Source organism: Panthera tigris, chromosome D2 (genome assembly GCF_018350195.1).
Source record: "Panthera tigris isolate Pti1 chromosome D2, P.tigris_Pti1_mat1.1, whole genome shotgun sequence".
Taxonomy (NCBI): domain Eukaryota; kingdom Metazoa; phylum Chordata; class Mammalia; order Carnivora; family Felidae; genus Panthera; species Panthera tigris.
The window spans coordinates 38,671,076-38,798,372 of NC_056670.1; the positions used below are offsets into that span (position 1 = coordinate 38,671,076).

The following is a 127,297-nucleotide window of genomic DNA, read 5'->3' on the forward strand; positions in this document are numbered from 1 at the left end:
AGAAACACCTGGGAAAAAAATACAGGTTGCTCTGCCCCAGGTGTGCCCGTGGCGTCTTTGGTTTAACATTGCTACGTAAGATTTAACAATAAACTTGTTAAAAGGTGCAGATGTGTTAAACAGGCATGTCACCAAATAGTTTCATATTTTACTTTAGTTCCTTCCACTTGCTTCTATGCTTCAAAAACCTTTGCACGTTTTCCAACTAGTAATCATATATACCAGTATCCGCTTCTGGCTGTTAGGATATCGTGTTGTATTTCACTCACCAATACGTCAATAAACGAATCTGAGGTTGTGCCCGGCTCTTTCTGGTCCCCCGAGCTGCCTCCACCTAGGCGGACCAAATCACAGCTCAGAACTGGAAGGAACCTCGTGGGTCGCCTGGTCCCATCACCCACCCCCAAGTAAGGATCCTCTCCTTGGCGTCTCTCCAGTAAATTCCATGGGGAATTTACTACTTCAAAGTACCCTTGTATGATATCACTGACTGAGAGAAAGCTTTCTTGTCTAAATAAGCCCAGATCCGGCTCCTGCTGGGCTTGCTTCAGGCCTAGGGAACCCCACTGTGTTCTCTGCCCATGACAGCCCTCATCACCTCGGAAATGGCATTGCGCCCACACTCCTCTCTTCTCTAGTGAACAACCTTGATTCCCAGCATCCCCGGCTCCCCTTCCAGGCAGTATCTTCTGCTGAATTTGTCGGGCCTGTCCTCATACCCCTGAGGCCTACACTGTGTTCCCCCGACGTGCCCAGACTAGCCCAGTACTAGGGCCTGTGATACTGACACGCTGTTTTAGGAATACAGCCCGCGAGTCGATCAATTTCCAGAGCCGCTGCTCATCTTTGTTATATAAATCCACACCTCTCCCAGCCTGACCTGAACCTGCTGACCTTTTGTACTAACATTCAGCAACAGGAGAGGGTAGGACAGCCAAGTTCTAGGATTAGGCAGAGCCGGGCCAAATATAGCTCAACCACTTATTTAACCCGAGGGAAGGCCCGTGTAACTATGGGCAGCTTACATAACCTCTGCCAGCTTTGGAGACCTCATTTATAGACAGCGGTTAACGCTAGTACCTGGTCTTAAGGGCCACGGGAGGATTCAGAAATAACGTAAATTCTTGCCGTGTGCAGTTTATGAAGCAAGCAGTAAATGATAGCCGTTCGTATGGTCATCAGGCACCTAAGACCGTAGCACTGATTTTGACTGGAAGAAAAGACAAACACTCGTCGCCAGCGATGCGCCATCTCGATTAGAGGGCAGGCAATTCGCAGGGGATTTATTCTAATAGAAGAGTGAGAAGTATTCATGTGAGGAAGGAGAGATGAGGGTCAAGCCAACAGATTCAAGAAAATCACACAGGTCAACAGGAGAAGCAAGGCCAAATAAGGGAAAAGGAGACTGCAGAAATGTAGGCTGTTTGCCTCCTTGCAACCACAGGGCAGAGAGCCCAGAGTTCAGACGAGGTCTGCCCAAGCTGCAATTTGGTCTTGGCAAAGGCTCGAGTCCCACTCCTAGGGAGCCTGACAGTGGGGCCCTCTCCCTGGGACGATGATGCCAATCAGCACATGGTAAACAAAGGTGGGGACAGGGCAGGCACCAGGCCCAACCTGGGCTGTGCTTGTGAACCTCTCATGTCCTGCCAGCCAGCTCCTTTGCCCATTGACTCTAGGCAGGGACTGTGAGAATAAGCCCAGGGCATGTTTCTCACCTCGTGCCTGTAGGGTTGGAAGGCAATGCTAGATTCTCTGGGACAAGAAGGCCAGCTAGTGTGTGGGGGTGGGTGGCGGGGGGGGAGGGGGGGGAGGAGGAAGGGGGACAGTGCAAACTTCAGAGTCAGCCGGAACTAGGTTCAAATCCAGCTCAGCCATCTGTATGTGTGGCCTTAGGCAAATCACAGGTTCCCTCTCGGCCTCAGAGCCGTCATCTATCACGGGGGATGGCAGCCTGTCCTTTGCAGAGTTATCACAAGGACAAGATGAGAGTGTGAATCTAAGTCACCAAGCACAGGGTCAGGCTAGCTGGAAAAAAGGCACCTAGAGAGGATGATACCTGGCATAATCCATCTGAGAGCCGCTGCTCAGAGCCAACCAACTCTTGAAGGAAGACACACAGCCTAGCACAACTGAGAATAATTTCAGTCTCCACACCAGTGTGACTTTGTTGTTTTTTATTTTATTTATTTATTTATTTATTTATTTATTTATTTATCATGTTTTTTTGAGAGAGAGACAGAGTGTGAGCAGGGGAGGGGGCAGAGAGAGAGGGAGACACAGAATCCGAAGCAAGCTCCAGGCTCTGAGATGTCAGCACAGAGCCCGACGTGGGGCTCGAACCCTTGAACTGAGAGATCATGACCTGAGGCGAAGTCGGACGCTTAACCAACTGAGCCACCCAGGTGCCCCTCCACACTAGTGTGACTTTGGACAGATCGCTTACCCTCTCTGGGTCCCCATTCCATCATTTGTAAGATGGGGATCATTTTCCCTGGGCAGGGTCCTCCTGAGGATCGGGGCGACGTCTCAGTGCCGAGTTGCTTCGTGCAGGGCATGGCACGCAGTCATAAAGTGAGCTACCGTCCCTCCCCAGAGGCCACTGCGGTGCCATGGCCAAACCCCCGCTCAGGCCCTCTCCCTGACGGCTTCCTCCCTGCTCCCGCTCTCTTGCAGCATGCATGTATGCACCTTCAGAGGAACTGATACAAAAATAGCCAGCCCACGGCCCGTCTTCACCAAGACAGGGCAGCTCTGTGTCTTGGGGCCAGTTCTGTCCAACTGTGCCCGAGAGGTCTTTGCCAAGAGCAGCTGAAGACACAGGCCTGCTGAGATTGCAGATCAATGACCGGCTGTGTGTGGAGCTATGGGATCAGAGCTGGCCTTTAAAGGGCCCTGGCTGGGGGCAGGATGCATGTGTATTAGTTATCTGTTGCTGCATAGCAAATGGCCCCAATACTGGGGGGCTTAAACCAGCACAAATTTATTATCTCACAGTTTCTGGAGTCAGGTGTCCAGGTGTGGTTTAGTTGGGTGCCTCTGACTCAGTGTCCCGGGGGTTGCAATCGGGCCATCGCCTGGGGGCAGCAGTCACCTCAAGGCTCCACTTGACCTGCGGGATCCACTTCGAGGCTCACTCACATGGCTGTTGGCAGGCTGCCCAAGGTCCGCGTCCAAATCCCTCACGTAGTTGCCAGACAGCCTTGGTTCCTTGCTGGGGGCCTCCATTAGCTGCCTGAGGGTCATACCACGGCAGCCAGTGAGGAGAGGGAGAGAGAGAGAGAGAGAGAGAGAGAGAGAGGGAGGGAGGGAGGGAGAGAGAGAAAGCCCAAGGCAGAAATCACAGTCTCTTTGTAACCTAGTCTTGGAAGTGGAATCCCATCACTGATGTCATCTTCTGTTCACTAGGAGGGAGTCATTAGGTCCAGCTCACATCCTAAGTGAGGGGAACACTGGGGACCATCTTAGTGACTGCCTCCACGGGGGTGGGCATGGAGAAAGGCAGAAAAAGGGGGAAAAATATCGTAACTTTTTTATATAGTGAAAAGAGCCCAAGCCCAGTGACCCCGGCTCAAATGCTGGCCGTTTTGCATAGCCTTGGGCTGCCCGCCATCTTGCTACTTAGAGTCCCAGCCTCCCCTTCTAACAAGTGAGGCCACAGCTCAGCTGGCCTGGGCGAGGTGGTATGCATTCATTCATTCATTCGTTCATTCATTCGTTCCCTGGGGCCCCAGTATGGTCAAAGCCCTTCACCACATCATTCTCCTTAATATGGACGACCCTGTGGCATAGGCATTATTAACCCCTCTTTACAGATAAGGAAACGGAGGTTCAAAGAAGCCAACAACAAACTCCCTGAGCTCACACAGCTACGTGTGATTTGGTCCAAATGTTTCCTCCTTGGTCAGGCCACCCCGGCCCCTCTCATAAAGTAGCCCTGACCGCACCCCCTCCTGCCCCCGCAGCCCCTGCAGAGCACAGCACCCGGCTTCACTCGTGTACAGGACATACCACTACCTAAGAGCATCTTTGTTCTCCTTTTCTTTTTTTTTTTCCTGCTGTTTTCCCTCTTCCCCATGAAAACAGAAGTCTGCTTTTTTGCCTAATAACCGCCGGATTTCGAATCCCTCGAGAAGTTGTCAGGCACCCAGCAAGGGTGCAGAGAACAGCTGGGAAGGGAATGAATGAAAGGGGAAGCCAGGTTTCCAGGAGAGTTCTGCTGTCTCCAAACCCACACGTTCAGGGCCGGGGGGCTGGGTGACAGTGACACGTTCCCCCAGGGCCTGCCTCCACCATCCTTCCACACTTTTCCCTCTGGGGGCAGCTTCTCAGGAAGACTTCCTCAGCCCCCGGGGCTGCCCACAATACAGTGGCTAGCACATACGTTCAGCAGGTATGCTTCCTCCATTCTACTCTGTTCCATTCCGTTCCATGACCGGGGGGCTTTTGCAAGAGCCGAGCAGCTGGGGAGGTGGAGCGTGGGGTGGGGGGTGAGCCGGCCCTGCCTGCTGGCTGCCTCTCCCAGAGGCCCACGGCACCCACACCAGCGACTTTTAAAGCCCAGATGGACTCTGAAAGGGGAGTTTCCCCAGACCTTCCTCCTAGGCCTCTTTCTGGTCGCTGTGCCCACCACCCTCCACCTGGGCCTTGAGGCCTCCCCTGCCCATCTTTCCCTTCTTCCCATCATGCTCTGGTTCACAGCGTGCTCGAGAACAGACCCACCCATGGTTCCTGGAAGCCAGCAGAGAGAGGCTGATGCATTCATACTGCTCCGTGAAGTCTGGGAACGTCACAGGGGAATGCCTGAGTGCAGCCCTCCCAGTGGCCTGTTAGCAGGTCTGGCTCACTTTCTGAGCTGTTAGCCAAGAATCTCTCCTCTAGGCTCCCTGTCAGCTAGCTGCCCATAACAGATACTCTCCTGGGCCCCAGCCCCCTCAAATGGAACCAAGAGAAATGAAGCCCAAGGCCTCTTTCTACCCAAGGTACATTGTCCCAGTGACTGATACTGGCAATGATCATTCGTGAACATCCACCCCTTGCCCACAGCAGGGCCACCTCCCTCCCAGCCCCTCTTGGAAAGGTCTCCAGGAGCACTGTGACTTCATCCCTCACAACAGCCACAACATTCACCCCTGCCACCCACACGGGCTGCCCGGGAGAGGCTTACTCGGGAGCACTTACCATCACGTGGCACTGTAACAGTCTGCCCTGACTTCTTCTGGATCCCCACGGCAAAGCTCAGGCCTGACACAGAACAGGTGCTCTGAAAACATGTCTGCTGAGTGAATCTTGCAGAAAGGGTCCTGGCAAAAATGAAGAGAGGGTTCATCCACCTTCCCAGTACTTCCAGGCTGTGTGACTGTGGGTAAGTCCCTGAGCCTCTTTACAGAGCTAGAGTTTGCTCACAGCTAGCAAACTACTGGCCCAGAGGTCCCATCTAGGTTGTGGAAATGTTGTTTATGGCTCATTCAGAGCTCAACTTTGTTTTAAAAGTAGTTCCCAACATTTAAAACTTGGGAGATTTGGGGCACCTGGGTGGCTCAGTCGGATGAGCGTCCGGCTTCGGCTCAGGTCATGATCTCACCGCTCGTGGGTTCGAGCCCCACGTTGAGCTCTGTGCTGACAGCTCAGAGCCTGGAGCCTGCTTCAGATTCTGTGTCTCCCTCTCTCTCTGCCCCTCCCCTGCTTGTGCTCTGTCTCTCTCTCTCTCTCTCAAAAGTAAATAAACATTTAAAAAAATATATTAAAACTTGGGAGATTTTATGGGGCACCTGGGTGGCTCAATCAGTTAAGTGTCCAACTTCGGCTCAGGTCATGATCTCACGGTTCATGAGTTTCAGCCCCACGTTGGCTCTGTGCTGACACCTTAAAGCCTGGAACTGCTTTGGATTCCGTGTCTCTGTCTCTCTCTCTGCCCCATCCCCTGCTCACTCTCTCTCTCTCTCTCTCTCAAAAATAAACATTAAAAAGTTTTTTTTAATTGGGAGATTTCCACAAAACCTAACATTTTCAGCTTTTATTGAAAAATGAGAAGATCCGTCTATACTGGGTTCATGGTCTCACATACACAATTGGCTGGCCTGGGCAGCAGCTGCCCCTTTAAGTGGGGTGTTTGGACACAGCGCCACCTCCCCTCTCTCCCTAGAGCCTGCCCAGTATGTTTTTACTCTTTACTTGTGTATGTCACTGCCTGCCCCCCACCCCCATAGGCATCTGAATTCGCCACCCCTGAATGTCAGCATGACAGGACTGTTCTTTGGCTCTATGATGCCTAAAGGGATCCTTCAGGATCCCTAGGTGACAAAAACCATTAACATCCTGGATGAGAAGCCACTTTGGCTGAGTGGAGAGAAACTGCTGTTTCTGAGGATGACACAGAGTCTATAAATAGCCTCAGAGCCAGGTGAGTGCTGACACTTGCCCAATGTCACCTGGGCTGGGAGTCCTCGAGGGCTGGGCATGTTTCAGTTCATGGCTCAGCTCAGGCACTGTCCCTCCTCCTGATGTCACTGAGGGCGGTACAAGGAGGGACGACTTCACAGCTGAGCCCGTGGAGAAGGTGGAACTTTTCCCTGGCGTGGGTAGGAGGTAGTGATGACATCTGATTTTCCAAAGAGAGTAGAGGAACATGAGTGGACAGGGCTGGTTCTCAGTCTGGGGTCCTATAGATGGGGACACGGGACCATCAATGGTTCCCCAGTGCTATCCAACACTGTTAGAGCTCAGCCTGGCCTTCAGGACCCTCTGTGATTGCCCGCCAACCCCTACCCCAGCCTTTCAGTTTATGGTCCATATTGTAGCCTTTCCTTGAAGGTACCCAGCCTGGCTCTGGCTTATTCCCCTTCTAGAATCTCCTTTCCACATCTTTGTGTGTCTGCCCCTCAGAGGTGGTTGTCTCCGGACTGATCCCCCAGGGAGAAACCATTTGCCCTGTCCCTTGAGCTCCACAGACTTCTGGCAAACTCCTCAGCCCCCCTCTTGCTGTGTTGTCTGTCCCAAGCTTGTCTCTCTTGCCCTCCCCACCCCATTACCAGCTCCTGAATGGCAGCGAGAAGGATCTGACCCATGCAACAAACCCTGGCCCTGGGATCAGACAGATTCATCATCGTTCCAACACTGCACTCCCGGGAAATTCACTCTCCCATCTCTTGCAACCCATCTCTGAAATGGAACCGCCTCCCAGGCTGCAGTGGGGTGCAGACAAACTAGGGGCTGGGGAAGGGCTCTGAGGACAAAGTGTCTGAGTGAACGAAGGCAGCTCTCCCCTGCGTGAGGGCTGCTCGTGCTTGGCTGGGGGATAAACGGAGACCCTCCAAGAGCAGGCTTGAGGGACAACAGGGTACCACTAACCCACCTGGCATGGCTAAGGGCTGTGTGAGCTGAGCACCTGTCACTGCCATGCGGGCTGATTCCTCCCTCCTCGTTGCGATCTACAGTATGCACCGATACAGGGGGGCCCTGAGAAATTGCTGAGGGCCCGGACGGGGCAGGCGGCAACCCGGCTCCCTGCTCAGGCCTGTTCTGCTTCAGGGCACGAGCACCATGAGAAAGGAGGAGCCATTCCCCAGGACAGAGGGAGGCTCCATCCTGAGCTGGAACCCGGGGAGCATCTGGGCTCCCAGACCCAGCTGGGGTATCATTGAATGACCCGGCTCCTCCTGGGCCAGGAGTAGAGAAGGGGACTATGAACTTCCAGAAAAGGGCCAAGCCACAATTTTAATGAGCCTAGGACACTCTGCTCTAACCTCGTGAATTTACTTGGGCCAGTATTTTGCTGCCTGACTCCTTCTCAGGAGCCGATTCGGGTCTCAGTTCAAGTCCACCTGACTCCAACGTTCAGCCCCTACCCTCTTCTGGGGCTCCTTGGACCTCTGAGCCCCTGCAGCCGAGACCCACTGCTGTCTGAGCCCTAAACCCGAAGCAAAGACTAGAGTCCAACTATCACTGATGCTCATGGCACAGTGCTTAACAGTTGACACATTTCTCTCCCTCTTGTTCATTTTACTCTTGAAACAGACCTGGAAACAAGCAGGGTAAGGATTACCATCATATCCTTATTCTCCAGAGGGGAAACTGAGGCTCGGAGAGGTCCGAGAAGACTGGCACAGGCTGGCAGTGGAGGATCCAGGGTGCTCCTAGCCCCGGGAAGTGCCTTCCCCCATCTGGGTCCTTGTTTTCCATTTGGAGAGTGAAGATGTTAGCCGAGATGCTCCCCCAGGGCCCCTATTATTTACTTACCGTGGTCCTCCCATACCTACCAGGCTTTTTTTTTTTTTAAATTTTTTTTTTTAACCTTTATTTATTTTTGAGACAGAGAGAGACAGAGCATGAACGGGGGAGGGGCAGAGAGAGAGGGAGACACAGAATCTGAAACAGGCTCCAGGCTCTGAGCCATCAGCACAGAGCCCGACGCGGGGCTTGAACTCACGAACCGCGAGATCATGACCTGAGCCGAAGTCGGACGCTTAACGGACTGAGCCACCCAGGCGCCCCCCTACCAGGCTTTTAAGAAGCCCCCCTCAACATGTGGGGTAAATCCTTCCAGGCGGTAGTTCTCACTTCCCCTCCTCTTCTGTCTTGCCTTTTCACTCACTCATCCTTGCATTACCTATGGAATGGCCCCCATACTATGTTACCTGCAGGCGTGCTCTTAGCATGACTGGGGGAGCGGGAAGCCAGCAGCCAGCTGCTCTAGTTATTGGAGACCAGATCTGTCAGTCTATGGGGTCGAAGGGATGGTAGTCAGACCCAGTCCTGGTGGAGGGCTGGGACCTGGCCAGAGCCTTCGAGTTCCAGTCGTGTGGGAAGAGGATCCGGTGTATAGAAGCATCTGGAGACAGGGCCAGGCTAGGACCAGGAGGCCTGTGGTCACCACCGGAGGTGTCTCTGCCTGCGTCCTCCTGCCATCTTTCACTCTAATACACCTCTCATCTCCACCTTCTTTATCTCTCACCCACCGTCTCTCTTGGTCTCTGCAGGGTCTGTGGGTGGAGGGGCGCCTATACAAAGGGCGAATGTAGCCTTTTGTTATATTCAAATAAAAACACACGATGCTCATCTTTTGGAGCTAACCACGTTTCAGCATATTTTCCCTCTCTCTTTTTTCATACTGTTGGAACTTACAGAATGGAACCGACCCCCTTTTGCTGGGTCGTGTCTGTCCCTCAGGTCTCTGGCACCGTGGGGGACGCGTTAAGAGCAGCTCACTGGCTGCGCTGACCGCTGGGGCCGGCAGGGGTCGCCCGCGGACAGGCCCGGAGGGACGGGTGGGGGCGGGGCCGCAAGGCGGGCCCGGCAGATAAAGGCGGCGGCGGGCGGCCCCGGCTGACTCGGCCCCCTGGGCGCGCGTGACTGTCGCAGTTACAGTCTCCGCGGGTACCGCCGCTCTCCCACCCCGACCTGCGGCCGCGATGCTGGCTCTACGCTGCGGCCCCCGCCTGCTCGGCCTGCTCCGGGTCCCGCGCTCCGCGCCGCTGCGCCTCCCCGCGGCCCGCGCCTGCAGCGGCGCCGGCGACTCGTCCCCTTCCTCCCGGAACCCGCTCGTGTACCTGGACGTGGGCGCCGACGGGGAGCCGCTCGGCCGCGTGGTGCTGGAGGTGAGAGCACCAGGCCGGGCCGCGCCGGACTGGGCGTCCGGGATGGTCCCGGAGAGCGCTGGACTTCGGCCCGGCTCCGTGCCTGACTCGCTGGGTGACCTTGCCCCCTACACCCGGGCTCTGGGCCTCAGTTTCCCCATCCCTAGAAAGGCGCATCAGATCGGTCTCTTCCGGTCTCCCCTCGGAGGCGGAAGGGGGGGGGCACGTGTGGAGGTGAAAGCTCAAGGTCAGGTGGTAGACTGGGAGAGTCGGGCCCTGCTGGCTCGTCCTGGGGTAGGGGAGAGGTCCTGAGACTTCGCGGGGTCAGCTCCCAGATCCGGAGCTCAGAGGTGGGTGTCGGGGGTGCTCCGGGGACCGGGCTGCGGGCGGGCTGGGTGCTCACGTGGCTGCCCTTGCTTAACGCCTAGCTGCCCCGCCCCCTCGGTGGGGCGCGCCCCCTGCGGAGCGCCCGGGAGGGATCCGAGGTGGTTTCCGGGCGGCCCGCCTCCTCTCGTGCGGGGCGGGCCTTAGGCCACCAGGCTGACCCAGGATGGCCTTCCTGCAAGTCGGGGTCAGTGTGCCCAGGGCCCTTCACCCCAGTTCTAACCCCGCCATCTTCCCGAGGTCGGCACTCCTGTCCTGCCCCTGACTCACAAAGAAACAAATAGCGGGGTAGGTAGCAGCGGAAGCTCAGGTGTAGCTCAAGCCCGACCCCATTTTGAACCCAGAGGCCCTCGTTAAGCCTCAGTTTCCTGTTCTGGAAAATGGAGAGCACCCTCCTTAGTCCCATTTATTTTAATGGGGTGGCGCCAGGGTGGCTCTTGAGGCTGGGAGGCAAGAGGTGGGCTTGGATGGGGCTCTAGCCTACCGTTACCCACCGTCCCGCCCCCCTGCCTCTCTAAGGGGCTGGGCTGGCCCCTCTCTGGGCCTGAGGCTTTGATGTTTGGGGCCCAACTGCAGTAGCTCTGCCAGTTCTGCCCCTGGAAGTAGGCCAGGATGGCATCATCAGCTCTTATAGATTAGGAAACGGAGGCTGCTTCCTCCCAGTTGGGGTTCAGGAAGCAGCTGGCAGAAATGATAGCTGCCTCGGCTGCCTCTTGTGGAGGGCTGGGAGCAAAAGGAATGGAGTGGCCCATGGTGCGCTCTCTGACTCCTTAGCCACTGTGGGGGATGGTTGGAGAGGAGGTTCCTTCCGTCACCTGCCTCTGGACTGACCACCTTCTCTTGTCCCTCTTCTCTCCCCACAGCTGAAGGCAGATGTCGTCCCGAAGACAGCAGGTAAGATGGGGCTGGGGGTCTTCTGAGTCTGGTCTAGGAGGAGGAGGGAGGGGCCCAGGTGGGTGGGATGGTGAGAGAAGTTGGGACACAGAGACCTCTGACCAGATGGGAGTTCCACAGGAGGCTCGGCTGCTGTGTATCCTGGGCCAGCTTTCTGTCCCTCTCTGAGCCTCAGTGTTAGCCCTGCCCACCTGTCCACTATAGCCTCAGAATCAGTAGAAGGCACAGGTCAACTTCCTCTGGGACAACTTCCTCCCTCCTGGTGGCCAGGGGGACAGGGTAGTGGCTCTGTGGCCCGGGGACTCCCTGCCAGGAGCGTGTGCTCTTGTCACAGGGCTCAGACACTGAGCTTCGAGAAGGAGATGATTTGCCCTGGGTTATACAGCCAGAACAGACTCAGGTGGCCTGGGGTCTTTCCACACCCTGCTCACCTCCTGGGGCAGGAGAGGGGATTTGAAGAGGCACAGGCTAGAATGAGCTGTGACCCTGCAGTTGAGGCCCGGCTCTTGACCTGCTGTTCCTTCAACCCTCAGAGAACTTCAGAGCCCTGTGTACCGGGGAGAAGGGCTTCGGCTACAAAGGCTCCACCTTTCACAGAGTGATTCCGTCCTTCATGTGCCAGGTATGGTGGCCCTGCCTCAGTTCCTCTTTTGTGAGTGGGGGGTGGTGATGGGTCGCCTCGTAGGGTGGTCTTGAGGGTTAACGAGGGAGCACCTGCCTGGTGTGTGGAGATACCCAATGGAGAGCGACGAATGACTCTGTCGGCCTATCTTCTCACCCTGACACAGCAGAGCCTGTCTGGGCTGCCACAGCCCTTCCCTGCCCTGGCAGTGGAGCCACAGGGCAAGAGGCAGGATGGCCTGGCTGGCAGAGCCTGTTGGGGGTGGAGGTGGGGAACCAGCATTGAGGTCCGGATATGCATGGGGGACGGGGGCAGGTAGATCTTCAGGCCTTGGAGGACCAGCGTATTCAGACAGTCTCTGACTGTGTCCCCTTGAGCACTTGGCATAGGAGAGGAGGAGGGAGAAGACAGCAGAGACAAGAACACACAGGTCTGGACTCGGAGCTTCTCTTTCTGGAGAAGGGCATCTTTCTCGGTCAGATGAGTGTTCATTAGTCACCTGTGCCGCCTGTTTTTCAAATACCAGTATTGGCTGTATCAGAGGTTTGGGGACAGATGTGGACAGCAGAAACCTCCCCAGGGGTCCTCTGTTCGGTCAGACCCTGCCAAGACAGGGGTTGATGTGTTGAGGCCAGCAGACCATAGAGGCAGGGGCATGAATGTCATGACCTCTTTGAAGCCCTTCCAGCCCAGAATTCTCTCCCCCGTTCCCTCCACTCCGACCTGGGGCTGTCATCATCTTGTGGTGAGTGGCGGTGGGTTGGGACTGGGCCTGCTGACGTGTTCAATGTGGCGACTGCAGGGATGGGCAGGGAGGCTGTGGCTGGGGGACAGGTCTGGCCAAGCCTGTGGCTTTCTGCTGCAGAGGCTTTCCCAGCTCTGCCTGCGGCGGGCTGTGGATGAAGCGGGAGCTGACGTGGAGGTCCTAAGCCAGGCTGGGCTCTTCCTCTGAATAGCAGCGGGCAGGGGCAGGGGCAGGGACTTCCAAGGCCGGAAGACTCTCTGAGGCATGAGTTGGGGGCACCAGGAAGCTCAAGCCGGGGTTTTGAATCATCCCTCTCTGGGGACACCCTGCTGGCGTTTGTGGATGCTTAGGTCAGGCCGCTCAGGTTATCCCTCTCACCTGAGGATCAGATCTCGAGAAGATAGAGATATTGGCAGGGAGCCGGGGCTGAGGCTGGCAGCTCTTCTGGGAAGCCTCAGGCAAGCTGTGAGGAAGGATGCCAGTCCTAGGGGGACCCCGTCCTGGGTCTCCAGGACTTAGGGGAACCGCTGGGCCTGGTGAGGGGGCGATGCTGGACAGGGAGCGGGGCCTAGCATGTGCCAGCCGCTGCCACTCCCTACAGATCGGACTTGGGAACGGGGACCCCTGGCCACCTCCCTGTCTACCCTCCAAGAGTTGTGGGTAGAAAATTCTGTGTTATTACGAATCCTTTCAGAGTGGCCATTAGATCCTTTGAGAATCATTTAAAAACTTGCCCAGGTAAAAAAAAAAAAGTGAATCATTTGGAAGGCAAGGTAGTTATGGCAGAACATACCTAAGCTTTATTTTTGCTTGCTTTCCTTGTCGTTTTATTACTCCTTCTATCCTTGGATTTTTTTTTTTTTTCTGACCCCTGCGCCTGAGGGGCTTCTGGCTGGGTGGGCCCGAGGTGCGCCGGGGGCTCTCCCCCCAGCCCCGCAGCGGCATCCCCCTGCCGGCTCTGGGTGGCCACCGCTCAGAAGGTGCCCTGTGCTTGCAGGCGGGCGACTTCACCAACCACAATGGCACCGGGGGAAAGTCCATCTACGGAAGCCGCTTTCCTGATGAGAACTTCACCCTGAAGCACGTGGGACCAGGTGAGTGGCGGCGGCCGTTCCCCAGTCGGAAAGCCCTGCGCTTTGACCAGCCGCCACCATGCCTCCCACGCCTGGGAGGTTTGCGGTCCGACCATTGCTCGCTCCATATCCGGCGACACGCCTCCCTGCCTTCAGCACTCGGGGTTGGGGTGCTGGGTTTTCCTGGAGCTTTTTCATTCTGAGCTCTCAGTTTGAAAAACAAGCCTTTCTTTGAGAACCTGGGGGAGAAAGGCTTTAAGCAAAACCCAGCCCGTGTCACGTTGGAGACCCGAGAGGCAGCCTGCAAAAGTCCTGTTCTGGCTCCGCCGTGGGGAGCTTCCACCAGGCCCTCTCCTCCCTGTGGCAGCATAGGTGGACAGGCCCTGGGGAGCTGGTCGTCCTCTGGGCCCGCTTCTGCTCTTCCAGCTCCAGGATCTTCAGACTTAAACATCTTTGCCAGGGTGTGAACTGTCCGCTCTTTAGAATGACTTCCCCGGTGAGCCGCCTCCTGGGGCAGCACGGCTCACTCCTGCTTATTTGTGCAGGTGTCCTGTCCATGGCAAATGCAGGCCCCAACACCAACGGCTCCCAGTTCTTCATCTGCACCATAAAGACAGACTGGTGAGTTCCCTGCTCCTGGCTCCTGGGGGGTGGCCTTGCAGCGAGAGGAAGCGTTGTGTGCTTCTGAGGGGAAGGTAGTGTGAGGCCGGACTGTGCCCTGGGACAGTAGGCCTCTCCTGGGCTGTGTGTCTGTATGGGAGAAGGATAAAGTTCATGGAAGGACTAAGGGAGAATTTGGGGTGTTCTTGGAAGTGTGTCTTTATCAGGTTTCCATTGTTGCTGTCAGCTGGGATTTTCTCCATGCGTCGTGCACACACGCACAAAAGGACTTTTACCAAACACGCTTGGGAAAATGCAGCAGAAGTTCTCAGGCCTCAAGATGGCCTGTGGTAGAAGCCTATTTGCTTAGTTTAGCCTGTTGTCTCCCGGTTTCACGTCAGGCTTGGAACGGACCTTGGAGCCCTCTTGCCCACATGCCCATGGATTTTAGGGATGTCTTCCCTGCTGGATTACCCACCACCTAATAAGTTCCTCTGCCCAAAGCCCGCCTATGTCCCAGCCCTGAGGCATATAGGGTCAAGGGAACAATAGCTGGCCTGGAGCTAAGACTTAATAAAGCCCATTTCCTAGGACTTTAGGGAGACCTGAGTGGTGGGTGGATACCAGCCGTCTCTAACCCCCAATCCGGAAGGGACACAGATGTCCTTCGGGGCTGAGCAGGTCTCTGCTGGCCTTGCCTACTCTTTGCTCCTTCCATGAAACCCCTTCATTACTGCCCTTGGGGGGTAGCCAGCGGTGGCCTTGCTGGCACTGACCGAGCTCTCTTTTGAATCCTTGGAACTCTCAAATCAAGAGCCTCTCGGGACTTATTTTCACCACGCTCGTTATCCCAGCTCTTAGCTTGCCACTCGTGACCGTACACGGACCTCTCATTTCGTGGGAGTGGTTCGATAACCCCGTTACCTCCCTGTGCTGGACAAGAATAGCTCACCTTTCATAGGTGAAGTTACCAGGATTCAGGTTAAGTGGCCCAGGGCAACCCGGCGTGCGTGGCAGAGCATATGCCCTGGAAGGGAGGCCTCCTCCGGTGTGTTTTGGGGAGCTCGACAAGGCTTGATACCGGAGCTTCGAGGGGTGGGTCCAGATTCTCAGTGCAGGCTCCCTACACAGTTGCTGCCTTTGGTACAGAGTTCCCTGCCCAAGTGACCGCGATGTTGGGTGACACCGCACTACCTCTCGTTCTTACCTGACTCACCTCACAGGTTGGATGGCAAGCATGTCGTATTTGGCCATGTCAAAGAGGGCATGGATGTCGTGAAGAGAATAGAATCTTTCGGTTCCAGGAGTGGGAAGACGTCCAAGAAGATCGTCATCACAGACTGCGGCCAGTTGAGCTGAGGTGCCATGACCAGGGCGCGAGGCTGGCGGCAGCTGCACGCGCCTGGGCTCCCCTGGGGGCCCGCCTCGGGCTCCAGCAGACTTGTCTGTCCAGGTTGCACGTCGCGGTGAGGAATGTCCGATCTCCACGGGGCCCACCGCACCGCTGCCCCAGGGTCCACCCTCCCTCGCCACCCCGTTTCTGGCCATCCATCACAGACGTGATGCCATCCGGCCTTACCCGTGATTCCGCAGCCCACGTTCACCTGTGCCTTGGACATCGGGGGTGGCGAGGGGTTAGCTTCGGCTACAGGGTTCTGCCTTTTCCTTGACCGAGGGGGGAAAGGCAGCCGCTGCAAAAGGGCCGCTGTATCTGTTGAACATCCTCTTCTGATTGGAATAATTTAATTAACAAGATTGACTGGAGATGAAGCTGTGACAGCCCTCTAAGCCATGGTATGACCTCACTTGGTGGCAGAAGCCACAGAACCCCGGAGCTTGGCCTTTGGAACGTAATCGGGGCTTTTGCGAAGGGTCCTCGGCCAAGGCCTTTTATCCCAGCCACTGTGAATCCTGTTGGTTCGCCGCCGCGGTTTCCGAGGAGAGTCCGTGAGGGGAGAAGCAGACAAACCCGGGACAAACCCACTGCGAGCTGTGCCTAGTCGATGAAGTCGGGGAGAGTGGAAATGGCGTGTGCGTGCCTGGTGCTCGGGAAGACCGTCGACGTGTATTTTCTGGAGGGCTTCGATTTTTCTGTGTTTAACAAATCTGATGATGTATATGATACACCTTTGGGGCTTTTATTTGTGTTCACTTTAAATGTGAAAATAAATCCTATTTTCTATAAAAGATCGTCTGGTGTCTGGTGGCTTTAGGAAGCAGCGTTTATCATCGCCCCAGCAGCCACGGAGGGTCCCAGCATCATCCTTATAGATGGCATGGGCTCTTAGCACCCACGGGGTATCTGCGAGCACTGGTGTCACCCCGAACCCCAGCCCCACCTCTTGGCGACCCCGAGTCTGTTTTCCTCTGCTGTATAACGTGGTAACAGTGATGCTGGGCTCACAGAATGGGGAGAGTCGGATGCGATCTGTGTAAAGTGTGTAATGTGGCACCAGGCACATTGCTGTAACAAACACTGTCACCAGCACGATGACATCGTCCATGTGTCAAAGTCTTAGGGAGGAATCTGTGAAAATGTAAAGCTAGGTGTGGACTTCATCATCCTAGATTTGCCATTTAGATGTGGAATTCTAGGTGTTTCTGAAGTCACGGGGATGGCAGATTGGGGGTGAGAGAGAAGGATTAAGAACTCAAAGAGCCAGAGATGGAACAGTCTGGATAACAGAATGGTCACATTCCGTTCGCAGCGTGAATGGAGTTATTTCGTCTTGGGGTTCCTACAGTCTGGTGATTGTGCTCCCTGTCATTCTGAGGTCACAGTGGCTGGAGTTGGGTCGTTTGGAGTCATGGAGGGTTTTCCTGATGTCAGTTTCCATAGTTCGGCTGTGTGTTTTGGGAGCTTAGCTAGCCTAGCAGTGTTTAAACAATTTTCAAGAGCTGTAGGGGCCCTCAGCTGTACGGGGAGACCAGGGATGTGGGCCCCTGAACCCCATTTTCAGGCAGATGACTTTTTTTCTTATTGGAGCTCTGCAAGGGGTTTCATTTGAAGGATGGGCTCTTGAGCCAAACAGTATTCGTGATAACGGTGATGATGATAATAATTGGTCCACAAGCCAGTCCAACATTTTATAAGTGGGTGAACTGAGGCCGTGAGTGGGGTCACGATTCTCTAGGTGACCCTGTGAATCCGCTGACAGAGCAGGGGCTAGAAACTCAGACTCGCCAATCCAGAGGGTTCTCTGTTGGGGGGCCTCTCAGAATGCACAAGGCCCATTGGTCCTCAGGTGCCCGCATTCAGAGTTCTTGTGACTTCTGAGGTCAAAGCCACAACTTTTTTTGTCCCTGTGGAGCCTCCTCTTGACCTCTGGGGACTCCAGGGAGGCAAGGGTGTGTCGACAAGTTTGAAAGGCAGGCCCCTTGAGTTGTGACCTGCTGGCCCCATGGTGATTTCTGAGGGGTCTCAGGTCACAGAGCCTGTGGGGCTCGTGTTTACTTCACAGAGACTTTCCTTTTCTGTGAGGGGGGAGTGAGTGAATGAGGTGTGTGTGTGCGCGCGCGTGCACACGCGTGCACGCACGTACACGTCCATCCAGAGGAGTCTGGTGTGGGGCAGGGGAGTGGAACGTGAGAATTTCCTAAAACCAGTTTCCTGAAGGTGGGGCCGCTCGCTCAGCTCTCTTGCGAGCACCTTGCCCAAGGGCCCGTGCCTGGTCTTACTGTATAAAGCGGGAGCCTGAGCAACATACAAACAAGATGGTGACTCGCTGACACGTGTCCCCCAACGCGTGAACGAAGTGGTGAGTCACACGCATGCTCTCAGACGTCATCGTGTGATACCACGGAAGCACAATGTGTTTAATCATCCGCAGTGGCATTTTTCTGAGGCAACACATGACAGCTTTTCAAAAGGACTTCACTGAGGTAGAATTCACGGAGAACCAAATTCACACATTTTCAGCGTTAAAGCTCGATCACTTTGGGCAAACGCGCGCACCGAACTAAGTCATAGAACGTTCCCATCTCTCCAGAGAGTCGCCCCCCCACCCCCACCCTGTGCGCCTTCCCAGGCAACCCCTGAATCCTGTCACTGTAGATTAATCCTGCCTATTGCAGGACTTGGTACCTATGGAGTCACGCAAGGCTTACTTTCTGTGCCTGGCTACTTGCGTGGAGCACGCGGGAGAACATGGGAGAATGTAACACGCTTCTGGACTCCGGTATGTTGCCCCATGAAAAGGAATGTCTGTAAATGTTTCCCGGGTCAGGTGAGGCCTAAAGCAATGCTACTGGGAGTGCTGGGGCGCTGGCCAAACACGCAGAGCCCTGGGCCACACCTGAGACCTACTGGATACAAATCTCTGCGGGTGGGACCTAGGAATCGGAATGTTAAAGTAATTCTAAAGTCTGAGAATCTGAGCAGAGGCCAGGGTGGGCGAGATTCAAAAGCAAACCACTAGACCATGAGAGTCATCGGTTACTTCTGGAAACATTTTTTGCTGGAAGCTCTGGGAGTCTGGAGTGAGCCCTCTATTTTAACTCTCAGATGATGAGGTGGGGGTAGCCTGTTCGGCCCAAGCTTTGTGGGCTGCTGTTCCTCCATAATGCTGGCAGAAGGGGCTTCCCGACTTGGCAAGGTGCCTCCTACCCAGCTTGGCAAGGTGCCTCCTAGGGGAGGACCCCTGTGTGGTGGCCCTCAGCTCTTCCTTTGTCATTAGGAGGAGGGTCTGGCGTGGGTGGGTCCAGACTGGAGAACATTTCTCAGTGAGTGGCTTCTGGGAGCCAGAACTCAGCTGGGTGTCCAGGGCCACTAGAACAGGACATGTAGAGAAAGTCTTGTCGCCACTGTGCCTCCCAGATCAGTCTCAGCCTTAAGAGGTTGTCCAGAATTATGATGGTATTATTATTGTTGTTAGTACAACATTGTAATGGCTAATTTTGTTTCAACTTGTCTGGGCCATGGGATGCCCAGACAGTTGGTCAAGCATTATTCTGGGTGTGTCTGTGAGGGTGTTTCTGGAGGGGATTAACACTCCCATTGGTAGACGGAGTAAAGCAGATTGCCCTCCCTGGTGTGGGTGGGCCTCGTCCGATCAGTTGAAGACCAAGACAGAACGAAAGGCTAAGTAAGAGGAACTCGTCCTGCCTAACTGTGCTGGAACGTGAGCCTTCTGCCTCCCAACTGAAATATCTACTCTTCTTGGGGCTCGAGTCTGCTGGCCTGTGGACCAGAGCTTACACATCAGTGCTCTGGGCTTTCAGATCTTCAGACTTGGACTAGAATTACACCCACAGTTCTTCTGGGTCCCCAGCTTGCCAACTGCAGATCTTGGAACTCCTCAGCCCCCATAATTGTGTGAGCCAATTCCTTATAATAAATCTCATTTTACATATACATACACGTACACACACACACACACACACACACACACACACACACACACGCTGTTGGTTCAGTTTCTCCAAAGAATCCTGACTCTTCTACTTATAAAACCAAAATACACTTGTGAAAATTCAAATGTTACATAAATATAGAATATAAAGAAGTTATTTTAAGTTTTATTTATTTAATCTCTACACTCAACGTGGGGCTTGAACTCACGACCCCGAGATCAAGAGTTGCATGCTCTACCAGCTGAGCCAGCCAGGCACCCCTATAATATAGAGAATTTACATCACCCGTAACCTTATCATATTAATAGTATGGGCTTCTGCATTTGCTTAGGATATAGAACACTGCAAAAACATTCCTGTCCCAACAATAATAAAAAGATGAGTACACTATAAAGACATGACTTTTCTTGAGTTCATCAGAAAGGCAACTAGGTAATCTAAGGAGAGAGGACAGCCAAACCATCCTGCCTGTGGCAGAGCACTGCAAAAAGATTTGGCCACAAAACCGGTGAGTAAGATGAAATCAGGTAAAAATTTTACTGAGTTGCTAAGACAAAGAAGGACTAGTTTGTCTGGAATGGCTAGGGGCCCTCCACCCAGAGCAAGTTCGAGTTCCCTTCCAGGATCTTTTCCCTAGACCTTCACTGCTCAGGAGAAGGGCCCCTGAGACCCGCCTTGCTGAGGCGGACCTGTAGTGATCTTCAGCTCCTGGCATGGATCCTTGCTCACTTCCTCAGATATTCTCCTATGAAGCAAAATTCTGAATCCACCAGTGGAAGGGCCATACTCCCTTCATCTCCAGGGAGAAGTAAAAGCTCACCATGGCCGGGGGAAAGGTAGAAGAAAAAAATCCCATAACCCTCTGGGAGTGGCAAGAAACCATCCAGGGCCCAAGAACCCATACTGGTTAGCAAGCAGAGATCAGCTACCACTGGGAAGGAACAAACACACACCCAAGACATGCCTAAGACTGAAGCCAGACCGGGATAACAGCATTCCTGGCCCCACTCCAAGCATAGTCTACTGCTAGGGGAGAAGGAAAGGCATGGAGAGAGATAACCTTCTGTGTTGCACAAAGCTGGAAGTGGAGTTCGAGCACGGAGGAAAACCCTTCTGCACCTTCTGCACCCCTGCTTCGCCGCAAGCAGAGTTGGCCCCCAGTACAGGAACCTACACCTGTGGGGCCCCAAAGGTAAGAACAGCAACAACAAAACCTAGGCCCAGCTCAACTCCGGACGACATCCACTAATGTCCCACAATAGACTTGAACCAAGAAGCCGCATGGCCACTTCCCAGAGTGCACACTATACTGCTGTATCCTCTATCGCACGAATAATGTGCATCATTCAAGGCAAAGACACTGTTAATAAACAAAGCAGTCGATAGAACCAGGCTCAGATATAACCGTCCCAGATGGGAACATTAAAACAACTGCGATTAATATGTTAAAAGTATCTAGTGGGAAAGATGGACAACATGAACAGATGGGAACCAATTTTAGCAGAGAGAAATTGTAAGAAAGAGTTTAGTGGTGATACTACAAGAAAAAAATATATACCAAAAATGATACCCAAAACGGAGAAGTCCTTTGGTGAGCTCCATGGTAAGCTCAGCACAGTGGAAGAATATATCTGATTTGCTGAAGGATTATACATATGACGCTCAAAGTACAGTCAACAAAAGAAGAAACAGATAAATTGGACTTCACCAAAATCAAGATTAAAAATTTTTGTGCTGCAGAGAACACCATCACGAAAGTGAAAAACAAACCACATGAGGGGAGAAAGTAATGACTGATGCTAGCGTGTAAAATAATCCAGCTGCATCTCTAAAGAAACTCAACACCCCCCAAAAAACGAATAATCCAGTGAAGAAATGGGCAAAAGGCATGAAGAGACACTTCTCCAAAGAAGACGTCCAAATGGCTAACAGACACATGAAAAAGTGTTCAATATCACTGATCATCAGGGAAATACAAATTAAAACCACAATGAGATACCACCTCACACCAGGCAGAATGGCTAACGTTAACAACTCAGGCAACAACAGATGTTGGCGAGGATGTGGAGAAAGAGGATCTCTTCTGCACTGTTGGTGGGAATGCAAGTTGGTGCAGCCACTCTGGAAAACAGTATGGAGGTTCCTCAAAAAACTAAAAATAGAGCTACCCTACGACCCAGCAATTACACTACTAGGCATTTATCCAAGGAATACAGGTGTGCTGTTTCGAAGGGACGCATGCACCCCCGTGTTTATAGCAGCACTATCGACAATAGCCAAAGTATGGAAGGAGCCCTAATGTCCAACGATAGATGAATGGATAAAGAAGGTGTGGTATACATACACAATGGAGTATTACTCAGCAATCAAAAAGAATGAAATCTTGCCATTTGCAACAACATGGATGGAACTGGAGGGTATTATGCTAAGTGAAATTAGCCAGTCAGAGAGAGACTAATATCATATGACTTCACTCATATGAGGAATTTAAGAGACAAAACAGATGAACATAAGGGAAGGGAAGCAAAAATAATATAGAAACAAGGAGGGGGACAAAATGGAAGAGTCTCTTAAATACAGAGAACAAACTGAGGGTTGCTGGAGGGGTTGTGGGTGGGGGGATGGGCTAAATGAGTAAGGGGCATTAGGGAGGACACTTGTTGGGATGAGCACTGGGTGTTATACATAGGGGATGAATCACTGGAATCTACTCCTGAAATCATCATAGCACTATATGCTAACTAACTTGGATGTAAATTAAAAAATCAATTAATTAATTAAAAAATAGTCCAGCTGCTTTAGAACACAGTCTGGCAGTTCCTCAGATGGCCCCACACACGAGTTAACGTATGACCCAGCAATTCCATTCCTTGGTATGTACCCAAGAGAAATGAATGTCTACACAACTTTTATGCAAATGCTTAGAGTAGCATTACTGATAACAGTCCAAAGGTGGAAAGAACCCAATTGTTCATCAGTGAGCAAATGGATAAAAAGTGGTATATCCACACAGTGGAATATTATTTGGCTCTAAAAAAGGGATGAAGTGCTGATAACATGCTACGACCTGAGTGAACCTCGGAAATATTCTACTCCGTGAGAGAAGCCAATCACAAAACACCACAAACCGTGTGATTTCATTCGTACGAAATGTCCAGAACAGGAAAATCTATAGATACAGAAAGAGATTAGTGTTTGCATAAGCTGAAGGGGTAGGTGGGGGCATGGGGGGTAAGTGGGCGATAGGTAAAGTGTATGAGGTTTCTTAATGGGATGATGGAAATCTTCTAAAATGAACTGTTCTGGTGGCTGCATATATCTGTGCATATACTAAAAACCATTGACTTGTACCCTTTAAATGGATGGATTGTAGGACGTGTGAACCATAGCTCAATAAATATGCTTAAAAAGTATGGTGCTTGCTTTGACAGCACATATAATATGCTTAAAAATATGTATTAGCAAAGTCTCACAATTCTTTGGGTGTAAAATCTGTTTTCTCCGGAGTCCTCTTGTTCCTCTGGAAAATGCTGAGATTTGACCTAGTTATGGGAGAGGTGGTGGTGAGTCTTGGGCACTGCCTTTCAAAGCATCTGCCCCAGTGGAGCTCTTACAGTGTCTGAGCAAAGAAGCCTGTTCCTCTCTGACACAGAAGGGCAAGGTACTTCCACTGGCAAGGGAAGGATGGAATGACATGAGGGTTCAAGTTGTTAATTTTATTTGGATCCAACCAGATGTCCCTGTTACACATTTCAGGATCCCATTCTTTCCCTTTCACATGAAAAGCTTAGTGAGACTATGAATTTAAATGATGTAATTCGGCAATCTACACAATTAAATTTTTGTTTGATTTTAAGGGATTATAATCCAGTGTCTGTAAGAAATGAGAGAATCTTTTTAGGGTGGTCATGGAAGCTTTCTGGTTCTTGACCAGAACTTAAGCTGAGAATTTGGCATTTTCTTTTGGTAAACCATCAAGCATGCTCGAAAGAATTCATCCCACATCCCAACAGTCAAGTGGGGCAGCCACCTGGCCTCCCAAGGCACAGGCTTCTCTTGTTACTTAATCACAGGAGATAACGTGATTAATTGTGATGTCACTGCATGCCATGCATTACCAGCATCCCATTTTCCGTTGGCATGCAGGTAAGTTCAGCACTGCCTTCAACCCCAAGGGCACAGCCGAACAAATCTCTAAATCCCATTTTTGTGGGGTTATCTCTTAGGACCGCTGCCGTGTTAATTCTATACTGGTCAGGGTCCAAACAGGATACAGAAACAACACACTAATTCTAACAGGGAAAGCTGAATATAAAATTTACATACTGACACAAAAATAGACACATAGATCAATGCATTAGAGAGTCCAGAAATAGACCCACACTTTTATGGTCAGTTAATCTATGACAAAGGAAGCAAGAATATACAACCGGGAAAAGACAGTCTTTTTAATAAATGGTTCTGGGAAAACTGGATAGCTACGTGCAAAAGAATGAAGCTGGACCACTTTCTTACACCATACACAAAAGTAAAATGAATTAAAGACCTAAATGTGAGACCTGAAACTATCAAACTTCTAGAAGAATACATAGGTGGTACTTTCTTTGACATTAGCCATAGAAACATTTTTCTAGATGTCTCCTGAGGCAAGGGAAACAAAGCAAAATTAAACTATTGGGGCTACACCTAAATAAAATACTTTTGCACAGCAAAGGAAACCGTCAACAAAACAAAAGGCAGCCTACTGAACGGGAGAAGATATTTGCAAATGACATATCCAATAAGGGGTTAGTTTCCAAAATATATAAAGAACTTATACAACTCAACACCTAAAAACATAATCCAATTTAAAAATGGGGACAGGATCTAAATAGACATTTTTCCAAAGAAGACATACAGATAATCAACAGACACATGAAAAGATGCTCAACATCACTAATCATCAGAGAAATGCAAATCAAAACCACAATGAGATATCATCTCACACCTGTCAGAATGGCCAAAATCAAAAACATGAGACACAACAAGTGTTGACAAGGGTGTGGAGAAAGGGGACTTTCTTGCACTGTTGGTGGAAATGCAAACTGGTACAACCACTGTGGAAGGCAGTATGGAGCTTCCTCAAAAAAATTAAAAATGGAATTATCATATGATCCAATAATTCCACTACTGGGTATTTCTCCAAAGAAAATGAAAACAGTCTTTTGAAAATATGCACCCCATGTGTATTGCAGCATTATTTACAATAGCCAAGATATGGAAACAGCCCCAGTGTCCATTGCTAGATGAAGGGATAAAGAAGATGTGGTGTGTGTGTGTGTGTGTGTGTGTGTGTGTGTGTGTGTGTGTATACTATATATATTATATATATAATAACATACTACTCAGTCATAAAAAAGAATGAGCTTCTTCCATTTGCAACAACATGGATGTACCTAGGGGGTATAATGCTAAGTGAAACTAGTCAAAGAAAGACAAATACCAGAAGTTTTCACTCACATGTGGAATTTAAGAAACGAAACAAAAAAGACAAAAAAACCCAGACTTTTAAAAACAGAAGGTGGACAATGAGTGAAACAGATAAAGGGGATTAAGAGTGTACTTATTGGATAAGCACTGAGAAATGTATAGAATTATTGAATCACTATATTTTACACCTGAAGCTGATATAACACTATATGTTAATTATAATTGAATAAAAAAAATTATTAACCATAACATGAGTACACCTGCTAAGGGGGAAAGAGAACTCTGAAGAATAAAGTGTCTCTCCAAGTGCCTTCTGCTGATAAAGTTTTATATAATCCCAGATGGCAAGGGAGAACTGTTAGAGTATCACAAACAGGGCAAGGAAGAGGGGTTTTAGAGCTTAGAGATGATGGATCAAATGTGGTGCATTGAGCATTGCTTTCTTATCCAGTCTGACAATCTCTGCCATCCAAGTAAATGTTTAAATCACTTATATTTAATGTAACTATCAATACCATTAGATTTAAATTGACCTTTGTGCTACTTATTTTCTCTTTGTCCCATCCGCTTTTTGTCCCATTCTCATCTTCTTTTGGATTGAGCTCTTCTCCATTTCATCTCCATTATTGATTTATTAGACTTCATTCTTCCTGTTATATTTTTAGTGGTTTCTCTAGAGTTTATAGTACATAGTTTAATTTACCACAGATTACCTGCAAATATATTGTACCACTTTACATATAGCGTAAGAATTGCTGGATCAGATAGTAACTTAATGTTTACTGTTTTGAGGAACTGCCAAACTGTTTTTCAAAGTGGCTACAAAATTGTACATCCTTACCAGCCGTGTATGAGGGTTTCAGTTTCTCCACAGCCTCACCACACTTCATTATCTGCCTTTTCGATTCTCACCATCTTAGTAAGTGTAAAATAGTATCTCATTTCAGTTTTGATTTGACATGATGTCGAACATCCTCTCATGTGTTTGTCAGCCATTTGTATGCCTTCTTTGAAGAAATGCCTACTCAGACCCTTTGTTTTTAAATTGGATGGTCTTTTTATTGTTTGTTGAGTTGTAAGAGCTCTTTATATATTCTAGACACAAGTCCCTTATCAGATATGTGATTTGCAGAGATATTTTTACTGGGTTAAAATTCTAGGTTGGCAGTTTCTCCTTTAAGTAATTTAAAGATATCCCACTATCTTCTGGCCTGAATTTTTTTTTTTTTCTTACGAGAAGTGTGCTACCATTTTAATCTTGGTTCTTCTGTTGGTAATGTGCCCTTTTCCCTCTATCTTCTTTTAGAATTTTCTCCCTATCCTGATTTTAAGGAATTGGATTATGATACAATATATGATTTCCTTTATGTATTTCTTGTGTTGGGTTTATTGACCTTCTCGGGTTTATAGACTTCCTCAATTTTGGGAAATGTTCATTAACTATTTCTTTGAACATCTTTCTCTTTTTCCTCTCCTTTGGGGATTCTTAACTTGTACATTCACCTGACAGGAGTTGCCCCACAGTTCATTGATGCCCTATTCTTTTGTTTTCTTCAGTCTTTTTATATTGGTGCATTTCATTTTGTATAGTTTCCACAACTATGTCTTCAAGTTCACCAGTCCTTTCTCCTTTTCATTTGCTGTTAATCCCATTCAGTGTATGTTTCATATCAGAGATATTTTTCCATCACTAGAAGTTTGATTGAGGTATTAAAAAATGTTGTTTCCATGTTTCTTTTTAACCTAGTCATGCTTTCTTCTACTTTGTTGAAAATACAGAATATAGCTACAGTAACTTTTTTAATGTCCATGTCTACTTAGGCCATCAACTGGGTGATTTTTCCCCTCCTCCTTGTGGATCACATATTTCTGCATCTTTATAAGCCTAACTTTTAATGGATGCCAGATATTTTACCTTATAAGTGTTGGATATTGTTGTGTCATGTACATATTCCTCAGCTTTGTTGTAGAATGCAAATAAGTTCTTTGGAGATAGTTTTATTCCTTTGAGGCTTGCTTTTGAGCTTGTTTGAGCTTTGAGGCTTGCTTTAGAGACCCGCACATCCCTTAGTGAAGGGCTAATTTTGTCCCACTACCGAGGTCCTATCGTTCTAAGAATTCTGCCCTATTTATTATGAAGTTTCCCAATCTAGCTGGTGGGAACTCAAATTATTTCTGTCCCCCTGTGCACTTTGGGGATTTAGCTCTGCCTGTTCCTTTTGTTGGCTTTAGGTAATTTCCTCACATATATGTGCTGATCCCTGCATGCTCAGCTAACTAGTGCAGGAGCCCTCTGCACATGTCTGGAGCTCTCTCTTAACATCTTCCTCCTCTCCATGCCATTTTCCATTCTCAGTGAAGCTGTCTTCTTTCCTGTGCTCCACTCCGAAAATTCTGCATAGCCTTTGCTCCCTAAGTTCCCCAGTCTGTCTCCTCCAGTAAGGGGGCTCGCTGGGCCGTGTGGCTTCCCCTGCCCCTCCCGGTGACCTGGAAGGTCTGTTCCCAGGTCTCACTTCATTTGCCCATGTTTCCTCTTCTCAGGAACCCTTGTTCTGTGCTGCCTTTGTCCGACAGCTGGAAACCATTGTGTTACATATTTCGTCTGTTGATTTATTTGTTTAAAGGGAGAGAGTGACTCCAGTCTGTTTCACCCCAGAAGCTGAAACCTTCTGTACTGTTTGAGCTGTTTGCAAGGAGAATATATTGTCTTTGTACTTGGGTGATATACAGGTCAGCTCAGGGAGGGGGAAACAGCTACAGATGCCCACATTCCTGAGAGAAAGCAGCCAGCCCAGCTGCCCTCAGTGAGCTGTGGGAGAGGAACATGGGTCAGACCTCAGCACTTCCTCAGTCAGCCTCGCCCATTACAGGTGTCTCCACAGCTGTCCAAGTTCCCACTGGGCCCTGGGCCTCCTCCCCTCACCAGCCCCAAAACTGTATGGATGATCCCAGTGCAGCCTCCGGGGTCACAGCTCAGAGAAATCATCAGAGTGAAGGATTCTAGATGGAGCCTGATGCCCTAACAGTGTAGGTGGGGGAACGGGCCTGGAGGGGCACGGCAATGAGATCAGTGACAGTGGCCTGAGACCTGTCAGGTCAGACTCTGGCTCTCCTGACCCCAGAACTTCCTACTGCACAAAACAGAAAGGTGATTAATAAAAAATAATGACCAATCAACGTGTTACATCACATTAATAAAGGAAAGGATGCGAACCATAGGATCATTTCCATAGATGCGGAAAAAGCATTTGACAAAGTACAATATCCATTCATGATAAAAACCTTCAACAAAGTAGATTTGTAGGGAACATACCTCAACATAATAAAAACCACGTATGGAAAAACCCACAGTAAACATCATCCTTAATGGGGGAAAACTGTTTCCTCTATGATCGGGAACAAGACAAGGTCGTCCACTCTCACCACTTTTATTCAATATGGTATGGAAGTCCTAGCCACAGCTATCAGACAATAGAAATAAAAGACATCCAAATCGTCAAGGAAGAGGTCAAACTTTCACTATTTGCAGATGACATGATACTCTATATAAAAAACCCAAAAGACTCCACTCAAAAACTGCTAGAACTGATAAATGAATTCAGTAAAAACACAGGGTGCAAAATCAATGTACAGAAACCTGCTGAATTTCTATGCACCAACAATGAAGCAACAAAAGAAATTGAGGAATCAACCCCATTTATAATTCCACCCAAAACAATAAGATACCTAGGAATAAACCTAACCAAAGAAGTGAAAGACTTGTACTCTGAAAACAATAAAACACTGAAGAAATTGAAGATAACACAAAGAAATGGAAAGACATCCCATGCTCATGGATAGGAAGAACAAGCGTTGTTAAAATGTCTATACTACCCAAAGCAATCTAGACATTTAATGCAGTCTCTATCAAATTAGTAAGAGCATTGTTCACAGAGCGAGAAGAAACAATCACAAAATTTGTATGGAACCACAAAAGACCTCAAATAGCCAAAGCATCTTGAAAAAAACAAAGGTCAAGGCACCACAATTCTGGACTTCAAGTTATATTACAAAGCTGTAGTAATCAAAACAGTATGGTACTGGTACAAAAATAGACACATAGGTCAATGGAACAGAATAGAAAACCCAGAAATCAACCCACAATTACATGGTCAATTAACCTTCAACAAAGCAGGAAAGAATATCTAATGGGAAAAAAGTCTCTTCGACAAATAGTGTTGGGAAAACTGGACCACTGTCTCATACCATACACAAAAAAATAAACACAAAATGGATTAAATATCTAAATGTGAGACCTGAAACCATAAAAATCCTACAAGAGAGCACAGGCAGTAACTTCTTTGACATTGGCTGTAGCAACTTCTTTCTAGATATGTCTCCTTAGGCAAGGGAAACAAAACCAAAGTTAATCTATTGAGACTACATCAAAATAAAAGATTTCTGCCCAGCAAAGGAAACAATCAACAAAATTAAAAGGCAGCCAATGGAATGGAGGAAGATATTTGCAAATGACATATCTGATAAAGGGTTAGTATCCAAAATATATGAAGAATTTAACAACTCAACACTGAAAAGCCGAATGATCCAATTTAAAAATGGGGAGAGGATCTAAACTGACATTTATCCAAAGAAGACATACAGATGGTCAACAGACACATGAAAAGATGCTCAACATCACTCATCATCAGGGAAATACAAATCAAAACTACAACGAGATCTCACCTTACACCTGTCAGAATGGCTACAATGAAAAACACAAGAAACAACAGGTGTTGGCGAGGATGCAGAGAAAGGAGAACACTTTTGCAGTGTTGGTGGGAATGCAAACTGGTACAGTCACTGTGGAAAACAGTATGGAGGATCCTCAAAAGTTAAAAATAGAACTACCCTGGGTGGCACCTGGGTGGCTCAGTTGGCTGAGCGTCTGACTTCGGCTCGGGTCATAATCTCACAGTTTTGAGTTCAAGCCCGGTATTGGGCTCTGTGCTTCCAGCTCAGAGCCTGGAGCCTGCTTTGGATTCTGTGTCTCCGTCTCTCTCTGCCCCTCCCCCACTCACATTCTGTCTCTCTCTCAAAAATAAACATTAAACAAATTATTTTGAATGGAACTACCCTACAATCCAGCAATCACACTACTAAGTATTTACACAAAGATTACAAAAATAATAACTCTAAGGGATATATGCAGCCCAATGCTTATGGCAGCGTTATTCACAATACCCAAATTATTGAAAGAGTCCAAGTGTCCATTGATTGAGGAATGGAAAAGAAGATGTGGTATATATATATATATATATATATGTATATATATATATATATATATATATATATATGCAATGGAATAAAAAAGAATGAAACCTTGCCATTGGCAAGGACATGGATGGAGCTAGAGAGTATTACGCTAAGCAAAATAAGTCGGTCTCAGAAAAACAAATAATACCATATGATTTCATTCATTGTGGAATTTAAGAAACTAAACAAATGAGCAAAGTGGAAAAAAAAAAGAGGCAAACCAAGAAACAGATTATACAGAACAAACTGATGGTTATCAGAGGCAAGGTGGGGGGGATGAGTGAAATAGACGATGGGGATTAAGGAGCGCACTTGTCGTGATGAGCACTGGGTGACGTGTGGAAGTGCTGAATCACTACACTGTACACTTGAAACTAATATTACATTGTGTGTTAATTCACTGGAATTTAAATAAAAACTTTTTAAAAAGGAAAAAAAGATGAACTTTTAAAAACAATAATGCTTCAAGTCCTTCTATAAGGAATTGACAAATACATTACTCACCGAACTAGTACAATGGCTGTTCGACAGATGAGGCAGATCGCTATGCTACAGGGAGAGACGATGGTACAGACAAAGCGGGCTGCAGAACAGCATGCCAAATATAACCCAGTTAACGTGTGTGTGTATGTGTACGTTACACACACAGAGATTCATGCAAGCAAAAAGGCTGCGGAATGTTACGGTCACACCCCCGACAGTAGTGATCCCTGGGGGAAGTTGGACCACTGGGTAGTTTCACATCCTACTTTCTGTTGTACTCACTTCATATTGTGCATGCATTATTTTTATAATCAAAGGGGACAAACTCGGGTATTATTACTTGACAATATTGCTCATAGGTGCATAGGTGATGAGGCCTGCAGCCCTGTGCGGCTGAGGTCAGGACTTAACCTGGAATTGGGGAGGGAAAAAAAATTCCCCAGCAGGAAGTTGCCGTCCTCAGACGTAGCCACCAGAGGGCAGCAGGGGACCGGCCGATTGCTGCAAAAGGACTGCAGGGTGGGGGTGTTTGTGAACCGGCAAGGATGTCAGGGGAGAGAGAGCCTGGCCACAGGGTTTGAAGCAGCCTCCACTGTGGGGTGGGGCTGGGGTCAGATTCCAAGGGAGAAGGGGCAAGTTACATGGTAGGCACAGGTCTCTTGCCTCAGCACAAGGGGGAAACTGAGGCAGAAGCCCCGCCAGAACTGAACTAACAAGATGTGGGTGCCTGGCCTACGGCCCGAGGAACCGACAAATCCAAGTCCCTTCCCAGAAGCAAGGCATAGGCTCCTCACCTGCCACCTGGTCAGGCAGGTGAAGGTTTCAGAACGCAGAGCTCAAGGGGCTGACAGGTAGGAGGCAAAAGGGAATCATGGCTAGGTGAGTAGGGGAGGGGGGGTGCTTCAGAGGCAGCGCAGACCTGGGGGACTTTCACCACATCTGTGGGCACTAAAGTAGCTAACAGTTCTTGAGCATGCTCTAGAAGTCAAGCACTTGGCTTCCTGATGTCTTTTCGTCATTAACGGTGGCCCTCAGATCGGTGGCCATCATTCCCATCTTAGGAGGGGAGGAGACCAGGGCTCAGAGGGGGAGGTCACTTGCTTAGGATGACAACTGACAAGCAGCGAGGCTGCAGTCCAGTGGCCCGTCCGTCTGACCCAGCACCTCTGCCACGATGAGGGTGGGCAGGCAGAGATGGAAGTCGAGGCAGGTGCCACGGTCCCAGACTTGGACCCCAGATTGCCCTGTAGGCTGCAGGAGCTGTGTGTGGAGGGGCCGTGGAGGCTGACCCGACCGCGAGGAGTGGCCAGAGGTGGGAATGGTGGCACAAGGAGAAGGCGGTAGAGGGGAACGCTGCTCGACCCCCAGCTTGGGTTACGTGGGGACGGGACAAAGTGCCCTTCCTGGCCCAAGATGCAGGAGGCAGGAAGATGACACGGCCAAGATGACACGGCCCTGGGGTCAGATGTCTCCGGGAGGGGTCTAGGAAGGGGCTCTACTCGTGCCGGATGATCTCGGACGAGTCACTCGACCTCCCTGGGCCTCAGCCTGACCGTCTGTCAAATGGTCCTCATGCTAGGCCCACCTCACAGGGCCGCTGCAAGGATCAGAAATGATGGTGCACGTACATCACATAGTACAGTGGCGGGCACACCAGAGGGCTTGATGGACTGTCGGCTGGATCTTATTTATTCCACAGTTGGCCCTGCCAGGTGCCAGGCCGCCCTGGCGCTGGAGATGCATAGAGAAAACCCTGGCTGCCTGTCCAGAGGACCGTGGAGGGCACTGGGTGCGTGGGGGCCACCCCCACCCCCACCCACACATACACTTTGCCTTGGCCCGGCTCCCCGCAGAGCTCATCCCCAGCCCAGGGGTGGAGAAGGCGGTCCGTCAGACCCCGGGCTCCCGCCTCGTCACACGAGCCACCCTCTGGATTATTTGAAAATAAAACGCAGGTGCCGTCTCACTTGGCCCGTAAATTGTCCAGCAGCTAATAGATGAGGACGTGGTTTTCACACCCGCGAGGCCGTCGTCACGCCTCACAAAACATGGCCTCTCTCAACCGTTTGCAATACGAGGACACACTTCCGCTCACCGCGTCGGGCCGAGGGTTGGGACTTGGGCTTCTCTCACCTTCTGCACGGTGAGGGGCTCTCGGGGAAGGGGACGGGCAGATTCCCATGGAGCCCATCTTCTGGGCCCTTCTGGGCCGGGGCTTCTTCCTCCCTAAAAGTGATCCTTGGGGGAGAGGGTCAGGGAGGGGGGCCGCCCTGGGGGGCCCCCCGCTTGTAGTCACTGCAGCAGCACCGTCTGTCTGGACAGTGTGACCCGGGGCTCCCCACTCCCACAGGACCCCCCAGGGGCCACAGCCACGCGTGTTGGTGGGTGGGTGTGAGTGCCTGTGTGTGAATGCATGTGTGTGGTGGGGCGAGGTGAGCACAGGGCCTCTAGCGGCTCTGGATAAAGTGGGTGTATTTAGAGGGGACTCTGTGCCTGAGGACAGACTGTTCCTGGCTCTGGACAGAGTTCTAGGGACAACCAGATGCCTGACTCTAGAGGCGGCTGCCTGCCCCCAGCAGATTGCACACCCCCCCCTCCTCCTCGTCCCAGCTGCTCCTGACCCTTCTCTCTCTCCCAAAGGCTGTGGGGGAGCCCGGCCCAGGCAGCACTGGCCAGGGAGCAGCTTGGGCTGGTATTTGGATGCCTGACCCTGGGTTTCCCAGGCCAAGGAGAGAGGACAGGCTGGGGCCTGACTCCCTGCTCATCGTGGGACCCAGCCCCAGCTCCAGCCGCTGGGAAATCCACTGGGAGTGTCTCGTCAGAATCAGAAATAGCACAGTGTGGAGGTCAGAGTGCTCGGCAGAGGACCCCACTTGTCAGTCTTGGGCGCCACAGCGCTCCCTGGGCCTCCATTTCTCCACCTGCCATGTTGGCAATATTGTTCCCTGTCCTGGCTCCTGCTACGACTGTTAGGAGCACACATGGGACCACAGAGCCAGGGAAGACACGGGCCTGTGGCCGGCCGGTTGCCTGGCCCAGCCTCCAAGCGTGGGGGCCCAGCGGGAAGAGAAGGGCCATCATGGAGCGTGTCCACTGCGGCCTGCAAGCGTGTCTTGATGGCCCCGACACATAGATAGGGACGCGGCAGCCCCACATCACACATTCTGGGAAGACAGTGGTTCTAGGAGCCTTGTCTAGGTCACACGGGGGGCCCAAGGGCTCCCGGTGGTGCTGGAGCTGAGATGGGAAGGGGTAGGGTGGTTGAGCGCGCCTGGTCTCCCTCCCCTGTGTCTGGAGCAGGCATCGAGGAGGCTCCGTGCACCAAGGCCTGGGGGCAGGGTGCTGCCTTGGGCTCAGCCCCAGTTCTGCCTCCACAACCTTGCCCTGGGAGCGAGGACTCGGGGTTTGAACCCTGGCACCACCACGTGCCCGCTGGGTGGCCTCGGGCGAGCCTTCCTTCCTGGGGGCCTCAACTTCGCCCAGACAGAAATGTGGGGGGTGTGGGCGTGGGGGGCGGGGGGGGGGCAGGGGCAGGCCCAGAGCTGGGCCGTCCTCTCCTGTCCCCTGAGGTGGACTCTGCTCTCCCCGGGCCCTTGCGGCCAGCTGCCTCTGGACATGAACATTAAGTCTAACCGGAAATCCTTCCTGTCCAGGGGAATTACTGGTTTCCACAGCTCCGGGAGATGTCGAAATGCAGGCTGTGTTTGCCTCGGGTTTGTTTTCTTTCCACGGAAAACAAAGCAAAACAAACACAGGGGCGCATGCACACTGACACACAGGGCAGATCCCCGAATGTTAACCTTGAAGCCTCAGCCCCAGCATGCAATGGGTGCCGAGGGTGGGAGGCTTGGTCCCCCCCTCTGATTTCCTGTGTGATCTCTGACAAGGTGTTTCTGCCTGAGCCACAGACAATGGGAGCAAGAGATCCACGTCTCCAGGGACCCCCTTCCCCCGCCCCCCACCGGTGGCAAGCCACGCACTGGGCCTGGTGCTCACTGAGCCATCCTATCTGCATACTATCCCTGGGGGAGCTGGGGCTCAGAGAGGCAGAGGAACTTAGCTTCGCACAGCCGGGGGAGGCGGGGCTGCTGGGCACAGGGGCACTCTGACAGACCAGGACTCCAGTCCTCACACCTGTACAGATCTGCAACGGGGAGGCCAGCACCCCTCTGTGGCTGCTGGCTGGGGGGAGGGGGGTGCCTACTGCCGACAGGTGAGAACTCTCTCCTCCTCCTACCGTGTTGGGGTTGGGTCCCCTCTCCACTCACCTGCTTGGCTGTAGGGACACCCACCAGCCAGTTCAGGCTGACCCTGGCCCCGCCTGCCACTTCGCTCCCCCCGAGGGCGGCACCTGGGGGTGAGCATGCCCATAAGCAGCAAGAGGAGACTTGGTGGCTTCTGGGACTCACGGTGCACTCCAGATAACACAGGGGGAGCATTCCCTGCTTCTGGAGCCGGGGATCTCTGCTCCTGCCTGCTCCCCGCTCCTCCCCCACTGTGGTCCCCGATCCCAAGGACCCACACTTTTTCTCTGCTCTGTCCCAGAGGCTGCAGTCTGGAGGCAAAGGCTAGCCCACAGACACACGACTTGACCTATGTACTATTTAAAATTTCAGTAAACTCGTTGCCAAAATTTAAAATTGGAAAATTTCACATAACAACCTGGGTTTCCAGCCCAAGTAGTTTATTCTCAGATGGCAGCAATTGGCTGGAGCTGTGGATGGAGTGCGGCGGGAGCGTCTGCCCACCAGCCTCCGCGCTGACATCACCACTGACCCCACAGGACCATGAGGGACCGTTGCTGGCATTTCTTGGCCTTGTACATTGGACTCATCTGGGGGCTTTAAAATCCTGAGGACACAGGCCAATTTCTCAAGCGTCTCTGGGGTGGGACTGTAGCTCCCATAGTGATTCTGGTGAATAGGGAAGGGCCCCCATGTGCAGGTGGCTTCTTAAGAGCCATGACTTCCCGTCCGTGGCTCTCAGCAAGAACCCCACCTTGTGACAGCCCGGCCTCATCCTGACCTTGCTCAGAAGAGAGACCCTCTCTGTTCCCTCTCCTGGGGACTTGCCAAGAGGCCCGGGACACTTCAGATTTCTCATGGTGTGATGCCCAGTGTGTGAGTCCCGAATTCTGGTCTTGGCAAGAAGCCCCAGTGTGGTCACGGCTTTGGGGCCTAGGGCTGCTGCCTCCAAGGGAGATTCACTCCTATATATGGTCACCCGGGAGTCCCATTGCTGAGCTAACGTGTGACCTAATGTGCTGACAATCTCACCCAGTCTGGGGCCCAACTTGGGGAGGGCCCTCCCTCTGGAGAGAGCGTCTACTGTGGGGCAGAGGGGCTGGGAGAAGGCAGATCCACAGCATGGAGGCAGGGCAGGGACAAGATGACCCAGATTCGGGACAGCAGAAAGGCAGCTAGAAGACCCCCCCACCCACCCACTTGACTTCACACATCTGTGAAAACGTCCAGCTCCCCACCGATGCTCTGTGTCAACAACAAAACCCATGAGCCTCTCTCGCTTTTAAAAGTTCTTTTAATACAGCATGAAAAGGCTATATTGCTATAGGCAAGCTGTATACAGATTTTCCAGGAATAAGGCACACAACGGAATGCCATCCCGAGGGCAGCCCTTCAGAGAGGCCGGGAGCCTTCTCCGCACACCCTCCGAGCTGGGCCCACGGGTTCTGTTTGTCTCTTTAGCTGGACACACACATATTAACAGATACAGACACGGACAGGGTCACCACACGGGAGTGGAGGAGGTCCAACGGCGAGGCTGGCAACAGACAGCGATGAGCCCTTCTGCCACCAGCCCCTGGGGGACGGCTCAACCACCTCCCTGAAGGCCGGAACGCCTCCCAAACTTCAGGGTTAGTTCTTGCACTGGGCTACAATGTAGTGATGTTGGATTAAATATTCATTTAGAGTAGATTCAAGTCTATTAGATGTTGGAGGGCAGGTGTAAGGGCTCCGGCTGACAAATCCAAGTTCAAAGAGCATGGGGCCCAGAGGCGTGGCTCAGACGGCAAAACTCCAAAGAGGGGCGTCCAAAGAAGTCTGCCTCCTGCTTCGTCTTCCCTGCTGGGCCCTGCTGACCGGAGCCCTCCACCAGGCCAAGGAGGCCATCTTCGGCTCTGGCCAATCATGGAGGGGCCGGTTAGTGATAATATGCTGGCTCTGTGATACTGATACGCCCCTCTTCCCCTGGCCCACTCCCTGCCCCCCTACAAAGTTAATAACCATAATAACAAGATAATAATAAGAAGGTGCAAGAGAATGGATTACAATGCTGTGTTTGTTATCCTCAGCTGAAGAGGCTCCAAGGGGTCACTATTCCCTTTTCGGCTATGTTATCTAATAATAGCTTCCCTTAAAAAAAAGCAATACTTTCCAAAATACACATATGTATAAATACAGGACACGAACATATTAATAAGTCTAAGCACTTGGATAATATGCTTGGCCACTTAATACTGATATTTTCATCCAAGGAAAACAACACAGAATAACAACAATATGGCTTAAAGAATTGCAAAGATTTTTTTTTCCTCATCAGAATTATGTACCAACTTCATATAATATTCTATGTAGACAATATTTCCTTCTTAATGTAGTTCAGTTGCATACTTTTTACAGATCAAAGCATAGTAAAAAAAAAAAAAAATCAAACCAAAAACAAAACGAAACAAAAAACCAACAACAGGAAAAAAGAGAAAAGTTATCACCATAAATATTTTCTTGCAGCTCAACCAGAAAGGTTTGCAAAATACTTCCAGAAATCTTCGTTTGATATTCTACTGCCCTCCTGAAATCTCCAAAGGTTTGAAAATGCCTCTCTTTTTGTTTTTTTTTTTAATCTCAAAGATCAAGCAATTATATTTTTTCTTTTTTCTTTTTTCTTTTTTTTTAAAAAAGCCCCCTCAAATATATACAGACAAAAATCACTGTCGAGATTTTTCGGGAGAAGGTAACAAATTCAGTGTTGTGAGAAAAATTGGTAACCAGAAAAAATTTTAACATCTATGAATTTTCTTTTCAAAATACACACATAGTATTTTTCTTTAAAAAAAAAAAAAAGGAATCGTGTCAAGTATAACTCAAAATAAATACAAATTCACAAGTAGAGCTATCGAATACTTCATACGGGTTAAACACTGTTCTCTCTCAACTAGATCACTAGATCTACTAACTGCCAGCGATTGTCCCTTTTGAACGTACAAACCACACGCTTTCTTGTCTCCTGGGCTCCCAGGCCCTCTGAGCACTTCGTCCTCGCAGTACCCGGCCTCGACAACAGTGGCTTCTGCCGCCCATAGAGAGCTCCCCAGTTCAGCCAGAGCCGTGCAGGAGCAGGGGGTACACAGAGAGGCTGCTTTGGGGCAGGAGGGCCCAGCCCCCACGCCAGCCAGCTCTGCATAGAAGGCAAGGGCAATGACTGCCAGCTGGATAAGCCCACTGGAAAGGTCACTTTGGGGTGATATCCCATTTCCTACTGGCCCGTGGACTCCAGCGGTCTGGAGCCTGGGTTCTTTTTAGGGTGTGGGCCTTCCCCACCGCTGTGGGACAGTCGGCAGGCTCCGGGCATCCTAGGGCCAGGGTCCCCCTCTGGGGCCAGGTCCCCGGAAGGGCTGGATCCCGGTCCTCACAGCAGAGACGAGCTCACTGCCCACCACCGCGGACACTACCTTCAGCAGTGCTCTAGAATGACTGACAGCAACAGCTTCTCCCTGGGGACAGAGAGCCTTGGGCCAGGATGACTCCAGCTCACCTTGACACCATGGAGAAGACAGGAGACAGCTGGGAGGGATCCCTCAGTGGCATTCCCAGTGGAAGGGGAGGGTGTTCACAGTCGGTTCCTGGGCATTCTGCCCCTGTGGGCGGCAGGGAGGCGGCTACAGGGCTCGGGCTGGAACTAACACACTCTTGTTAAGTGCTCAGAGGGCATGGCCCCCTGATATCTACCCTGCAGCCCCCCTGGCTGCAAATACACTCACTCCGTCTCTTCAACGTGCTCCCTGGACCCCTGGTTAACACTTCACTGTAACTCCTCAGTCGTACACAGCATTTTCATTTGAAAACAAAAGGCGATTGGGCACCCGTTGGGTGACCTTGAGCCACGGTAAACACTGAATTTCAGGCCCATTTCATGGTCTGATTTTTTTTTTTTTTTTTTTCCCACAGAGGCATGATGTTGGGGCAAAATCAAGTGACCCAGTCCTGACAGATGGCTCTCTCCCTCTCCCTGGGAGAAAGGAAGGATGATGGGACAACAAAATTAGGACTTCTCACGGGGGAGAGAGAAGAGAAGGGAGCGTGATCCCTCCCACCAGCCAGGACAGCGTTCTGACCAACGTGACTTGCCCAGAGGCCTCCCTGCTCCCTTGGGAGGTAGGAAATCATTGTCCCCATTTTATAAATGAGAAGTTCTGTAGCTTACATCGGGGTTGCCAAGTGTGACAGGGGATCCTTCTCCCTCATTTTTGCAGGGATGGGGGACCTCAGGCGGGGCGGGGGTGACAGGGGGTGACGAGAAGACTGGCGCCCCTCAATTCTCACCTAAGTGACTGACGGGTGGCGGTGTGCAGTCTGGGACTTGGACGGCCTCTCCAAATAAGGCTCCATGTGAATCCCAGCACTGAAACAGGCCTCTGCTCTCTGGAGTCACTCTCTCACTTAACTAGTGGGGAAACTGAGGGCCGGAGATGAGAAGTTCTTCCCAAGGCTACGTAGTGTGTCAGCAGCAGGGCCAGCATTTGAACCCAGGTCTCCAGGACACCAGGCCTGAGTCTGTCCTGCCAGAGTGCCTTCCCCACTGGGCCCTTCAGCCTCGATCAGGAGGTGGCCCCTAGTGTTGGGGGGAGGTGAAAGAAAAGGGTAGGGAATGGGCCTGACAAAATCCAAGCACAAAATCCAATCCCAAGTGGAAAACACGTGCGGTGGGGGGCAGGGGAGGCATTGTCTGATATGCCCCAGGTCACACCGTGGAACGCTGTCCAACATTCAGTGCCTCCCTGTCCCTGACCTCTGGGTCTAGGGTTTGCAATGCTAATGATGTCAGAGGCAGTCGGGTTTGGGGCTCATGGTGGGCAGGGGGCAGAGATGCCCACTCCCCAGCAGCTGCTAGAACCGGTGTCAGCTCGCCAGGATTGCTGACACAAACAGGACAGAAAAGTAGGGCTCTCTGAGTGGCTTTGCACTCAGGGCAGACTGGAAGGTTCTGGGTAGAGAAGGAGGCCTGGGTAGTCCTGGGGAGACAGTCCCCTGCAGGCTTTGGGATTCACAGTAAATTTAGTGCACTTGTGGCCAATGCAAGGCTGCTCAGCCCAAAGGGAGTCTCAGAGGAAGGGACCCTGCAGGGGACACCCAGGGCTTTATGGGGTCCTGTGTACTGACCTCCGCTCACCCTTGCCCCTTCTGCACAGACCCCAGGCCCACCTGTAGAGAGTCCCAGAGACCCGGCTTTCTGTGGGGGCAGCTATGTCAGTAACACTGTTTGTCAACACACGCGAGACAAGAACCTAAGACGCCCCCTGCCTAGGCCGGTAAGGCTGCGAGGCCCCGCCCCCACGCACGCCGCACGGAGAGACACAGGGAGGGGGCGTGGTCTCTGGCTGGCAGGAAGGTGGCTGTGGGCGCAGCGGCTGGCGGCGGCTCATTGCACTCGGCGGCAGTAGTAGCCCAGCACCTTGCACTTCTCACAGAGGTGCTGGGGGTGCTCCTTGCTCTGGTCGGACACGTCCAGGCCATCGGGCTTCTCCAGGGGTCTCTGCAGAGAGGAAGGAGGGAGTGGAGAGAAAGACAGAAACACAAACAGAAGCAGGGAGAGTGAGACAGACGCAGCGAGGGACAGCACCAGACAGACAGACAGACGGGGAGGGGGTGCCCAGAGAGCGAGCCTGTAGTCACAGAGGTTGTTTGCCTAGGCGCTTGGGCCCTTCCTGCCTCTGGCCTGTTGCAGGTGCGTGTCCTGGGCTGGGGCTGGGCAGTGGGAGGGGCTCCTATACCCGAGCGACTAGTCTAGACGCCACCGTGCCCTCCCCCAGGACTCTCGGAGCAAGCCCAGGACAGAGGCAGGACAGTGGGGCACAGACATCACCCAGGTGAGGAAACCGAGGCCCAGAGCAAGGAAGACCCAAGCCCAGTCTCCTGATTTCCAACACACCCAGTGCTCCTCGCCAGGCCGCTTGTCACTCCCATGCTTCGGGGTTAGGGTGGATGAGACCTCAGCTCCGTGAGGTTAGCAGCCAATGCCCCTCATCCCAAGGCCTGGTACTGTCCGTTGAGTGGCCAAATGATCAGAACTTCACTATATGATTTTAGGGAGCCTCAGTTGCCGCACCTGTAAAGTGGGCCATCACTGCACCTCGTCTGTGGGGCCGTGGGAGGAATCAGATGTCTGGATGTTTGTACGCTAAGCAGCGTGAGGCACGTACGAGAATACGTCTGTGACATAGGGAGCTTCCCGCTCCCTCTCACTCTCCTGTCCTGGTACTCAAAAGCCAGGAAAGATCTGTTCCCCTGGAAATTTTACGGAGGCTATTAGGCACACCTCTTGAAGCAGATAGTTTCGTGGCTGGCAGGCGAAGCCTCAGCCCAGAGCCCCCTCCTGCAGAACAGTCCCCTGCACGGATCTGGGGGGACTCAAGGGAAGCCAGCTGGGACCCACACGCTGGGGACAGGGAGCAAGAACTGCAGGCTGGTGTGAGGCCAGGGAGCCTCGGTGCCAGTGACCGTGACCAGGGATGGCCCTGGAGGGAAGCTGAGGGTGAGCACTGCCTCCTGGGCAGACCACGAACCTCTCAAAAGTAGTGCACTGGCTTTACCCAATACCTGGCCCGAAGCTGACACTCGCAGGGGTCTGGGAAATGGAAGAGTCACGGGGGTCTAGGAGATGAACCATGGGGACTGCGGATGGGCAGGGTTCTGATCCAAGGGTCATAAAACCCACCTCTGCACTTTCAAGCCTAGAGCCACACAGAGAAAGCCTGCAAAAAAGGACGGGAGCCTTGGCCTTGTCTCAAGGGGTTGTGAGATGACTGGCTTTCCTGGCCAGGGGAGAGGAGAAAGAGTTTGGCTTTGTGTCAGATACGGGCTTGAACCACCTACAAGCTGTGTGACCTTGGGCAAGCCACCAACCCTCTGATCCTCAGTCTCCCCGTCTCCAGAAGGGGACATTGATAACACTTTTCTCATGGGGCTGTTGTTACATCTCAGTGAGTAGAAAGAGCATAGCAGATAAAAACTATTAATGTTGCTTGTTATGATTGTTAATGGGAAGGGGATACCCACCAGGTAAAGAAAGGGTCATTGAAGCCACGATTCCAAGCTTGAGGGCCTGTGAAGGCCCCATCACCTGCTCTCCTAGGCATCTCATAAATACCAACAGCACCCCATGGGCGAGCCAGGGCCGAGGACCTCCCTGCTGGCCAAGCTCCCTGGCTGAAAGAAGGGCTCCCTGACCTTGAGCTGAACTCTGGGTCCCTATACGTCCACCTGTCATCACAGCCACACAGGGGCCACACACTCTCCGCTTGGCTCCCACAGGCCTGAGAGAGGTAGTCCTGAGATCTCCCCTCGTCCAGATCAACTCAGCCTGGTTTCTAGCTCTCCTCCCCAAATCTTCATGCTGGCCAGGGCCCCTCCTTGAACCAGCCTTCCAGGTGGGGCCAGAGATGCCACAATAGGCAGGCCTGAGGCCACTCTTGCCCCCCCCCCCCCATGGTTTACACCTTGCAAATCACTGCCACACAAATCATACCATCCAACCTGACAGCCTGGCTGGGAGGGGCACATTACTCTCCCCATATGTTACAGATGAGGAAACTGAGGCCCCAAGACATTAAGGGTCTTGCCCTGGGGCCTGCAGCTTCACCTATCTGCCCAGGGCTGTTGGACAACAACTTTCTCCTCCAGAGCCTCAACGTACCCTTCTGTAACCTGGGCGGGAGGTCAATAACATATACTGTATGCGTGATAGAGAGAGAAGTCAGTGTCTTAAAGCACTGTATAACCATCAAGTCAAGCTCTGCGAGACTTAGCAATTGCTGTGTGACCTCCAGAAGTTCCTTAACCTCTCTGCCTCAACGCCCTCTTCTACAAAATGGGGCTAATAAGGGCACCTACTTGTAAGGTGGTTGTGAAGAGTAAATGAGTTAATACATGCCAAGTTAGCTGGCACGTGAAAACCAAAGTGCTGGCCAGTATTAATGTCACATATCATTGTTGCTATTATTAGTGTGATGTAGGACTGGGGGCAGGCTGGGAGCGAGGGATCCAGCTGAGTCCCCGTGGAAACGCCCTTGTGATACCCTCCCCATCCCTCCTCCTTGGCCGTGACCCTATCAGTGTCCCTTTCCCTTCCCTCCATGGGTCGGGGCTCCGCTGAGTGGAGAGCGCAGGGTGGGGGCGGGGGGGGAGCCGCCAGGATGACTCCCCTCTGTGGAAGGAAAACCTTCAGCTGCTGGGATGGACCACCCCAGGGCCGCCCCCACCCTCCAGCAGGGAGGCAGAGCCCTTCAGTGTTTTCTTCTCCTAGGGAGCAGGGGAGCCACAGCCGGAGCCTGACGGGAAACAGATGTGGCAGGAGAGGGAGGAGAGGGAACCGGAGGGTTCTCAGGGGATGGATGCCCCACAGGTCAGAGCTCAGGGGGCAGAAGAAATAAAGCAGCTCCTCTCTGCCATGGGGGCCTGGGAGGGGGCAGCGAGGGCCCCAAGTCTTCCTCTGAGCTCTTCAAAGGCCCCTGATTGCTGGGGAGGCGGGTGGGGACATGCCCCTCCCCACCCAGCCTGCAACCCCTCAGAGACAGAGGAGCCAGGTGAAAAGTTCGTAGAGGCCAGGGGAGGAGATTGGGGATGCTAGATGCTGGGACACTGGGTCCTAGGCCCCCTTAACATTGCCTGGCTGAGGGGCTTGCTCAAGCCCTGTGGTCTCTCTGGGCCTCAGTTTCCCTACTGCACACAGCAGGGTTCAACCAATAGGGCTGACGGACGGAGAGGGGAAGAGCAAAGCCACATGTTTCCGGAGGATCCTTCTGGGTTGGGTACCAGTGCGGAGACTGAGCCTGAGTATAGGGGTGCCCGTGGGGGGCCGCGCTGAGACTGAGTGTGGCAGGATGCTCCAAAGCACAGCTGGCCTGGGGATGGCGGCTCCTTCCTCGTGGAAGGAGCGAGGAGCCCTGCCCTGCCGGATGCTAGGGCAATACAGGGGCAGGGGCTGAGGAGGCTGGAGACACTGCAGGGAGGCTGGCACCCTGGCCTCAGGCCTGTGGGCGAGGCCGTGCCTCTCTGCTCAGGTTGCAGAGGGTATGGGCATCATAAGGACCAAGTGAGCCTCCCAGACCCCCAGCACCGACCCAAGTCCTGCCCTGACCCGCGCAGCTGAGCCCCCTTGGGGGCTCCCCAGCCCAGCCCGCCACCGTGACGTGGCCTCCATGCTCCCCTTTCCCTCTGGCCCCAAACTTGATCCCTCTTCATGAAACCCAGCTTCTCTATGGACCTTGAGTCAATCACTTACACCCCTTGCCTCCGTTTCCCCCTCTGTAGAAAGGAAAGAGCAGTGCTGACCTCGTGGGGTAGCTGAGAGGATGACGGGTATTAAGTACTGTTATAATTTTCCCATCCTTGCCCTCTCCCATCACGGGGACCCACCTGCATCCTCCTCTCTCCCTCCCACCCCCAGGAGCACGCTGAACCCTTCGCTCCGGCACACCCAGTGCCTGTGCAGCTGAGCTGAGACACGTACTGACTCCCGCCTGGCCTCAGGCCTGGGCCCCCCAGCACTTCAACAGACTGTCTCCAAGCACAGAGGCAAGTTCAACCCCATTTCCCACCTGGGGACCTTGGGAAGAAGACGGGGCTTCTCAGGGCCCTGTTTCTCCTCCCTGTGAAATATGGATGAACAGAACACCCCATCTGAGGGCAGAGTATACATGAGGGGTGTGTAGGGACTCAGCAGATGATGCCCAGAGGATGATTCGGGCCAGAGTTTCCCTAAATGCCAGTTGCTAACCCTGTCCGATTGAATCCCGTCGCTGCAGTTGGAGAAGGGAAGGCCTAGAAGCCCTGAACTTGGTCGTCCTTCAGCACCTGCACAGATCTGGCCCCGGAGGAGCCCTCAGCCAAGTGGGTCCATGAGAGAAGGAATGAACCCCTCTGAACAGCACTGGCCATGCCCCAAGTGCCCCTGGGAGTGCGGAGTTCAACCCACAAGGTAGTGTGATCATTTCACACATGGTGGGAAAGGTGTTTTGGACTGGCGTCTCCGACCTCAGGAATTGCCGGGAAATCAGGAACCAGGACGCCATGTCTCCTTTGAACTGCCCACTCCTGGCCCCATTCCCTGGATGTGCTCCCCAAACACTAGGCCCACCCACCGGGTCACCAGGCCTGTCTTGGCACTCCTGGGCCTGGGTGCCCCCCTCTTTGCCGTTAGGATGTGGGCTAGGCTCTGCCCCTAAGGAGACCCCCGTCTGCTGGACCTTGATGGCCAGCTTTGAGTCTCCTTGCCCACCTGTCATAGTGTGGTTGATGGGAACCACAGAAACCCTTGGGGGAGGGGGTGGGGAGGTCTGCAAACAGAGGCAATGGAGGCCAGCATGAGGGTCATAAAATCACAAGATGTTTCAATCAGGAGAATCCTCTCAGATGGCTCCCACGTGCGCTAACAGGATAAAGCCCAAACTCCACACCGTGGCCTCCGAGCCAGTCCCAGGCGGCCCGCCCCACCCCACCTCTGCCTCACCCCTCAGCTCCGCCAGTGCTCTGTGCCTGACCCTGGCCTCCCCACTTCGCACATGCTGTTCCCTCCAGCTCGGCCACCCCCACGCAGCCCCCTGCAAGCCTCCACCACAGCTCAGCCAACATCAGTGCCTCACGGGAGCCTTCCCCAAGAGCCTCAAAGCCCACCTCCCTTCCTGGCCCGCCTCCTCCACCCCTCTGCTCCTGCCATCCTTCTTGGTGACTCGGCCCACATGGGGAGGACTGGCCCTAGCCCTGGCTCCTTAGTGCGCCCACGCCATCGTCAACGTGACCTTCTCTCCCACTGCCCCCTTGGCCACACCCTGGACTTGGTCTTCAGACCAAGAGCTGCTCTCTGTGCAGCTCCACCCGGCCTGGGCCCCGCCGCATCCTCCCTTCCCATTAGGGCCCTTCTGGCCTCCCTTCCCGGCCATCCGGCTGACATCCCAGGACCACGCACGATCACACTTCTCCAAATATGCCAGCTCTTCAGCCTTCCTCCCTCTGAATCACTGTCCTGGCAAACCTCTGCCCCCGTCCACTGACTCTGGCCCACGCCTGCCCCGTGACCCTGCTGGAGCAAGTCACAGAACCAGGCTGGTGGCGCCAGTTACAACCTCACACCTCCCCGGGCCTGGGACGCAGCTAGATTTCTCTAGGAGGCCCATGTCCTCCGTCCTTCCCCGAGGCCACCACACCCCTCCTCACTCTCATTTCTCCTGAAAACCTCCTGTCCCATTTCAGAGAGAAGACGGAAGCCTTGGAAGTGAAGCTCCTCTTCTTTGTGCCATCAAACCCACCAACCTTCCTGACCACTCCCACGTCCCCCCCCCTCCCCGTGCCATGGTAAGGCATCACCCCCTTGCTCCCGTATCATCAGCCCTTTGCTTCCTTCTGGATCCTTCTCACTTGCCTGTAACATGCTCCAGGACTTCCCGTCTCCATAACACCCACCTCAATGCCACCTGCCCTCCTGTGGCTACTGCCCCATATCGCTGCTTCTCTCTACAATCAACCCCCTTGAGGGAGTAGACAATGAAGCCTGGCCCAACGAACCCCTCCAACCCCCGTCATGGCTCCACAGCCACGGCCCCAGACGACACGTCCACTAAGAATCGACGTCTCCACTCTGTCCTTAACGCCTGACCTGCAGGGCACCGGCTTAGTGGTTCTCAGACCTTAGGTGCAGTTCAACGAGATATGCATGTAATTTGAGGACCACCTCCGTGTTGCCAAATCTCCAGGGCACTTGGCCATGGCCATTATACCAGACATCTCTGCACCAACCACACCTGCCCACTTGAACGGTACACCGCCCCCGCCCCCCGACCTCCAGGACTCCATGCTCCCCGGTTCTGCTCCGTGATGGATCCTTCCCCTCCAGCTGAGCCCCCAGTGCTGGGATTCTCCAACACATGGACTGGGGAATTCTGTCTCTACTTTGTCTACATTCTTCAGGAAATCTCATCCACTCCCTACATACCTCTAAGTCCATGACACCCGAGTATGTAGAAGCCACTGTGACTTCTCATATGAGCTTCAAAATAAATCCGACTGCCTTCTTGACGTCCGGACTTAGATTTTTCAGGAACATCTCAAATGTAACATGTGTATCAGAGGACTTTTGCTTTTATCTGGGATGCCTAGGTCTCACCCTGCCCTGCCCCCCACCCAGGATGCCCACCTCAGTAAGCGTACTCCCTCCACTCAAGGGTGATAGTTCTCCTGGATTCCTGCCTCTCCCTCACCTCCCACGTCCAATCCGGTGACATTTTGTGTTGGACTCAGGTCCAAGGCCACCTCCTAGGTTCAGACCTTTCCCAGCACGCACGGGACGGCATGGCTTTCCCACTGGACTCCTCACTTTTGATTAGCCAGCCCCACCAAGACTAATCTCTGCACACACCCAGAATAATCATCTCAAAGTAAAGCTGACAGTGCTGTTCCTCATGGGTTTCGAGAGAGCACCCACCCCACCCCACCCTATTCCTCTTGCCCTGCTCTCCTGATTCTTCACTTAGGTTTGGGCCTTGACCACCCAAGTCCTTAAGGCCACGGGGGATTTGCACCTGCTATACTGTCTTCTTTGGACGGCCGTCCCCCGCCTGTAACAGGTCTGGCTTCCTCCCATCCTTCAGGCCCCAGAGTAAACGGGCCTCCTCTTTGCAGCCTGCAGTGAGTACATCCTCCCTGGGATGACACCTCTGTCCCCCAGGCCCCAGCATGCCCACGTGTACCTTGGCCACCAGCCCCACGCTCAGTGCCTGGTACACTGAGGCCGTCCTGTATACATGAGTCAACTGAGTGAGCAAATGAACGAGATACGTGTTTTCTGGAGTGAGTGCCCTGCTGCCCCCCACATCCCCGCTCATCTCACAACAGGACCCCGAGCTCATTAGTACCGAAGAATTCACCGGGGGTCTGTGGTCGCAGGGTCTTGGTGAAATTGCCCCTTTACCCTCCTTCCCTGGGGAAATGGTGCTCCCTCACCCCCATTTCGGATGAGAACAACAAAGGGCCAACGTGGAGAGATCTGGTCTCCTCCTTGTCATATGAAGGAGTAAACCAAGGCCCAAGAGGGACAAAGTCACCCTCCCCCACACCCGAGGCCCTTCAGAGAGCCCCTCCCGCCGTGGCTCCTGCACTCCCGGCGCCCGCAGCTCACCTGCTTGTGCGGGTACACGTTGATGTGGCACTTGATGCACTCCTGCCCCATGTTGGCCCAGGAGTTCCCGCTCATCCATTTTCTCTTGCACTTGGGGCACTTATACTCGCCGAAACAGCGCTTCTTGCCCTGGTACGGGGTCAGACCCTCGCCTTTGGGGCGTGCCTAGAGGACAGGAAGCAAACGTAGGGCGTTGGGGTCCACCGGCCCAAACTGACGCCCCTACAGGGGTCGCCCGGTCTTCCCCTTCAGCCTTCACACTCCATGTGCAGACACCTTTCGTCCCCATCCAGGGAACACCGGGCGACCCCCAGAGCACACCCGGGATCCCAAGGCTGGGAGACCCACACAAGGGAGACAGAGAACAGAGGAGGCGATGGAGGGTACACATCCTTTCTAGATTTCGGGCACCAAACTGTGTGATGGTGGCCAGGAATTACTTCTCTGACTCCGATGTCGTAAAAAGGCAGCCAGTGGTCGCATGCACCCGCACACAGGTGCTCTTTGGCCACACGGTGGTGTGGTTTAAAGGGTTATTGGGCGGTGGGGGGGGGGGGGGCGCCCGGGTGGCTCAGTCGGTTGGGCGTCCTACTTCGGTTCGGGTCACGATCTCGCAGTTCATGGGTTCAGGCCCCACATCAGGCTCCGCGCCGGCAGTGCGAAGCCTGCTTGGGATTGTCTCTCTCTTCCTCTCTCTCTGCCCCTCCTCTGCTTGCGCTTTCTCTCTCCAAATAATAAATAAACTTAAATGGTTATCGGAGAGGCAACACAGGCACAACGTATGCAACCCGGAAGGTGTGTCTCCCCTCCCCCTGGTCCCGGCCACAGCTCCCCTCCTGGAGGCTATCTTCATTTTCTTTACACCACCCCGGGATGGGTTCTGCATTTACAAACATACACAACATATAGACACGCACTCACGTCCCCATCCCTCACTCGAGGGACACCTTATACCTTCCGTTCTGCATCTTCCCTTTCTTAGTAAGCTATCTCGGGCATATTATTATTGTGAGATATGCAATAACACACCTCTTCCCTGCATCAGTACAAACAGCCCTGCCGTGTTCTGTTTAACAGCTGTACAGCGCGGCGTCTATGCGAGCTCTGCGGCGCTCGCCAAGCACCACGACAGAGCACCTGGGTTCTCCCACTCTTCGGCTATCGCAGTGCGACAATGTGTAATTGTGTGTGCGTGCGTGTGTGTGTACGTATCACATTTTGCACGCGTGAGGGGATGTGTGGGGGATAAATCCCCAGAGATTAAACCGCGGCGTCAATGGGGATGCGCGCTTTCAATTCTGAAGGATAATGACGCGTTGCCCCCGGCCCCCGCCCCCACCACCCTGCAGGGGTACCAACTTAATGTCCCATTTCCTCGCCAGAATCGCTGTCACTGTTGCCAGTCTAAGAGGTAGAAAGTCTTCTCAGAGTGGCTTTGACTTGTCTTTTATTGCAAGAGAGAATTCCCCGTGCATTTAAGAACCACTGTGCTTCCTTGGTTAATGTGTCACGTGGGTTGATCTGTGTCCTTCGTGATCTTTTTTTTTTCTGCTGGGGTTTATTTTTCTTGTTGACTTGTAACTGCACTTTATCTATTAAAGAGACTAATTCTCTCCTGCGTGGTGTTTTTGGTTTTGGTTTAAGCAGCTTTAACAAGATATGATTCACAGACCCCACATTTCACCTGTACGAGGTGTACAATTCAGTGGGGTTTAGTATACTCACAGAGTTTTATATTAACCCTCACTGCAATCTAATTTTAGAACATTTGGTTGTCCCCCCCCCAAAAAAAGAAACCCTATATCCATTATAGGGTTTACCCTTCTCACCCTACCCAGCCCTGGGCAACCACCAATCTCCTTTCTGTCTCTAGAGATTTCCCTGTTCTAGATGGTTCATATACGAGGAATCACACAATAATCATCCTCTTGTGTCTGGCTTCTTTCATTCAGTGTAATGCTTTTAAGGATCATCCATGTAGGAGCACGTCTCAGACCTTTATTCCGACTTGTTGCCAGATACTATCCCATTGTGTGGACACGCTGTATTTTATTACTTATTCATCAGATGATAGACATTTGGGTTGTTTCTAATTTGGGGCTATTATGAATTATACAGCGATGAACATTCACGTACAAGCTGCAAAGTGTTTTATAAACTTGGATTAGTCACCTCAGTATTTGAAAATGGGACATTTCAGGGGCGCCTGGGTGGCTCAGTTGATTAAGCGGCTGACTTCAGCTCAGGTCATGATCTCGTGGTCTGTGAGTTCAAGCCCCGCGTCGGGCTCTGTGCTGACAGCTCAGAGCCTGGAGTCTGCTTCCGATTCTGTGTCTCCCTCTCTCTCTGCCCCTCCCCTGCTTGTGTTCTCTCTCTCTCTCTCTCTCAAAAATAATAAACATTTAAAAAATTAAAAAAGAAAAAGAAAACGGGAGATTCCACCTAGAAATAGGACCACATTGGTCCAGAAATCTCTCAGGTGACTATTCACTGAGGCTGAGGAGTGGCCCCATCACAATGACTGCACATCTTCCGTGTCGCCTCTGTTCCAACCAGCTGCTCCTTGCATTTACGTCATGTACTTGGCACTTGTAGGCTTTGGGTCTGACACAGGCTTAAACACACGTTCTCCACTGTGGATATTCAAAGTGTGGGTCCTAGACTGGCATCAGCAGCATTACCTGAGAGCTTGTTATAAATGCATGGTCTCAGGCTCCACCTTAGATCAACTGAATGGGAATCTGCATTCTAACAAGAGCCCCAGGGGATCCAAGTGCCATTAAGTTTAAGAAGCTCTGGGCTACAGGGTGATCCGTCTCTACAGTCATGTTTGTCCGGGTAATTGCCCATTCACAAAGTAGCGCATAAAGGTTAAGAGCACAGACTCTGGACTGAAATCCCAGCTTTGTGATCTTACGCAAGTTACTCGCAAAGATAATGACAGGAACCACCATCTGACTATTCTGAAGATCAAACGAGATAATACATGTAGAACACTTAGTGCCTGATACATAAAACAGCAATATTAGTTATTATTATTTACTAATATAGAATAATAGCAGCATGTAAAGCAATAATTTCTTCCTTCAGGAACCGTGTCTCTTATCCCCAAGAGCCAATACCACCACTTGGTGACAGCCTACTAGAATTTCAGGCAAATCACTAAAAAGGGACATATTACTGAGTGTGTAAATCTAAATTTAGAAAGTGACAACAATACTGCCCTGATCTCTTGGGCCTGCTGCCTAATGTCTTTAGATCTTTATTGGCCTTCCTGGCGGCCATTACATCCTGGGGAGGACGTTCAGTCTGAGCTCCAAGGCAGGGCTGGCTCTCAGCACTGGCAGGTCTGTGAGGGAGGCTGGTTATGCCGAGGGGAGCACTCAGCATGCAGTCGGCATCCAGGCTCCAGTCAAATTGCGGTAGAAGGGTCAACTTATGCTTTGAGCTCTGTTGGTCTGAGGTCCGTGGGTGTGCGGTGGTCCCTCTGACCCCTTCTGGTGCCACCCTTCCTACCTGGTGCCTGGTACCCGCAGCTTCGAAGCAACTCTAGCTTCTATGGCCTCCCTTCCCAGTAATCCTGAAATAAATGCTAGATGCACTCTTTCCCTGGTGTCTCCACTCATAAAGGCACCTACACTTAAAAGGTGCCTTTTAGGATGGGTAGGCACCGGGTGCCTCACCCATGGTAGCATGTGAGACTCCTGGATTGAAGGGGGAAATGTGGGGGCCATCGCCAGTCAGGCCCACTCTGGGATCTGGCCCTACAGGCTTCTGGACTCAGAAACTGACAGGCCCTGCAGCTGGGGCAAAGGGCAGGGGGCAGGGTATCAGAGGGAGGGGGCAAGGCATCCTGGGGTCACTCAGCAGAGTGAAAGGTGAGGAATGGGGCAGAGCCGACAAAGAGTCTCTGCTTCAGAAGGAAACCCACACGAAAAAGATGATACAGAACGTGCACCAGAGAGAGAAGCAGGCAGATGAGAGGAAGGAGCGAGGGGAGGGTCGGAAAGCACCACCACACCGTGTAATTAGAAAACCAGCCGTTCTGGAGCCATCCATCAGGGAGCGTGAACTGCTGGGCAGGGCCCAGGGACAGGGGCTACCGCCTCCTGCAGGACCAGATGTCCTCAGCACCCCATTCCCACCCTGCCATCAGGCCAGGCACTGGCACCCCGCTGCATGGGACATGGCTCACACCATGGATGCCACGGCCAGGTGCCGGTGATCACATTCTGCCTCTGCTGGGACTATCTGGGGGACCCCGAGTGAGTTACTCAACCTTTCCGTGCCTTGGTCTCCTCATCTGGAAACCAGGATCATGGTGAGGGCCCGCCTCCCCAGGCTGCTGGAAGGATGGGAGGCATTCATGCATATGAAGGTGTTAGCTGACAGCTGGACATTACAAGTGCTCACTGACCATTAGCAATTTCAGGATGATTTTTCTCCTGGGGCTGGTGCAGGGAGGGGTAGCAGCTGCCTCCGGGGCGATGCAGAGGCTGGGGCTGAGACCCGGGGGGTGTAAATCATAGGAGGAAAGCTCCCAAAGATGGGAGGGCACCTGGGTAAAGGGTGGGCCCACTATCCCCAAAGATGGAGGAGGTGGCAGGCAAAACAGGGACTGCATTAGGTATTTTCACCTTCTGGAATTTTCAGGGAAGAACCAAGAAAGACAGGGGAAGGCCGCGGAAGCTCTGTGGTGCTGCTGGCGGAGAACAAAGGGAAGAGCAAAGAGGGGAGACGCTTACAAGGTGCCACCTGTGTGCGGGGCTTTGCGCTCAGGGCTCCACAGCCTATCAGGCTCCCGCTCGACTCTTCCCATAACCCTGTGGGGCAAGGAATATCATCAACCCATTTAACAGATGGCGAAACTAAGGCACAGGGAAGGGGCCGGACTCGCCAAACAGCTTCCAGTGTCTGAGAAGCAGGACTAGGCCCAGCGGGCTTTTCCACGAGGCTACGTTTGGCTTCCCTTTTCTGTCTGTCACCCCCCAAATGTGTCTCTACCACAAAGCTGAGGCCTGTACTCAGAAGAAACGTCCTCAGCCCCTCTGCTCAGCCCAGCCTGGCGGCTCTGCCCTCCTGCGGGTCACAGGGGGAGAAATGGCCTGCAGGGCAGGGGTAAAGAGGCAGTGGAAGCCGGGGAAGACAGGCCAGAGGGCAGCTCTCAGCTCAGCAGCAAGGAGCCGCTTCCTGGAAGGACTTACTCCAACACTGTTTATGCTTACAGAGGAGGGCAGGGCCAAAGGGAGGAGGAATTTTTGATGGAACAAAGACTTCTCTACCCCCCACACTTTCCCCCTGCCTCCTCCCAGAAAGGCCAGCCTCTTCTCATAAACTTCAACATGAAACAGACGCTGACTGCCGACGGCTCTGCAGGGGCCGCCACCCGCCCGGGCTGGGAAGGATGCCAGGCCTGACCTGCTCTCCTGACCCGGGCCCCTGCCACGTACGGCTCTGGGGAATCGCATCAGCCCCGGGCACAGCTCACTGGTGCTCGACACCACCCTGGTAGCACAGACAGGCCCTCTGGGGGCCGGAGAGGCAAGATGACTGGCTCAAGGACACACAGCAAGCCAGGGACTGAGCCGGGAGGAGGGGTTGGATCCTCCGGCCTCCAGACCGTGGCTGGACTCCTTGCGGAGGGCAGCCTGGGAAGTGGGCAGTGGGGGCTGCTGTGGGGGTAGAAAGGAAAACCTGGGCCAAGCAGCAGCTGGCAGCAAAGCTGGGCAGGTTGTGGGCAAGCCTCCTGCTTGGGAAGAGACACAGATGATGCTGACACTATCTGGGCACGGCTCCCTGTTTTTTTTTCCCAACAGCTCAGGAGATTTCTTATGGTTGATGGTAAGATGGTGAGCTGCCTGTCACTGGTGGTATGCAAGCAGAGGTTGTGTAAACCACTCTCAGGGAGGCTGCCAAGGGGACTTCTGTCTCGGTCAGACAGTTGGACCAGGTTACTGGGAGGGCGCTTGTAAGTCTTGTTGCTGGAGAGGGCCAACTAGCAGGGGTGGAGACAGGGCACTCCCAGACACCACCGGGAGTGGGACCAAACAGGTATATTTCCTGCTAGATCCCTACAGCACAGTTTGGTGAACAGCCTTCCCGCAGCTTTTAGAAATGACCGTTCCCCCAGCAAATCTATTTCCGGGCAGCCGTCCTAAGGAAACCATCAGAGATACGGACCAACAGGGTGTTCAAGAATGTTCAGCATTGTTTATGACGTGAACGGCTACAATGAGCTAAACATTCAACACCAATGCCCTGGTGCCCTCAATGATGTTACACCCATCGGATGAATGACAGCAAAGCCGTTGAGATGCTCATGAGGAATTTTTTTGAAGGGTTTGGGGAAATGCCAATAAAGAAAACAGGACAAGGTGACAGGACATGGGCTGCTCCCAGAGTAAACCCATAAAAAGGAAAAGGGTGCACGAAAAGGGCCGGCAGGAAGACAGAAGCCTTCAGAGGTTGCCTCCGGGAGACAGGATCCTCTATTCTAATTAAGGAATTGTCTTTAATGAGTAGGTGTGACTTTGGCGGTTCATCCTGCCGCTCCCTGGCCTGCGAGCCCCTCCTGCCCACGAGGGGGCGCCCTTTGCTTTCCCAAGGTGGTGGCAACCCATCAGAGATGGCAACTCTACCCATACTTGTCCCCCGTTTGCCCCTGCAGGTGTGGCCACTGGGGCTTGCTGGACCCTGGCCGGCCTGCTGCTGGTTCTGTTGGCCCGTGCTCATGTCCATAGGGCGGCCCTGCCCCCAGCCACCCAGCAGACTTCCCACCTCCTAGATTCCATCCACTCCCTCAATTTTGAGGACAGCTGGGAAGTATCCGCACCTGTCACATGACATAGAGCTTGGCTGGTCAGTCTGCCAGTCGATTTCCCTGCCCCTGTTTCCTGGAGTCCCACCCAGAGTGAGTAAGCCTTGAGGGTGAAGCTTGCTGTCCTCTTGCCCCTTTTAGATGGAGTCCCTTTTGCAGGGAGAGGACACTGTCGCCTTTGGTAGCTTGTGGCAGAGAGTCCCAGGGACCCTGGGCCCAGGAGGGGGCAGCAGGGTGGGCCTGCTGAGGCTATGTCCCCTGCATGTCAGGACTCCATGCCGGGTTCTGTTCCCAAGGATGCACGGGCTCTGCTCCCTGGATATAGGGCTCTGGCTGTGGTCCCAGCTGCAGGCCTCACCCCAGCCCTGGCCGCACCACCTCTGCCTGCCTGGGAGAGCAGCCTACGCCCAGCCAAGCTCTGGGACAGAGTAACAGCCACACTCTGGCCAGGGCCTTTGTATTCCTACAACCCCTACCTTATGAGCTAAGTATGATCAGTCCCAGGTTCAGACAAGAACACTGAGGCACGAAGAGGTCAAAGTAACTTGCCCAAGGGCATACTGCCAGCCAGTGGTGGAGTCTGGATCTGAACCCAAGCCATCTGACTCAAGCCCACTCTCTCAATTGCCCTGCAACATGCCAGGATTACACACAGATAAGGAACCCGCCCAGCTAGGATGGGAAGAAACAGGAAACGGCTGCTACTGTCATGGGTCCTGGCATGCTGGGTGGCCCTGGGGGTGTCCCTTCCCCTCTCTGGGCCTCAGATTCTCCATCTCCAGAGTGAGGGTGGCACTGACCTCTAGCCAGGGTCCTCTCCGAGGTCCATAAGTCAACGTGTGCCTGGCAGGCCCACTCACACTCCCCTCTCTGCTGTGGAGCTCTAGGCCGGCCCACGGTGCATCCAGCTGAGAGGCGAGGGCCGGAGCCAGGAGGAGCAGGGGGAGGAAATAAGGAACAGATGGGCTCCTAACCGGCTCCCTGTCCCACCCTGTCTGCATGCTTTCTTGCAGCCGGGTGCCTGGGTACTCCTGGCCCAGAGTTGGGAGAGGAAGAGCCCCGGGTCTGAGGAGTGTGAGATGCCCTTCTCCACAGAGGCTGAAGGGGCAGGGGTGCCTGGTGCATAGTCCCAGGACCCCTTGTGCAGTTTTGCTGGCCCTTCCTAGATAGTTCACGAGGGTTCTAGGGGCTCTTTCTGGATGCTAGGCCGCCCCCCCCGGAGGGGGGCACTGCCCCTCTCCTGGATCCCCCTCTGTTGAGTCCCCCAGCCTTTCTCAGGCCTACCCTTTTGCCCTCCCTGCTGTCTGTCTCGAGACTGGGACAATGGGGAATGAACAGGGGCTGTGGCCAGACGCCCGGGTTTGGGCCCTGGTCCTCCCATGCTCATCTCCAGTCTCTTCGCCTGCAAATGAGGGGGCTGTTCTGGAGAAGCTGAGACACTGCCATTTAGTGAGCACTTACTGTGTGTCAGCTGCTTCCCAATGGCAGCCTCTCCATTTGATGGAATTGCAAAGCGAGGCCCAGAGAGGTCAAGCAACCTGTGCAGCACCTCACAGCCATGGAGTCCAGATTTGAACCCAATCTGCTAGCTCCAAAGCAACACTTTCCTCCTGCACAGCGGCTCCATGAAATGGCTGTGAGAAAGTTAGAGAACAAGCCTGTTCCCAGAATGACCCCACCTCTGACCCCCAGCCCCTGGCCATCAGCTCAATTACTCAGTCATTCAACTAACATTTCCTGAGCACCTACTCTGCGCCAGGCTCGGTGGAACATTCCAGGAAGACAGATGAGGAAAGTTCTCACAGTGGGGCCTGCCAACGGGGCCAGCCCTGCGACCCTTTCTCCAACTGTGGCCCACACTGGTTATGGACACCGGCAGCCACACGCTCTGGCCCAAGTGGGACTCAACACCTGCAGAAACAGTCGTGGACCCATGTCCTCAGGCAGAGACCACATTTCACCCTCCAGGTGACAGGCACGGAGCCAGTGCTCGGCACTGGAGGTTATCTCTAATCGATGCAACAGCCCTCCAAAATCATCACTCGTAACCCTAATGACAGATAAGGAAACTGAGGCTTGGGAGAGGGGCAGCGACTTGTCTGAAGTCACATAATGAGTAAGCAATGGGGCCAGGTTCTGAGCTCAAGTCTGTCCAGTGTTGACACCCACGCGTTTCCTTCTCCTGTGCTCTGGGACACTGCTTTAGGGACCCTCCGAAGCCCCCCACATGCACATGTCCACACACACACGGCCCACAGAGGCAAGCAGGACTGGTCCAGGCAGCTGCAGGCTCTGCGGAGGCCCCAGAGGAAGCAGGGATCAGAGGGACAGGTGGGCTGGGCCACACGGCCTGTGGGCTGCCGGGAGGGAGGGGGGACGAGGCAAGAGGCCACCCTGGGTTTCCTCTGGAGCCTCAAGGGCCCCCTTGTCTGAGCACAGGCGTCCTCGTCACCTCCCCCGGGGCCCCCTCCCCTTTTCTGGGTTCCTGCCGCAGCACAGCATGCGCCCAGAAAGCCCAGCCTCCTGTCACCCCTCCCACCCCGTTCCCAGCCCAAAGCCACCGCAAAAATGCCATCCTGATTCCACAACACTAGGGTTTGTCAAAGTGCCGGGGAACAATGGAAGCTTTCACAGTGCCAGGAAAAGGTCTCAGGAAAACCCTGGGGAGGGGGCATGGAGTGGGGGTGTGGAGAGGAGGGAAGGGCCGAGAGAGAGAGAGAGAGAGAGAGAGAGAGAGAGAGAGGAGAAAACAAGGGGGAGGCAGAGAGAGGCAGGGAAGAGAGGCGGAGTGACATCAGGAAGAGGGACAGGGAGGGTGGGGAGCAGAGTCTGGGAGAGGAGGGCCACAGAGTGACAGGACGAGGTGAGAGAGGAGGCGGGAAACAAACTACAGCGGAAACGGACACCCGGAGACCAAGCCCCTCCGGGCCCCGCACCCCACCCCCATGTCTCCAGCCCGGTGCCTGTGCCCTGAGGAGCCCTGGCAACGAGGCGGCAGAAACCCCTCTCTCCAAACCCCACCCCGAGGCCAGGCAATGTGAAGTGCTTTTGGGCTAAACTTTTTGGAAAGCCAAGACTTTTTAATCACATGAACAACCACTCCCTGAGTTATCTGTTTCCTGCTTCTGGCTTTCCTCCACCAGCAAACCACATGGATCAGAGCTTAGGGGCGGGGAGGGGAAGAGGGGCCGGTCCAAAGGGGTGAAAAACATCCGAATCATAGCGATTGCAAAAGATCTGGGTTTTCCTCCCCTCCCGCGGCTGCAGAGAGAACCACTGCCCATCCCGCGGCCACTGTAGGAGATGATTGTAAGACCCGCAACCGCCCTGCGGTTTGCCCATAGCTGGATGCTACTGAGTCGGACAACCATTTGCTCCAGGTCCCTGCACGTCCCTGTTTGGGTGGCCCATTTGCTCTGCAAGCCCTTTCTTCTGACTGCCGCCTCTCCCGCTCCAGCCACAACCGGGGTTCAGCCAGGCAGTCTCCCTGTGGTTTAATGACCACAGCAGGCTGGGACACCCCCACTCCCTGCCCATCAACCTGCAGGACTGAGGCAAAACACCAAAGGCTCCTTCCCCATCAGGCCCAGATGACCTTCTTCTTCTTCTTCTTCTTCTTCTTCTTCTTCTTCTTCTTTTTAAAGGTTTATTTTTTTATTTTGGAGAGTGAGAGCGAGAATGATCGTGAGTGGGGCAGAGGCAGAGAGAAAGAGGGAGACAGAGGATCCAAATCAAGCTCTGTGCTGACAGCAGCGAGCCCGATACAAGGCTCGAACTCATGAAACAGGAGATCATGACCTAAGCGGAAGTCGGGAGGCTTAACCGACTGAGCCACCCAGGTGCCCCCCCACCCAGATGACCTTCTAACCTCGGTTACTTGGAGGCAGCTATGCCCGCCTATAAAACTTACACTCAACGACAGCAAAATCATTTTTTGCAAATGCTGTGTCCTTCTTGCTCCCCACCCCCCAGGCCCATGCGTTTGCTCCTACTGTTTCCTATGCCCCAAATGTTCTCTACCTCGTGAATGCCCAGGTATCCTTCAAGGCCAAGCTCAAAGGCTCCTGCCTCCCCACTCCTAGACAGAGTTAACTGCCCTTCTTGAGGTGCTTACTTCATCTTCTGAGTCCCAGGCTCCTGCACTAACTGACAACCCTCCCCAAAGAAGGCCCCAGCTCCCCAAACTCCCAGGGGGACTCTGCGGTCTGCACCACTGGCTTGGCTGTGGGTCATGTCCTGCCCTGACCCTGCCTCCAGCATGCCACAGATTTCATCCTGAACTTAACCGTTTCTGCCTTCTTATTTCCCATCAGTCTAGAAGGGTGCCGTGGGGGGCGCCTGCGTGGCTCACTCGGTTAAGTGTCTGACTTTGGCTCAGGTCATGATCTCGAAGTTCATGGGTTTGAGACCCGCATCAGGCTCTGTGCTGACAGCTTGGAGCCTGGAGCCTGTTTCGGATTCTGTGTGTCCCTCTCTCTGCCCCTCCCCCGCCTTCAAAACATGGTTTAAAAAATTTTTAGAAGTGTGCCATGGTCAAGCAGAGCACTCCGTATCTCCTGCTTCCCTCTGAGCACCCTGGGTGGGTCTTAGAGCACATGGACCGCTGAGGGGACACCGGTATGAGCAGTGCCCGTGATGGGTGAAGCATGCAGGCCGGGACTGAGGTCACACACCAGAGGTGGCAGTGCTGGGGCTGGGCCTGGTGTGGATCCTCCTCTCCCAGGATGCCCCTCCTGGGCTGCACTGACCACTCTGGAGGGCTGCCTCAGGCCGGCAGCGCCATTCCCATAGGCTGGCTGGTCCCCAGCTCTACATCTGAGGCCGTCCCTGGCAAGGCCAGGCCACATGTGACCAGCCCAGCCCTACCTTGCTGGAGGAAGGCTCTGTACTGATCCTAGGGGAGCTGCTGGGGACAGGAAGGCGGTAGGATACGAAGTGGCAATCTTAACCTGGGATGAGGCTTCGGTGTAAGGGCCACGGCCCTGGGAGGAGGGGACAGGGGAACTCAGCTCAAAATAGCGATGGGGAAACGTGTGGAGGGTGGCTGAGAGCCAGAAAAGAAACCTGATCTACCCTGGCCAGTAAAACGCTAAAGTCAGCAGTTTGGGGTCACTCTGGCAGGGGCCAGGGCTGGGGATCCCTCGGTTGCCTGGAGGGAGGCTGCAGGCCGGACCTCCAGCCTCAGCTCTGTCCTCACATCAGCCCCTCCTCTCTCTGGGCCTCGATCTCCTCATCTGACCATAGAGGGGTAGAAAGAGAAGCAAGCTGTCCACCTCTGAGAGCTCAGAGCAGGTGAGTGCTGGGGCTTGAGTTGCTCAGGAGACCACAACAGCCACAGACAGGAAAGGACTATGCCAGCGCTGGCCATGCACCTGACTTGCAGGTAAGCTTTGTTGTGACCCCGTTTCCAGATGAGGAAACAGAGGCCCAGAGGGGTTTAGTCACCTGTCCAAGGTCGCCAAGCAAGTAAGAGGCAGGCCTTGAACCCCGGTCTTGCTGGCTGTTGTCCAATTCCCTCACTGCCAAGTGAGGTCCAGAAGACCATGGTTTCAAGGTCACCTGTGGCAGCTGTGATTGGGCAGAGCAAAAGTTAAGAGGCTCCTGGGGGCCAGCCCAGGTATCTACCAGCTTTTACTGGGGTTCCACTGCGTCAGACGGTATTGGAAATCAGAGAATGGGCTACGGGCGGAAGGGTGGGTGTGCCTGTGGACACGTGAGTGTTTGTGTGCAGGCACGCATACGTGTGCCTCTCCTGGTCGCTGCCAGGCATCAGACCACAGCACAAACCTACCTGTGGTCTTCCTCTTCGGGGTGGGGACCTAGCAGAGGAAGAGCTGCTCTTATGTGACTTTTCCAAACGTTTACAAGGAGGCAGCAAGCCTTTCATTTCTCACCCCACAGCCCAGGCCACAGCTGACCTTGCTTTTTCCACCCAGGGACTGAAAAAATCTTCAAAACCGTCCCTTCCCCACTGTCCCCAACGGCAAGGGTGCTCAGCGCAGTGTGGCTCTGCACGAATTCTGCTTTGTGTCCCCAGGTGCCCCGTTCCCCTCCCCGGGTCCCAGGTTCCTCAGCTATACAAGCCTCCCAGTTCCTGCCTATGTGCAGCATAACCTCCGCCAGCCGTTCTATCCCCGGTATAACCCCTACAGACGGGGAAGGCACAGAGAGGTTGGGAAATTTGCCTAAGGTTGCACAGCCAGGAAGTAGGAGATCCAAAACCAGGCCTGGCTGACTCCGACAGTGCCACGTGCCTCCCAGAGAGCCTCCAGCTCTGATTTTTTGGGGGTGCAAGTGTCCTTGCGCTTGTCTGTGGGCAGCCCCACAAGACAAATAACCCTTCCGGTGCCCTGAGAAGGGAGGAAAGAGAGTGTGTACCCATGTCAGGAGAGGGGGCCTAGCTACTGGTACTCCTTCTCACGTTCAACTCTGTACACACCCGTCTTGCCATCCGGAATACCTCGTCTCCCAGCCCAATCCGGGGTGGGGGAGGGGGCTTACCCCCTGGAAGCCTTCACACCTGTGAGGGAATGCGGTGTACCTGTGCCCTGCAACCTGTGCACAGGCCCCTCTGCTAGGGCTCTGGGCCAGATCCTTTGAGGCGCTGACATGGTGGCATGAGCCAGACAGACGAGGGACCTGCCCTCAGGGTGGTGTGGGAACCAGGCTGACCAGTGCTAACTGTCTCACTCAATCAGCAGAGTGGTCGGATCATCGACCCATTTCCTTTACCGGGGAACGAAGGCTCCTTTCCAGGGTCACACAGCTGCGTTCCGTTTCCCTGACTCCAGATGCCCAGGCTCATAAGTCTAGAGCACAGGTTGTTCCTCAGGCTTGAGCGTGCGTCAGAACCCCCTGGGGAGTTCGTTAGAACACAGGCTGCTGGTCCCAGCCCTGGGGGTGCAGAACCAATAGGTCTGGGGCGGGCCTGGGAATCTGCATCTCTAACAAGTTCCCGGTGCTGCTGCTGCTAGGCTGGGGACACACATTGGGAACAGTTGCTCTAGATGCGACTGCTGCCAGTCTGTTAGAGGAGCAGCGTCCATCGGACACTGTCTTCTGTACCCTGCCCCCCCCCCCTCCCCACAGGCCCCTTCTACAGCCCTGGAAACCGAGGCACAGAGAGAAGGCAAATGACTAGCGCAAGCCATGCGGGGAGTGAGGGTCAGCGCCGGGAATGGAGCGCTGGGCTCCTGACCGCCGGAGCTGGGCTGGCTGCGGGACAGTCAGGCTGCTGGGCTGGAGCGGGGCGATGGCTCTTTGAACACGGGACTGGCGGCGGAGGTGGTGGCGGGGTGCTGGGGGAGGGCTGGCCTGGCTCTCCTGGCTCAGCCCCAAACCTGGGGCTCCTCGGCATCTGGAAACCATCATGGGGAACAATGAAGGGAGCAGGGGGCCTGGCTGCTCGGGGCTCCGGCCCCGTCTGTTCAGGAGAGCGAAGGAACTCGGGGCCTACAGGCATCTCCTCCCCACCCCCCACCACGGCTGTCTGCCTCGGCCCTGGCACACACAGCTCCCAAGGGGCCCGGCTATCAGGAAAAGTCAGTCCCTGAGCTACAGATGTGGGGGCGGGAGGCCAGGTTGGGTGCCCAGAAGTCAGGAGATTCTGGCTCAGCTCCCTGCCCAGGTTGCAAGACTCCTCTGTAAGCTCACTACTGTGGCTCTCTGGGTCTTGGTTTCCCCACAGGAACCTCAAGTACCACCCTGACCGGGCTGGCGGCTTACCATATACTGGCAGGTATGTGACCAGCTCGGTGGCTGGGCCCAGGCTGTCCCTGGGGGTCTCACTTGTCCTCTGCAGGCCAGTGGGGGCCAAACAAGCGGGCTTGGAGTGGGGAAGGGACTGAGGAGGAATGGTCTCTGCGTGCATTTACCCCTCTCGCCACAGGGTCCTCCATTCAAGCCCTCAACACTTCATGTATCGAGTGCCAACTATCTACAAGGCACTGGAGCAGGGCGGCTAACAAGACAGCTGGAACCCTGGCCCCCAGGAGCTTACCGTCAGGTAGGAGAGAAAAGACCAGCCATCTCGTTCAAGGAATTACATTTGGGAGAGAGGTCTGGTGCCCCCACAGACTGGAGGCACAGCCCGGCGGGGCCTCTCCTTCACAGAGGGGAGCCACACGCCGGGTCTGCCCCAGCCGCCGAAGCCTCATGACTTAGACCGTCAATCCCAGCCTCAACACGCCACACCGACATGCTCTGTGGCCTGAGACCAGCCCTTTCCCTCCCTGGCTCTCAGCGTCCCCCTGTGTCAATGAGAGGAGGGAACGGCACCAGGAAGGGCCGGTGTTGCGTGCTGTGTGGCCGCTCCCACCACCTGCTACCAGAGGACCGTGCTGAGAAGGATTCTGCAGCTGTCCCCTAGCTCCGCTCAACAGGCAAGAATGGCGTGACGGGGGTGATGACTGCCTCGCGATGCCCACGGGCCGGGAGTGACAGGCCCACGTGACTTGTGTGTTGGCACACAAGTCGGCATCACTTGTCTGCTGGCATTCCTGGACTAGGTGGTCCCTGAAGATCCTTCCGGTGCAAACGTTCCACGGGGAGATAGCGCACAGGCTGGAGGAGCAGAGAGAGTTCGAGTCCCGGCATGGGCTCTGGCTTGCTGTGAGGCCAAGACCACTGCTTCCTTCCCCCTCTGGGCCTATAATAGATGCTAGTCTTGCCCTGTCTGTGCCACGTGGCTGTCGGGCCTTCAAAACGTGACCCCGGATGAAGAAGCGCTTTTTTTTTTTTTTAACGTTTATTTATTTTGAGAGAGAGACAGAGACAGAGAGAGAAAGAGAGAGCACATGCAGGGGAAAGGCAGAGAAAGAGGGAGAGAGAAAATCCCAAGCAGGCTCTGGGCTATCAGTGCAGAGCCTGATGTGAGGCTCGATCCCAGGAACCTGAGCCGAAGCCAAGAGTTGGATGCTGAACCGACTAAGAAGCTGCCCAGATGCCCTGATGCAGAAGCACTTTATGACGCTTCCTGCAGGAAGCCTTCCCTACCAGCTCTCCCGGCAGACATACCCCTGCCCACTGCGGGCCACTGTGCTTTGCACATCTCTGTTGGAGGTATTTAGGATGCCCTGCTTGGTTGGTGTGTCTGTTGCCCCCTCCTCCGTCCCCTCCCCGGGGACAGAGACCATGTGGGATTCTTCCTGATCCCAGGGCCCAGCACGGGTCTGGTACAGAGCAGGGAGCCTCTGGGGAGGAGGGTGATGGACAAAGTGACCATTTTGGACATGACTCTCAGCCTGAAAAAAGTAGCTGGAGGAAAAAGTCAGAAGGGGTTGGGGAGACATGGGGAGGGGGGCGGGCAGCAGCCTGGCGACTTCCTGGACAAGCATGCCGGCTGATGTTCCTGGTCCTCAGTGTGGCTATTGTCCCCGCTGGTCCAGAGACTGAGCTCAATAGGGCCTCTGTCCCTCCTTGGGCAGGCCGGCCCTCTCGGTGGCATCCCACCCGGGCAGCTGGGAGGCGAGGGCCGACACTTCCTGTCCCCACTGCAAGTGTTCAGAGGGGCAGGGGGAGGGGGGGGTTCAAGACAAGTGCCCATCTATGTCCCCCAGAGGAAGCTGCCCAGCTGGGGGAGGAGGTGGGAGAAGGGAGACCAGTGCTGGGGACTTGCTCCCTCCTGTGTCTCAGCCCCTCTCCTCCCAACCAGCCCTCCCTCTGAGCTGGAGCTGTCAGGAGGGCCACTCTGGCCTTCCTGCCCTTCCTCGAAAAGCCTGAGCACTTCCTTGCCTCCCCTCAGGGCCTCTGTCCCTACTGTTCCCTCAGCCAGGACTGCCCTTCCCACAGGCCTCCCCGATCACTTGTTCCTTGCTTCCTCTGTCTCTGTGCAAGCTGTCCCTTCCTCAGAGGGGCCGTCCCTGACGCCTTCTCTGGACCTGACCTAACCCTACAGCACATCCATTTGTATCGATTGCTTTCCTGTCTGTCATCCCACAACAGTGTGAGCTGCATCCTTCTCTTGTGTTTTTGTTCACCACGGCATGTCCCTAGCACCGGGAACAGTGCCTGGCACTCAAACACACGCCAAATCAACTGATAAAAGTAACACACTTGAACAGTGATCTACATGTTGAGAGATGGGCTCTGCAAGAGTAGAGCCCTGTGTTTGGGGAGGACGGGACCAGGATGGCTGGGGAGGAGGCCACAGGAATTCAGGAAGAGCCAGATGCAGATGAAGTGGAGTGGGGTCCCTGTGAGAAAGGCATTTGGGGCAGAGGGCTGGGGTGGCAGGAAGCAGAGGGGGCTTCCCGAGAGCCAGACCACACAGGGTCCTGGGACTACACTACAGAGTTGGACAGGAGTCCAGGAGCCATGGGGCTCCAGGGAAGGGTTTAAAATCAGGGGTGGCAGGACTAGCCTGGCATTTCAAGCAGGTCTCCAGCAGGACGCATGAATAACGGATTGAATGGTGGGGGGAGGGACCAGATGTGGGGACGCCAGCTAGGGAGGGGCTGCGGCCAAGTGCTGGTGAGAGGAGTTGCTGGTAAAGTCTGGGGAGGGGTGGCAGAGAGGAGAAAGGTGGGGGGCTCTGGAGACAAACAGGAGACAGGGTCCCCCCTGCCCCACCCCGACTTGGGTCAGCCCTTGGGAGGGAGAGAATGACTCTGAGGTTGTCTGGCCTCAACCATCCTGTATGGCTATGGGGGTCCACCAGGGGCCCCCTCTCCGGTGATGGTTGGGGGAGGGGAAGAGGGAGGGGAGGACCAGGGGAGGGTGATGGCGGTGCCCTGCGTTGACAGTGATGGATGGAAGGGGGACTGGCCGTCACTGGGCGGAAGCCTGTGGTAGATGTCACGGCTTCGTGACAACTATCTGTCCTGGCTCTTTCCCAGAGGCCTACCCTTAAGAGTTGCCTGTAAACCTGTCACCTGAGCCTGGGTAAGGTGCCCTCGGGGATAGGGTCCACCCTGTCCCAGAGCTGATGTGGAGGTGGGGCCAGCTACCCCGTGGCAGTGCTAAAATTACACATACACACACACATACACACACACTCACATGCAGATTCCCCTGCCAGGTGAGCAAAGAGGCTCAGTGCAGGAGGGGCCACACTGGAAACAACCAGACCACGAGAACTCAGGCCCAAGGAGCTCCCACTGCTCCAAGTTGCCTTCGAGGCCCCAGAACAACTGATTCTTCAGAGCCCAGAAAGAAGACTCAGGGGAAGAGGTGTCGAGTCTATAAAAGGAGAGAAGGGCCAGGAGGAAGAGAAAGAGCTGGAGTCCAGAGGGAAAGGCGCCCTGGGCCCACAGCCCATGCGGCACCCACAGCAGGTGATCACCGGGGTCTCCGGTGGGGGTGAGGTGACCTCCAGCGTTGCACAGCCTGTGAGTGGCAGGGCAGAGGGCAGACTCCCGACCCGGTCCGGAGCTAGGGGAAAGTCTGAAGCAAACACAGAGAGGGAGGGAGGAAGGGCGGCCACTTGCAGACAGCCCTCCCAGCACCTCCTGGAACCACCTGTCAGCACTGGGACCCCACCAAGCTCCCTGAGAGGGCCTCTCAGAGAGCCGCCATGCCACAGCACGCGGCAGGATGAGCCTCTATGCAGTCGCGAGCCCCAGCGTATCGGTGAGGGGTGTCCATGCCAGCGCTCTGTGTATGGGTGCTGGGCCTGGGGGCTGCACAGAGCCTCCTGCTCTATGCCCATCTCCACCAGCTTCAGTGGATCTGGGGCAGGGCCAGCCACAGGCGGCTCTGGATTTCTCAAAATGACAAGAACTGCCTGGAAAATCGAGAGAACCCTGCTGAAGGAAAAAGGCAACCACTCTTCTCTGTTCTGGAAAATGTCTTTCTGCTCCCCGGCTGCACGAGGAGGCAGCCACTGTCTATCTCGTGAGCCAGCCAAGTGCAGAGTGAAAGAGGGTTCCAGCTAGGCAGCTCCAAGCTCTGGATTCGAGTCCTGCCTCTGCCTCTTGCCAGGGCAGCAAGAGCTTCGGGAAGTTTCTGAACCTCTCTGAGCCCCAGTTTCCCATCGCTCAAGTGGAAATAATGACATGTGTTGGGTGGGGAGTTGAGAAGGTTTAATGAGCTTGTGAACGCAAAGTGCTTTGGCCAGAGTTGGAACTCAGTCAATGGTAGACCTCACTACCCTCACCATCACTATATGGACACCTGCCTAAAATCTCAGATGTCCAAGCCTTTGTACTTTCTCCCCTATCTTGCCAACCTTGTAAAAACCCAGGAGAGCGCCTGAAATCCAAAGTCACGCTCCCCCAAGTGAATATAAATGAGCCCACTCAGTCTCCTTCAGCAAACACAAGAAACGGACAGGAGCCAGGCTCTGTGTGGCAACGGATGGGGCTGCCCCGTCCCAGTCTGTCAGATTTTCCTGTATAGAATCTCGCTTAATCCTTCAACCAAAAAAAAAAAAAAAAAAAAAATCTTAATCTGTGAGTTAGGATCCACCAGTCTCTAGTGTGGAAAGGCCCAGAGAAGAGCAGACACTTTCTCAAGATCACACAGCGGGTATCTCCACCCCACTACTCCCAGCCCACCCCCCTCTGCCTCCTGGTCTCCAAGACTGCCACGCACTGGCTCATGCCAGCACCAGTCCTGGGGGATGTAACGGAAGACTGTGTGGTCTGGCAGGCAGGAAATGGCCAGGGGAGGTCATGTGGGACAGGGAGAGCCACCCCTGGGCCTGGTGAAATCTGCCACACGTGTGATCCTGAATTACTGGCCTGGTCCCTGTCACCTTAGAGGGACCCAAAAGCTGACTCTGTCCTATAGAAGGCCAATGATTCTGTACAGGAAGCGAGCCTAAGAACGCCTGGCTGGAAGGCACCTGGCGGTAGCTGGACACTCACAGGAACGCCGGTTTGGGGCACCCGCTCCTTCCGGGCCTCAGTTTTCCCATCTGGAATCAGGGTGTGTGCATGTGTGTGTGTTGAGGGGAGGTGCTTTGGATGTGATAGACTTTAACGTCTGAGCCAAAGCTGACACTGTGGGAAGTGACAGGTCATTTTTGAGATGGGGCCAATGCACTGAGGAAGAAATGTTGCTGCCCTGGTAGCCCGCTGCCCTTTCCGCTGCATGGTCGCACATGCCCTCACACCTGCCCCGCCCTCCACTCCCCCACCGCAGTGACAGAGCTAGAGCCAGCGCACAGAGAGCTGTGGGGTCTCCGCTTTCCACACTCCCACTCTTTCCCCCAAGAGAGGCCGTCCAGGCCACACAGGGGAGGGGGCATGCATCCAAGCCTGCACAATCACCACCTTGTCTTGGGGAGACAAAGGCCAGGCTCCAGGCCTTGGCGGCCAACTGCATGGATGGAAGGACAGATCACAGAGTTGCTGAACTTAGAAGTTTTTGAAATGTTAGTACCGTAATAGCTTAGATTCTTAGCGTCGTTAAAAGTCAGTATAACAATGTGTTAGAATCAGGGCGGCAGAGAATCTTCATTTTCAAGGACAACGATAGCAGCACATTGAAACACACACACGCACACACACACACACACACACACACACATAAATGTGGATGAGTTCAAAATCACACAATTCACATATGGAACGATTATAGAACCTCAGACTCTTAACGTCTGACAACCAAGTGTCAGAATCATCCGTGTGGAAGCCTCGTTCTACAGGATAGTAAAACTCCGCAATCACGCGATCTAAGAGAGCTGTGTGACTGAACACCGCACAGTGTTAGCAGGCGGCCCCGGGAATGTTCATCTCCAAGTTTCATGGAATCTTGTCATCGTACACTCCCAGGACCTCAGAAGGACAATGGCGGTTGTCTCACCTGCAGAGACCCTCCCCCTGCACCTGCCTGAGCTCCCCACCACTTCATACCTAGGCAAAGGTGCTTTTGTTCAGCTACACACCAGAATCACCTGGAGAGCTGAAAGAATGCTGTGGCAAGGCCTACCCCAGATCTACTGAGTCAGAATGTCCAACATCAAATGTTTAAAAGATCCTCGGGGTGCCTGGGTGGCTCGGACGGTTAAGCGTCTGACTCTGGATTTCAGCTCAAGTCATGATCTCACGGTTCATGGGATCGAACCCCTTCACGGGCTCTACGCTGTCAGTACACGGCTTGGGATTCTCTCTCCCTCTCTCCCTCTCCTCCCTCCCCCACTTGAGCACGCTCTCTCTCTCTTGCTCAAAACAAATAAATAAACAAAGATCCTCAAGGTGATTCTAATGTGAAATTCCAGTGGAGGACCACTGATCTGGTCAACTTTCTTCCACACTACAGACGAGTAAACAGAATACAAGTAACTGGTCCAAGGACATGCAGCCATGGTCCCTACACCAAGGTCAAGCCCCTTGGCCTTCACTTGCTTCCTCCACGTGGATCCCCTTGTCTCCAGGGGCCCTGTTCCCAACTTGCTGTGTCTACCTCACAGACCCCCCCGTTCCAGGGGTGTTCCCAATGGTCTCTGGAAACTGGGGTCTCCCAAGTGGGCCAGGATACAGTGCGACACCTGGAGGTTGCTAGGCTCACAAAACCAGCCCCTCCCTTCCCCCTACCCTCAAAGCCCTCCACCTTGTTTCAAAGCGGGGCTGGAGGGACACTTCGAAGATCATCAAGGTCAATCCCCAGCCTCCAGAAAGGCCTGTAATAAAGAAATACTACAGGCATAGGGAGTCAGAAGTCTGGGGTGCTCACTGTCACTGGCCTGTTGTATGGCCTTAGACAAGTCACCTGGCTATGTCAAAATGGTCTAAGGCAATAGCTGGACCAAGAACCTCTGGAAATCTCTTCCGGCTCTGCGTTTTGACCTCATGCAACATGGCTCCACATTTAAGGGCATGAGGGCCTTCATCATCCTGTGCTGGCTCATTCCCAATTAGTAAGTTCCTTCTTCTGTCCAACCTGAAACATTCCGGCCACCGTTTCACCCTTTGCCCTTCCGCATGAAGATAGAGACCATCTGGGCACAGATGCCCTTCACCTGCTCAGAGGAAATCCCCAGTCCTTGCACCCCGGCTGAGACGCACTCCCCCTCCCCTGTTGCAAGCATGGCCGGCCTTGCGGGCTCAGATGGGGGCTGTACTCCCAAGCAAACGAGGGTGGCCTCATCAGGGGCTGCCCGGAGCCACAGAAGCTGCCAGAGCCTCTCTGCCCATTCCCAGTTTTAATCTGATGTGCTCCCGTAAGAAGGAGTCCTGCTGGGCCAGAGCATTTCCTACAATGAGATGGGGCTTTCCACCCAAGAACCCCTATCAGGCTATGGGAAGGAGGCCCAAGAGGCAGCCTCACAAATGGGGAAATGGGAGCCCAGATAGTCCTCAGACCAAACTGTAATGTGCCTAAGGGTCACCTAAAAGCTTATGAAAAAAATGCCAATTTCTGATTCAGCCAGTCTGGGGGAGGGCCCAGGTTTATGCCTTTCTGGCAAGCTCCTGGTCATGCTCCTGCTGGCCCACGGACCACACTTTGAGAAGCAGGCTTGTAGATGTTAAAAAAATAAACATCTTTTTATTCCTAAGAGCCCCTTACTTCTGTTCAGCTTGGCTTTTGCAATTCCTTCCAACTTGTTGGCTCACGAGATCCACATAGCAGCTCTGAGGGGCAGACGGGATACCTATCACTGGGTCCACTGCGCAGAAGGGGAAACTGAGGTGTAGCCAAGAGCAAGGGGCTTGTTCAAGGCCACCCACCTCCTATGCTCCCTCCTCTAAACTCCTCCTCCCATTGTTGGTTAGAACCACATACCCTAGCAATGAGTGGCCTCACCCAACGACTCCTTGTATAGACCTACCACACAACTGTATAGACCTGGGGTAGAAGCCAGCTCCTCTGTCCTGAGGCCTCTCAGGGGTCCCTAGGGGCCTTCACTCAACTGTGCTGAACGACAGTGGGCTGAGGTGGTGGAACGGAGGCTTAGGAATCATCAAGGTTACAGAGGCACGTTCCTTGGGCTCAAATCCCAGCTATGCCCTTGGCTCCTGTGTGACCCTGGGGGAATTTCTTGATGTCTCTGAGGTCACTGATGATGTGCAAGGAGTCAGCACGGTCCCTGGCACATGGAAGGGGCTCAGCCTCTGTTAGCTCCCTGCCTTCCTTTCCTTCCCCACATTCCAGTTGAGTCTTGTTCATTTCTTCCTTCCTTCCTCACAAATTTATGGCAGCACGGCCTCTGAAGCAAGACTGCCTGGGACTTAACCTCTGCTGTGTGACCCTGGGCAAGTCACTTACCCCCTCTGGGCAATGGGGAAAATGGGCTCCCCAGCCCAGAGGGCTGTGGCAGGAAGTAGATGAGTCAACATGTGTAAAATGATTAGAGCAGCACCCGGACATAGTGAAGGCTCCCCGCACATGCAGCTACTGGCTTTAATGTCCCTCCATGTGACGGCCCCAGCTCTGCGGCAGGTGCTACAGTCGGCAGAGGGAGATACGATGTCGAAGCAGCAGAAGCAGCTCACATTGCTGAGCGCTCACTGTGCACCAGGACTCCCTGGGCCCACTGGCCCCTGCCCCGAGATCATAATCAGAATACAAAATACTAAGCTGGACGTGTGAGGATCTTTGGGGGACACAAAGGAGGGAGTGACTGACAGATGAGAAGAGCTCAAAAGGCTTGTGGGAGGAGGGGAACCCTGGCCCGGTTTGAGCTTCGTGTTCCCCAGCAAGGGGCAGAGGGGCTCAGGCTTCCGTCCGCTTTGACTCCTTGTCATCATGCTCATGCCTTGGAAACACAGCCCCCTCCTCACCATCACCCCAACTTGTGGCATGAGAGACACCGGCTCCCATACAAAGCGTCCCTCCTTAGCCAAAGCCAGGGAAGCGCCAGGAGACAAGGCAGCGAGGAAAGCCTGGGGCAAGGGCGGGGGGCACACTTTCTCCGCAGCCTGATCTCTGCCCAGGTCAGAGCACAGCAGGTGCATCGTGTGTCCTAGTGGATGGACCCATTCTTGTGGGCAGAGAGGGGCAGTGGGAAAGGCTGGGCCCCTGGAATTGGGCAGATTTGGCCTGATCCTAACCAGCTCTGAGACAAGTTCCTTAACCTCTCTGTGCTGCTTTCTTACGAAACAAAAGAAGGAAGAAAGGAAGTAAGGGAGAGACGAAGAGAGAGAAGAAGGGGGCAGACAGACTGCACAAACAGTCCAGGCTGGAGTGAGAATCCTGTCAGCCAGTGATGGAGGCGCTTGGTAAGCCAGGCAAGAGGGAGGTCTTATGTCTGCCGGCTCCCCACCCCACTCCGTGGGCATTCCTTCCCTGCCCCCACTGCCCCATTTCTCTGCAGCCCAAACCTGAGCATGGGGGGCCTGTGGGGAGAGAGCCCAGCTCCTACAGGCAGGCCAGGTCAGCCGTGCCAAGTCCCCAAAACCAAAGCCACGGGATGTAGGAGAGTCCAATGCAGTCTCGGTCCCCAGGTGTCACCCCAGACGTGGTAGGAAGGGACACTGCTGCTGTCCCAAATGTATCTCCAAGACCGGGCACAGAAGAGGGCAGGGGCCAGGGCAGCCCCCAGGCAGGCATGCAAGCCCCCAGAAGCCCACGTACCCTCGCTCACCTCTAACCATTCTGGCAAACATTCTGTAAACGGCTGCTCGCTGGGTAGATGGGCAAACGGCCCGACTTTACAGTTTTCCAAGCATGTTTGCTTGCCTTGCCACCTGGATCTCACAGAGGCCCTGACACAGCTTTCTGGCTGGCCCAGTCATTCAGAGGCTCCAGCAGTGTGGGCTCAAGGGCAGGACAGACTTGGCCAAAGCTGAACAGCCACTGAGGGGCAGGCCTGGGACGGGAGCTCAGGGCTTCTGACCCCGATGCCCATGCGTGCCCCCTCTGCAGCCAAGCAGACACAGACCCTGCCTGGGGTCGGGCCCCCGGAAAGTAGGAGAGAGGCTTGTGTGAGGACCAGCCCGGGGCTGGGCAGGGCTCAGCAAGGCAGGGGGCACGGAGGGGCACAGGAGGATGCTCAAAGGAGAAGCTACATTTGGGCTGGGCTGGGAGAAGAAGATGGAGAAAACGAGAGTGAATTACCAGCCGAGGGCACGGCACAGGCAGAGTCCCGGGGCCTGGGAAGGCTCGGCAGAGCTCAAACGGCAAACGGACGGGGACTGCCTCCCGGAGCTGCACTGGGGCCACATTCCAGGACTGGGGCAGAGCAGAGCCCGCATAATGAGGGGAACTGTCTGTCCTCTGGGAACTAGACAGAGAGGCAGTACAGGTTGAGAGGCCACTGAAGGCCTGCGGTGGGGAGCTGGTCATGAAAAGTGGGGCTCAGAGAGAAGAGCCTAAGGGTCTAGGATGGCTGGGGAGGTGCGTGAGGGAGGAGGGTTCAGGCTGGGCTCTGAAGGAGGGTATGAGGGAAGAGATTAGGGAAGGGCACTGCTGCAGGGTCAGGGAGGGGGGAACGGCATGAGCAAAGGCAGAGGCTGAGAGTCCCAGGTGCGCATGTGGACATGCAGGTGTGGGTGTGCACCTGTGTGTGTGGTTAAGCGGCCTGGCAGGGGTGAGGCGGGGAAAAGGAAAGAGGAAGGTTCGGCGCCTGTTTCGTCTCAGGCTGCTTCTCATCTACCTCACACCCACCCTGTAAAGCCGGGCTCTTTACAAATGAGGGCAGATAAGGCCCAGGAGGCCCAGCGATGTCCCAGGTAACACTACCAAGAGCTGTCATTTACTGGACGCCAAGCTCTGTATCAGTTGCTTTGCCCACACATTTCCCACAAACACCCCACAAGGTAAGTGGGCCCATTTTACAGATGCCTGAGTGCAGGTGTGCGGTGTGCACAAGGACCCGCGGCCGGGAAAGGGCAGAAGTGTGGTCCGAGCCCAGCTCTGTGAAATTCCACTGCCCTGCACTCTCCCGTCCTCAAGGAGCATGAGGGGGTCGAGGGATGACCTCATCAGAACCTTCACAGGGCCTGGAGAACCACCCTGAGCTACCCCAAGAGGAAAACAACTGTATGTGAGGTGCAGGCCAAGAGCCTGGCACACAGGAGGCCATGGGCAGGTGAGGAATTAATGAGTGAGTAAATGGGGTCCTTTGGGCGTTGGGAGGAGAGAGGTCCCTTTGAGCTTGGAGGATAGGAAAAATCAGAGAAGGCTGCCTGGAGAAAGCGACACTGGGGAGCTATTTCGTCCAAGGATGCAACTGCTTGGCTCCAGGCCTCCATCTATTAAGCCCTGCAGGTGGTTCAAGGACCACAGCAGGTCCTGGGTCCCAGTTCTGCCAGCATCCCTGCCCCTCCAGCCCAGGGGCAGAGGATTGAGAAGGTAAGGCCAACTGACATGGCACGATTGCTGGGGGCTCCGAGTCACCATCTGTGGTCCACTTAAAAGGAGAACTGACAGCTGAGGATGTGAAACCAGCCCCTTGGACTCTTTCCTGCCAGGCCCGGGACAGCAGGAAGGATGTACAAGTGGCTGCCCAGGGAGCCCCCACGCCCTGCACCCCACCCCTCCATCCCTCCCCACCCCCCGCAGCTGCTCCCACTTGTCTGTGCCAGGGCCAGCAGTCGGCTGCCTGGGCCAGAGGGGAGTTGACAGCCCACAGGAGGCCTTGGGCACCTTCCGGCCAGCCCCAGTGACCTCCTCCTGGAGCTCCTACTTGGGCCAAATGGAGCTTCCAGGACCCAGTCCCTGCCTTCCTGCCCCTCAAGCAAACCTGGGTAACCCAAAGTCATAAGAGCCTGCCCCCGCCCCCATCCAAAGGCTCCTGAGAAAGCGCATGCGTGACGATCACACGACCCCAGAGGCAGCCCCCTCTGTGGGACCAGGGTGGGATGGGGGGACAGGGTCCCCCCTGATAAGCCCACAGCCCTGAAGCACTTTCTCAGACCTCTGGAATGTCTTAAAATGGTCTGAAACAGCCGAGCTGAGGCTTAACAATAACAATGGTCAATAACACAACCACAACCACTAACACGGTGCATGCGAGGTGCCAGGCTCTCTGTGCAGCAATTCGGATAAAAGTAACTCATTTATCCTCACAACATCCCACAATCTTCATCTTACAGAGGAGGAAACTGAGACCCAGAGACATCCCGTTAATTTTCCCACAGACGCGCAGCTAACACAAAACAGTGCTAGGGGTTCAACCCAGGGGCGCTGGGGTCGGGAGCTGTGCTCGGAACTACCATGCCGCAAGGAAGGGGACTCAGAAGGCTACCACACTGGGTCTGGGGTCCTTCTCCAACGTCAGCACCTGTGCCAGTCGGGAGCCCCAACACCATCCCCCACCCACACCCATCCTGGCTAACATTCCCCGAACGCTTGAGACATTCCGGGTCCTGTGCCAAGTGCTGGAACATCACAGCCCAAGCCCCTTGGCCGCTCAGCCAGCCCCAGGGTTTGGCAGGAACGCTGCGATACCTGTTATGTGCACACGCAGGCCAGCAGCCGTGGGCCAGCCCTTCCTCGCTGGAGTCACAGAATGACACTGTCTTGCCTTCCTCCTTACTTTCTTCCTTCCTCACTCTATTGATCTTTCATAGCATGTAATCCTGGCCCTGTGCTGGAAAACCTCAGTTTCCCCACCAGCACACTAATGGTCTTGAGCCCAAGGATCTGCAGGGAAAATCCTGCGTACCTTCCGTCCCTCTCTGCCTGTCCCCTCTGGACCCAGAGGAAATCCAGGCTTGCAGTGAGGTCAGGGCTGGAATGGGGGGCTGGAAACCCCAGGTGGAGATCAGACATAGGCTGGTGGCCACAGCCCTCCCTGCCTCCTTCAGAACCCCATGGACACCAGTCTGCTCGGGCCTGGGGAGCAGTCCAAGGTCTAGGGTCCAGGAGCTGTAGAGATCGGAGTGGGGGAGAAGGGGGCCTTGACCAACCTTCCCCTTTCCCTTGCCTCTTGTCCCTCACTCGAGCGAGACCCTGAAACTATTCACATCCCGCCTCTAAGGTTTCAGCTATCCTAGGATCGATTCTCTCCCTGCTCTATTTTTCTTCTTCTTTTGCAATCTCCAAGTAACCCGAGCTGCCAGATGGGTGGGGGCGATGATTGTTTTCTGTCTGACATCTGGATTTCATTAGCAGCCCTGGGCATGCTGACTCAGGAACAGCAGCTCCCCTGGGCTCAGGCCCTCCCCAGACCCCTCATGGCGCCTGGTCTTTCACTGGACATGGGAGGCACAGGTGATGGCACCCCTCGGGCCTCCCCCAAAGGTATAAGCAGCCCTCCACCCCCACAAGAACATTGTGGGAGTGACAGAGCCTGAGAGCTTGGAGAATTTCTGCTCATAGCTCAGTGCCTGATGGGAGGCTGCCAGGCCGAGTGTGGCCGGGCCTGACCGCCATGAAGTGTGGACAGAGGGCTTAGAGATAGGACACTGGGTCCTGGCCGTACTGCCCTCATCGACACCCCAGCCTCCGTTCATACAGAGATGCTGAGTGGGCCATCGAGGCAGGGAGTCCTGCACTGGCCCCAGATCGCAGATACACTTTGGAGAGGAGGAATGGTGGCCCAGAGTAGTCACCATGCCCCAGAGATGATACTTTCTGACAGTGTCTGGAATTTTCCCCCCCACCTCCAACCTTTGCTCACCCTCCCTTGTCTAATATCTGGTCTTATCCTCTGTCCACGTTACTGGACTGGTTTTGTTTACAGTCTTGCTTCCTCCAGCCCGGCCTCCAACCTGCCACCAGTGAGCTTTCAAAATGCCAATCCGAGCATGTCACCTAAACCGTTGGATGGCTTCTCCCTGCCCTCCAGATAAAGTCCAAGTTTGTGCAGCTTGGCACACAGGCCCTTCACCACCTGCTGTGGCCACACCTCCCTCTCCTCCCCGCAGGCACCCAGAGCCCCAGCCATAGCCAAGGGCTCGCGGTTCCCGGAAAGCATACCCTCGTTATTTACACGCTTGCTTGGAAGCCTTCCCCACCCCAGTTCTAGACTCCTCCTCTCTGAGGTTTCACATGAAACCCCAGGCTGAGCTGGTCCTTCGCTGCAAACCTCAACCATGGCCCTGGTCACCCTGAACAGCCAATAGTGTTTCTGTCTATCCCACTGAGGACAGAGATAGGGCCTTATCTACAACTGGTCTGGCATACAGGAGCAGCTTAGAAAGGGTCAGGCAACTGAAGTGTGGCCAGGGCCCAGCTCCATCCTGGACAGACTATATGTCCTGGGCAGAGGTGGCACCGAGCCAAGCCCCCACTACAAACACACATACTCACGCAGGTTCATGTGCAGCTGGCTCGGAGCAAAATGCTACCACTCACAGCCTGCCACGCTGGTGTGCAGAAGCCAACAGGAGACGCACAGATAACCCTGCAGGTGGGCCCAGCAGACAGCAACCGTGCCTCTCGTACAGCCAGCTGGGATTTTTGCTGGCACCACAGCTGCAGCCCCAACCCACTCTGGCCTTCCTGACAGACTCCCTGGGGCTGGGCCAGCAGTGCGATCTTCCACACACAACAACGTGGCCAGACCAGGCCTATTATGGCCTCTGCTCACCTCATCCTTGTCCCTCCTTATTTCCAGTAACCCACCTTTTTAAAGAACCCCAACTTTCTGAGAGTGTGGAGATCAAAGTCTGGACGTTAAGGCCGATAGACCATAGAACCTAATTTAAAAAGCATGGGCTCTGGCATGAAGAAGGCCTGAGTTCCAATTCTATCTTTGCTGTTTACTAGCTATGTGACTTTTGACAAGTCATTGGACTGCTCTGGGCCTCAGTTTTATCATCTGGCAATTGACTGGATAGAGTTTTGGAGAGAATTAAGTGAGTTAATACATACTGCACATCTAGCTCAGTGGTCAACTCAATGCTTACAGACTATTATCATTGCTGTTAATGTTGTTGTTGCCCTTGAACTGGAGGCCTGGCACAGGGTCGAGACAGCAGCAGGGGCAGGTTTTTCAAGAACCAAATGGCAGACTTTCTTGACTCCTGGACCTTCCAGGGCCAGTGCTGACACTGGCTGGAGAGGGACCCTGGCGCAGGCAGAGCCCCACCCCACAAAGAGGGGCTGCCCTTCAGCATCACTGGTAATTGGTTTCCAGCACCTTCCGCATCCGCTTCAGGGGGCTCCCAGTCTTCCTGTAGTACCTAATCCCCCTCACACTGTCCCTGGGACATATGAGAAGCCCCATCTGTCCGATGGCTGAACTGGACACCTCTCTCCACCCTTAAGGTTGGAAAAGAATCAATTAACAGAGTACCAGGTTCCTGTACTCAGTAGCGTGTCCTGGGCTCAGCTCTGCCCTGGACAGATTATGTGTCCTGGGCACAGAAGGGGCACTAGGCCAAGCCCCCACCACAAACACACATACCCACGCAAGCTCACGTGCAGTTGGCTCAGACAAAGTACTGCCATTCAGGTCTCTGCAGCCTGCCACACTGGCTTGCAGAAGCCAACATGAGATGCACAGATAACCCTGCAGCTGGGCCCAGCAGGCAGCAACCATGCCTCTTGCACAACCAGCTGGGATTTTTGCTGCCATAGAGCTGGCAGCCCCTACACATCCCGGCCTTCCTGACTGCACCGGGGGCCTCAGAGTATCTCCTGTTCCTGTCCCACCACCCAGGCCATTGGCAATGAATGCCTTAACCACACTCTCACTGCTGTCTCACTCGGAGACCGGAGCTCCACAGGCGGCTTCAGGACCTAGTCAGGGTTGCCTAGAATTCTCCACATTCTGCTCCCAGTTGGAGCATTTAAGATCTTAAAAGCATTCAGGTCACTTAAAAATCATTCCACAAAAGGAGAGGAGAGAAAGGAGCAGAAAAAAATATTTGAAGGAATAATGGCTGAAAACTTCCCAAGTCCAGTGAAAAACTTTAAGCAACACATCCAAGCAGCTCAATAGACTCCAAGTGAACACGAAGAGATCCACAAATAGACACATCATAGTAAAACTGCTGAAAACTAAAACAAGGAGAAGATGTTGAAAGCTGCAAGAGGAAAATGACATGTCATTTACAATGGAATTCTAACAATGTTAACAACTGACTTCTCATCAGAAATGATGGTGGCCAGAGGGCAGTGGGGTAACAGTCAGTGTGGTCAAAGATTAAGAAAACAAAACAAAAAAACCCAAAAAACAAAAACAAAAAAACCCTGTCAGCCAAGAATTCTATACCCTGCAAAGATATCTTTTAAAAAAATGAAAGGGAGATAAAGACATTCCCAGATAAACAAAAACACAGAATTCATTGCTGACACACACTTTCAAGAAATACTATAGGAAGTTCTTCAGGCTGAAAGCCAATGACCCCAGACATAATTCAAATACACATTAAATAAACAGGAGTTCTAGTAAGATGATTATGTAATTATAAAAGATAGCACATATGCATATTTCTTGTCCTTTCTTCTCTGATTTAAAAAGCAGATGTAGGGGCACGTAGGTAACTTAGTCGGCTAAGCCGTCTGACTTTGGCTCAGGTCATGATCTTGCAGTTCGTGAGTTTAAGCCCGGCATCGGGTTCTGTGCTGACAGTTTGGAACCTGGAGCCTACTTCAGATTCTGTGTCTCCTTCTCCCTCTGCCCCTCCCCCACTCACGCTTTGTCTCTGTCTCTCAAAAATAAATAAACATTTAAAAAAATAATAATAAAAAGCAAATGTAGAAAACAGTATGTATGTAATGTATTACTTGTCCTATAATATATAGAAATGTAAGATATTTGCCACTAATAGCACAGAGAAGGCAGGTAGAAGCAAATCTGTCTTGGGCCAAGGAAATTACTCCAGGTGATAAACTGAGTCCACAGGAACAAATGAAGAGATCTAGAGACTGGAAATAAAAAGCTACCATAACAAAGACTGTGAACGTACAATTGTTCTCTTTTCTTCTTCCAGCTTCTCTAAGACACATAAAATAATATAAAGTAAGAATTATAACAAGTATCATTTAATTACAACACACATAGATGTAACATGTAGAACAATAATGCCACAAACATCAGAAAAAGAGAACAGAGCTATAAAGGAGTGATATTTCTATATCTTATTGGAATTAAGTTGGTATAAATCTGAAGCAGATTTTATAGGTTAAGATATGTAAAATAAGCCTGAGAGCAGCTTTAAAAAAAAGTGAAAAAAATCATTAAAGAAATTAAAAAGTGTACATTAGAAAAGTATCACTTAATGCAAAAGGAAGCAGTACAGGAGGAACAGAGGAACAGAGAAGACATGAGTAATTCAGAAAACAAAAAGTAAGATAGCAGACCTAAATCTGACTATATCAATAATCACATATATAAAAAAGAGCATTAATTGTTGATAATATGAATGGATCAAACAATCCAAACAAAAGGCAGGGATTTTCAGAGTGCATATAAAAAGTAAACCAAGATCCAACTGCATGCTGTCTACCGGAGACACAACTTAGATCTAAAGATATGAATATAATTTAGATCTAAAGGTATGAACATATCTTCATATGAAGATATGAAGTAAAATGATGGACAAAGATCTATCGTGTACACAGTAACCATAAGGAAGCTGGTTATACTAACATCAGACAAATTTGACTTTATTATTTTTTTTTAATTTTTTTTTAACGTTTATTTATTTTTGAGACAGAGGGAGACAGAGCATGAACGGGGGAGGGGCAGAGAGAGAGGAGACACAGAATCGGAAACAGGCTCCAGGCTCTGAGCTGTCAGCACAGAGCCCAACGTGGGGCTCGAACTCACGGACCGCGAGATTGTGACCTGAGCTGAAGTCGGACGCTTAACTGACTGAGCCACCCAGGCGCCCCCAGACAAATTTGACTTTAAAGCAAAAAATGTTGGGGCGTCCGGGTGGCTCAGTCAGTTTAGCGCCCAACTTTGGCTCAGGTCATGATCTCGCAGTTCATGGGTTCAAGCCCCGCATTGGGCTCTGTGCTGACAGCTCAGAGCCTGGAGCCTGCTTCAGATTCTGTGTGTATGTGTGTGTGTGTCTCTCTCTCTGCCCCTCCCCCACTTGCGCTCTGCCTCTATCTCTCTCTCAAAAAGTGAATAAACATTAAAAAAAAAAAACTTTTTTAAACAAAAAATGTGACTAGAGATAAACAGGGACACTTTATCATGATAAAAGGATCAATTCATCAGAAATTGATAGACACAGATGTAGCTAACAAGGGAGCACCAAAATACATGCGATAAAAAAAGGGGAAGAATTGAAGAAAAAAATAGTCAATTCAACAATAATAGAGATTCCAATACTCCTATACTTACAATAATGGATACAAGAATGAGGTAGAACATTAGCAAGGGGACAGAAGACATGAAGAACACCACACCAACTAGACCTAACAGACACCTACAGAACACGCCAACAAACAACGGCAGGACTCATTCCCTTCTCAAGTGCCCATGAACTGTTCTCCAGGACAGCCCAAAGGCTATGAAACAAACCGCAACAAATTTAGAAGCACTGAAATAACACAAGGTGTTATTTAACCACAATGGAATAAAACGAGAAACCATTTTTAAAAGATACTTGGGACACTCGCAAATAATGTGGATATTAGACATCACACTTCTAAACGACCAGTGGGTCACAGAAGAAATCACAAGGGAAATCAGAAAATACTCTGTGATGAATGAAAATGAAGACACAACATACAAAATTATGAGATGCAGCTCAGAGGAAAATTTGGACCTGTGAACACCAATATTAAAAACCGAAGAGGGGCTCCTGGGTGGCTCAGTCAGTTAAGCATCTGACTCTTAATTTCAGCTCAGGTCATGATCTCATGATTTGTGAGATTCAGTCCCACATCAGGCTCTGTGCTGATAGCACAGAGCCTGCTTGTGATTCTCTCTCTCCTCTCTCTCTGCCCCTCCCCTGCTCACACGGGCACATGCACTTCTATTTTACAAATAGAAGAAAGAGGGGTGCCTGGGTGGCTCATTTGGTTGAGCATCCAACTCTTGGTTTCAGCCCAGGTCACAATCCGGGCATGGGATCGAGCCCTGCATTGGGCTCCGTGCTGAGTGTGGAGCCTGCTCGAGATTCTCTTTCTCTCTCCCTCTGTCTCTCTGCCCGACTCATGCTCTCTCTCTAAAATAAAATAAAATAAAATAAAATAAAATAAAATAATTTAAATAAAATAAATAAAAATAGAAGAAAGATGTAAAATCAGTAACCTAACTTTCCATCTTACAAAACTGGACAAAGAGCAGACTAAACCTGAAATAAGCTGAAGGAAGGAAATAATAAAAATTAGAATGAAAAATTGAAAGCAAAGACTCAGATATTTGCACACCCATGTTCATAGCAGCATTATTCACAATAGCTGAAAGATGGAAGCAATCCAGGATAGATAAATAGACAAACAAAATGTGGTCTACACACACACACACACACACACACACACACACACACACACACTCACACACACACGCACACACACACACATATTATTTGGCCTTTAAAAGAAAGGAAATTTTGAAACTTGCTACAACATGAATGAACCTTGAGGACATTATGCTAAGTGAAATAAACCAATCGCAAAAGGACAAATACTGTGTGATCCCACTTATGTGAGGTACCTAGAGTAGTCAAAATCATAGGAACAGAATGTAGCATGGTAGTTGCCAGGGAATAGGGGAAGGAAGGAAGTGGGGGGAGATTATTGCTTAATGGGTACAGAGTTTCACAAAATAAAGAGAGTTCCACGGATGGATGGTGGTGATGGTTGCCCAACAGGTGAATATACAAGTGACCCTTGCACAGTGTGGGGGCTGAGGTGCCAACCACCAAAATAGTCACAAATATGTGTATAACTCTTGACTCTCCCCAAACTTAACTACTAATAAATAGCCTTACCAATAACATAGTCAACCTATATTTTGTATGTTACATGCATTCTATACTGTATATAATCAAGTTTGCTAGAGAAAAGAAACTGTCATTAAGAAAATCATAAGGAAGAGAAAATACATTTACTGTACTGTATGGTTTTTACTGAAAAAAATCCATGTATAAATGGACCCACACAGTTCAAACCAATGTTGTCCAAGGGTCAACTGTATTTCATGCCACTGAATTGTACATGTAAAAATAGTTAAGATGGTAAATTTTATGTTGTATTTATTTTACCACAATTTTTTAAAAGATTACAGGGGAAAGTAATGTAATAGAGAACAGAAAAAACAGTACAGGCAATCAACTAAACCAAAAGTTGGTCTTTTGAAAAGTTTAACATAACTGACAAACACGTAGCTAGATTGGCCAAGAAAAAAAAAAAAGACAGAAAAAGAGAGAGAAGGCTCAAATTACATGAATCAGAAACAAAAGAGGGGGACATTATAACCAACTTTAGAGAAATGAACAGGATTATAAGAGAATATTATGAACAGGTGTATGCCAGTAAATTCAATAACTTAGATGAAATAAACAAATTCTATAAAGAAACAAACTACAGAAACTGACTCAAGAAGAAATAGAAAACCCAAATAGACTTATGACACACACAAAAAGACTGAATTCATAATTTTAAAAATCTGCCCACAAAAGAAAGCCCAAGCTCAGATGGCTTCACAGGTGAGTTCTACCAGACACTAAAGAAGAGTTAATATTAATTCTTCACAAGCTCTTCCAGAAAATATAACAAGATGGAACACTTCCCAAATCATGGAACTGATAAATGCTATTACATGGATGAACCTTGAAAGCAATATGCTAAATGAAAGAATCCAGTGACAAACAACCACACATTATATGATTCTCTCTGTGTGAAATGTCCAGCATAAGCAAATCCTTAGAGATAAAAAGTAGATTATTGGTTGCTAGGGGTTGGGGAATCAGGAGGTATGATAGCTAAAGAGTATGAGGTTACTATTTGAGATGACAAAAATGATGTAGAGGGGCACCTGGGTGGCTCAGTCGGCTAACATCCAACTCCTGATTTTGGCTCAGGTTATGATCTCACCGTTAGTGAGTTTGAACCCTGCATGGGCTCTGCACTGACAGAGCAGAGACTGCTTGAGTTTCCCTCTCGGTCTCTGCCCCTCCCCCACCTGAACTCTCTCTGTCTCTCTCCAACTAAATAAATAAACTTTAAAAAATGTTCTCTAATTGGGGTGCCTGGCTGGCTCACTTGGTAGAACACGTGACTCTTGATCTTGGGTTCCTGAGTTTGAGCCCTACATTAGGGGTAGAGATTACTTTAAAAAATACGACCTTTTAAAAAAATATTCTATAACTGCTTGTGGCAATGGTTGCATGGCTCTGTGAATATACTAAAAATTACTGACTTGTCCACTTTCAATGGGTCAATTATAGGGTATGTGAATTATATCTCACTAAGGGTGTTACCAAAACAAGCATTCCCATTCCACTTTTAAATATTTTATATATGCTGAACTCATAGTATCCCATGTGACAAAAGCCTTGTCCACCCATTCCGCCATTCCAGAAGACCTGTACTGAGCACCTGTGTGTGATATCTCGGGCCAGCATGGCGGTAGAGAGATGAATCTAGCCCAGCACCTGCCCCTGGAGCTTGTGGTCAGGTGAGGGATGGGAAGCATCTAATTATATTCCAGCCTGCCAAAATACCTAGTACCTTGCCAAATACCTCACCTGGTACCTCTCCACTGTGACCCGAGGGAGAAAAAAAAAAATAATGCTAACCAACATTTATTGAGCGCTTACTGTGTGCCAGACATTGTGCTAAGCACTTTCCATGGATTAGTTCCTTGAATCTGCACAACAATCCTATGAGTCAGTGTCCTCATCAGCTTCACTTTACAGATGATAAAACTCTCATGAAAGGTAGAGGGAGGTCCTCAGGCCCGCAGGAGTCTCTGATAGAATCCGGTTTGAGAAGGAGCTGGAAGAGGGCCTTGACCCGCTCAAGAGGGAAACTGAGGCCCCACAGGGCCTGGGCATCTCAGCCTGGGTTGGAATGAACGCTCAAGAAAGCAAAGAGCACTGAAGTCCCAAGACTGGGGTTCTCACGTATATTTTGCCCTCTCCTCAGCACTTCGCCTCTTTGAGACTCTGTTTGTCCAGCTGTAAAATGGGTACTCCCACTAAACTGTAAGATGCAGTACTCCCACTTCTGCAGGCAGAGTTCAGAGCCCTGCACAGGCTAAGTGAATACACTGTGCAATCCAGATAAAGGAATATAGAGGAAGAACCAGGTTTTTCCCTGTGCTGGAAATCGAGAGGCACTGACATTGAGGTCAGGGACACTCTGCCCCCTCGTTAGAAGAGTTCTGGTGCCTTCTGGAGAGAGGGTTGGGCATGCACGCGCGTGCGCACACACACACGTTCCTCCACCTCTGCCTCATCATCCCTTGCCTTTGGATAGTGGTCACCCTTCTTCCACCAACCCGCCAACCCCACTCAAGCCCTCCTCCTGGAAGCTTTCCCAGGCTTCCAGCTCAGCACAGGCACACGCGCGAGCCCCAAGAACCCCTGTTGGGGTCTGAATGTCACCTGCCTGCCGGGGTGAAAATTCCAGCTCCTCCGCTGACTGGCTCAATGATCCTGTGTGAGTGCCTGACTCACACAAAGCATCACGTAACATGAGGCTAATGAGAGACCTGACATGCCGGGTAGTTGTGAGCAAAGGCTATAGGCAGGAGATGATGAGGTATGGTGAGTGACTGAGAGTGCTCTCACAGGGGCGCAGCTGGGGAAGTTACGAGGGGCCGCTGCCCGGGTGGGCCATGGGCATATCCTTGAGGAGCACCCAGATTCTTAGCTGCCTGTTTGCCCCTGGACCCATCCAGAGAACCTCTAGGGAGTAGGGGCCTTACCCTCTGCTGAGATCCCCTCGTGCCAAGGGCCCCTGGCTTACTGTGTACGCTGAGGCAGACGGGGCCCATTGGAGGGTGGGTCTGGAGGACAGCCGTCATGGGCCGGCCCCCATCCGCAAGGTCTGGGGTGGGCCTCTCTTAACCAGGGGTGGGGGGAGGAGGAGATCACTGGTATCCACAAATCACTGGGGATTTTACTAAAATGCAGTTATGTGGGGGGGGGGGGGGGCACCTGGGTGACTCAGTCGGTTGAGCATCTGACTTCGGCCCAGAGCCTGGAGCCTGCTTCGGATTCTGTGCCTCCCTCTCTCTCTGCCTCTGCCTCTCTCTCTCTCTGCCTCTCTCTCTCTAACTCAAAAATAAATCAACATTAAAAACATTTTTTTCATAAAAAAAAAAAAGATTCTGCATTTCTAACAAGCTCCCAGGCGACACTGATGTGGCTATGCCTGGCCACACTTTGCACAGCAAGGACCTAACGCGGGGCACGGCTGTTTCTGAGAAGAGGAGGAAGCAACAAGCCCGTCTCGGCCTCCCACTGGTCTGAAGGCACCCAGCCCCACCCAGCCACTCCCCAGGCTTCCAACATCTGGAGGGTAAGACTGCATGGATTTTCTGAGTTTCCAGGATCCCATTTCCATTACATATGTAAAATTAAAGTAAAAATACACATTATGAAAACATTAGAAAGTACGAAAAATAATAGGAAAAAAAATCACGGACCATCTTGTAACGTATTTAAAACAACGCTAACCTCTCTCCCCAAGATGCCAAAGCCATGTCGGTCAGAGAGTCCAAGGTCGTCTCATGAGTGGGATCTGACCCGCCCCGTCACAGCGAAGCACTGAGTGGGAGACAGGGGCTGCTCCCCACACTCTCCACCTCCTGGCACCCTTCCCACCTTGAGAGAGAGATATGCCCAGCCTGCAGTGCCTGAGGCCTTCACCCAGGCCTACCCTGGGGGGCACAGAGCCGGGGGCAAGGCCCTCTCAGCTCCCCGCTCCCAGGCAAGAGACTGAGGAAAACTGCCACAGAGGACGGGAGAGGTGGGGTCGGGGGGAGGGGGTGCACATCTGGATTCCTGGCCCAGAGCCCGCATTCCTTCCCTGTGAGTGTGAGGAGATGGGGGTCTCTCTCGGGAGAGCTGTGAGGAGGCGGCTGGCCTCGCTCCTGCCCCACTGTAACAGGACCCACCCTGGCAGGAAGACTGGGGACGTGAAGGCCCAGAACCTCATTTGGGGGCCCTTTACCCAGATTGCTCGCTAGATGGTGCAGGCTCAAGCTGGGGCTCTGTCCCATCCACACCAGCCAGCCCTGCCTCAGACATACCAGAGGGGACAAAAAGGTGGGAGACCAGAGGGCTGCGTGGCCACTGGTTCGTGGAAGGGGGCTCAGGGTGGGGGTGGGGCACTGTTCTACCCACAGAAGCTGGGCGGCCTTACCTGGGGGCAGTCCTTGATGTAGTGTCCTTTGTTGAAGCACAGGTGACACAGGTAGTTGGGTGGGGGCCGCTTGCTGGGCTTGCGGGTCTCAGAGGTGAGGGTCAGGTCAGAGAAGTGCTCGGTGAGGGAGCTGAGGCCATCGGCGATGTTGTTGAGGGAGCCATAGGGCGAGGCGCTCTTGTACACACTGCTGCTCAGAGCCTGTGGGGGACAGAGGCTGTGAGGGCTCCCAAGGCCTGGGCACACTCGTTTGCAGCCGTGGCCTCAGGGGGAATTTCCGTGGGCATGTGCACACACATACACACTCGTGAATTCACACTGACTCTTTAGCTGCCCCTGGGCTCTGGCCACCTGGAGCCTGAGTTCCGTGGGCAAGCCAGTTAACCACTCTGGGCCTCAGTGGCCCTGTCTGGAAAATAGGAATAATGATAGCTACCTCCCAGGGTTTCTGTGAGGCTAACATGAGGCCACAGATGTAAAGCACTTTCTCTCCCACCTGGCACTTAGGAACCCCTGAGTCCATGCTGCTGATGGTAACGACGATTAGCATTAGTTCTTTTACACACTGCCCGGAGGTAAGAAGGCGTAGCAGAGGGCAACCTGTTAGATTTGGGGCTTTGCCACTTACTGGTGGCATAACTTTAGACAAATCACTTATCTCTGAGCTGACTCAGTATCTCCTTCTTACAGGAAAGTGGAGCATCAGCTTACAGCATTGTTTCCATTGTACAGAAGAGAAGACTGAGGTTCAGCGCTCTGCCTGGTCTCCTGTGGCACGAGGCCTGTGCAGACTGTGTCCGGGGAGCCCTCGGGCCGGCCCAGGCCCGCCCTCTGGGAGCCCAGGAGGAAGTGGCCCACTTCTCCCACCTCCAGCTGACAGGAACCAGATGTCTTGCCTGGCTTCAAAGCAGACACGGCCCAGGCCCCCTCCTGGTGTATACAGCCTCTATTTATAGGAGTCACGGGCTCTAGGCAGCCAGGCACACTGGAATTTAGCAAAGGTAGGGCCTGTGGTGAGGCTGGCAGGGAACAGCCACGGTACCCCCTTCCCGAGGCAAGGCTGAGGCTGGAAGGAGGCAGCTTCCCCAGGAGGGTCAATGACAAACCTGGGCATGGGGCTTGGGCATCCCCTGACCCCAGCTCAGGTATCAGGAGCTCCAGGAATGAACTACAGACCTCGGGGAGCCTTGGATCTAACAGGAAGACAGCCTTGTTCCTAGAAGTCCCCAGGCTGCCAGGGGAGGAGAGCCCCTGAGAGGAAGTTGCCTCAGGCTCCCTTACAAAGACGGGGCAGATGTGGGCCCAGAGTGGGGACAGTCCTTTCTGTGTTGCCTCAGTGTGGGCAGGGAAGGAGATGAGCTGAACGCAGGCCCCAGGGGATCAGGCACCCCTCCCCCCAACCAGGACAGACGTTACCTCAGCCCCCCTACTGGGTCTGTCTCTGGGGGTCTGGCACCCCCCCCCAGAGGACACAGCCCTGGCCATCTGGGGGCCACCACTCTTCTTGGCTCCCTGGACACCCTGCTATGTGGACTGGGGCCAGCCCTTTCCCTCTCTGGGCCTCTGTTCCCTCTCGTGTAGGTTTACGCTGGAGCCTGGGGGAAAAAAGACACAGACATCACATCCAGGGCAGCGCGACTAAACACGCCGTCAGCCTATGGTGCCTGAGCACGGACCTCAAAGGCTCCTGATGACCGCCTCTGCTCCAGTGCTACCCAGGACCGGTGGACGATACCACGCAAACTTGCATTCAGTGTGAGGGTGGTTCTCCAGCTCTCAGATGAGCCAAGACAGAGTGGTTCATCCTGAGAGGCAGAGCCCCCCCCCCCCCCCCCGCCACCATCCTTGGAGGTGCGCGAGCCAATTCTGAGCAATCTTAAGGGGTGCGGGGAGGGGTCCAGTGGCAAGGGGATTAGATGATACCAGTCACATCTACTGAGCACTTACAATGTCCCGGGTACCGGAAACTTTACACGTATTAAGATAGCTGGTGCTCACCACAATCCCGTGAGTCACTGTCCCCATTTTACAGATTAGATGAGTCTGTCCAAACGTGTGTTGCATGACTCGAGAAACTTTTAACAAATACGGAGTACTGGGCCCCACCTCAGACCTACCAAGGCAGTCACCTGGGACCAAGGGCCTGGAATCTACACTGTTTTACTGTAGTTAAGATCTACGTTACAGAACGCCAACCGTTTTAATTATTACTTTTAAAAATTTGTTAATGTTCATTTATTTTTGGGGGGGGAGGGGCAGAGAGAGAGGGAGTGACAGAATCCGATCCAGAGCTCCAGGCTCTGAGCTGTCAGCACAGAGCCCGACGAGGGGCTTGAACCCACGAACCCACATGAGATCATGACCCGAGCCGAAGCTGGACGCTTCACCGACTGGGCCACCCAGGCGTCCCCGTTTTAATTATTTTTTAAGTGTGCAGTCCAGGGGCACCAAATACATTCCCATTATTGGGCAAATTCACCACCATCAACTCGAGTACTTTTTCACCATCCCAAACTGAAACCCTCTCCCCAGTAAACACTAACTCCCGGCTCCCCCTCCCCCCAGCCCAAATCTGCTTTTTATAAGCTCCCCCAGGCAGTTCGGTACAGACGGCCCAGCCCTACCTGGCCTTGGGAGCACCTGGACTTTCCAACCACCGAGGTCTCTCCTTAGCTTGACTCGAGGCCTCTCCCCACCCGAACTGGCCTGAGGGAGAACAGCATCACCACAGCCTCCCAGAGAAAAGTTCATCCAAACAAGAAACTCCAAGCTCCAAATGGTGTGACTCATCCTCATGGCTGGGAAACGCAATTTCACAAATAACAACCCTCTTCGTTCCCCCACCCCCATTCTTTCTTTTCTTTCTTTCTCCCCTCCCCCTGTCACCCCCCTCTGGAGAAGATTTAAGCTAGTCCACAGGAATCGGGACTGTTTTGGTAGCAGACTGTCCAGAGGAAGGGGAAGTTTGCTGGGTGCCAGAAAGTGCATTAATTACACCCTGAACAGCCTCTCCCCCGTTTGTGGCCACACCGTCCTGCCCACGGGTGACCCCGCGGGTGTCCCTGGGCAGCCAGAGGCCTCTGAGCAGCCTGTCCCGTCCCTGGCAGCTTGACGCCCCCCACCCACCAGCTCAGGCGCTCACAGCTTGTGTCGCACCAGCAGCCCCAGGTCAGAGAAGCGAGGTCAGAGCTCCTCACAGCCTCTCTCACCCCTAGTGTGCCCTGGCCTGGCCCTCCTGGCTGCTCCAGCTCCCTTCCCCCAGCCCCGGTTCAAGATGACACCACCTTAGAGCTGAAAGGACAGAGCAGGCAGCTGACTCGGCCACTCTCGTGTTCCAGATGGAGAAACTGAGGCCCAGAGAGGCCCAGGGGCACAGGCGAGGGCACACAGCCAGGCCTGAGGGCCAGGAGTCCTGCTTGCCGGCTGGCTGAAAGGGCGGGTGAGGCTGCAACCTGTTTCCTCTCCAAAGACCCAAGGAGCTGGGGCCGTGGAGGTGAAAGGCGAGTTGCCTCTTCCACAGCCTATGGCGACTGGATGGAGCAGAGGCCAGGACACGCGGTGTCCCCTCCCCTCCGGCTGCGGAGCGAGGCCTGGCCTTTTGGGCTTCCCGTCTGTAAAATGCAACATGGAACAGGGAAGGCGGGCAAAACTGGTGATCCCTGCAGTCCTACTTCCTTAAGGTCCAGACACCAGCTACTGAAAGACAACCCCGGAGCCCGCACACAGACGGCACTCAGTCGCCGTGGGCCCACCTGTTCCGAGTCCTGCTGCCTGGAGCTGGAGGGCAAGGCCCGGCAGGAGCAGCCCCTCGTCAGTCAGCCCCTAACTCCCAAACAGCCTCAGGGTCCCACGGGGCATCCGCTGTCCCCCCTCTAGTTCTGCACTTACTATCCCCACCCCCGAGATGCCCTCTCTGTGTCCATCCAAACCTCTTCCAGGACCTGGCTCCCAATCTGGTTATAACTTTAACGGTGTGGCCCTGAACCCACCCCCTCCTCCTACTCAGGCCTTGGGCTCCACGGGACAGTGTGAAAAGCACAGACTGAGGTGCTCCTGAGAGACGCCCTGCCTCCTCCGAGGGCCTCCTGGACCTCCCGGCCATAGCCCTGTCCTTCAGGACTAGGCCTGGTAGGGATCACCCCATGACTCAGCTGCCCTTGGCTGAAGGAGCTCTGAGGTCCTTCTCTAATCTCTTCACGCAGTAAGTCTCTTCACTTCCCCGCGAGGCTGGGCATATCCAAAGGCAAAGATTCTGCAATGTCCCATCACCCCAGATTCCAGACTGTTCCTGCCGCTGCTCATACCTACAACTGTCCTGGGTGCAGATAATCACAGGCGCTGAAGGGCCAGGGGGCCCCACCTGACAGACGAGGTAATGGATGTCCTAACACCTTAGAGATATAGGTTGGGGTCTCCGAGTTGCCATGGACAAAGTGAAAGGCACTCTCACGCCAGATTAAGCTGCTCAGGGCACTGGTTGAGGGAAGCCCCACTACTGTGCTGAGTGGAAGCCTCTGGGCCCAGATCACCATCCTGGAGGAAGAGACCACCTTTCCCTCCCCCCTCCTCCCAGCAGCCAGCAGGTAGGGTGGGGTTTTCACACCATATCTGGGGGACAGAGCATCCAGCTTCTGCCCATTGCTAGAACTTCCCCAAGGCTCTGGCATGGCTGTTGCAGAAAAACAGAGGGGAAGATGCTAAAATCTATTCTGACCCTGCTTGTTTCGTACACTCGGCTGGATCCTTTCCCTTTCTTGGTTTTCTTATACCTGCAAGAACACCATTTGGATGGGCATTATTGGCTCCGTTTTACGGAGCTGGACACTGAGGCTCAGAGAGGCTGCGTAACTCGCTCAAGGTAAAACAGCCACCATGTGGCTAAGGGGAGATTCTCAACATCAGTTGGCCTATTATATTTCGGCTCCCACATGGCCTCCAAGGCTTAACTTCTCCTATGTTAAGGAGAGCCAGAGGAAAAGAACAGGTGTGGACCACTCTCCTTGGCCCTGTGACATCGTACTGTCAAGCCTCTTGGCCCTGGCAAGATGAGACACCAGCTTTTCTGGGCTACGTGAGGGGTCTAGGTCCTCGGGCTGGGGGTTCTGCGGGGGTGGAGGCAAGGATTTCCAGGGCTGACTCCCCACTCCCAGCCCCCAGGACAGTAAGAGGGCCTAGCAGGAGGGGGGCAAACAGGAGTCAGGGCAAGTGCATAGAAGCTTCCAAAGGCAGCCTAGAAGGAGAGGAAACCAGTGCAGAGAAGAGAGGAGAAACAGCCAGCAGAGATGGAACCATGCCCACAGAAAACAACGCAGCGATGGGCAAGGGCGAGGCAATGAGAAGGGGAACATCCAAGGAAGTCCTGCCCCTCCCAGGCCAGAGATGGCCCTGAAGTGGGGGGACTCTCTGATCCTAATCCCCAGCTCTGTGGGGGTCTTTCAACAGCTAGACAACTGCTTTTTTATCCCCAAAAGCCACCCCTATCCCCCGCTTCCATACGCATAGATACGTGCATGAAAACACGCGTATACACGTACACACTCACACCCCTGTCTTTAACACAAGAAACCACTCATTTCACAAGTGACTCCGCCCCTTCTCCAAGGGGATCTGCACTTCTTCTCCCCCAGGGTCTGTCTGGGGCTCTCGCCTCCAGAGTCCCACACGAACAGGGAGAGGAGACAACCTGTTGATAGGATGGGGACTTGGCCAATGGGAGAGTGAATTCACATGTTGACTAAAGATTTCTCGGGTATGGTGAGAGCCCAGACCTGCTCCTGTTTCCAAGGTCCGAAGCTGACCTGTGGGCCAAGAAGGTGGCAGGCCTAGCCATGCCAGAGGCAGCAACCCCCCACCCAGAAACCCCCAGGGCGCCACGGCCTCCCGGAGGCCCATTCACCCACGCGTGCAAAACACAATCCCTGTCCACAGCCAGAGCTCAGTGAAAGATTCTCACTTAAGGAAACAGTCCATGCTCTTTTTGGCAGGGGGAGTGGGGAGAGAGAAACGGGGAAAGGACCTGGAGAGGGAGGAGCACAGTGGCAGCAGGGCTCAGCTGAAAAGACCCAGGAAGACCCTCCCTCCCCATCTGGTCCCTCCTGCTCCCGCCCAGGTCACCGCTCACCTGAGAGGTGCTCCCATTCTGCAGCCATATGCACTCTGTGCAGCCAGAGCGTAAGCACTGGGGACCAGCTGTCTCTCACTTCTAGAACGCATTCGTGGAATGAGCACAGAAAGCATGAATTTGACAACCTAAGGACTGAAAGGCACCCTAATATTTAGCCAGTCTGGGAGTACCACCGAGGCTTGCAGCCTCTATAGAAGGGGGCCTTGATCTGAGATCTATTGTCGGCACGTGGGTGCCATGATCTCCTTGAAATCACACGCAAGGGCGCGTGTCTGTGTGTGCCCGCATGCCTGTGCTCTGGGCACTCGCGCCGAGGAGAAGAGCTCGCGCTGTCTCCGATTCTCGAAGAGATCCACTACCACAGAAGGCAAAGAACCATGAGCACACCTAAGTTTCTGATCGGACACCTCTAGCGACAGGGCTTTACAATCTCCCAAGTCAGCTCTTTCCAAGTAATCAAGCAAAATCCATAAACATTTTCCCTGTAAGGTGGAACAGGAGATGAGGTAAGGGGACGCACATCGTCACAGGTCTAGAGAGGGAAGAGAGGGGGAGTAAGTGCAATGCCAATCATCCATCCACCCATCCACTCAGTGACCGAGCACCTAGTAAGTCCCAGGCGCTGCCTGAGCATCGGCTGCTAGGACTTACAGGTTCGAGAAGCGTGCTGACGACGTAGCTGTCCAGACACACGCAAGTACAGAGTATGTCCCTCAGCAATAGCAGTGGTCATGACACGCCTCCCCGGAAGCACGCACGGCGTGTCTGCCACGGGCCACAGAAGCCAGAGGGAGGTGTGCGCCCCGTGGCAGCTGGGGAAAGCCTCTCGGAGAAGGGGCAGCCACGTGCACCAGAAAGAAGTTGGAATCTGCCAAGGTGTTGAGGGCAGGCAAGACCCAGGGCAAAGCTTGGCGTCTGCACTAAGCTTCCCGGCATGGCCAGAGGAGGACAGAATAAAAGATTATACACCACCACACCCACGCCCACATATACACAGCGCAGATCAAGCCTCCTGAGACCTGAGCTGGGGCCCCGGTGCTGTCACTGATCCCCTGATCAGTGATCCCATCCTCCTGTTGGAGAGCCTTTTCCCCACCTGGACAAGGGGGACACTGCGCACAGGCTATGATATGAGACAAAAGTGTGGCCAAATGCTCCGTGTCCATCGTCTGACTCTCGCAAGCCAGGGCTCCCTTGGACTTCCGTCATGGCTTCAGGGAGCCCCGTGTTCGGTTTCTGGGGAGCGGCTGGAGCAGGGACACAGCAGGAAACCTGGTACCCGTGACCAATGCCTACCACTGCTCAAAAGGTTCGGGATCAGGGACAGAATATCAGAGGCCCTGCGGCTTGACAGAACGCCTCTGGAGACTGGCCGCCCTGCACTGGGGCCCAGAGAATGATCGAGGTGACAGCCAGCAGGATGAGCCACAAGGGACAATTGTAGCTGGAGCATGGAAGAGTTCCAGACGCAGCTCTGCCACTGACATGCTGGGTGACTCTCCAGGCCTGTTTTCTCTCCTGTAAAATGGGAGCTATGAAAAAAGAGATGCCAAGAAAAAAGCACTCCCCAAGAGTAAGGGATTGCTACTCGGGACCATCTTCCCCTCAAGGCCCCCCTTTCGGCGCTGACAGGGCCTGGCCCTCTGCCTCTGCTAATTACAAATTATTAATCCTGCCTGCTTTCCTCCCTCCCACCTGACTCAGAAGGTCCACAAGGTGTGGCCTCCCCTCTGAGTCCAGGCCTGCCTAGTCAACTCAATTTGATGGAGGGAGGGCCAGGCCACCTCAGCCTACAGGCCCTCGGATGACGGTCCTCCTTGCCTGAGTCAGAGCTCCTCCCAGGACTTGGTGCTGCCCCCTCCCCCCACCACACGCACACAAAGGCCACAAACGTTGCTAGGAACCAAGAGCAGCCCCAGAAGCCCACTCTCGGCCCCACTGAGACAAACTCCATCCTCACACAGATATGTGGCTTTGCCAGGGCAGCACAGGTGACACACAAAACCTTCAGGAGACTGTCAAGACCTGGGGGCCCTTTAAAGCAGGACACCTTAGGTGCTCCTCTGAGGGCCTAACAGCCAGCCCTGTCTGCAGAAGGGCTGAAGCCCTGTCCACAGAGTCTTGTGACAGCATTACTGCTGACCTCCAAACTCCAGTGGACAGACCAGGGCAGTGAAGGGGGGCGGGGGGGGGTCTCTGGTGCCGCAGAAGTTAGTGCCGGGACCCGAGGTGGGGGTAGGAGGAGGGTGTGGGTTAACAGCCAAAACCTCCTAAGGGTTGGAAGAGATGTCCTTCAACAGAGCAGTCCCTGAGCCGGGAGGTGTTCAGAAAAACGCTATCAAAGGTTCTAGGCCGAAAGCATTCTCTGGTCAAATAGTGATGGAACTGTTGGGTTGAAGGAAAGTGAACAAGTTTCACACCACGGGGCTTTCTCAGAGCCTTCATGGTGCTGGGGGACACTGTGCGTCTCCAAGGGAAGGACAGGCCGCTCTGCTTTCCAAACGTATTTGACCCCAAAGCCCTGCCCCCGGCCTCCACAAACCATCGTTTGACTGTAGGGCCACATCTATCTTTCCCTGGAGGAAGAGGGAAAGATAATGGCCACTCTAGGATTCTGACCTAGAGGGGGACAGCTAGATCTCCTCTTGAGGGGGTACAGGGACTACCCAGGAGGGGTTCTGGACATCCCTCTGAGGGGCCCAAGAGCTAATGCTCAGCAAGGAGGGGTACCTCCCCATTTCTGGAGGTGGAGTCCCACAGCCCCCACACTGCTGTGAATTTAAATTCCAGGCTAAACTTGGCAAGGAAGATCTCCCCACGCCCTCTACGAACAGCCCTCCTTCCTCGGGTAAGAGAGGAGGGGCTCAGCCAGGAGCCTCAGAAGTCTCCCTCCAAAGACATATAGTTGTTGCTACAGATCAGGGGTTGGAACCGAAGTGCACAGGGCCCAGACTCTAGACCGAGGCCTTTTTAAAAAACTGCCCCAAAGTGCCTGTGCCTGCTTTGGCCTGGCATCCTTACCACAAGCTGAGAAGCTGAAGAGCCCCCACCAGCGCCCAGGTCACCTCCTGGTGCCCGCTCCTGGACTTGTACATGAACTCTGCCATCTCTCTCTGCTCCCAGGGCCACTGTTCCACTCAGAACCCTTGGCTTATCTTCAGCTTCCAGAGCTGAGGTTCCAGGGGCACAATGGGCTTCTGTGCCCCCATGTCCTCAACCCCCCCGCCCAAATCCCAGCTGCATTCATGGTGTTTTGCTATTGTGGTGGGAGCAGCCTGGGGGTGGTGCAGGAGGGGGTGGGCTCTTGGCACAGGGACTGGTGCAGACAGGCTGTGGTCAGCGGTCAGCATGCAAGTCACATCCGCAGGCACTGCCACCAGGCCTGCCAGGCCTTGCACAGAATGGCGATGCTCCTGAGTCCCTGGGTCCCTTCATAGAGTCCCCTCTGGCTTGCCCATGATTTGCTTCTTCTCCAACCAGCCCCTTGGTGGCATTCAGGTGGGGGGTATTTTTTCATGCCTTCTCTGCCAGTTGCTATTTTGGAGCCATATTAGGTCACTGGCTAAGCCCTGGACACAGGAAAGCCCAGGAGCACAGCTGGGGCTCCAACAGGGTTTAGGAGGCGAAGCGGGTGAGGGGTGAGAATGAGTGAGTCTGAAGCCAAGAAAGCCTTCCGGAAGTCAGCAGGCACAGACCTCCAGCCCCTCTAAGGAAGCCACTGGCCTGTGAGTGTAGGAGAAGCCCCTCTAACCTGTCTATTTGCATCTCTCTCAAATCCCACGTAGACCACCCCAAGGGACAGCAGAGACTAAATTCAATGGATGGGTAAACCGAGGCCCAGACCAAGAAAGACAGAGGGTTCCCCCAAAGTCAGGTCATAAGAGACTCTTTTCCACCATTGCTTTGCATAACTTTTACCAGCTGCTTTTACACTTGTCCCAGAGAAGGAATATCCGGCTTCACGGGGAACCCGAGGTGAGTAGTAGTGAAGTGACTGGAGACAGGTTTCACTGAGATCCAGCTGGGATCCTGGATGTCAGACATTTCCAAGAGAAATGTCCTACTCCTGCAAGAGACTCTGGATGGCCCCCAAACTCCCAGGCCTCTCAGCAGAGACCCACATTTGGGGAAGAAATCCACCAATGGTAGGAACAGAGGGAGGCCTCTCAAGGCCGATTGGGGACCCCCCCTTGACCTGTGAGAGGCGAGAGGTCATGGTCATGTGGGTCATGATCACCCTTCTCCCTTGGGATTTCCACAGCACCCCCATGAAATCACCTACCTTTCAAACTGTACCATCTCATCTGTCTTCTAATCTGGAGCCCCCACTGGCCTGTTCCTGATTCCTAAAGGGCCCACACATCACTCAACAAATGTCTGGCGAAATAACAACTAAAAAGACCCAGGCACTGAAGAAACATCCACAAACTGCACCCCAAAGTCACTGGTCACCGAAGCCAGTTCCCCGAAGAGATGACAAGGTCTCTTATGAGAAAGACAGATTCCCAGCCAAGAATGATTCTTCCCGTGGAGAGCGTGCTCTATAGTTTACAAAGAGCTCTGGTATACAAATGCTTTTGCCTGGCACCAAGGGCTGGCTTTTCAGACTCATCTCCCGCGACTATGCCCAACTGGCCCAACACAGGCCAACCAATCCTCGTCTCAGCTCGCCTGGTATTGGCCCACCTCTAGGCCTTAGGCCAGCGTTTTATATGCCCATGTCCTCCCTAGTCGGTACTGGCAGAATTGAACACATTATGGGACCAAAAAGGAGCCCCTCTGCTTTCCCCCTCCTGTCCCCAGCACACTCACGCATACACAGGCCCTTCTCCCCGACCCATTCAGAACCCTGCCTCTCCTAAAACTAACTGCTGTGCTCGGGTCTAGAAGGAAAAGGAACCCTCAAGTGTGTCCTCTCCTCCACCCGTTCCCCCCTGCACTTTTGCAGGGAGAGCTTCCAGAAGAAGGATGAGTGAAGGCCACAGAAGGGTATCTGCAATTCCCAAAAGAGGTATGAGTAAATGGGACTGGGGGAGGAGGAGGAAGCCAGCTGAAGAGACAGAGGAGGGGTATCTAGGAAAGCTCTGGAAATGACCCCTGAAAAGAGGCTCAGAGGTCCTGGCAATCTGTGTATTTATCTGGCTGGGGAAGATGCCCTGCCCCTTCCACTTTGTAACTGAATCCCCCCAACAGGCAGACTTTGCAAAGCAGCCGTCCCAGGTTTCTGGAGAAGGCACTGGGCAGCTGAAACCTCTCCCCCTGGCTAGCCCCCCTCCAAGAGCTCAAGAGGATTTCCCTTTCATTTCCTTCCAGGCTGGGAGGGCGGGGGACAGCGCAGTCTGTGGGGTCAAGCCCTCAAAAACCACTTCCTATGTGGCTGGGGGAGGGCAAGCAGCCGGAGGATGTATCTGGGGGTCCCTGCGTAAGAACAGCAGGAAAAGCCCTGCTCTCCAGGGTGCCCTTTGGGTCGGCCACCACCGAGGTCGGCGGAGGACAAGATTTTAGGCCCCTGCCGAGGAGCTCTGAGCAGAATCTGCACTCCCGGTCCCAGCAAGCGGTGGCCAAGAGGGGGGTGGGGTTGGGCGTGGGAAGGACACTTGGAAGGGGCTCTCCGCCCTGGCCGCGCCCCGGCTGTCTGGAGAGAATCCGGAGCCCCCCGCCCAGCCGGGACTCCCCCCGGGCCCCTTTGAGCAGGGCGCTCCAGGCTGGGAGAGGGGGCAAGAGGGCCCCGCCCGCGCCTGAGCTGCTCCGAGCCGGGCTCAGCCGGGAGGTGACGCGCTCCCGGCGCCCCGGGGACATCGGGCGGCGAGTTTGGCAGAGCTGAGCGAAGCCAAGCCAAGCAGGGCCGGGCAATACGGAGCCGGGCCGGGCCAGGCCAGGAAGAGCGGGGCGGATAGAAAAAGGCCCCGCGCGGTCGACGGAGGGCGGGGGCGCGCGGGGGCACCCACCTCTCCGCGCTGCAGCTGGAAGAAGCTGTTGAGATAGCTGGAGTGCAGGGGCGAGCCCAGCTGCTCCGGGCGGCCCTTCCCGAAGGCCAGCTCAGGGGGCGCGGCGCCGGCGGGCGGCTCCGGCCGGAAGGCATCGAAGGCACTCGCCTGGTGCGTGTCCTGCAGCGACAGGTAGACCCAGTTGAGCAGCTGGGCGGGCTGGTACACCGAAGCGGCGCTCGTGTCGATGGCCGACAGCAGGCTCATTTTGCGGCGGCGGTGCCGGCCCCTCCCCGGCCGCCCGCTCGCGCCCCCCCCTCCGCAGCGGAGGGGCGGGCACCGGGGAGCCTGCGCCCACTGCCCACCGCCCGAGCCCCGACGGCGATCGCCCAGTGCCGTGCGCCCAGCGCGCTGCCCGCAGCCGCCGCCGCCGCCGCCGCCTCCCCCCGACTGCGGCCGCAGCGCGCGCGGGCGGAGGAAGGAGGCAGCGAAAGTTGGGCAGGAAACTTTTGGGCCCGCCCCCTCCGCGCTGCCCGCCCCGCCCCGCCCCGCGATCCGCTATCTGCCTCAGTGCTGACCCCTCTGGCGGCCGCTCCCGAGGTGGAGTCCACGGAGGCCCCGCCCTTTCTGCACCGTCCTCGCCTTCCATTGGCCGCCTCATTGAATATGGAGTAGTGGGGCAGCGCGAGGGGGGAAATAAGGCACCCCCGCGTTTGCAGTATTCTGCTGGCCCGCCCGTGGGCGGTGCCCTCCCAGGCCCCACCCCGCCCGGCTCCCCGAGCCTTCGGGAGCTCAGGGCAGCCCCGGCCTAATCAATCTGCTCTCGCTCTGCTCCGCGCTCTTTGGTCTCTCGTTCTTTCCAAATCCTCTGCGATTACTTCATTTTTACTCGTTTCTCCTGTCCTTTTTTCCTTCCTTTCTCTTACTGTCTCCGCTCTCTCTCGGACGAATACCTCCTGTGCCCCAGTCTCTGTCTGGCTCGTCGTCTTTTTCTGTGGTTCTGTTTGTCCAAGTGTGTGTGTGGTGTGTGTGTCGTCTTTTCTATTTCCGTCTAGTCTGATGTGTTTGTCTTCTCCCCCTCCCCTCCCAGACACGCGCGCGCGCGCACACACACACACACACACACACACACACACACACGGCTCCCGCCCCCCTCCCCTCGCTATCACCGTAGGACCCTCCCCCTCCCACTTAATTCCTTCCATCTGCGGAATCGCTTTGCGGGCCAGCTCCGCCTAGGGGGGCCCGGGTTCCTGCCCCAGGAAGGACTCCCCGCCTCCTTCCCTCGCGTTCCCCCCTCCCCCTCTCCCTTCTCCTATTTCTGCTCTGGGCCGGCCTTTTCCTCCGCCCCGACCCCCCGCCCCAGCCCAACCCGTTGCTTCGGCGGGCCGCCAGGACCCCAGATGGGGCTGGGGGAGCTCGGGAAGACGACTGTCACCCACGGTCCAGGGTGACCCAACTATTCCGAGTATGCCTGGGGGATCCTCCGCCTGACACACCCCAAAGCCCCGAGGCCTTCACCCTCTCAGTCTGGGGTAGTCATCCGGCGCCTGCGCTGTGCCATCGCCAGGAACCTGGCGGCTAGGCGCCTAGAGGGGACCGAGTCACCTCTCCCACCTCACCCCTTAGCTCTGGAGCCGTTCCGCCCCGGCGTTCAAGTGTCAGGTTGGCCACCTTCCAGCTCAGTAACCTCGGTATGGCACCTAACCTCTGCGAGCAAGCCTATTTTCTCTTCTGTAAAATGAGGACCATAACCGTCCTACCTCTGGATTTGTGAGCTGTTTGTAACCTGATTAGTGTGCGTTTGCTAAGCAGAAGACATTCCATAAAAGCTCTCCACCACTCCCCTCCTCCAGGATTTCTCCCACTACTGCACAGACAACATCTGTGGGTGGGTGCTTGGACCTGAAAGGCCTTCAGGGATGTGCCCCCCTTTCCCACCAACCAAGAACCCCTTCCAAGTTTTTGTCTCAGACCACTTGATGATGTTTTCAAAGATTCTGTCTATCAAACAATTTGCAATTATTCACACAAATGATAGTGCATATGCCAGTTACATCTCAATGTATTTTTATTCGTCAGAGACCTACATATACAATACCCTTTATATTTCAAGTAAGTATTAAATCTATTTGTTTAGACAGGGGGTACACGTTTGTTAGAAATAAGTGTGATAACCAGTTTACTACTGGAAATAATTGGGGTCATCTCTGGAACCCTGCTGCTGTCTTTGAGGTTCTGAGATGGGAGGAGGAAGAATAGGATTTGAGACCACTGATTTTTATTTTCCCTGGACATTTTAGAGAAAGCCGCTGTTCCGAGAGGGGACATGTTCAATTGCACAAGCAAGCAGTTGGGGAGCCCAGATGAGCCTACCTAGGCCCAGCCCAGAGCTCTCTGTCTCTGCCCCCCTCCCCCAACTCTCCTCCTTGGTGAAAGCAGTCCTGTTATGTTGCAATGCTGGCATTTTCCCCTAAGGTGGATGGCAAATTCACATTGCTCGAGGGGTCAGGCAGGTCCCACCAGGTATAAGGCAATAAATGGGAAGCAGTGGGGCCTGCAGAGAACCTCGGTGCTAGCTACACAAAACCTTTACGTCACTAGGCCTGAAACTCTCTCTGTCACCTGCCTGGAGAGACGTCTGCTCCGGGGTCCCCTGTCTCTTAGTGATTTGATGCTGTGAGGGTTCTTGTCATACCTGGCAACCATGCTGGTGGCCTCTGCCTCCTTTACCCCCTGCCTCCCCACCCCTGTCCCATAGTCCCTACACAGGGCCTGCTGCATAAAAAGTAGGTGATCCAGAACTGTTTGCTACATGGATGGCTGGATGGAGGGTTGGAGAGGTGGCCAGGTTACGCTCCCCATTGGAGCCTGCGTGGCTTCTCTGGCTTTACACTTTGCTTCCTCCTCTTGCCTACAGCACACGTGCCCAACACGTGGACTCTATACCCAGTAAGTAATCAATAAATTTGAGCAACTGACAGGCAGTTTGCCGGGGTAGCAACTGATTGATCTGAGGTCAGCCCCTCAGCCAGTCTCTCAAGATTCCCTGAAACAGCACTTCCTGTGGGATGGGAGGTGATGGGTGAGGATCACCAGATGGGTATGGGGGGCCTGGAGAGCAGGCTCAGAAGACACACCCAGGCCTAAACTCTGTGCCTTCCCTGTCCCCATCATGTGCACATCAAGAAACCTTGCATTTAAAATGTCAGAGGTCCTGGCCCAAACCTTCACTTCCCAGAGGAGGAGGTCCCATGGCCCAGAGAAGGAAAGGGACTTGCCCAAGGTCACCCAGGAAGCCTAATGGCTAAGCCACCTGCTCGTAATCTGCTCCACATCCTCCCTCTCCCCTCATTGGTCCTCTTCTGGCAGTCTTCTGGTGTGGCGGCCCTGGCCCCGGAAACACAGGGAAGACAGGACTTCCAGGTGAGGCTTGGGTCCCTGCCCCCTTCCCTTTCTGGCAACTCTGTTACCTCATGGTCTCCAGAATGGGACAATGGTGAGAAGACAGGATTTGGAGAAAAGAGAGCTGGCCAAGTGGCCTTGGGCAAGTCTCTGCCCTCTCTGTAAACCTCCATTTTCTCAATTACCGACTGACATGGTCAAGTGAGTGTGTGAACAGGAGGAAGGTGCTTTGCTAACTGTGAATAAGCAGTCGTTTGAAAGGGAAGCGTGGTTTTGGCAATTTCAACAAGAGAAATACCCAATTTACCTGGAGTGGCGGTCGGGAGGAAAAGGGCCCATGTAGGGAAGTGTCTATTCCTAAAGTCCCAGACAACAGTCTGATAGACGTTTGGGGGAGTTGCAAACCAAGAGCTTTGAACTCAGAGAAAACAAGAGAAACTTTGGAAGGAAGAGCAAGCAGAGGTCTTCATGGGGGAATCAGCCTTCGGTTGGGGCCTGAAAGACACCAGACACGAGCAGAGGAAGAAGAGGGGGCTTCACGATGCTGTGCTCATTGATGCTGCTGCTTTCTTCAAAATGCATCACATCGTGACTTACAATGTGAAAGAATCCTTAACCCTCTTGAACCTGCCCACACTCCATGCCTCGGGAATAAACGGCAAAGTGCACCCTGGGAAGGCTGAGTTTGGCCTCTCCTCTGGGCCAAGGGTAGGCATTGGGTTCCTTTGGGCTGTGTGTTGACACAGAAGGTGTCAGCTTACAGCAGTGATAGCAAAATGGCAAATACTCTCCCTGCGGGCGCCACTGCCCCATCCCCCATCCAGGACAGAAATCCCTGAGTGCAGAACTCTTCCCCAGACATGACTTCAGATTCCTTCTCAACACAGTGCTCGGCGTCACCACGAAGGGTGGAGTTGACTCAGAAGATGAAGACTATTTGCCATCTCCTCTTCCTGGGGACGTAGCGTCCTTGTGGCCCCGGGCAGAGGACTCAGCGACTGCCAGCTGGATTTCAGCATCTTTGTGCAGTGCTCTGATGGTAAAACTATAGGGGCAGCCTGACCACTCCAGGCCCCACCCACAGACTCTTGACCATAAGAGAACCACAAGAAGTGAGGAAATCCCTGAACCTTAAACTCAGCCAGCTACTCCATGTAGGTTCTGAGTGGTGCAAAGTGCCTGGGCCTTTGGAGACTGTCCCTTTCCTAGCTGTGACTTCGCTGAGTTGATTATCCTCTGCTAGACAGTTTGCTCATGTGTCACATCTTCCCACTGTTGCTTGAATCTCAGGACACAGGATGGCATTGGACCCTCCAATGACCTTGGCCTCTAGAAGGCCCTCAGAGAGTGCTTGCTTGATTTCAAAGCTGGACACTGTGCATGGGCATGAGGGGCAACGGCCTGGATGTCAAAAGCCTAGAGTTCTCTGCCCTACCCTTGTGCATGGCCTGGGGCAAGCTTGCAGAAGGCCCTGGACCTCTCATTCCCAGAAGTCATAGGGAGCAGGCCGAGCAGGCCCCTACTCACTGAGGAATGACCCTCAGAAAAGTGCTGGGGCAGAGATGGGCCCTTCCTCACGCAGCAGCTATGGGAAACCATGACTTGCCTCCTCTCCTTCCAATTTCACCTCCACATTAAAAAACAATCCATACACATTTTATCAATAGCCCCTCAGCAAACCTCAACCACGTGGAGATACCCCAGGTCTCCAAGGCTGGAAAGAAGATGCCTGGTCACTCTGGACCAGTGATCGAAATGTGGTCATGTCTCATTGTGGAGCACGTGGCAGAGAGGGGAGGGACGGGTGTGGCCCTGGAGTTCCCATGTATTTAGGCTTATGAAGCATCTGTTTGAAAAAAGCGGGAATTAAAACACTCCACCTAAAGCGGAGTGCACAGAGCCCTCTACGTTGTTTTGGGGAAAAGTCCTGTCTACATCGAAGAATGGAAGAAAGCTTACTGATGGAGACTTTGGGAGGGGCCAAAACTGCCTCCCCAGTCACCCCGTGGCCTTTCTTGCCTACTAAGAGAATCTTTCCATGGCTGCCCACTGAATACAGTCCAAACACTTGAGCGTGACATATGACATTCAAGGCCCTTTTGACCTCTGACTGCTGACCACCTTTCTGTGCTAATTTCAAGTACAAGCTACCTTCCTGCTCCTGTACCACATGTGTACCCCACCCTCCAGCCAAGTGAAACAACTGGCCTTTCCTTCTCATGCAAGTCCTTCCTTGCCTCACGGCTTCACACATGCTGTTCCCTGCCAGGAAGAGCCTCCTCTTTTGCCTCCCTGGCAGTCAGTCTTCTCTCACCTTTCAAAACCTCATGGAAAAAAATGACTTTCTCAAAGCCACCTTTTGTAATCATAACCCCACTCCCACCCTCATACCCATCCATTCAATATTCTTTTTTAGGGGGTGTTCACATGGCGTTACAATATTCGTAAAATGGTCAGTCCTCCCCTCCCACCCCCTTCCAGCCAGCAACACCACTGGGCTATGTGCTCCTTTGGCTGACCCAGCCCTGGGCCAGAGCAGGCTGCCTATTTACTTAAGGAATGAGTGAATACACTCAGAAAGCCTTTGTGGTTTGTGGACTCAGAGACAGGAGACTGTCGAATCTGGTCTGGAACAACTCAGAGCCCCGAGGATGGCCGAAACGCGGGGGGGCTCTGGCAAGGAGGGTCACTGGTCACTAAGCATCCATGTCCTCCCTCCATTTCCCAGCCTCCTTTGCAGCTGGGGATGGCATGGGACTTGTTCTCAACAATGGGACCGTGAGTAGAAGCAATGTGTCTCTGATGAGGCAGCAAGAGTAGGCGTGGGTTCTCCATGTTTTCTCTCCCCCATTCTTGAGGTGGGACGTGAAGACTCCAAGGCAGAAGAGGCCAGATCGCTCAATCAGCACTGCAGGAGATCTGCGGCAGAGAACCTTCCAGACTGTGATGTGCACTACAGACAAGCCTTCTGGTGTTCAGCCACGAGATTAGGGACTTATTTGCTACAGTAGCAGATCCCGATCTAGCTCAGCTAGTAGAGGGGCTCAGAGATGAGCTAGTCCCCAAACCTCATCTCACCCATTTGAAAACTAGTATTAGGAAGAGAAAAATCGCATAGCTTCTGGTTCTGGGGTTTTGAGCTGGCCCCCTGAAAAATTAGCTGGTGGCAGCAGTCAAGCCTTCTGATGTCCAATGCCAACTTTGTCCCTCTCCCCCAGCCCAGGTGCATTGAAGGGCTTTGACCGTAATCCTCACTTTGTAACATTATTTTGTGATTAAATATTTATGAATATAATAAGCTCCTGTGAACAAACCAGCTAACGTAAAAAAACTAAAACCTTGGCAATAACATATGTATATATATATACACATACCTATATGTATATAGGTATGTGTATATATATATATAAGTATGTGTGTGTGTGTATATATATATATATAGGTGTGTGTGCGTGTGTATATATATATATACATATGTGTGTGTGTGTGTGTGTATACACACACACACACACACACACACACACACACACACACACCTATGAGGTCTACCCCTAGCCAATCCCCCCCAGGACCCCCAACATGACATAATCACCTTCTGGAATCATTTCCCTGCCTTCCTAATTGGATAGTTTTGTCTCATATATGTGTATTCTAAAAATGTATCTTTGATTTGTTGTTTAACATTATTAAAAGGGCATCATGCAGTTTGAAATCTTTGTGACTTACTTATTCCGCTTACCATAGTACTGCTCAACTTTAATCATGCTGAAGTTACGCTACCACTGTAAATTTGTTCATTCGGATTGCTGTACTCTATCCCATCGTGTAACTATAGCACGGTTTAATCAGCCACTCTCCTATAATGGTTCTTGCAACAGTGCAGTTAGGACTCTTCCTGATATACATTCGTAAGAGTCATCTCTTGAGTATATGCATTTGCTGCATTGTAGGATATAGGTGTTCACCTTTACCAGATACTATAAATGTTATCCGGCATAAGGGGCCCTGTGGGCCCACACCCTCCCCAAACTCGATTCCAAACTTTTTTATTTTGCCCAATGTGTATGCAGGTGGTTCTCTGGACACTGTGGCAGGCTCCCTGAATTCCCCGGACCTCAGTTTCCAAATCTGCTGAAGGGAAGTGATACTCAGAGTGCCCACAAAGCTCCCAAATTGAAGATGATATGGAGACAGGGTGATGTTCGTGCACGAGACATGAAGCCAGGGAGTAGAAAGTTGGCCTTGCTTCACAGCAGACAGCTACTCCTTCTGATGCTGCAGGACCTGGCAGGATAGGCCATTTCAGAGAAGGAACAACTGAGACTCAGAACTATGTAGTCAACGTGCTGAAATATGGGAAGCAGAAGCAGGCAGAACATGAGCGGTCAGGGCTGGGAAAGATTCAGGCCATCCAGAGTGGCCAGCTCCTCAGAGACCCGTGCCTGGCGGGGGGGGGGGGGGGGGGGTGGCGGTTTCCTGTTGGCTCATGCGGTGATATTAAGTCAAGGGGATTGTTTTCCCTGGTCTCTGCCATTGATAAGACAGAGGAAAACAGCTCCAACAATAACACTGATGCCGCCAGCCCTTCCTGCCACTTGCCTTCCTGGTTGGAGTCCTTCTCTCCTGTGCTCTTTCCTCCCTCTCCTTCCAGAGACTGTGATTTGGGTGCAGACACCATGGGGGGGGGGGGGGGCGGCGGGGAACCAAGGAGCAGAGGGGGAGGTCCGTTCCCACCTTCATGACCTCAGTGGGTTTGCTGCCCCTTCTTACCTTGGACCTTCAGCCTGTCAGAGCTCAAAAGGCTCCAGGACAGCGGTGTCCTAGAGCCAACTCACACAGACTGGCTAGAGCTGACTGCTACATGTTTACAGGCTTTGTAAGCCAGTGGTTAAACACAGCATTATTAAATGTTAAATTATATCCAATTACAATTAACTTACTTTGGAAAAAAAGGTAATAGATACTCAAAACTCATCGAGTCCTAATTATTTTGTGACATTTTACTGTTATCCATGCTCTTGAGGCGACTTATGTGTAGTATTTTCATGGCGGAAATGCTACATGATACTGTGCTGCTGCGCCTCTCTTCCCAGCGTACGTCTGTCATGTACGTACGACCTTGAAACTGCGGGCAGTATTTATACCCTGGAAATCAGTGAAGGCTACAAATCGAGGATCTCTCCCCCTCCTAGAGCCAGTTGTTAAACATTAACCGGGATGCCGCTGCTCCTAGGCATTCCCTCAAACCTCCCTCTGAGGCCCTTATGGTCCAGAGAGGGCTTGAGATCTGCCTAAGTCCACACAGTGAGTCATATACACAATATACATATACATATACAATATATAGAGTACAGCAATAAAAATTATGTGTGTGTGTGTATATATATACACACACACACACACACACACACATACATAATTTTTACCAAAAAAGCAGATCAAAAACTGCATCTACTGTTTACTGCCTGAATTCTGCCTTTGTGTTTCAACTCAGCAATATATGTGGACATCTCTTCAAGTCAAGATTCATCCTTCTCCAAAAGACGGAGTACCTCTTTCCTTAACAGAGGTACATTTTGCTCAGGCAGACTTGTTTTAAATCTCAGCTCCGGCAGGTATTTGCTATGTGACTAAGGGTGAGGAAAGTAACCTCTCTGTGCCTCTTCTATAAAATGAAGACAATAGTAACACCTATTCCATTGCATTGTCCTGCGAATGAAATGAATATGTGTAATGCTCTTAACATTGCCTGGCACAGAGTAAGCTCTGAGTAGCTATTAACTAAGGTTTTTTTTTTGTTTTGTTTTGTTTTTTGGGTTTTTTTAGCCTTAATGTTTCACCATGGGTTGCTTTCTACCTGTTGTGTCCTTTCTTTGGAGCTGATGCTAAGCCTGGAGCAGGAACAATTAAGAGGAGCGAAAGCGTGCTGAAATTAACATCGCCCCAACAGAACTCTTGATTACCTGCAAATCTGCTGCCTCCCCATGGTAACCCCTGTCAGTAATCAGCACTGCTGTTCCCCAGCAATCCAAGCCAAAAACTAAGTCATTACTAATTCCTCCCCCTCTCTCCTTTTACATCGAATTCATTAATAAGTCCTGTCCATGCTGCTTCTAAAATATATCCCATGTCTGCCCATCTGCCTCTGTCTTCACCGCCAACATCCCAGTCCAATCCTCTACCCTTTTGTGTCCAGATTTGTGCACCACCCTCCTCACTGGTCTTCGGGCTGCTCCTCTTGCTTCCCCTCTCCCCCGACAATGTATTTTATACCCAAGGGCCCGAGTAATAGTCTAAAAGCAGGGTAATCTATAGGACACAACCAATTAGTGGGCATGACACCAATCTATGGGTCATGACCTGATTTTCATTTTAATGAAATAGAAGAATTGGGACTATCAGAACACGTTGCGCAAGATATCTATTGTTTTGTGATACTTTTGTTTTATTTTAATATGTTTAAAACACATATGTTTGTATACATACCTGGTGTACCTGGTCATTATGTAACATGTACTCCTTTTGTTTTCTATTCTTTCCTTTTCTTTTTTTGTGATAGGAACACTTAACATAAGATCTACCCCCTTAGCAAATTTTTAAGTATACAGTATAGTTAACTGCAGGCACTCTGCTGTCTGGTAGATCTCTAGGACTTAGTCATCTCCTATACCTGAAACTTTGTGCCCGTGTCCCCCTCCTCTCAGCCCCTGGCAACCATGATCTTCTCTGCTTCTATGAGTTTGACTATATTAGGTTCCTCACGTAAGTGGTATAAGCAGTATTTGTCTTTCTGAGCCTGGTTTATTGCATTTAGCACAATGTCCTCAACATGTATTTCTGAAGCCACTGTTTTAAAACATCTATCAGATGCTATTACACTGCCATTCAAAATCCTTCAGTAGTTTCCAGCCCACTAGAACAAAGCCCAGATTCCTAACCCTTTCCACAGGCTCTTAAGGAGCGCCCTCCCTCTTTCAGACACCGGTCTTCGTTTTGTTCTTCTAACACATTCAGCTTGTCTGCCCCTTAGGGTGTCTGTACTAGCCGTCTCCACTGCCTGGACCTCTCAGCCCCAAATATGTGCCTGGCTGCCCAATTCACTTGGGCTTCAACTCAAACATTGCCTCCCCACTCATGTATTTGTTCTTATTTGTTGTCTGTCTCTCCCCACTCCACCCACCTACAAACCAGGATGTAAGCCCCATGAAGACAGACACTTTGCCCAGCACACGGCATGCTGCCTGGCACATAGTGGGGCATCACTTCATGTTGGTGAGTCAATGAACTGACCCCAGCACCTAGGGCAGCACTCGCTGTCTCCTTACAATCGGAGATGAGCTAGAAGCTCTCCCCGAGCCCCTCCTCAGAACCACCCTTGTGAACCTTTACCTAACTCACCCCCTCAGAGTGATAAGAGATGCCATAAGGTCACTGAGGGAGTGTACAGAATGACGAGAGCATGACACTGTCCCCTGCTGCCCCCGGGCTCCCCGGCCTGGAGCCAACGGCTTTGTTCTCGAGCCTACTTCGGGCGCCAGCCCTATGGGAGTTCCGGCTCCCCTGAACCTTTATCGGGTGGTTTGGCACCTTTATTCCTTTTGGCGCTAGTATTTTATTTTGCTGTATTGTATTTCATTTTGTCTGTATTTCATTTCACTTCAGCATTTTATAATAACAACCCACAGCTCCTGTGTCCTGGCGAAGGCAAATGATTTACTAGCAGATCCTGAGCTTTGGTCATTTCTCTACTCCCTGCATCTCCCTCCCTCCCCAGTGAAGGCTCTCTCTGCGCTGATTCCCCTCCCCCTGCCTCCCGCCTGCTTAGGAAGTAGGCACCATGCTCCCCCCCGGGCCTGCGGGGTGCGATTCGGGGCTTGCCACTGCTCCCCCGCCCCCACCTTGCAAGAGCCGATGCCCTCCCCAGAGACCCCCATTTGTGGGCCCCAACTCCAGAGCCGCACAAAGCCTCCCCGAACTTCGGCTTTCTCCTCGGCACTTCGGGTACTGGGACCTGTGCTGTGCTACTTCCTCGGGCTGAGAGGATCCAATGAAAATGACAGGTGTGAGCACCATTTGTGGACTGAGGCTCCAGCTGTTTGCGAGCAAGTGTGAACAGTCATGAGCAGAAAGCATTCTTGCTTACCCCCCTGATGCTCCTGTCCAGAAGCTGACTCTGCTGCTTTTTTTTTTTAATTTATTTAAATCCAAGTTAGTTAACATAGAGTGTAATAATGGTTTCCGGAGTAGAATTTAGTGATTCACCCCTTACATACAACACCCAGTGCTCATCCCAACGCATGCCCTCCGTAATGCCCCTCACCCATTTAACCCGTCCCCCTATCCAACACCTCTCCAGCTACCCTCAGTTTGTTCTCTGTATTTAAGAGTCTTTTATGGGTTGTCTCCCTCTCTGTTTCTACCTTATTTTTCCTTCCCTTCCCCTATGTTCATCTGTTGCGTTTCTTAAATTCCACATATGAGTGAAATCATATGATACTTATCTTTCTCTGACTTATTTCGCTTAGCATCATACACTCTAGGTCCATCCGAGTCATTGCAAAAAGTGATTTCATTCTTTTTTGATTGCCGAGTAATATTCCATTGTATATATCTACCACACCTTTATCCATTCATCAGTCAAAGGACATTTGGGCTCTTTCCATAATTTGGCCATGGTTGATAGTGCGACTTTGCTGGTTTTGAGCCCTTTCCCCATGCTGGCCACTCTCCTTGGGTGGATACTCTTCTCTCTGCCTGGCTCAGACCTGGCCCTGCCCTCGCTGCCTCCCAGGTCATTAGCCAGGCTCTCTGATTCATACGGCTACTCACCTGCCTTCTGGATCACCAGGTTCAGCAAAACAAAACAAATAAACAAACAAATGAAAAAAAAAAAAGAGGCTGCCCAGCTCATTTGAATTCACATGAACAATGAAAAAAAAATTTTTTTAGTGTAAGTGTATCCTATGCAATAACTACTTGTTTATTTGAAATTCGAGTTTAACTGGGTGTCCTATGTCTTATCTGCAACCCTACTTCAGGGCTTTCCTGAATTTGCTGTGGGGTCAATCAACTAAGTCACACCCTGTCTTGGTTTCATTTTCTGAAAGGGAAACACAATAGATAACTCTGAAGAAAGTTATGAGGCTGAAAAAGAAATGCTTGAGAAAGTCCAAAAAGTATGACTCATGTAGGAGGCTGAGCAAATCTCATTCTCCACCAGGTCTGGAGGTATCGCCTGTGTCTTCCACTGTCCCCAGACAAGCTTCCCATGCAGACTTCTCTGTCTTTAAAGCGCCTGCCCGGTGAGCTTCTTGGCATTGGTCATGCCACCTCGCCCCACTCTGTGTTCAGCTGCCTGCGTGCCCCATCAGTCCCTAATGGCTTTACACTAGGCACTTCTACTCCATTCTGAGGCCTGCCAGAGGCCTGAGTGGCTGAGCATTAGAATGATCACATGTCGGGGCGCCTGGGTGGCTCAGTCGGTTGAGCGTCCAACTTCAGCTCAGCTCATGATCTCACAGTCCGTGAGTTTGAGCCCCACATCGGGCTCTGTGCTGACAGCCTGGAGCCTGGAGCCTGCTTCGGATTCTGTGTCTCCCTCTCTCTCTGACCCTCCCCCGTTCATGCTCTGTCTCTCTCTGTCTCAAAAATTAAAAAAAAATTAAAAAAAAAGAATGCTCACATGTCTCGGTTTGCCCAAAGAAAGCCTCCTTTACCGTGCAAAAGTACAGTAAAGTATCTGCTGCCCCATCACCACCCCACCCTCTCAGTTCCTTAACTGTTTAGTCTCCAGGGACTGGTCACTTCCACTTCCAGTTACTTCCACTGCCCTCCGGTCCCCACACTCTGGCCGTGTCACCCGGGACCACATGGCCTCTGACATTGAAAACACAAACATCTCTCTTTGACCACAACTCGGTGGCCAGCATGGGGAAAGGACTCATAACCGGCAAAGTTGCGTTACCACTATCTCCTTCTGACTGGGTGATAACTCAGCTTCTCTTACTCCCCTTTTTTCCTTCCTTCCTCATCTACTTTCCATGTCTTGGCACATCTTGTCAATCACTCTGGTAAACATCCCTCTCGTCCCATTGGCCTGCCATCTCACCTGGGTGAGAAATTTCCAGTACGGATCCATCCGTCATCAGCCTTCTCTGGACTGGCCTGGGCTGCCAAGGGATGCTGGAGAACGTCACATAATTGCACAGTCTGAAGCCACTGAATTCTTGGTCTTGGAAATGGCAGGATGTGCTTCTGGAGGGACGCCCTGGCTATAATGCAGAGCATAGACTGGAGAGGAGGGCCTAGCAAGCAGGAAACCAGAGAGGAGTTACTCATTCACCAAGACTTTACTAAGTACCTGCTTTTGGTCATTATCGTGATCATCATTAAAGCTTTCATTAATTGCAAGGGCCATGGGACCAAGAGGGGAAGACGCAGTCATGAGTTGTCAAGAAGGGTTTGGCAGGATACAGGGCATTTGCAAGAGCAAAGCTCTAGGGAAACACCCAGCTTTCTGGCTTGGGTCACTGGCTGGATGGTCAGGCCTTACTGAGACTGCAACTATGGGGAGAGAAGGGAAGCAAGTTTTCAAGCGGGGGGATGAGGAACCCAGCATGGGCAGGCTGGGTTTGGGGCACCCTAAGGCCCCAGGTGAATGGGTGGACAGGCCTGGGGCTGATTGGCTAGCCAAATCTTCAGGAGAGACATCTGGGCTGAGGTGCCAATGTGGGAGATTCAAGAATAGATTAGAGCAAGACTGGACTGAAAGTTGGCTCTGCAGTAAATGATTACGATACCTTCCATTTATCAAGCCCATCCCATCAGATGTTAGACACTTAGAGACCACACTTCCTTTGCTCGCACGGCCACCCTATGACATCAGTGACATCATTTTCCCAGATGCAGGGGAGACATGCAAAGGCGTTAAACGACTTACCCCAAATCAGACTTGGATCAAGTGGTCATCCAACATGCAAACTGTTCTGACACCAATACCCAGGCTCTTTCCATTGCCTCTGAGTTCAGTAGGGACATGGGACGCTTGATCCAAACACCAACCCAAACACTCACAGTGTTCCAGGCCAAGAGCTGAGGTCCAGGACAGAGAGCCCTGTGTGGCCTGGCACAAGAGCATGGTAGGAGCTTTCTAAATGATGCCAGACTGGAATGTGCTAATGAGTCTTGCCAAAACCCATGGGTGTGGGCAGCTTGGAATCTGAGGCTGGTCAGCTGTGGTCCCCATCCACTGGCTCAGAGCTGGTTTGCCCTGGCATGGCTTAGGAAGATCCCCAGAGACAAGAGTCCCACGGGGGTCAGCTCTAAGTCAGCTGACCAGAAAGAGCTGCGGCCACAGAGGGTCTCTAGAGACCAGGAGCCGAGCAGGGAGCTGAACAGGGAACCCTGTTCCATTCTCTTGTCTGCCTGACTCAACCATGTTACGGCCCTTAGCCTGAGCTGAGGGCGCTAGAGTCTTGCTCTTGCCCAGGGAGCACAGTTTACCCTCTTGGAGTAGGAGAGGCCAACTCTCAAGCCCCCATCTTCTTCCCAGCACAAACCGCTGCCCTTGGCCTGGTGCAAAGCCAGGCTTAGTGGAAATTCTTTCTACTGGTGGGCATGTTCCAAGCAGGTCAGCCACTCCTGACCCCCTCCATCGTGTCCAAGGGTCTGCCCCTTCTCTGGGGCCTTCATGTCAAAATCAGGTTAGACCCAAGGGAAGACTCACTGGCCCCTGGATCATTATCATCACCGTCATTGAAGCTTTAATTAATTGCACAGTGTAAACTTGTTTTTCAGAATTGGTCACTGCCCTGGGAATTTGTAATCTGAGACAGGCTTGCTCAAGATGCAAGTAATAGAAAAGACATTTACAAACCTCAGACAGAAATCAGAACTATACAGACGGAAAGACTCTCAACTTAAGGGTAAAGACTGAGTTTATCTTTGATATGCCACCAAAAGCATACGTAACAAAAGAAAAAAAAATAGATAAATTGGACTTCATCAAAATTAAAAATGTTTGTGCTTTAGAGGGCACGATCGAGAAAGTAAAAAGGCAACCAACAGAATGGGAGAAAAACACTGGCAAGTCAGACATCCGATGAGGAATCCGTATGCAGAATATGCAAAGAATTATTGCAACCTATTAATAAAAAGACAAATGCCATTAAAAAAAAATAGGCAAAGGATCTGAGTAGACATTTCTCCAAAGAAGAGATACTGATGGCCAGGGAGCACGTGAGAAGATGCTCCACATCATTAGTCACCGGGGAAAGGCAAATCAAAACCACCGTGAGATGCCACCCACCAGAATGGCTGTTTTATAAAAAAGGAAAATAACAAGTGTTGGTGGGGGTGTGGGGAAATCGGGGGTGGAAATGGAAAATGGTGCAGCTGCCGGAGGAGGAAACAGTTTGGTGGTTCCTCAAAGGCGTAAACACAGAATTACCGTATGACCCAGCAATTCCACTCCCAGGTGTGCCCCGGGACAACTGAAAACAGGGACTCCAACAAATACTTGCACACGCGTGTTCATAGCAGCACTATTCCCAGTAGCCCAAAGGTGCCAACAGCCCAAATGTTCACCGGCTGATGGATGGATAAGCAAACTGTGAATAGTACTGGGCCATCAAAAGGAATGAAGTGACGATACGTGCTACGACGTGAACCCTGAAACGTGTCTCTGAGTGAAAAAGCCATACACAGAAGACCTCACTTTGTATAATTCCGTTTATACGGAATGTCCAGAAGAGGCACATGGACAGATATCGAGAAAGCAGTTTAGGGGTAGCCAGGAGCTGGGGAGAGCGGGGGCGAGGATGGGGGATGACCACTAATGGGTACGGGGTTTCTTTTCCAGTGATGACAATGCCATGAACTGGCCAGCGGTGACGGTTACGCAAACGTGTGACTATACTAAGAAACCACTGAATGGTAGACCTTAAAGAGATGAATTTACATTTGTGAATTGTATCTCAATTTTTTAAAAAGGCTGAGTGTGGGGCGCCCGGGTGGCTCGGTCAGTTAGGTGTCCGACTCTTGATTACGGCTCAAGTCATGATCTCGCGGTTCGTGGGATCAAGCCTCACATCAGGCTCTGTGTTGACAGCTTGGGATTCTCTATCTCTCCTTCTCTCTCTCTCTGCCCCTCCTCGGCTCATTCTCCACCACCACCCCCCTCTCGCTCTCTCTCTGTCTCTCTCCCTCTCTCAAAATAAATAAACTTTAAAAAGGCTGAGTGTAAACTCCCAGGTCCCATAGGGACACCTTCTCCCCTGCGTTGGGTGAACCTGGGCTGCATTGACAGAACAGGACAGTGGAGGAATGGGGACCCTATCAAAGCAGCTTGAGCAAAAGGGAAAATATTCCAGGGAGGTGCTACCTGAGAGCAGGCAGTGCAGGACTCTGGAGGAGTGAAAACAGGAAGGAAAAGCTGTGGGGAACCAAGACAGGCTGCCTCCCAGCCTCCCTGGGAGCACTGCCCCAAGCTTCACCTCCGCTTACGTAAGAACCCTCATGACTGCCCTCAAAGGCTCTGTTTACCTCCAGGGCTCAGCACTGGCTAATATCTTGACACTGATCATCTATACTCCAATTCTAGGAGACACAATTAGATTGGACCGATCCAGTTTCTGGATTGATTCCCCCAGGGGTCAAATGCCCACCCACAGTCCGATCAGTTGGACCTCAGAAGAGGCTGGGAAACACGGGCTGCTCCTTTGGCATTCTGAGGATGATTCGCGCCACTAAGGGGTGGGACAGGCAGGGCTAAAGGGCACCTGATCCAGGGACCCAATCATGCTGTGTCTTTTATCTCTGCTTCTCTCTGTGTGTCAGCTTTGTTCTCTCACTGCAGGCTGGCGCTTTCCACGTGGCTTCCAGCAGCTCCAGATCTACACACGTTGGAGGAAGGAAGATTCTTCCACTTCCAACATGATAAATCCCAGGGAAGAAGCCTGGTTAGCCCAGCTTAGGTCATGGAGAAGGCCATGACCTTTTCCATGAGAAGGAGGTCATGGATGTCAACGGAAACCCAGGGGATGAGTAGTCATCAGGCAAGGTGCTCCTTCTATACACATGGGAGAGGGGTCGGGACAGTTCCCAAGAAGAGAGCGGGAAGTCAGAACCCAGATGTCTTCTATGTGGTCTATAAAAGTTAGAGGCTGGGAGTAGACAGGACCACTACCCTATCTGATCAGTATGTGAGGGCGTCTTGGAGGAAGGCAGGAGGAATGTTTCCATGATAAAAGAGTTACCATCTGGTGCCTTCAAAGCTGCAGTGTTACTAGAACAAAAGATTAGTAAGCATCTCCACAGATTCTGACAATCTGGGGAGGGTCAAGGGAAGCTTTCACCAATGAAACTCCATAATACACACCTATGTTAAGAACCCAGTGTATTCTGGGTACGTTCACATCCCCAAAGCACCTCCACGAATGAGTTCCTTCCCTGTTTTTCAGATAAGGGAAACTGAGGTCCTGAGGGGCAAAATCACTCACCCCCACTGGAGCACAATCTTTTGAAGGACTCCTGAGTCGGGCTTGGATTCTTTCCATTGCTGTGTGCTTCTTCTCTCTTTGCAGACCCCTGAGGTGAGGAGAGGTCAGGACAGGGGCAGGGTGTGGGGCCTTGCTGAATGTGGCCTGATGGGACAGGCCTAGACCTCAGGGGCTATAGCCACAGGGCACGTGGCCATTACCGGGCACTTTAGAGCTCCCGTGGGAGCTGCTCGGGTGGGAGGCTGGCAGAGTGTTTGTGTGTCTGCGAGGTCATATCCTCTGAGTAAACACATCCATGAGGGAACCCGGGCTCCTCCCTGTGACTGAGACCATTTGATTTGCCTCTGAGCAGTAAACTGTGGCTGACCTGCAGACTGGTTGATACTTCTGGAGAAGAAACCCATCTGATGCTCAACCGTCTCCAAGATGCCTGCCTGACGACCTCCCCCAACTCCCCACTCCAGATGTTGGGGCTCTTCTGTGGCCACCACCTTGGAGGTGACAGGCCTGGCCGTGGTCAGCTTGTTCTAGAGAAGTCCTGCGGGAAATGTAATAACTGTTTACACATCCCCGTGGGACTCAGATTTAGGGCAAACGAAGCAGATGTGTCCTAGAAACCCTAGAGAAAACACAGAAAGGAAGATTCCAACCTGGTACGATGAGAGTCTTCTAGTGGTTAGAGATGTCTCTAGGACAAACGTGGGGTGCTGGGTGAGTAGCGGGCTCCCTATCGCTGGAAGTGTATGGGCTGCGATGGAATATCACCTTGGAGGACAGACAAGGAGCAGCACCGGTGGAATATTCTGTGTGACATTCAAAGTCCTCTCCCCGCCCTGAGCTTGCTTGCAAGTTTCTTTACTCCTCCCCTTCCAAGCTTGATTTCCGTTCCATTCCTTTTGTTCTAGAGAATACGCATGTGATGAACTTTGTCGTTTGCTCCCCAGCATCCTCCCTCCCTCCCAGCTTTCCAGAACAGCTGCCATTCTGTTCTGGTGGAACTGGCCCCTCCCCAGCCCTGAGGGGGGAGACCCTGCTTCACCTCAGCCAATCAGCGTGACTCCATCTCTTGCCACAATGACAGGTTGCCGGGTGGGCAGTAAGTGAAGACAAAGGCCATCGGGATGGAGTATTCTCCCGGGCGCAGGTTCAGGTTCAGGTGTGGGCATGGGGGCCCAGCAGGACAAACCCGAGTGCACCCCAGGACCACGGGGTGCCAGCTGTGGAAAGGGCCGCTCCCTCCCAGGGACATGACTGAGAAAGCACACTCTTGGGGTGACAGATACACTCAGCGCCCTCCCCGTGTCCCCTCCCTGTCCCATTCCCAATTGCCAGCTCTTGCTTGTTTCGGTCTGGTTTGGTTTTGGCCTGAGGCTTCTTTTTTTGGCTGCTGGAGCCTACTCTGCCTGCTCCCGGGGCAGGCCGGGAGGACCAGGGCCACTCGGGGATAACTCTGTACATGGTTCTTCACCGTTCCCCCAAATTCCTCAGTGGGCCTGCACTCCAGCCCTCTAAAGTTACTTTTCTAGAAAACCCTTTATGGGTTCTTTCCCTTCCCTATCTTAGTTTTGCCATCTTCCTGCTCCAGTTTCCTGGAATCACTTCCCAAATAAACTACTTCATCTAACACCCTCTTCTCAGGATCCGGGGGAAATCTACCCCATAAGTACCTGGACTGCTGCTGACAGCCTCCTGAGACCTCATGAGAGCCAGTGTTAGTTTAAGACCAGGACCATGAAGAAGGAGGGGCAGGAGAACGAAGAAAAGTGGGTCCCTGCGGGCATCAATGAGCTGTGGGATCCCTCCTTGAGCGAAGTCTGCCTTTCCTCTAGACATTTCATTTCTGTGACCTGCACATGTTCTTTCTAGTTTAAACCGGCTGGAGTTGGGGTTTCTGTCGTTTGCACCCAAGAGTGTCGTGACCTACATAATTCACAACACGGAGAGCCCCAGGCACGGCCTCGCAGGTGGGGATGGCGGACAGGGAATGCCGGATGAGACGAAGAGAGCGTGCCGTGGAGGACAGAGCCACATGGGCCTCTCAGCTCGGCCACATAGCACAGCCACTCCCTTGTCCTCTGCAAGGCTTGCTTCTTCGTCTATAAAACAGGAGGGTGCTGGAGGAGAAGCAGGCTTGGAGGCCGTGTGCGGGCAAGAGTCAGAAACCGGTTGGAGCTCTGAGAGGTTCTGTCATTCTAGGAAGATTCTTCAGTCACCTTGTCAACCGGCACAGATGTTTCTCTTTCTTCATATGATGAAGATCAGGGACCTAAAATCTAAACTTCTCCGAGAAAGCTAGAAAGGCACTGTTTGTCCCACTGGAATGGCGGGGTTGCAAAAGTTGTTGCTATGGGCTATATAAATTTAAGAGCAGGGGAAATACTAAAACGTCTGTTCATCTGATGCACATGCATGTGGCAGTCCAAGGCTTGGTTGTGGCGTAGTGACTCTTGGTACAGGCTAGTCCATGTATAAGGAATTCTGGGCAAAGCCTAAGCCTTAGAAGAAGAGACTCTGTCTTGATTTCGTTGGTGGTGCTTGCTTTAGACATCTCATGTGGCATTTATATGTTTATGTTGAAAATAACTCATTTGAGGGGCGCCTGGGTGGCCCAGTCGGCTGGGCGTCCGACTTTGGCTCGGATCATGGTCTCCCGGTTGGTGGGTTCGAGCCCCGCGTCAGGCTCTGTGCTGACAGCTCAGAGCCTGGAGCCTGCTTCTGATTCTGTGTCTCCCTCTCTCTGTCCCTCCTCCACTCATGCTCTGTCTCTCTCTGTCTCAGAAATAAATAAACATTAAAACCTATAAAAAAATAAAAATTAAAAACGTAAATCATTTGAACGGGTCAGACAATAACATGATAATTTAAATATTGGCTTCCTTTCTTGCAGGCTTGATTTGCTTGGTGACCAACTTACTAGTGACTAGTTAACTAGGTAGGTCATTCAGGCGAGTCAAATTAGCACAAAAGAAACATGTCACTTTTAAATATACGTGACTGTAGTAACACATGCACTTTCTTAAACTCTCCTGCTGAAATTAAGTGTAAAGAGGACAATCTGCCAATCTTGAAGTCCTCCCAGTTGCTGCAAATCATCACATGCTTTTGAGGTTATGTAGGAATCCTGTTTAATTTAACATTTTTCTGCCTGTGTTGCAGACTGACCGAGTACTTCAGTTTTTAGGGCTGGTTGGCTCTTAAAGAATCCTTTCAGAGCAGTGCTTGGAATATAACATTATAAGCTTCTCCACAACCGAAAATGTGTGTGTGTGTGTGTGTGTGTGTGTGTGTGTTTAAACCAAACCTAAAAAGCTGATAACAGCTGCTTAGAAGTAGTATTTATTTCAGAATCATGCATAAACGTGAGAATAACTTAAGTATGGGTCCTAGTTTAGTTTTTTATGTAATTGCAGAATTGTATTTGTGCTGCTGTTGTATTAGAAAAAATGTTCAATATCACCTTGAAATAGAAATGTGTATTTTAAGTACTAAGGCAAAGGTAAATGAAAAACACTTTTTAAATTCGTTTTTAATGTGTATTCATTTTTGATAGAGAGAGAGGGAGGGAGGGAGGGAGCGTGAACGGGGGGAGGGGCAGAGAGCGAGGGAGACACAGAACCTGAAGCAGGCTCCAGGCTCCGAGCTGTCCGCATACAGCCCAACTTGGGGCTCGAACCCACAAACTGTGAGATCATGACCTAAGCTGAAGTCGGACGCTTAACCCACTGAGCCACAGGCACCCTGAAAAACACTTTTTAAATGTATGAGCTTTGTTTATTTTTCTTTGTAAGAATCATAAATGTTAGCAAATTACCTATAACTGAAGTGATTAGTGATTTATCAGCAAGGTGGTTTGGTCAGATATTATACACAAATTTTGGCGTACTCTAAAATGCTTTATTGCACTTGTGACATTTTCTTATCTAACTGAGTTTAGATGTTGCTAACATGGTAAATGTAGTATTATTAAAGTAAGTGAGCACATCAAAAAATAAACCAGTAAATCAATAAATTAATTACTTAAAATAGGAGGGTGTTACCAGCCTTTCAGGATTATGGTGAGTTTTGAAAAAAAATAACACCTGAAAAGTAGCCAATATGTAGCAAATATTCAATGAACAGTAGTTATCACTGATAATAGAAGGAGAAAGAGAGAAAGGAGAAGGAAGAGTAGGATTTAATCTTAAAGCCCTTGAAGACTCTACGGCACGCACAGAAGGTCAGGGTTGGGACGGAAACCGGGAGCGGTCTGGTCTGACTGGAGAGAAGGCTCTATCTTGGGACACACGGGAGGTAAGGAGAGTAGGGGACAGCTGCAGACCACTTTCTGAGCACTATTCTAAGCCCTTGTCACTTACTAATTAGGTTAATCGTCATGAAAACCCACGAGGCACACGCCATGATGACCATCACTTACCATCCTCCAGAGAAGGAAACAGAGGCACAGAGAGGTTGGGTAACTTGCCCGAAGTCTCACAGCAAGTGCACTGGCAGAGTCGGATGGGAACACAGGCACTCTGGCTTCAGAGCCTCCGCTCCTCACCTCGGTGCTCCGCCAACTGCAGCCCCCAAATAAGGGTCACACTGAGCGGCTTTCATGACAGGACTGGGAGTTTCTATCCCACAGACACTGCAGATTTACTGGCACAGGCCTGGGGACAGTGAGAACATTGCATAAGCCCCTGGTCATTGGTGAAATAGCTGTAGAGTCATCCTAGGAACCAGAGTTTCATCCCATATCTTCCCATGGGAACAGAACCTCCTGTGTATTTTCCAAAGGGGAAACCAGAGAGCCGGGAAACTGTATTTAACCCCACTGAGAGATGAGCTAATGGTGCAGGAGAAAAAGTGGAAGTTAAAACAAGTTCCAGGAAAAACTCGTACGTGTTTGTGAGACCCTGAACTGTGCTGTCGTAAGAGGCCGGGAAACCTCCTTTTCCAAAGAAGGCAGACTTTTACTCGTCTTATGACGGCTGAGGGGCTGAAGGAACACACGAGCCCCTTCCAAAATGAAGGTGTCTCCAGGAAAGAAGGAATGTGTTCTTTCAATTTCAAGTCACACAGCTGTCTTGCCCCACCAAAGACCTAAAAAATTATAGCAAAGACATTTCAAAGCTAACAAAGAAATACAAACCAGTTCTCAGAAACAAAAAGACAATATACAAGTGAGCCAGAAACTTGGAGGGATCCTTCAGAAACGCAAACAGATGATGGGCTCAGATCTGAAAAGGGACAGTATGGCACAGAGCACACGCACCTACGATATCTGTGGCACACCCAGGGCAAGCCATCGCCGCTCGGCTAGACTGTAGGAAGGGGACTGTGGCTGGAGATACAACTCGGGGGTGTCCTCAGGAAACAGCACGGGCTGTGAATGAGGACACGGAGTAGAAGGACTCTCCAGGGAGAAGGTACTCCAGGTAGAGCGAAAAGAGAAAGGACAAGGTTACTAGAGGATGGGCAGAGGGAGGTGATTCCATTCAATGACCATTCAATTTGTTGACTATAACCCTGAACCTCACCACTTCGATCACATCCCCAGAAGGCTTACTGCAAGACACTGCTTGTTGTGGAGAGGAGGGAGGATGTGCCAAACAGAGAGCACAACATGTTTAGTGTCCAGGGGGCTCTTGCTTTCTTTGTCCCTTCCCTGCTGTCCCACAGTGGTGTCATTTCTCCAGACGTGACCTTGCTCTGAGGCCTCCGGCTCAGAATGCTAAGCCAGCCATACCGCCCTTCTCCACACATGTGGGCCTTCAAAGCCCCAAGGCAGAGATCAGCCAGGGTGGCGGCTGGGACTGATGCCCTCAGGGGGACGGGCCCTGGGAGACAGATTTGGAGCAGAGGGGTCTTCTCCGGTAACTGAGTTGGTAGCAGCCATGACTTGACAAATATGGGTTCCACCCACTCCATGCCCAGGGAGATCCAATCGGAGGCTTGGAGAGAGGAGGGGAACGCTGCCGGTTGTAGGTGGTGGGCTGGACGCTGACACTAGCTTTCGCTCCCTCGCACTAAAATGACAGCGATCGTATCGCGAGAAGGTAGAAACCCACGAAAATAATGGGGGAAGTAGCGGGGAATGAAGCAACATCATAGTGCAGGCTGGAAAGCTGATGGAAGAGTGTCACAGGCTTAGGACACCAGCGAAAAGCTGAATGATAACGTGGGCAGGTAGAGAGCCCCAAAGCAAGTGGGTTTATACCGCGGAACCCCCGGAAGCTTGCGAACAGGCAGCTTCCCTTTCCTCTGGAAGTGGGTGTGAAGGTGGAGCCAAAAGGAAGAATGATTGGTCACGGGTCTGTTGAATGACCCAGCCGATTTGCAAATCGGATGCCCACACAAAACTCTGCGTGCAAACGTCTACGGCAGCTTTGCTCAGAATCGTCCTGGACCGGAAGCCACCGAGATCCCCTCCCATAGGTGAATGGATAAACAAGCAAACAAAATGGTGTATCCACATGATTGAATATTATTCAGTGATGAAAAGAAAGGAGCTATGAAGCTCGGAAAGGACATGTGGAAACTTAAACGCACACTGCCAAGGGCAAGAAGCCAGTCCGAAAAGGCCTCATACTGTGTGATTCCAAATAGATGGCATCTTGGAAAAAAAACACAACTCTAGAAGAAGTAAAAAGGCCAGTGACTGCAGAGAGTTGGGGAGGGCTCAATAGGTAAAGTGGGCGGGGGGAGGTTAGGGGAGGGGGGCTCCTAGGGCTGCGAAACTAGTCGGTATGATCCTGTAGTGGTGGATTTGTCAAAACCCATGAAACTCATTCACACGAGGAATGAACATTAACATATGCAGATTTCTAAAAAAAATCATCTAGGAGGTCATCAGATCCCGGGACGGAAGGCAGAATGTGACGAAACGATCTCACTGCATTACACATGCATGAACGAACCTGACTGAAGGGGTTGGGCCAAAGGTGCTGACCTAAGTAATTCTGGAAATGACAGAACATAAAGACAAAAGGAGCCGTACGTAATCACTGTGCTCTAGTCGTGCCCGAAGCCCTCCCCACTGGAGCACAGGCAAACGTTCTCACAGTTCCTTACACGGACTTGAGTGCTGAGGTAGATGGATGGAGACTGGCTTCTCGCTGCTGGAGGAGGAGGTTACAAATAAGCCGGGAGAAGAGTCTAGAATGATCCATTTCTTTGGGCGCCTGGGTGGATCAGTCGGTTTAGGGTCCAACTTCAGCTCAGGTCATGATCTCACAGTTCATGGGTTCAAGCCCCGCGTTGGGCTCTATGCTGACAGCTCAGAGCCCGGAACCTGCTTCGGATTCTGTGTCTCCCTCTCTCTCTCTGCCCCTCCCCTGCTCATGCTCTCTCTGTCTCTCAAAAATAAATACATGTTTAAAAAGTATTTAGAATGATCCATTTCTTAATGGATCTGAGTGGGAAACAGCAGTGTGAATGGATATTTAGCTTCTGTAGATACCATACAGATGGCTGTAGAAATATTTATAGGTATGTATCTACACATGGCATCGTATACACACGGATGGGTTTTGTTACTCTATCAGCGGAGCAGACCTGGGAGCAACAACATCCCAACATCCATGCACACACCCGGTACCCAGATCCTGGTCTCTAACACTGTCCAGTAAAAGGAACAAGGACTTTTCAGAGAAATGGCTGATTCTACAACTGGGGCAGGAAATAACACAGATGAGCCAGGAGCATCTTGTAGTGCTAAAAAGTAAGTGTTCTCTCTCTCTCTCTCTCTCTCTCTCTCTCTTACACACACACACACACACACACACACGCGCGCGCGCGCGCACAGTGATGGGGGCATGTCAAAGGACACAGGAACCAGGTGAAAGAGCTCCTAATAGCCAAAGCTGGAACGATTTGACCAACTAAATAAGGCAGTTCTGGATTACAACTCAAGGTATAAAATAAAAGCCCATGGGTCCATACCGCTCTAAATGGCTAAATAAACAGAGAATAGTCAAATCTCCCGTACCGAAGAGTTCCAAACAACGTATGTCGAAATCTGCCCTTGCGGAGGTGGACAATAACTCCCCAGTTCTTAAATGCGGGTTGTGCACGGTGATTTCCTTCCGAAGATCACAGCATGGGGGATGGGAGAAGGTGGAAAGAGCCACTTTAGGGTGGAGAAACCTGACCAAGAGCACCTCAGCCAGGTGAGCAAAGTTAACACCATCAGTGATAAGCCGTGTTGATACTATGTGATCTGGATAAAACATGATGAAAATGGCGCTGTGTTTCTGTGGTCTTCCTCTCAAGAACACATAATTCCTTTCTAGTCACTAGAGAGACAGCAGAAGAATCCCAGTTGAAGGACAGTCTACAAAATACCTGACCAGTACGCCTCAAAATTGTCAAGATAATCAAAACCAAGGAAAAGTCTGAGAACGGTTATAGCCAAAAGGGGACCAAGGCGAAACGACTGCTAAACAGAAAGTTTCTTTTTTTTAAATCCACGGAAACAATAAACGCTAGATAATGTTAGCTAGAACCCAGAAAACTCCAAGAGTCGACTCAACTAAAAACTATAGAAATGTTTTCTGATAGGAGCGTTTTGTTCAAGTTCATTCATTGTAAGTACAGATCAAGGGTAACACAAACTGGATTTTTGGATGAACATATGACAGAAAAGGATACATTTTTGGTTAAAGTCTTATCTTGGAATGACAGAAATAATTCCATCATATTGTTATTAAAAGGGAGTTATTAGGGGCACCTGGGTGGCTCAGTCAGTTAACATCAGACTTCGAATCAGCTCATGATCTCGCGGTTCAAGAGTTCGAGCCCCACATGGGGCTCTGTGCTGGCTTTGGATTCTATGTCTCCCTCTCTCTCTCTCTGCCCCTCCTCTACTTGTGCTCTGTCCCACTCTGTCTCTCAAAAATAAATAAATGTTAAAAAAAATTTTAAGGAGTTATTAAAAATTAATGTCAAGTACATATACTCCTTTATCATCACTTCTGATTTTAAAATTTAAGTCCACATGGGGCGCCTGGGTGGCTCAGTCGGTTGAGCGTCCGACTTTGGCTCAGGGCATGGTCTCGTGGCCTGTGAGTTCAAGCCCCACATCAGGCTCTATGCTGACAGCTCAGAGCCTGGAGCCTGCTTCCAAGTCTGTGTCTCCCTCTCTCTCTGCCCCTTCCCCGCTCATGTTCTGTCTCTCTCTCTGTCAAAATTAAATAAACATTTTTTTAAAATTTTATAAAATTTAAGTCCACAAACACTATAAAAAGATGTTAGATGCTATTCTTGTAGAATAGAAAACACTGGGGGAAGGGGCACTTGGGTGGCTCAGACGGTTGCACATCCAGCTCTTGATTTTGGCTCAGGTCATGATCCCAGGGTCCTGGGATCGATCCCTGTGACGGTCTCCACGCTGAGCATGGATCCTGCTTAAGATTCTCTCTCTCTCTCTTCCTCTGCCCCTCTCCCCCACTCACGTGCTCTCTCTCTAAAATGAATAAAAAAGAAAAAAAATGTTAAAGGAAACATTGAGGAGAAATGAAATTTTCCCTTTGGAACGAACTCAATATATTACACACACACACACACACACACACACACACACACACACACGATCTCTAAGAAGTTTAACCCCAAGATACATTCCCTCCCTCACTACACAGGTTGGGGATGGTCTGTTCTCCACCTCAGCAGAAGCCTGAGGCTTCATTTTCTGGAGACAATAAAACGAGAACATCCAGACAAGAGGACAGCAGCATGGATGGGTATGGAGTATCAAAATGGGATTAAAGGTAAGTTTACTTAATAGACGTTGAAACCTCCAGTCTTCTTCCCCAACTCAGATCTCAAAGCATCAGCAGCGAGACTTATCAGACCCAGACCCAGGTGGTATAGACACTCCCTGACAAAATGTCTGGCCCGATTGCCTAGAGGGAAGTTCATAGTCACCAAGCAGCACTCCCCAAAGACACCCGCACACACATGCCCGCACACACGTGCACACACGTATACAAGCGCACAGCATCCAGTGAAGATGTGGGGGTCCTCCTCAGACAAGAAGACAGCCAAGAATCTCTTATCTTTTGAGGGAAGCCTCTCCAAAGAAGCAAACGCAACCTGGAAGATACAGAGGCTGTGTAGGGAGAGGAGAGCATCAGGAAAAATGGCCCTGAATATCTTCAGAGAGATGGGAAGGAGTATGGCACACATGAAACAAAAAGAGGACCCATAAGAAAAATATCCAGAGAACAAAAATGAGCCCTTAGAAATTAAGCCTGGAGTCAGAACAAAAGTTCGGTACACAAGGAGAATGAAAAGACATGCCCAAGATGAGAGAAAATACTTCCAAAACACACATGTGCTAAAGCCTTGTATCTAAAATATACAAAGGAGTCTTGGGGCGCCTGGGTGGCTCAGTCGGTTGAGTGACCAACTTCGACTTAGGTCATGATCTTGCAGTTTGGGAGTTCGAGCCCCCCGTGGGGCTCTGGGCTGACAGCTCGGAGCCTGGAGCCTGCTTCCGATTCTGTGTCTCCCTCTCTCTCTGCCCCTCCCCCACTCACACTCTGTCTCTCTCTCTCTCTCTCAAAAATAAATAAACATTAAAAAATTAAAAAAAAAA

The 127,297-nt window shown here is 52.5% G+C and overlaps 2 protein-coding genes, 2 long non-coding RNA genes and 1 pseudogene across 6 annotated transcripts; 2 read left to right on the plus strand and 3 right to left on the minus strand.

Moving 5' to 3' along the window:
• Window positions 1-2,347: 2,347 nt before the first annotated feature.
• On the minus strand, window positions 2,348-10,079 carry LOC122231936. The gene is made up of 3 exons (XR_006209234.1): window positions 9,546-10,079; window positions 5,179-5,300; window positions 2,348-3,232 (listed from the first exon to the last, which is right to left on the minus strand). It is a non-coding gene; the product is annotated as an uncharacterized LOC122231936 (long non-coding RNA).
• Window positions 9,310-16,053, plus strand: PPIF (peptidylprolyl isomerase F). 3 transcript variants are annotated; one of them, XM_042960790.1, is made up of 6 exons: window positions 9,310-9,593; window positions 10,820-10,850; window positions 11,384-11,472; window positions 13,215-13,311; window positions 13,836-13,911; window positions 15,114-16,053. In XM_042960790.1, exons 1-6 carry the CDS (start codon window positions 9,408-9,410, stop codon window positions 15,247-15,249), a joined length of 615 nt encoding a protein of 204 aa, XP_042816724.1. In that variant the 5' UTR covers window positions 9,310-9,407; the 3' UTR covers window positions 15,250-16,053. The 3 variants fall into 3 exon arrangements, with proteins under 3 accessions (XP_042816724.1, XP_042816725.1, XP_042816726.1); XM_042960791.1 differs by having other exon boundaries at window positions 15,195-16,053; XM_042960792.1 differs by lacking the exon at window positions 9,310-9,593 and adding an exon at window positions 10,194-10,244.
• Window positions 16,054-36,006: 19,953 nt separating this feature from the next.
• On the minus strand, window positions 36,007-99,218 carry ZCCHC24 (zinc finger CCHC-type containing 24). The gene is made up of 4 exons (XM_042960145.1): window positions 98,837-99,218; window positions 86,765-86,965; window positions 47,893-48,057; window positions 36,007-40,257 (listed from the first exon to the last, which is right to left on the minus strand). The coding sequence occupies exons 1-4, from the start codon at window positions 99,080-99,082 to the stop codon at window positions 40,144-40,146; spliced, it is 726 nt and encodes a 241-aa protein (XP_042816079.1). The 5' UTR covers window positions 99,083-99,218; the 3' UTR covers window positions 36,007-40,143.
• A 10,975-nt stretch (window positions 99,219-110,193) lies between these two features.
• On the minus strand, window positions 110,194-116,802 carry LOC122232076. The gene is made up of 3 exons (XR_006209421.1): window positions 116,719-116,802; window positions 112,329-112,524; window positions 110,194-110,312 (listed from the first exon to the last, which is right to left on the minus strand). It is a non-coding gene; the product is annotated as an uncharacterized LOC122232076 (long non-coding RNA).
• A 1,647-nt stretch (window positions 116,803-118,449) lies between these two features.
• Window positions 118,450-119,324, plus strand: LOC107180912 (annotated as a pseudogene).
• Window positions 119,325-127,297: the final 7,973 nt, after the last annotated feature.

What these genes read in the sequence shown, in the direction of transcription:
- PPIF (XM_042960790.1), top strand. Translation starts at nt 9,408, where the DNA reads ATGCTGGCTCTACGCTGCGGCCCCCGCCTGCTCGGCCTGCTCCGGGTC. An exon ending in TTCCGTCCTTCATGTGCCAG is followed by an intron (nt 11,473 to 13,214) that starts GTATGGTGGCCC and finishes CTGTGCTTGCAG; the next exon opens with GCGGGCGACTTCACCAACCA. An exon ending in CCTGAAGCACGTGGGACCAG is followed by an intron (nt 13,312 to 13,835) that starts GTGAGTGGCGGC and finishes TTATTTGTGCAG; the next exon opens with GTGTCCTGTCCATGGCAAAT.
- ZCCHC24 (XM_042960145.1), bottom strand. Translation starts at nt 99,082, where the DNA reads ATGAGCCTGCTGTCGGCCATCGACACGAGCGCCGCTTCGGTGTACCAG. An exon ending in TCCAGCTGCAGCGCGGAGAG is followed by an intron (nt 86,966 to 98,836) that starts GTGGGTGCCCCC and finishes TGTCCCCCACAG; the next exon opens with GCTCTGAGCAGCAGTGTGTA. An exon ending in ACGTGTACCCGCACAAGCAG is followed by an intron (nt 40,258 to 47,892) that starts GTGAGCTGCGGG and finishes TCCTCTCTGCAG; the next exon opens with AGACCCCTGGAGAAGCCCGA.